Consider the following 139,498-nt stretch of genomic DNA (forward strand, 5'->3'; position numbering starts at 1 on the left):
TAGAAAACAGCACCAACACGGAAAAAAGAAAAAAATCGTCGTAGCTAAGGTTTTAGGAATAGTAAAATGGTATCATGACAAACAAAATTATGGTTTTATAACGAGATGTGGCAACAAGGAAGACGTATTTGTTCATCGTACTGCCATTATGAAGAATAACCCCAAAAAATATATCCCAAGCTTAGGAGACGGAGAAGTGATAGAGTTCAGGATTATTCAAGGAAGGAAAGGCCTGCAAGCAGCAAATGTTACCGGGCCTAGTGGTGTTTCTGTAAAAGGCAGTATATATGCTGCAAATCGTAGTCATGTCAGACAATATCCCAATTATAAGCAGCCCATAGAGTCTCACTTTCCCAATTCTACCTTTCCCTTTTATCCTATATCCTTTTATCCCCAGTGTAGTCCCAATCCATTTTTCCACCCATGGTTTCCCTCACAAAACCCTACCTTTACCAATTGCTCTCCCAAAAATCCCTTTCCAATGCCAAGTGGGGGATGAAAGGGGGGGGGGGGGGGAAGAATTAACTAGTGTTGTTTAGAGTTCCAACAGGTACAAATAGAAGAAACCCTCTCCTCCCTCAGTTTCCCCACAAAGCACGCTCAGAGAGTCCTGTCTCCCTTCTGCCAGCCCTAAGATGCTCCAGAGAAAAAATCTATTTGGACATTTAGAGACTCAGGAGGGTTGCTTGTTTCCTTATGAAACTCTTCTTGTTATCTTATGTTTATCCAGTTGTTTTCAATGTTATGTTTTACATCTCTTTCAGTTAAAACAAAAGGGTGAAGTGTTGGGATTCCTCCTCCCTGCCATGTGGTCCTGCACGAGGGGACCCTGAAGTAGAAGCATGACCTACGGGGTTTCCCCACTCCCTGGTCCATCCTATTCCCCATTGATTGTTTTGTTTTTCCCTGCTGGGGGAAGACCCTGCTGGTCCCGTGATTGCCGGAGTTCTTCGGCAGGACGCCAGCCATGCGGCTGGAGAATAAAAATCTCTGAAAAACATCGACCAAGAATCCGTCCCAAATTTTTTCCACGGGCCTCGCTGTCCTACACATGTTGCAGAAATCCCCACTGCAACAGGGCAGCACCTCCTACATGGAGCAGCTGCAAAGCCCAGAGCAGCCTGTCAGGCCTCAGAGAAACTGGGGACAACTCCTCACAACACACCCACAAACCACAACACACCAGTACCACAGGATGACCTAAATGATGACACCCCACCTATCCTAAGTTTACGTCACGTCTTCAGCCTGCCCTGACATGAACCTTCGACAGCACAGTTTGGTCCCTAATATTCACAATTAAAAGAATTAAAAGCTGCCGCCAAGATCAGATGGACACGGCCTCAAGAGAAGGACGTGGAATCACAGAATTTACAAAGACACCCCGGAACCGTGACAGAGGAGGGAAGAGAATCACACTGACTGTCCATTAGTAATCACTGGGTTTTGCTCAGAGGAACACAATACAAGCATTTATAGAATATAAGTTACGAAACCTTACGGCCTGAATGCGGAATAAGGGAATTGACCTCACAGCCCCAGCAAAAAGGGATCAGGCCCTGATTTGTTGTTTGCTTACTGGATTTCCTAACCAGGTCAAGGAACACACTTTAAATGACAGAGTTCATTGACATGTCAATTTGAGAAATACAAACGGACAAAAACATTGCAACAAGTTCAGCCAGACCAACCTCTTGTTTTCCAGATCCTCTCTCTCTTGATCCCATTCAAGGCACAAGGCCATGAGCTCTCTTTCATCCATCAGGAACTACTCCCAGGAACCAGGAGCTTTCCAAGCTCTTCCAGAGGGACCCCTCCAGGACATCAGCAGCTCCCTCAGCATTCCTGGGTGCAACACAATGACGGATGGACATCAAGAGGCACAGAACAGGGGCCCAGTCTTCACAAGACCACCACAAACCACAGCACATGAGGGCCAAATTATGACCTCACTGATGACATTGCAGCTCTCCTGAGCCCTGCTTGTTTATTAAGTCCTCTCTTACACACATTGAACAATCATATCCACCTAAATACCAACTTATTAAAGTTGCCGCCAAGGTCAGATGGACACAGCATCAAGAGCAGGACATGAAACTGCAGAACTACATGAAGGAAAACACTCACCACCTCATGACTTGCAAGGTTGGGCCACACAAGAGCTGCGGCCTGCAAAATGCCCCAAGGCCATGGGACAAGGCTGTCCCGCCCCTCCACGACCAGCATAAAAGTCGGCCCAGCGCCTCTCTCCCTCACACACTTCTCCTCAAGCCTTCTCCACCTCCTCCTCCTGCTGACAAACAGGTGAGTCTCAAGCCCCTGACCCTCCTGATCCTGCACCCCTGGCCCCTCTCTTCCAGCACGCTCAGCCCCAGCCTCAGCAGCCCTCACGCCTCCACACAGCCCCACAACAGCCTCCACACTCCCTCACCCTCCTGCATCACCGCCCCTCACACCCCCACACCCCTGCCCTGCCTCACTCCCCTCTCTCTTCCAGGGACCCTCCACACCACACCCATGGCCTGCTACAACCGCTGCCAGCCCTGCGGACCCACCCCGCTGGCCAACAGCTGCAACGAGCCCTGTGCCCTGCAATGCCAGGACTCCCGTGTTGTCATCCAGCCTTCCCCTGTGCTGGTCACCCTGCCAGGACCCATCATGACCTCCTTCCCCCAGAACACCGCCGTCGGATCCACCTCCTCGGCTGCTGTCGGTAGTGAACTCAGTGCCCAGGGACAGCCCATCTCTGGTGGATTTGGTGGCTTTGGCTATGGCCTTGGCTATGGCCGTGGATTTGGCTATGGGCTGGAAGGCCTGGGCTGCTATGGCAGAAGGGGTGGCTATCCCTGCTAAGGACCCTTGGCACCACCCCTGACACCAACCACCCACTCCCTGGAACACATCTCAGGCATTGAGGATGCCTCTCTGGGCCGAGGCTCTCAAACGGGCTCAGCGCTTCCAGCTCCTGCTCTCAGGGCACCAAGTGAGGCAGCAGCCATCAGGCCCAGCCCAGGCTGCCTGCAAACATCACCATCTGCCTTCTGCTCCCACTCCTTCTCCCTGCTCTGCATCGCCCCTTTGGCTCTGTCCAGTCCCCTCTGCTGCAAACCCCTTCTCCCAAGCCAGAGACCATTGGGCACCTCCTTTGGGTTGCTCCCACTGTGAGGCAGGAAGGCCTTGATGCTCTGGCACAGCCTCCTGCAAGGAAAGGATCTTAGCAGACGGTTGTCCCGTCGCACCTCAGATCAGCTCCATTTTATTAAGTTCTCCTGCTTTTAATTTCTTTTTGCCTCAATAAAGTTTTCCTGCATCATAGCCTCAGATGACTCCTTTTTCTTTCTTCTCCCAAGACTGTTCCAGCCTCTCATGGCCTGAATCCATGTGTTACTGTCCATCAGTTCCAGCAGGCCTTGGCTTTGGTCTTCACCCTCCGTCCAGTCTGGTCAAGCCACTCATCTCAACAGAGATATGAGCACCCCAATGCGCCAAGACTTATTCAGGGAAATATTTCAGCCCCAACAACTACTGGTGTAATTTTTCCTTCCAGCACATGACACAAACCCTTCCCTCACCCAAACCAAGGTTTGGGTACAGTTGTGCTCATCTGGATGGGGCGCTGATGAAATCTGCTGCTGTCAGAACAGTCTTGACCAACCTCCTTCCCCAACACCACTCACAATCCCTAAGGAGAAATCATCTCAGTGAAGCAGAAAAAGAAGATGGAAGCAGGGAAAAGAAGAGGAGAGAAAGGAAGTGGGAAAAGTGTGTTATTCCTTTCCATAGGTTCAGCACTGACTTCTGTGTCCCCATTTCATAACCTCTAAGGCACTGACCAAACAGGCTCTGGTCCCTTTTCCACAGAGATCATCACTGCCCAAGGCATTTCTTGTGTCCTGCGCTGAGGCCAAGGCAAAGAAAGGGCTGCAGAAACCATCCCATGCCTTACTTCCATCCCTGGAATGTTCATGGCCAGGCTGGGATGTTTGAAAACAATTTCCCATGGTACTGGAAATATTTACTTTGGGAACTTCAATGATTAGTGACCACAGATTAGAAAAATTATGGGTGAGTAGAGGGAGTAATCTCAAGACCCTACAAACAGTGGAGCTAAGTGAGCTGAGGGGACTCAGCCTGGAGAAAAGGAGGCTCAGGGGGACCTCCTGGCTCTCCACAACTCCCTGATAGGAGGGTAGAGCCAGGTGGGGGTTGGGTTCTGCTCCCAGGGAACAAGGGACAGGACAAGAGGAAACAGCCTCAAGTTGTTCCAGGGGAGGTTTAGTTGGATCTTAGGAAAAAATTCCTTCCTGGAAAGGGTTGTCCAGCCCTGGCACAGGCTGCCCAGGGCAGTGGTAGGGTCCCCATCCCTGAGAAGGATCAACATCCATATGGATGTGGCACTTGGGGACGTGGTTAAGAGTGGCTTTGGCACTGCTGCAAGAACAGTTGGACTCAGTCTCAGAGGATTTTTCCAACCTCAACAATTCCATGATTCTATGACCCTTTGGAATTTGTTGTAGAGGGAAGCTGATTCCAAGATTTAAATTCTTTATGGTAAATACAGAACCGATTTTGCCATCTGGAAACTACGGCTCAGTCCCTGTTCTAATTGTGGTCAATTCTAAGGAACCACTTTGGTGATAAGACAATGATAAGACAATCCTAAAGTGCTGCTAAGCTTCCCTAAATCTTCATTGTCCACATAAATAACTCTAAATTAATTCTAATTTGATGCTCCCTTTTATGTTTCATCCATGTAGCAAGTTGATGATCTTCGGGGTCTTTCCCAACCATAATTATTCTATGATATGATTTTAATTAGTCGAGTGGACCTTCCCATCAAACTTTATATTAATAAAATATAATAAAATGTAATTTATATTAAACCAGCTTTTATTGGCGCCTTCAACAGTGAGACTTTAATCAACCTAAACAATTCATTTCATGGCACTTTGGTGTGGAGGTGAAAGTGTTGTTCACCTTCCCCATGTCCTGGGGAATCAGGACCCCTGATTTTCCATTTTTCCTCCTTAATTCTGCACCGAGAAGTCGGGCAACACTTCTTGCCTTTGCCATCCCTCAATACTCATAAATCTGTAGAAAAAAAAGTGCTCTTACCTGGCTGCATCACCAGAGCACAGGAATCCAACAAGGAATATAATCTCCAACAGCACAATTCAAGTGCCCTGACTGCCATAAAAATCCCACAAGTGAGGCCATCCTAAAGCTACGGGAATAACACAGCCTTAGAAGAGCAAGAGAGAGGGGAAAATGTCCTTATTAAATAATCCTGCCACCCTCAAAACCAGCTGCAATCAATAAATCCATCAACAGACCCTGCAAGCAGCTGCTGGGGAAGGAAGAACCCCCCGAAGATAAAAAAACCCCAAAAACCTCCTGCTTTGAGTAAATCCATAATGGCCCACTAGAATAAATGCCAAAGCCAAACTACCCAGCAAAGGCCTTCTGGGGGAGAAAGGTTTCCAAAAAATAGACGAGAAAACACCTGGTTAGAAAGCCCCACCTAAAGGAATTATTAATAATGAGCAACAAGCCTGCAAAAATAGAGGGAAAAGGGAAAAAAATCAATTTTAACAAAAAGAGGGGGGAAATGGCAAAGAAACACGAAACATAAATTGTGAAAAAGGGGGAAAGAAAAGGATACAAAAAGCAGAATGCTGCTAAAAATGTTGATAACAAGAACAAACTCTAAAATTTTCCAAAGCAAATCTCCTGGGTGCCACAGACCCCTCAGTCCTGCACCCATTGCATGTCATTATTCACCATCCACAGGGTCCTTGGACCGCCAGTTTTGGGTGTTGTCACCTCCTGCCCTTCCTGAGGCATCCCAAAGCCACCGCTCCCACCATGTGCAGCGTCCATGTCACTTTTCTTCCCTGTCAGAAGATCCTTGGGACACAAATGCAGGAGCAGCTCCCATGGAATCCTCTTGCTGTGGTTCCCAGCCCAAACATCTGGCAGTCCCATAAAACATATCCCATCACTGGGGGGGTCCCAGTGTCCCTGTGCCCCTCCTGATGGAAAGTTTGGGGCAATCCAGGGCACCTAGATCAGGGAATTATGGAATGGTTTGGTGAGATGGGAGGTTGAAAATCATCTCATTCCACCCCTCTGCCATGGGCAGGGACACCTTCCTTGATCCCAGGTTGCTCCAAGCTTTGTCCGACCTGGCCTTGGATGCTTCCAGGGATGGTGCAGCCACAGCTTCTCTGAGAACTCCAGCCCAGGGCCTCACCACCCTCACAGCCAAGGATTCCTTCCCAATATCCCAAATTCCCTCTGTCAGTTTAAACCATTCCCCCTTGTCCTTTCACTCCAGGCTCTTTTCCAAAGATTACAGTCAAATCAAACTTTTCACAGGAAACGAAGGAAGCAAATCCAGCAGCCACATCCCTTCCCTCCAGGATCCCATTGTCAGCATCCTGTTACTCCTGGGGGGCTGCATCCAACCCCAGGGAGGGAGCTCAGGTCCCTCCACCCTGGAAAAGCCTCGGGAGCGATGGCTCTGCCTAAACCAAATCCCACGGACATGGGATTCATCTTTTTGGAGAAAAGCTGCCAGGACAAAGGGATTGGGATAATCAGGGGATGGAACCAGATGGTCTTTAGGATCCTTCCCAACCCAAACCATTCCATCAGGATTTAGGAGTGCAACCTGGTCACCTCAACAGGGAGGACTCTTCAAAGGCAATCATCCAGGCTTCTTCCCGGGCCTCCTTCGGCCTGCGCACACCAGGATGCTCCGCGCCCTCCTTTCCTCACAGGTTTTATTATTCCCTGGGAAGATTGCCCAAGAACCAGGAGAGGACTCACGTACAGGCTCTCAAGGACTGAAATTATATTTTCCACTCCCAAAATCCGGCGTTACTCAACAGGACTTTGTGACCAGTGCCTGAATTCCTGCGGCTCCCGCTCCCAGGTGGGGCAACAACATTGCCCAACCTCCCAGCTGGACACGCACACCTTTCAGAGAAGCCAAGCAAACGGAAACGAAGATTTTATATGAATTTAGAAACTATTTGGGGTTGTGTGAACATCAGGAGAGCCGGGAAAGCAACTTCACCGACACGGAAAAAAATCATGCCAAGAAAAAGTGCTCTCCAGTCCTGATCGAGTCTTGTTCTCCAGCTTCATTCCTTAAGGTTGGATTTGCAACAGGCCGGGGGGAATGGAGAGGGAGCAACGTGTTAAATGATGGGATTGAAACACCAGCACTCAAAGATTTGGGCTGTGGAGATGCAGTGGAATAAACGGGATTGGATTTTATTCCCAGTGTGTGCAGCAAACAAGAATCATGGAAAATGGTTCTGGTTCGGAGAGACCTTCAAGATCATCCATTTCCACCATTTCCTTGATGGAAAAGAGCATTTATTTTTTCCATTCCTCCTCTTGTTTAATCATTGGGGGGTTTCAGAGTTGTTTCAAGCCTTTATATAACTTAAAAATATTAAAAGATAACAGTCTCTCGTTTCCATGGTGACAGAGACAGCGGGAATTCATGGGCTTGAGTTGTTGGCATCTCGTGTTTAATCAAGGTTTAAAAGAGAGAAATTTGCTTGGAGGTTCCCTGAAAAGCTTCAAGTAGAACAAAGAGAGGCCCTGTCCAGGAATAGAATCATGGAATGGGCTGGGTTGGAAGGGACCTTAACCATGTCCCCAAGTGCCACATCCACACAGATGTTAAATCCCACCAGGAATGGGACCCACCAGAGCTGGATCAACCTCCCAGGGAATCATCCCATTTTTCCCATCCCCTGACAAGGACAAGGGACACTTTCCACTGTCCCAGGTTGCTCCAAGTCCCGTCCTTCCCTGTAGGATGAACAATTTCCAGATGGATTTGAGTGATCATCAGCCGGTCACGGTGGGATTGTCCTTCCCCAGGGATAAAAACAGGAATGTGGGGAAGAGGTGCTCCACCACCGATGTGACAGGGACACCAGCTTGTGCCTGCTGGGAATCCCTGTCCCCTCTGGAGCACAGGACACGGCTCAGTCTCCTGTTCCAGTTTGGCCAAATTTAGAAATACATCATCTGAGAGAAGGCAGGCTACAACCACCCCTCCCCCACCAGGTCCAGGAAAAAATAAATTTTCCTCAAAGGAAAGTGAAGGAGATAAAAACTATTTATTTAACACACAGGAAAAGGATAATAATGCTAAATGATAAAACCTCACGCTCTGCTGAGAGAAACCTGGGGGGAAATTCAGAGTCCTTCCTTCCATAGATCTCTCTCTCCCCCTCCTTGGAGCTGGGACAGGGTGGTGGGCCCACCTCCAGGGCCAAGGCCTCGGTGGAACATCCTCCCAATGTATTCTGATGTTGAAACTGTCCAGCAGAGAGAAAAGGAAAAAACAAAGTCCCAGGAAAACAAAAGTTCAACTCTCCAGAGGAAAAGGAGCTGAGGGAAAAAACCTGCTGAAAGCTGGCTGGAAAGCAGCAAGCCGGGTGCTTCCCTCCACTCTCCCTCTCCTGCCACAGCTGAAAAAAAGTCTCTATCTCTGTGTGACCTTGAACAAGCTGCAAACTGCTTTGAAGAAGTTTTGCTCAGGTTTTCCTCCCTCCTCTCAGGCTCAGTTTAAAGGCATAGAAAGGCACAGAATTAATTCCTGGGCATAGGGCAGCGATATGGGATACACATCATAAAGTCACCCCAAGACACTCCCCACCAGGGTGACTCAGGGACAGGCACCATCCCAGGACTGGGTCCTGGATCAAAGGGAGGCGTTCCCACCTGCTCCAGGCTCTGCTGTCCCAAGGTTTTGGCTTGGGATCATGAGGTGACTCTCACCTCCAAAGGGTTGGGAACAAAGGTCCTGGTCAGCTTTGCATCCCAGGAATGTGAGGAATGACTGGGATAACTGGGGCTCACCCAGTCACTGCTGAGGTCAGGCTGTGCCTCCGTGTCTGGATCCCACCAGAGCTGGAGGTGGGGGATGGAGGCCAGATTCCCGGGAAAGGGGGTGATGCCTCTGGGTGTGGATTTGGGAGGAGTGTTGGGGCACCTCTGAGGGTCAAACCCCTCGGAAACATCCTGATTCCTCCCTGGAAGTGTCCAGGGCCAGGTTGGACAGGGCTTGGAGCAGCCTGGGATAGTGGAAGGTGTCTCTGCCCATGGCAGGGGGGTGGAACTCGATGAAATTCCCTTCCAGCCCAAACCATTCTATGATTTGGTAATGGAAAGGTCTTTCTCAGATGAGGATGCTCTGAGAAAAGGACAAAGCTGCTCTTTTATTCTGTATAAATCAGGTTAAATTGAAAAAAAAAAACCAAACCAGCCCAAAACGAAATGTTTCCAAAACTAAACCTAAAGAGCAACAGGAGCGGGAGAAAGAAGCCAGGAAAACACCAACATTTTACTGACTCACCATTTCCCAGCCTCCATCCCACTCCACGCACGTCCCGAAGAAGCTCAAAGGAGAAAACCTGACGGTTTTGGGTCCTTCTGCTCCTCAAAACCACGAGTTGGACGTGAGGAGTCTCTCGCAGCCGTGGAAAAAAGAACATGTGAGCAGCACCCGGAGCCCCGGGCACGGCGGAGCCGCCGACGCCGGCACCATCCTGCTGAGACAGCCAGCAGGACAGCCGGCCAAATTCCTTGAAAATTTGCAAGTCAGGGATTATGCTGAGGCTGGAAAGGGAATAAAAGGGTTTTGTGGTTGGTTTCGGACCGTGACAGAACTTGTCCCCTCCTGACAGATTGAAGCTGATGAGCTGCTGCTGCTCCCAGTTCCTTTAATTCCCGAAGTTTTGGCCACGGGGTAGAAGCTGCTCCAAGGTCTCGTGGTGTCCTCAACGCAGTTGTCACCCTGGCCAGGTGTCCTTCATCCTCCCGAAAAGATTCTGGGTTTCATCCTCGGGGTGTTTGGGGGATTGGGGTGTGTTGATGGACATCACAGTGAGGGAATATCTAATGGAGGACCGGGAAGAGGTGGTGGGATCGAGGAAAAACAGTTCGGAGTGGAAAGGATGAATTTCAGCAGGGACCACCAAGCTGAGCAGACTGCGCAGCTCTGGGGGGACCCGGGGAGTTGGAGCTTCCCAGTTTGGGGTCTCCATCCTCATTCCAGTGACACCAGGGAGGGAATGGGAACATGGATATGGATGGAGGGCAGGGGGATGTGGGGCCACAGGGGGTGGGGACAGGGGTGGAGGAGGGGGCACATAGGGTACAGTGGGGTATTTTGGGGTGCAGGGGGAACGGGGAGGGAGCGTCACAGACCCCGTGGTGGCTCAGGGGTCACCGTGGGGTGAAGGTCCCGGGGGACCTGTGGGTCCCGGGGTGCTGGGGACACCCCATGAGTGAGTTTGGTGGACGTGCACACACAGAGCGCCCAGGGCAGCTCCCACGCGTGTTCCCACTCGTCTTCCCTCTTTGTGCGCCTCGGGAAATACGGGATTACCGTATTTACAAATGTGTGTGCGCGCTGCTGGTACCGTAATTTTCCTGATGCGCATAACACCGGTACCGTATTTCCCAGTGCGCATGCGCTTAGAAAATGCCGTTATCTCAAATGCGCACGTGCAAAATAAATACCGTGGTTTTAAAGTGCGCATCGCTCCGGTACCGTAATTTGATCGTGCGCATGCGCACTGAAAGTAACGTTATTCTAACTGCGCATCGCACGGTTACCGTAATTCCGGACGCGCAGACGCATCACAAATGCAGTAACTCCAAATGCGCATCACAGTTACCGTACTTCCAGATGCGCATGCGCATCTTGAGCACCGTATTTCAAGAGCGCATCAATTACCGTATATCCAAGAGCTCATGCGCCCTCAAGTATCCTAGTTCCAAATGAGCATCATGCAAGTACCGTATTTACAAATGCGCATGCGCGCCTCAACTACCGTAGCTCCAAAAGCGCATCACACCGCGATACCGTAATTCCAAATGCGCATCCCACAACTACCGTATTTCCAATTGCGCATGCGTACAACAGCTACCGTAGTTCCAAATGCACACCCAAGCCGCGCTACCGTAATTGCAAACGCGCATGCGCATCTCAAGTACCGTAATTCTAAAGGTGTTATCTACCATATTTCCCAACGCGCATGCGCGTCATAATTGCAGTTGACAAACGCGCCTGCGCGCCATGACTACCGTATTTCCAAGTGTGTATCGCATCCGTAACGTATCTCCCAGCGCGCATGCGCTCCGCAACTACCGTATTTCCAACTGCACTAACACCAGATCTACGCTGTTTCCAAATGCTCATGCGCACAAGTACCGTAATCCCAAATGCTCTTGCGCGCCGCAGCTACCGTATTTCCAAAAGCGCATCCCAACACAACTACCGTATTTCCTAATGGGCATCCAACACAACTACCGTATTTCCAAGCTCTCATCACGTAACTACCGTAATTGCTGGTGCGCATCACGCCACGCAACTACCTTACCTCCAAATGCGCACGCACAATCACACAATTACCGTAATTGCTACTGCGCGTCACACACCCCACTACCGTATTTACCGACGCGCACACCACAGCACCGTAATTCCCAGTGCGCACGCGCAATGCACGCCACACCTCCCCCCCCACGCACATGCGCCGCGCTACCGTATTTCCCAGAGCGCACGCGCATCCCACCCAAACCACCCTCCCAGCCCTCCCATCATCCCCCGCGGGGGGCTCTCCCCGCCCCTCATTTGAATAAGGGCGTGGTTTTGCCGCAGGAGGGGGCGTGTCTCCGCCGTGGCCACGCCCCCAGCTCGGCCCCCATTGGCCGCGCCGCCGTTGTCGCTGGTGACGGGGACGCGGCGGGGCCGCCGCGCTCAGAGCGCGCCGGGAGCGGCCGCGGCGGGCACGGAGCGAGGAGGGGCCGGGGGGGGGCTCGGGGTCGGTCACGGGGGGGGCCATGGGAGCCCGAACCGGGGCCGGGGCCGGCGGCGGCGAGCGGTAGAGCCGCCGGGGATCATGGCGGAGAGGTGAGAAGCGGCATCGCGGCGGGGAAGGGGGGGATTTGGGGAGGGGGGGGGGTGGGTGGGCTGGGTGGGGGGAGCTTCACCTCCTGTTCCAAGCCCCCCCAAGCCCCCTTTAGGGACCCTTTCTTGTATCCCCTTCCTCTCCGTATGGCGCTTATGGGGATGCCCCCACCTCTTCGAGGTGCCCTTGGGGGGGTCTTCCCCCCCCCGGTCATCACTTTGCGGGAGTCTCAACGCCTTTTTGGGGAGGGGGGGTTCCTTCCTCCTCTGGCTCCGTATCGGGGTCTCCACCTTGATTTTGGAGGTTGGGGGGGGCATCCCCACCTGCGCTGCATCCAGGTGTTGGTTTGCCTGGAGAATTCCAAACCCCCCTCCCAGATTTTGGTGCATGGAGGGGGGGGCTGGATGCGCCCACCTGGTTCCTTGTGGCTGCAGGAAGGGGATGGAAAAAGGGGATGGAGCTCAACCCCACCCTGGATTTCGGGGAGAATTGGGAAAGGAGGGGAATTGGATCCCATCCTGCTCCCAGTGGAGGGTCTGGATCCCACCGTGTTTCCCGTGGTGGGGAGGGGGGTCTGGATCCCACCCTGCTCCCTTTGGAAGGGGTTATGGAGGGGCTGGATCCCACCTGGTTACCCCTGGAGGGGCTGGATCCCGCCCTGTTCCTCGTGGGGAGGGTTACGGAGGGGCTGGATCCCACCCTGCCCCTCCTGAGAGGGATTTGGAAGGGCTGGATCCCATCCTGCTCCCTATGGAGGGGCTGGATCCCACCCTGTTCCCCACAGGGGGTTTTATGGAGGAGCTGGATCCCATCCTGCTCCCTATGGAGGGGTCGAATCCCGCCCTGCTTCCCATGGAGGGGGTTTGAAGAGGCTGGATCCCACCCTGTTCCTTATGGAGGGGCTGGATCCCACTGTTTTCCCTATGGAGAGGCTGGATCCCACCTTGCTCCTTAGGATCAGGGATACCACCGTGTTCTCCTTGAGGGGTTTTATGGAGGTGCTGGATCCCATCCTGCTCCCTCTGGAGGGGTTAAATCCCACCCTGCTTCCCATGGAGGGGGTATGGAGGTGCTGGATCCCATCCCAATCCCCATGGAAGGGGTTTGGAAGGGCTGGATCCCACCCTCTGCAGGATGGGGGGTGGAGGGGGGGAGGGTTGAATCCCACCCTCCTCCCTTGAAGAGGTTATGGAAGGGCTGGATCCAACCTCATCCCGCTCCCCGCTCGGGATTGGGGGGGGTGGGGGGGGATCGGTGAAGCCCGGGATGGATCCCATGGGATGCAGGAGGTGTTTTCATGGAGGTGTAAGGTGTGGCAGGGCGAGGGGGGGCAGCTCCCGGTGGGCGGGGGGGGGGGGGGGGGGCGTGGGAGTGGGTGTGGATGCAGGGATGCGCCGGGAAGGGGAGCGGGCAGGGATGGAGCCGGGTGGGATGGGGGGGGGGGGGGGGGGGGCTGGCTGCAGCGGGATGCGCAGCGCCGGAATTTGGGGCGGGGATCTGGAGGACCGAATGCACCGGTTTTGGAAAGGTGGAAGGGGAGAGTTGTTTGGGATTTATTTCTTTCCCACGGACGATGGAGCCGCTGGTTCGGGATTTTTTTTCCCCCCCTCTTCCCTGCGCCGTTTCCCCCATTCCTTGCGTTTCCCTCCGGCTGCGAAAACTGCAGGATGGTTGTGGAGTTATTTATTTATTTCCTTATTTATTTGCGTGCTCGTTTATTTCTTCCCTCATTTATTTATTTCATTATTTATTGAGTAATTTGTCGAGTTATTTCTTTATCCTGTTATTTATTCCCACTTTAATCAACCTCTTGAGTGACCTCTACGGAGAAATCCGCAGCTGCTCCGGGGCTCTGGAGCCTCACCTGGCACACGCAGCTGGGTGGGATTAAGGGGGAAAAAAAAAAACCAACACGTTTTCCATAGAAAATGGATGGATTTGGGATGTTTGGAGGGAGCTGTTGGGGATCTGCGAGCAGCAGGTGGCTCAGACAGGGCTGGAATTGGGATGTGATGCTTCCCTCGGTGCCTCCGTGTCCATCCAGGGATGAAGGTTGGTTGGGCTCCTTCCTCCATGGAATGTCTTTTCCCAGATGCATGTTCCTTGATCCCAAAACCAGCGGGATTGCAAACGTGAGGAGCTGGGTTTGGTGCTGCTGGAGTGGAAAACCGATGGTTTTGGGAAAAGGGAGAGCGGCGGGATTTGGTTGTGGATGTGGATTAGCCCAGGACTATGGGGTCTCGGATTATTTGTGCAATTTTGTGTTGGCTCTTGGAGTTCTCCGAGTGTTATTCCATGTGGATTTGGGGGGGAATATGGGTTGTATTCCCTCCCCCTCCCTCGGGATGGGTGGAGGAGGGAGAGCTCAAGGCATCCAGCGGCCTTCCCCTTCCTCCAAAGGGAAGCACGTGGCGTTTCCATGGAATATCCTGAATTATAGAATCCTGGAATGGTTTGGGTTGGAAGAGGCCTTAAATCCCACCTAATCCTTAAATCCACCTCTGCCATGGGAAGGGGCACCTTCCACTATCCCGGGTTTTTCTAAGCCCCTTCCAACCTGGCCTGGAGTTGGAGTGTGGGATCTTGGGATCGCTGACTGGGAGCACTTTTAGGCCTAAAAGCCTAAACTTGGATGAATTTAACTCCAAAAATTGGAATTTCCAGTTGCTGAGGGTGGCACAACTCATCCCACCGGAACCAGGGATGGATTTTCAGGATAATCCCAACATTAATCCCCTTGGGAAAGAGCATTTCAGTGCTTCCCTTTGGGAAGAAAGGCCTGTGGGGAGGGCCTTGTTTTCCAGGGAAGTCTTTGCTTTTCCCACCCGAATCTGTGGTTCCTGGATTTTTCCTGCTGCAAATCCAGAGAATCCAGGGTCTGGGCTGTCTGTGAGCCAGATGTCTTCAGGCTGCTCTTTTCCAGAGGGGCTGGAGATGGGTTCAAACGGATTTTTGGGAATGTCCCGCTGTGCCATGAGATTGGCTGCTGGGGTGATGGGAGCAAAGAGAGGTCAGGGATTTATGGAATCGTTTAGGCTGGAAAAAGACCCTTAAAGTCATGGACTCCAACCCTAAAAGTTTGGAAGGAAAGGGAGACTCCTGAAGGTTTTCCAAATCCTGAGTCAGGTCGTGTTTCATGGTGGATTTTCCTGATATCCATGAAAATGGGCCAGTTCACAGTTTTATCCTGGTTTTTTTGGATTTTATTCATTGCTGCCGCAATGACAAGGAGCCACTTTTTACCCTGGATGCAACCCCAAAGTGGTTTTTATGGATTGTCCAAGCTTTTTAGGATTTCCAGTCATTTATATCACTGGATCATCCGAAATCGTTTTTAAAAAGGTATTTCATGGAATTCCAGGCTTCTGAAAAATACAGGAATCTCGTGTGTGTGTGTCTGGTTGGTTGGACATCACACCTCCTGGGAATGTGTGGAATCCATTCCATGAAAATCTTGTCCTGTGGACCACCTTCTTTAGTGGAAAGTTGGAGAATCCCTGAGGCATCCCATAGGTCCTCCCTATGGATAATCCTGGTCTTCTCGGGTAAAGCTTCAGGGATGGGATTCCCTCGACTTTGTGCTCCTTTAAAGCATTTTTTTCCCTCCATTTCCCAGAAAATCAAAACCTGGATTTGAAGGTGACCTACTTAGGCCTTGATCCCAAAGTTCCAGGCCTTCGGTTCCTGCCACTGCAGGGGGGTTTCTCCTGGAAAATTCCTGGGGGGTTGGAATCTTGATAGTGCTGGTGGACACAAATTCCCTCCAAAATTCCACAGAGGAATTGCTTTAGGTAGTGAACGGGAGCAGCTTCCTCAATCCCCTAAATCCCAGGAATGTCTCGTGGCTTTTCCTTATCCAGGTCACTGATTTCTCCTGGATCAGTCTGACACCTCAGTCCACATTTAGGAAGATCCAGGGCAAGTTTTTCTGGATAATTTTCCACATAAACAGTAATCCAGATATGGGACATTGCATCCCATGGGATAATCTTGGTTTAAAGCTGGTTTGGGAAACTCCTCAAACCATTCCCGGGAGAGCCTTGCGGTGCCGTCGTCCCTTTCCTGAAAAATGATGAATTTTGGAGTCTCACCTCTGGGAATTTGGGAACAGACACCATGAAAACCCAACCAAATAATAACCCAGCAACCTTTAAAAAACCCCAACTCCAAACCACAAAATACAGCTGGGAATTCAGGCAGATTCCAGGGTCAAATTGATGTCAAATCCCATAAAACCATGCATTCCCTGATGCTGGAACAGAGCTGTGAAGGGGCCTGGATTTAGGGGAGGGATCCCAAATCATCGAATCTGGGGGCTTTGGGCTGTGCTGTGGCTGCTGTTGCTGTTTTATGGAGTTTTTATTGGGAATGTTTGCTCCAGGTGATAAGTATCTGTGGGAATTTAGTTTTGAGGATTAAGATTTGGTTGAGACGATTCCAAGAGTTTTCCAGTGACCTCTTCCTTCAAAAAAATCCTTTAAATTATCGTTTCCCTGCTCTTCCTCCATCCTCTCCCTCCTGCATTTTTGCTCCAGTGATTATTTCCTTACATGCTCTAAATAACGCATTGAACCCCGACCTTTCCTCTTCCTCCTCTGGCTCTTCCCAAAAATAAACATTCCGGCTGGAATTTTTTTTTTCCCCCTCACTTTCCAACTTATCCAGGCTGGCTATTTTTAATTCCAGCTGCCAAGAAGTGTTTGAGGGATAAATGTGCTCCAGGTGCTGAGAGGAAGAAGTGGAGCACTCCAGACCTCCCAGTGCCCTTGGGAATTTGTCGTTATCCCTGAAATTGTTCCCAGGGATCCCCAAATCCCCTCCTGAAAGAATCACATTGTGCTGTTCCAATGGGAGGTGCCTCCTGTCTCAAATTCTTCATCCCTCTCTCTTTCCTTGAGCTTCACAGCTCCAGGGATTGGATTTATTTCTCTCCTCCTGCTCTTGCCTTTTAAAAACATTCCCACATCCAGCTCCAGCATCCTGATTTTTAGGAAATAAATCCGCCAATCCCAGTTTTAGGGAGCTGAAAGTGTCGCTCTGACTTTCGGGAAGCTGGATATCCCCATCCCCACATTCCCAAGAGGAAAATAAATCTTATTTCCAATTTTTGTCGAGTCTTTCCCAACAATAAATGGGAAGGAGGTGGGAAGAGGCAGTGGAGTGACCCAATGGTGTCGTTCCAAGACCAGGAATCACTGTTCCCACAGGGAAAGACATGGAAAATTCTGATTATTGAGGAAGGTCTCGTAAAACTTGGAGCAAATGAGGCCTGAAATGGACTCTCAGAGGGAGAAGGTTCTGCTTGTTGGATTTCACGGACAGCAGGATCCTGGGAGGTTTTGTTCCTGGCTGGAATGGGGGTTGGAAGTTTGGGTTCTGGGTTGAAGCAGAGCTTTTGGAATTGTGGGTGACAGCAGAGTTTCCTCATTAGTTGTAAGCGGTGGAGGAACTGGAGAAGAGGGAGAAGGGGATTGGTGATCTCTGGGCTTGGATGTGGCAGAGAGGGAGGATTAGAGAATCATGGAATGGTTTGGGTGGGAAGGGGCCTTTGAGGGTCATCCCATTCCATGGGCAGGGACACCTCCCACTATCCCAGGGTGCTCCAACCTGGCCTTGAACACTTCCAGGGATGGGGCAGTTACAGATTCTCTGGGAATTCCATTCCAGCTCCTCACCACCCTCCCAGGGCAGAATTCCTTCCCAATATCCCATCTAACCCTGCCCTCTGGCAGTGGGAAGCCATTCCCTGTGTCCTGTCCCTCCATCCCTTGTTCCCAGTCCCTCTCCAGCTCTCCTGGAGCCCCTCTAGGCACTGGAGACGTCTCCAAGGTCTCCTTGGATCCTTCCCTTCTCCAGGTTAAACACCCCCAACCCTGTTCCCATTTTCCCAGGATTTCAGCTCCTTTGGCCTTGACTGCCTTTGCCCACGCTGTCCCTTTATTCTTCACCACCAAAAAGCATGGAAAAATCCCTGGATTGAAGCACGGCTCCTCCCTTATGGTGTTTTTCCTACGGAAAACCCGTGTGCCCGATTCATTTGCGCCCGAGCCGGGTTCCGGCGGATTCTGGGCCGCCTCTTCCCGAGATGCTGACATTTCCCTGTCTGCCTCGTTGCATTTTTATTGATCTTCCCTCTCTGCTCCGTGCCCTCTGTGCCGGAATGGAAATGACTTCCAACAGGGCCGCGTGTTCGGGAAGCCGTCAAAAAAATGTTACTTTGGGAAGCACCGCTACGGAATTATGGTTTTTTTATTGATCTTCCTCATGCGCTTCACACCCGGCTGGGAGAGGTCATGGAAAAGCATGGAAAAGTGCAATCCTTTATGGGATGGAAGCGGGGCGGTTTCTTGTCTGGAAGAGGAGGGCGGGCAGTGAAGTGCCTTGGAATAACGTGGGAATTTCGGTTGCTTTGGAATTTCAACTCAATGCCAGTCTGGGATGTTGGGACCGCTCAAATCACAGAATCGTGGAATGGTTTGGGTTGGGAGGGGATGTAAAGATCATCCAATTCCACCCCCTTGCCATGGGAAGGGATAATTTCCACTATCCCAGGCTGCTCCAACCTGGTCTGGGACCCTTCCAGGGATGGGGCAGCCGCAGCTTCTCTGGGATATTCCATTCCAGCCCCTCACCACCCTCCCAGAGAGGAATTTCTTCCCAATATCCCACCTAACCCTGCCCTTATCCTGTCATTCCATGCCTTCTTCCAAAACCTTTTTCCAGCTTTTTTCTGGGACCTCTTTGGACTCTAAATCCTTTCAAAAGCTCCAAATAAAGCTGTCCCTGGATTCTGAGTTCCAGGTGGGCTCGGAAGGGAAAATGCTGCTCCTTGAAGAGCCCATCTTCCTTCTTTTCTATAATCCAGGGTCACTTTTGATCTTTTTAGTGTCCGTTTTTAAATTCCGTACATTCAGGGACACATCGGGAGCTGCCCAAGCGCAGACACAAGGGTTTGGTGGATGCATGGATGTATCCTCAGTTTTTTTTGTAATTAAGCTGCCTCTTAAGGGCTTTCTGGATCCATTGATGGACCTGGAGTTGGATTGCTGGACGCTTCCTAAGCTTCTTTACTCCCTTTAACCCCACGAGTGCATCCATGGATCCATGGCCCCTCAAAGACAGGGAAAGGAGGAATTCCATGGAGCCCTTTCCCAGTTGGGCTGCTTGAAAAAAAAAGAACAACAGAACAGTCTTGGCAAGATTTAATGTGGTTGGGAATATTTGGGAATAATTAGGAGAAAGGGAAAAAATACCCCACCAGACAGAAGAATTCCTTTTGAAAGGAGAGGAATCGAGGGATTTGTGCTCATGGAGCTCTGAGTGCATCAGCGGGCTCTGGGTGAGGTGGGAGGGGATTTTCTTCCACTTCCCAGAAAAAATACTGGGATTTGGGTTGGAGGTTGTTGGGTGAGGCTGCTGGACTCGGTATCGTCCACGGAACAGGAATTGTTCTTAATCACAGAGTCATGGAATGGGTTGGAAGGGATTGGATTAAAGATCATCTCGTTCTAACCCCTGCCATGGGCAGGGACACCTTGCCCTATCCCAGGTTGCTCCAAGCCCCATCCAGCCAGGCCTTGGACACTTCCAGCAGCCACAGAGTTCTCTGGGAATTCCATTCCAGCCCCTCACCACCCTCACTGTAATAAATTCCTTCCTTAAATTCAGTCCAAATGGTTCAGGAATCCTGCTGGGGTGGAAGTCTTGGGTTGCTGACTCCTGTGGGGATGGTGCCAGGATGGGAGCAGCTTCCCTCAGGATTGGTGTGTCCCTAATTAAGTGTGGCTGGATTAAATGGGGCAGTTGGGCAACAAAAACATGGAAAAACCTCTTTATTTTCCATTAATTCCACATTAAATTGATTTTCATTGCACCCTCTGCCTCTCCCAAGGAGCAGAGACCATTCCCTTCCCTATTCCCACCTTGCGTGCCATTTCCAGGAGATGCCGTCGGATCTGTCAGAGCTGCCAGGAAGGGGAAAATTCCAAACAAATCCATCCTTTTAGGAGCCTTTTTCTTTTCCCCCTTCTTCTCCTGCCTCTCCGACATCTCCAGAATGTCACCTTGAGGAGTCCATATCGGAGCGTGGCGGTTCCGTGCTGGGGATTTTCTGTTTGGAAGTAGGTGCTGCTCCCAAAAAAAACCCCCACAGTGATCCAGAAAACACATTTTCTGTCTGGGAATTTTCTGTTTTAACAAGGAATTCCTGAGTTTGTTTAATTGAGGGAAATCCTGTGCTCAGAACTCCAAACCCTGATAAGTGAGTCTGGAATAATTCCTGTTCTGTCACACTCCAGCTCACCTGAACAATTCCCCCTTTTTTCCTCGCCTGTCAGGGGCATGGAAGGGGATTTTTATTGGGATGGCAGTGGGAATAAGATCAAAGAATGGGTTGGGCTGGAAAGGGACCTTAAAAATAATTCCATGGGCAGGGACACCTCCAACTATCCCAGGGTGCTCCAATCCCCATCCAAGCTGGCCTTGGACACTTCCAGGGATGGGGCAGCCACAGCTTTTCTGGGAATTCCATTCCAGCCCCTCACCACCCTCATCGTAATGCTTGGAGCACAGAACAAGGTTGGGAAAGATTTTTGTGGGAAAACCCATGGGAATAGCACATGGAATAACACAGGGAGGAAAACAGGTCTTAATTTATCATCTCCAGAGTCCCCCAAAGTGTCTTTTGGGAAGCTCCAATCAGGAGATTAACACAAACCCTTGGGAAAAGCCAAGCTGGATGTGCAGGAGGAGCAGGTTTGGCAGCAGAACCCTCCATTTCCCGATGCTTTTCCATGTAGGAAAATCCCGATCCAGACTTCTAAGCCACAGGTTGTGTTTGCCTCATTCCATGTGTTCCTCAGGCATTGCCTCAGTGACGGTGCCTTATCAGCTCATTAAGTGCCTTATCAGTTTATTAAGTGTCTTATCAGCCCACGGAGGGGTCTGTGGCCTTTGGAATTCTGAGGTGCCCGTCCTTTTGGCAAGTAGGGATAATAGAAAAATCGGGATACTCCTGCCGTGTGCAAATGTCTTTCCTTAAGGCTTTTAACTATGGAAAAAAGGGGCCTTTTGTGGGGATAATTTTGTGGGAATACGTGGCTTGTGTGGCCAGGAGGATCATGGAAGTGACATTCCCAACTGTGCTGAGAGACCTCAAATCCCAGGATCAATTTTGGGCCCTTCATGACAAGAAGGACGTGGAGGGGCTGGAGCGTGTCCAGGGATGGGAATGGATTTGGGGAAAGGTCTGGAACACCAGGAGCAGCTGGGGAGGGCTCATCCTGGTGAAAATGGAGCTTTAGGGATAAATAAGCTGAGTTTAAGACTTGTCCCTCCGTGTGTCAAATCCCACTGCAAAGCCGGGAATTCTAATTCCATTCTTTGTTCCCTTTCCCTCAAATGGAACGTGGAGAACACCTAAGTTTGGAAAACTGAGCCTGGATATTTTCGTGCCATGAACAGGTTTGGTTTTGTTCCGGAGAACTTGGAAAAGGGAATTGCAGAGGAGACAAATCTGCCCATGGAAGTGATTAAAGGTTATCGGTGACTCATGGATCTCCCTCCACCCACATTCCCTGATCCAAGGATTTCATTCCTCTTTTCCTGATTCATGTCAGATTTTCCTGGGTGGTAGAAATGATTTAACCTTCAGGGATGCTCCGAGGAGATCTTGGAGCCTCTTCCAGGGCCTAAAGGGGCTCCAGGAGAGCTGGAGAGGGTCTTGGGACAAGGGATGGAGGGACAGGACACAGGGAATGGCTTCCCACTGGTTAGATGGGATATTGGGAAGAAATTCTTCCCTTTGAGGGCCTGGAATGGAATTCCCAGAGAATCTGTGGCTGCCTCATCCCTGGAAGTGTTCAAGGCCAGGTTGGGTGAGGCTTAGAGCAACCTGGGATGGTGGAAGGTGGTTGAAACTGGATGGTCTTTAATCCAATCCCTTCCAACCCAACCCATTCCACGATTTTGTGAGCTTAAATGGTTTCAGCTTAGTAAGAACTTAAAGCTCCATGGAATTTTGACTCAAGCAGGATTTAGAGCGGGAAGAGAAAGGCACAAATGTCCAAGGGGGCTACAAAAACCTGGAAAACTCTGTCAAAAAACAGGGATTGGAAAGGGAAAAATCAGAGGTGAATGAGGAATAAATCACTTGGGACCTATGTAGGTAAAAATCATGGAATTGTTTAGGTTGGAAAGGAGCTTTAAGATTGAGCCCCAGCACTTTCAATGTGCTGACCATGGTGCCATATCCACAAGGATTTTGGATCCCTCCAGGAATGTGACTTCATCCCTGTGCCCAGACTGGACAGCTCTTTCTAGGAGGAATTATCCCAAAAATATCCCACTTAAACCTCTCCTGATGCCACTTGAGGCCACTTCCTCTTATCCTGTCCTTTATTCCCTTGGGAGAAAATCCCGACCCTCACCCGGCTCCAACCTCAGAGCTGAAACATGGCGGGGGGGAAACCAATAACTGTGGAATTAATCCAAAGGGACAGAAACTCGGGAGAAGAAAACTGGATGTGAAGGAGGCCGAGGATGCTCTGGGCTACACGTGGAAGTTGCGTGCACGGAGAGGGACGTGGAGGCTCTTTGATTGTGATCAGGAATGAAGTGCAGGCTCAGGAAAAAACAGGGAAGTTTGGAATGGTTGTGAGGAAAACACGGGCAGCGCTTCAGTTCCCAAGCGGCTGCCGAGTTCCTAAATCCCTGTTTATGGAGAATGTAAAAATATTCCAGCCAAACTTAAATCCCAGGGAATAAAGGGAGATTTGGTGTTGCCTCTGTGGGTCTTTTAGGAACTGTTGTTCCTGGAAAGTTGTGGAATTAGGGAAGCCTTCGAGGTATTTTGGTAGGAAGGGCAGGAATAAATGAGTTTATGGATTGGTGCCGTGGAGATTTGCCTGAAATTGTGGGAATTGGACCAGACAAGTTTTGTAAGGAAGAGTCTCGTATGAAGCTTCTGGAGTAGTGGGAAATATTTTCTGTAGTCAGATAAATGTGTAAAAATCCCTTTTTTTATCAGGAAAATTTACAGCAGGAATTGCTGGAGCAGGAGCAGGAGAAACCTTGGAGCAAGGGTCAAATCACCAAAAAAAAACATTCCGTGATTTGAGGATCTTGTACCTCGCGCTTCAGCTCCTTCACAGATCCGAGAATTCCAAGGGAAAGCTCAGTATTAGGAGAGGTTTTGTTGTTTATCCTGAACATCTGAGGGAGAAGGGAACAGGCAGATTGTGATCTCACGGAGATGATCTGAGGATACCCCAGAAGAGAGACAGATTTTTTTGGGATCCTTCTCCATGAATGAACCTTTGTATTTTCGACAAAATTTGCCTGGAAATGTTTTTTATCCCATCTTTTCCCTGCGAGGTACTGAAGGATTGGGAGCGAGAGGGATGGGGGTGGGAGGGCAGGAGAATGGGGGGAAAAAAAGGACAAAAAGTGTGGCTGTAGCAGGAGCTCGACACTTGGAGAAATTCTAAGTAGAACTTGGGCACAAGGAAAACATTTGGGAAGATGCTGATGGGACGTTGGAGCCGGGTGGGGGTTGGGATCTGCTCCCAAGGAACAAGGGACAGGACGAGAGGAAACTCAAGCTGTGCCAGGGGAGGTTTAGGTTGGATTTTGGGAAAATTCCTCCTGGAAAGGGCTGTCCAGCCTTGGCACGGAGAGACTCAGGAATATTTTTGGCTGGGAACCATAACGAGGCCTTAACGCAGAATCCATTTGAGGCAGGATCCGTTTGATGCAGGAGATGAGAAGAACTCCAGTTAAAAATCCAAGCGTGGCAGGACCCAGAAACAGGAATGACAAAGGATGTGGGATCTCTCCTTGTCTTCTTCTCCCAAGCATTCCTGTTGTCCTGGAGCTGGCAGGGCAGCTCCACATGCATCCTTAAGATGAGGAAAAGGATGGGAAGGGTCCTCATGTGTCTCTCTATAAAAAAAACCCATTAAAATCCAGTATTTTGGTACTTGGAAACATCTTCTCATACTTTCCATATCCTAATTTTAAAACCCAATGGATTTCCTCAGAAAGGCTTGCGTAGATCCATGGGATGGATGGGAGATGTGGGATGGAGGGAGAGGAGACATGACATCAGCTGGAATTGCTTTGTTGGGAAAGCCCTGACTGTGTTTTTATGATTCCTGGGCAAGGGAATCCCCAGTTTTCCTTCCTAAACCATCCTGCTTGGTGGTGTCTGTCTTCCTTAAGCTCAGATCAGCTCCTAAATCCAAGGAAGAAGCTCCAGTTGAGCTTCTAACCCTTTAATCCACCAAAACATATTTCCAAGGAATGCCTTTTTTCCCTATTCCTCGACTTAAATGGAAACTCTTCCAACATGCTCCGTGTGTTGCATTTATTCCTTTCCCTGTCTGAGATTCGCTTCGCCTTGACAAATTTCCTTTTATCCCTGAAAAAGGCCTTCAACTGCTCCAAAGGGTGAAAATATTCGGAGCAGATTTGGGTTCTTTCCACATCTGTCTCAGGAACTCCTCTGTCAGCTGGAGGAGGAGGAAGAATAATTGGAAATATTCAACCCTTCACGAGCAAGCTCCAAGAACATTTCTAATGCAGCCGGAATAAGATTTGGGTTTTAGAGCTCTCTTGGTATTGATTTGTTGCTTCAATTTGTTCGTTGTGCAAGGAGGGAGGAAAATGTTTTATAAAAAGATTTCTGAGCACACCCAGTGATGGCTGGACCATCACGGAGTTGCTTCGGTTGTTCATGGTTAATTTGATTTCTTTTTAAAGCCAGCAGGGATTTATTTTGTCGCGTTTCAAAGGAGAAAAAGGGAGAAGTGGGCGGATCTCATCGGGACCCCGATTTAGGAGATGTCTCAGTGGGTGTCTCCTCATTCCTCCACCTCAAATCTGAGCTTTTCTTGTCCTAAATTCCTGTTTCGCCCTCACCTGGGTGCAGGTGGCATTTATCAGTCTGAGGAGAATAAATTATAAATGTGCTCCAAAAAATCCCCAAAACCAAAACAAACCCCAAATCTTGATTTTTTAAGGAATTTTCCTGCTCTCCTCCTCATCTTTCCTCATTTTTAGCTACACTTTTCAACTGTGGCTTCCGAGAGCACGGGTCATTGATTTTGAGATTGGCAGATGAGATTCCCTCCAGCTCCAACGTCGCTCCGAGGAATCCGTGTCCAGAGAGGCGGAATTGAGCCGGGTGGACACCGTTGGGTGAAGAACCCAGCGAAGGCATTGCTTGGGGGTCAGAAATGCCCTCGGAGCGTGGCAGTGTCTGGAAATTCCTATTCCTCCCTGGAAATTTGTCATCCCCCTCAAGAGGTTTTTCCCAGGGTTAGATTTGAGGTTGGACTCCCAGGATCTGTCTCTGTGGGCTTGGAATGCCGCATCATCCAGGAATCTTTGCCTCAGTTTCTGAGCAGGGATATTGGGTGGTTCTTGATGAGTTTCTGCTCAAATTTTTGGGTTCAAAGGGTCTCAGTTGGAACAGTCTTGAGGGTTGGGATTGATTTTCCTTTCCCTCAAAACCCTGGATTGTGTTGGAACAGGCTGGGAGAGCTGGGAATGTCCAGCCTGGAGAAGAGAAGGATCCAGGGAGACTTCAGAGCCCTTTCCAGTGCCTGAAGGGGCTCCAGGAGAGCTGGAGAGGGACTTGGGACAAGGGATGGAGGCACAGGACACAGGGAATTCCCAGTGTCAGAGGGCAGGGATAGATGGAATACTGGGAAGGAATTCTTGGCTGTGAGGGTGGTGGGGCACTGGAATGGAATTCCCAGAGCAGCTGTAGCTGCCCCATCCCTGGAAGTGTCCAAGGTCAGGTTGGATGGAGCTTGGAGCAACCTGGCATAGTGCAAGTTGTCCAGGGGGGAGAGTTGGAACTGGATGATCTTGAAGGTCCTTTCCAACCCAAACCACTCTGGAATTGTGTCCTGCCGGTGCCACTTTGGAAGGAGGATTCTGACAGATAACGAGATCAGCTTCCTCTCCAACACCCTGGAACTGTGGCCGTTGTGTGGCCAAGGTCCAGCTGGCTGCAGACCTTCTCCATGGACACTCAGCTTGCTTGGAGAACATCCTAAGCAGTTCAGAATTTTGGACAAACAACTTTTTGGATGGTTTGTGGTGGGAAATGTTCCTTGGAAACTCACTCAGATGAGTCGCCCGCGTCGCTCGAAACCCGTCCTGTGCCAGACAGGCCGAGCGAGTTCTGGAGACTCCAACAATGTCTCATCCATGCCCAAACAACCACTGTCATCCCCCAAATGCTGGGATGAGATCGTTTATCCCAGGAGGCAGCCAGCAGCCAGTGGTTCCTTCAAGTGTCTGGGAGATGATTTCCCTAATTTTCCTGCCGCTCCAGGGATTTAATCAGCCAGCAAATTGCAGGCTTGGCTGATTCCCGCCTTATCTCCCGATCTTGCTGCTCAGGTTTGAGGGCCCTGCTCGGCTTTGTCATTTTGGGACGAGCTCCCAAACTTCTTTGAGGGCAGAATTCCCGGGATTAAAGGCTTTGAGCACACAGGAGCTGCAGGTTTGAGCAGCTTCTCCAGGAGTGCAAACTTTGTTTAACCACAGGAAGCATTTTGAGTTCTTTGAATCCTTCCAGGTGAGGAGCCTTTCCATGAAAAGCCCCCATGACTCAGCCACATCCAGCTCAAATCCCCAGGAATCGCGTCAAATCCGCCAAATTCTCCTGTCATCCTTAAAAATTCCATGACGTAGCATCCCTTTAACCTGGTTACCTGCTTTTCCCGTGGTCTTTCAAAGGGATCCCTGCGTTTCCTCTGCCCTATTTTCCCTCGGCAGCTCCGTCGCAAGGATGACACGGATAAGAAGGGAAATTTTTGCTCTCCCACGGGGCCAGGAGCCTGATTTGCTCACGGAAGGCATCGCTGGGATAATCAAACCTTTCAGCTCCTTTGTTCCAGGCACCTGTTATTGGAAACGGAGGCTGCTGTGAACTCTCACAAAGGACTGGGAAGGCTGGAATTCAAAGGGAAGCAGGTTCAGGAGGAGGATTTGGTCACCTCACGGAGAGGGTGTGGGAGTTGGGAGTTGGGTCCTTTGTTCTTCCTGCGTAATAAAAACAGATCCTAATTGCTACAAGTTCTTGTTGTTACACCAAAATTGCTGGGACAGGTAAACGTTCCCAGTGTTGTCAATCCAAAAATGACAATATAAAAAATGAATTGTTTTCCCAACAATAATTCCCTGTTTTTCCAGTCCACAGCTCCAGAGCTTCCCAGATGTGGGTGAAGGGTGGGCTGGATAAAACTCTTGCCATTCTCTGGTAGTTTCTCTTTTGTTTTGTTCTCCAGAGTGGTGGAATTTGGTCTCCTGGTCCAAGAAACCTTTGGAAAAGTCTCTCTAGAACATGGTGGGATTTTTGGGGCTGTCCCATGCAGGACTTGATAATCCTTCTGGAATAGCTCAGGTTATTCCACGTTTCTGCATCTTTGAGAATCTTTCCATGGTTCTCGCCCTTTGTTTTGGGGTGTTAGGAGTTGGAAAAGCCTGGGAATATGGGGAAGGAATAGTTTTACTCTTAAAATCAAATTATTTGCCTTAGGGCAGGGAATAATTCCATTTTGGATGGAGTGTGGGTGATGGAAATGGGCTCTTTGCTGTAGAGTAGCTTGGCACTGCCAGAATTCCTAAAAATGTTTTATTTTAAGGATCATCTTCATGAGCACCCAGGACCACCCTGACTTCTGTTCCAAAATATTCTTCCTTGGGAGAACTGAGTTCCCGACACTATAAACCACCCCAAAATGGTTTAAAACTCTGCTTTGAGCCCTAAGGACTGGGAAAATCCTTATTTAAATATTCCTTATGCAAAGTGGAGCTCCTGACTCGACTGGTGCCGCAGGTATTCCCTTGTTTTACAGCCTGATTATCCCACAACAGTTTCTCCCATGTTTTCAGCTCCCTTCTGCAGCTCCAACCACAAATCCCAAAGTTTTGAGTCAGCTCCTCATCCCTGCTGCCTCCGGAGCGCTTCTCTCCCACACGCACCCGGCTCCTCTTCCCTTGGCTTTCCCACTTGCCAGCCCAGCAATCATTCCCTGCTCTGGCGGTGGATAAATAGGGATTAATCATCCTGACAGCTCCATGATGACTTCCAGGGCACCTGCTTGAAATGGGATGAGACAAAATCTTATTTATCGTGTCTGCCTTCGCCAGTCACCCGCTCTTCCTCCTTTCCTTTAGTGTTTGTCTGAGACAGACTTGGATCTGTTGGAGCAAATCCAGAAGATGCTCCAAGGGCTGGAGACAGACTGGGAGAGCTGGAAATGTCCAGCCTGGAGAAGAGGAGGCTCCAGGGAGGCCTTAGAGCCCCTTCCAGCACCTAAAGGGGCTCCAGGAAAGCTGGAGAGGGACTGGGGACAAGGGATGGAGGGACAGGACACAGGGAATGGCTTCCCACTGCTGGAGGGCAGGGATGGATGGGATATTGGGAAGGAATTCTTGGCTGTGAGGGTGGTGAGGGGCTGGAATGGAATTTGCAGGGAAGCTGTGGCTGCCCCTGGATCCCTGGAAGTGTCCCAGGCCAGGCTGGAACAACGTGGGATAGTGGGAGGTGGGACTGGTGATCGTGAAGGTCCCTTCCCACCCAAACCATTCCATGATTCCATTTCTGGAGGTAGTTGGCTCAGCCGTGCTCCAGCAGGACATTAAAAATCCCAATGATTCCGTTTTCTTCAAATTCCTTATCATTCCTGGGCTCCATCTGCCTGAAGATCTCGTTCAGCCTTATTTTGTTGGGATTTTGGAAGGGTTTTTTTTCTTCTCTTCATCTTTCCCCTTCCAAGGCCTTCAACCAGAGCATTCCACTCATCCCCTGGTTCTTCTCCTGCCTGTGGAATACATGGCTGCTAAACCAGGATTTTCCAGGCTATCCCAGACTTTGTAACAGGCTTGGATGGTCTGAGAAATTTATTGAGAAGCCTTGTGGGATTTGCTGGAAAAATTGCTCCCTCCTGCCTTTATTTCTCACGTTTTCCTTCTGCTCCATTTCTCCTCGCTTGCTTTTTTCACACCTTCCGAGTCCTCCTTCACGGCTCCGGCAGAAACTCCTTCATCCCTGCGAGGAGAGACTCGGAATTCTGTCGGAAAGCTGCAGAAGCACAAAAATATCCCTTCTGGCTGCTTTTCACGGAGCTCCTGGAGTCCGGTGGGGCTGCAGGGATGTGTGAACTCCATCCGCAGGTGCTTCACAACGCTGCTCCTCTTTTTTCCATGCCAGGCCCTTGGGATCAACCTTTGAGTTTCCTCCTCCTCCCATCATTTTTTGGTCATTCCCTGTAGGAATTGTCTCATATCAGGTGCCCAGATATCTCTCTTAGAATGACGGAATTGTTGAGGTTGGGAAAGATTTCAATGCTCAAGGAGTCCAACCATTCCTTCAGCATTGCCAGGGCCACCACTGGCCTTGTCCCCAAGTGCCACATCCACAGGGATGTTAAATCCCTCCAGGGGTGGGGACTCCACCTCTGTGCCAGGATTGGACAGCCTGAATATTCCCAAAATCCAGCCTAAACCTCCCCTGGCGCAGCTTGAGGCCATTTCCTCTCATCCTGTCCCTTGTTCCCTGGGAACAGATCCCAACCCCCACCCGGCTCCAACATCCCGTCAGCGTCTTCCCAACTGTTTTCCTCGTGCCCAGGCTCTGCCGTTCCCTTGGAATTTCTCCAACTGTCGAGCTCCTGCTACAGTCACACTTTTTGTCTTTTTTTTTCCCCCATTCTCCTGTCCTCCCACTCCCATCGCTCCCGCTGCCATTCCTTCAGTACCTCGCAGGGAAAAGATGTTTTCACACTCCAGGATCTTGTGGAGTCTTTGATGCTCGGATATGCAAATTTATTTGCATCTCCTTTGTGCTGCTGGTACCTTGCTGCGTCTTTCAGGTGCCTGATTGTTGATCCAGCTCCATTGTTTCCCGGTGGGAATTAACCCTCATGCTACTGGGAGCAGTTAATCCATGGGGAAAAAAAAAACCCAAACCAAACTGCATTAATTCCTGGCAGTTTTAGCACGGAGTTTTTTTGGCCACTGTGAGTTGTGAACAAGAGACTGGAGGGAAAATTCAGGGTGTGGGATTCGGGAAAAACGTGGGGGAAAACAGAAGCTGTGCCAAGGATATCCCGTGATCTTCCTTCTGCCAGAGTAAAACAGGTCCCGGTTGTGTCAAATCAGGAGGAAATGATAAAATCTCCCCTTGGCCTCAGTGGGATTTCTTGGGAAGAACTTGGGAGTTCTGTGGGTGGTTTGAGACGCTGTCCCTGCTGGATGAGGAGCCTTCCAAGTAGGGATTTGAAGGCTCTGTCTCAGCTGCAATTCACAGAATCATGGAATGGTTTGGGTTGGAAGGGACCTTCAGGATCTCATTACAAATCTTTGCTGAGTATCCATTTCCCTGGCTGTTGGAAAAGTGACTCCTATCCATGGATATCCATCCCTTTTTCCTCGAGGGAAAATACTACATCATCCCTCTGTAGAGGAACTTAAAATTTGAGAGGAGTTTTGAGGGAATGAGAAGGTCAGAGCAGCTGGGTCATTCAGCTCCTTGTATCCAAGTTTTATTATGGATAAGGCATGTTTCCTTCCGATGGAGAAGGGAATGCGATCCATGCAGTGCAGCCAATGGGCTTGCTGGGAAGCCAAAATAAACAGTGTGGAGTAGGAAGAGGAATTTTGATGTGGCAGGGAACAAAATCCGATGTAGGTTGGTGTGGAGTTGATTTGAGCCTCAAATGTGAGGAATTTAACCCGGAATTCTTGCACGGAATCTGACAATAGATTCCCCATGTGCTTCCGGAGTGTTGATGGGCAGCGTTGTCCTGCCCTGCCATGAATTGCTCCATGAGTTTTTTTGGGAGAATCTGAGGGAAAGGGTTGGGTGTGGAAGGTGAGGAAGACTCCAGTGTAGAAGGTTGGGAATGATCATTCTGGAAGGTGTGGAAGGTGAGGAACAATCCCGTGTGGAAGGTGGGGAATTGTCCTGTGTGGAAGTCAAAGAATAATCCGGTGAGGAAGGTGAGGAGTGGTCCAGTGTAGAAGGACTACGTGGAAGGTGAGGAAGGGTCTGGTGTGGAAGACAGGAAGGGAGGACAATCCCATGTGGAAGGTGAGGAAGGCTGGTGTGGAAGGTGAGGAAGGCTCCAATGTGGAAGCAGTTTTGTGTGGAAGGTGGGGACTCATCCTATATGGAAGGTGAGGAAGGGTCCAGTGGGGATTGATCCAGTCTGGAAGGTGAGGAAGAGTCTGGTTTGGCAGGTAAAGAAGAGTCTGGTGTGGAAGGTGAGGAAGGGTTCAGTGGGGAGGATGAAGAACAATCCCATGTGGAAGGTGAGGAATGGTCCTGTGTGGAAGGTGAGGAGCAGTCCTGTGTGAAAGGGAAGGAAGGACCTGGTGTGGAAGGTAAGGAAGAGTCTGGTGTGGAAGGGGAGGAAGGGTCTGGTTTGGAAGGAATACAGTGGTCTGGAAGATACGGAGCAGTTCAGGGTGGAAAGGGTGGAAAGGTCTAGAAAATGAGGAACAGTCCTGTGTGGAAGGTGGGGAAGGGTTCAGCGGGGATTGATCCGGTCTGGAAGGTGAGGAAGAGTCTGGTTTGGCAGGTAAAGAAGAGTCTGGTGTGGAAGGTGAGGAAGGGTTCAGTGGGGAGGATGAAGAACAATCCCATGTGGAAGGTGAGGAACAGTCCAGTGTGAAGGTGAGGTGAGGAAGAGCCTGCTGTAGAAGACGACCCAGAGGACTGTTTGGGGCAGGCTGGAAAGGTCTCGTGCCTGTGATCCCACCATCTCCCGGTGTTCCATGGCCCCCACGAGCCACATGCGGTGCCCATTCTGTGCCAACCCTGAGCCAGCTCCCAGATCTCCCCCAGTGCAGTTACAGCAGGATGTAAACTCAGAACCAAAACCTGGTTTTATCCTTCTGGTCCTCGGGTCCATCCTGAATCCCACAGCGGATGCTGAGGAGCTCTCTGGCTCCTGGCAATTAAACCCCGCTAACGATGGAATCGCTCGTTCCGTCCCTCGTGATTGCAGAGGGACGTTCCTGGCGCAGCCTCTTAACGAGTGCCTTCCAACACAGTTCTGCAGCACTGGAAAAAAAAATAATAAAATAAAATATGCATATTTTAAGGAGACAGATTGCTGCCTTCATCTGGCTCCCTGATTAGATGCCAGGGCGGCACCGTGCGACAGGAATTCCATTCTTTTCCTTCTCCGCGTTTCCCTTCCGTCTCCCTTTTCCCTCTTTTTATTGAATTACTGTTGTGCTGGGTGATTTTTGATTCTCTAGAAAGATTCACTGCTGTGGGCAGGTCCCTCTTTGCTGCCTGAACTTGTGAAAACCTTGAAGCCTCCAGGCCCAAAGGTGACCTGCAGAGCTCCGCAGGATTATTGGGAAGCAGGAACACAGCGGTGACAGCGTGGTTGGCTCCAGGAAAAGTGGATTTAAAGCAAAACTTGGGCTTGTTTTGCCCGTGCTGCTCTTCATCAAAATCTGAATTTTCAATGTAGTTTTCAAAGGTTTCCAAGCAACCGTGTGTGGTTGGCTTTGGCATGATCCCAGCATCCTCTCTCTTCCTTTGGGACGGCGCCAGCCAGGAAGCTTCCTGCTGGTTCGGAGCGGTGGGAGATGGCCATCAATGTCCTCTGCTTCAGGAATCCGCTGTTTGCTGCTGCCAGGCCGTGGAGCTGGGTCAGTTATTCCCTGGAATTGCTGATGCTGAGGGTGTGGGACCTTCTGAGATCCCGTAGTTGCTTGGGCAGAGTCCCCCTGACCTTGAAAATTATGGGAAATGGAATCCCACCATTCTCCATTCATGGATAGCTGGTGTCCAGTTCTGGGGTGTCCTGCATAGGAGGGATGTGGAGCTGCTGGAGCAGATCCAGAGGAGGCCACGGAGGTGCTCCAAGGGCTGGAGCCCCTTTGCTCTGGAGCCAGGCTGGGAGAGCTGGGAATGTCCAGCCTGGAGAAAGGAAGGATCCAGGGAGACCTCAGAGACCCTTCCAGGGCCTAAAGGGGTTTCAGGAGAGCTGGAGAGGGACTTGGGATAAGGGATGGAGGGACAGGACCCAGGGAATGGCTTCCCACTGCCAGAGGGCAGGGATGGATGGGATATTGGGAAGGAATTCTTGGCTGTGAGGGTGGTGAGGGGCTGGAATGGAATTCGCAGGGAAGCTGTGGCTGCCCCTGGATCCCTGGAAGTGTCCAAGGCCAGGTTGGATGGGGATTGGAGCAACGTGGGATAGTTGGAGGTGTCCCTGCCCATGGCAGGGGGTTGGGATAAGATGAGCTTTAAGATCCATTTCAACTCAAACCATTCCATGATTCTGTCATGGAATTGGATTTGGCCGGTGTCCATCGTGGCATTTAATGCTGTAAAAATCATTTGCTCTACCACGACCTTTTCTGTGGTGCTCTGATTTTTTTTCCTGTTTGCTGCACACACTGGGAATAAAATCCAATCCCATTTATTCCACTGCGTCTCCACAGCCCAAATCTTTGAGTGCTGGTGTTTCAATCCCATCATTTAACACGTTGCTCCCTCTCCATTCCCCCCGGCCTGTTGCAAATCCAACCTTAAGGAATGAAGCTGGAGAACAAGACTCGATCAGGACTGGAGAGCACTTTTTCTTGGCATGATTTTTTTCCGTGTCGGTGAAGTTGCTTTCCCGGCTCTCCTGATGTTCACACAACCCCAAATAGTTTCTAAATTCATATAAAATCTTCGTTTCCGTTTGCTTGGCTTCTCTGAAAGGTGTGCGTGTCCAGCTGGGAGGCTGGGCAATGTTGTTGCCCCACCTGGGAGCGGGAGCCGCAGGAATTCAGGCACTGGTCACAAAGTCCTGTTGAGTAACGCCGGATTTTGGGAGTGGAAAATATAATTTCAGTTCTTGAGAGCCTGTACGTGAGTCCTCTCCTGGTTCTTGGGCAATCTTCCCAGGGAATAATAAAACCTGTGAGGAAAGGAGGGCGCGGAGCATCCTGGTGTGCGCAGGCCGAAGGAGGCCCGGGAAGAAGCCTGGATGATTGCCTTTGAAGAGTCCTCCCTGTTGAGGTGACCAGGTTGCACTCCTAAATCCTGATGGAATGGTTTGGGTTGGGAAGGATCCTAAAGACCATCTGGTTCCATCCCCCGATTATCCCAATCCCTTTGTCCTGGCAGCTTTTCTCCAAAAAGGTGAATTCATGGCTGTGGGATTTGGTTTAGGCAGAGCCATCGCTCCCGAGGCTTTTCCAGGGTGGAGGGACCTGGGCTCCCTCCCTGGGGTTGGATGCAGCCCCCCAGGAGTAACAGGATGCTGACAATGGGATCCTGGAGGGAAGGGATGTGGCTGCTGGATTTGCTTCCTTCGTTTCCCATGAAAAGTTTGATTTGACTGAAATTTTTGGAAAAGAGCCTGGAGTGAAAGGACAAGGGGGAATGGTTTAAACTGACAGAGGGAATTTGGGATATTGGGAAGGAATCCTTGGCTGTGAGGGTGGTGAGGCCCTGGGCTGGAGTTCTCAGAGAAGCTGTGGCTGCACCATCCCTGGAAGCATCCAAGGCCAGGTCGGACAAAGCTTGGAGCAACCTGGGATGGTGGAATGAGGTTGGAACGAGATGATCTTGAAGGTCTTTTCCAACCCAAACCATTCCATTATTCCATTTTAAATTGTAATAGCAGCATTTCTCTGAGGGCTCCTGTTGAACTTGATGCCTTTTTGAAGGAATTTAATTTCTTTTAATTCTAATTTAATTTTAATTTATAGAAATTTTAATTAGCCGAGGGAGGAGAATCCAAGTGACGTCTCCTGTTGAGGGATAACAATGCCAAACTTCCTCTTAACCAAAATATTGCTGCTCTTCTTGCTGAGCATGGAATTATTTAGGTTGGAAAAGACCTCCAAGGTCATAAATTCCAACTGTTAACAGCAGGGAGTTGTCCTTTCAGCCCGAAAGGTCAGCACAGGTTTTTAGATGATATTTAAGGTGAGCAAACAAACAGGGATTTGGTTGGAAACCCAGGACAAGAATCCTGATCTGGATTGCCTGAGCTTTTCCCGAACCTCCAGGATTCCAGGTGGCCCCAAAAGGAAGGAGCTGTCCTAATGTGCTGTTTTAATGGATTACTCGGAGATAATTAAAATTACTCTGCAGCAGCTTTAATCATCCCTTGCATTCCTTTGCTGCCGGAGACACAGCAGCTGTGTCCTAAAAGTCTGGTGGAGTGAGGGCTCCCGGCTGGCTCCTGATGGATTGGGAATTTCTCTCCGTGACTGGTGGATTCTGCACACTCAGGTCTTTGATGAGTCGTGATGCTTCATTAGCTCTGGAGCAGCTAATGAGCGACCTGTGCGGCAGGCTTTAAGCAAGTCATGGAATCATGGAATGGTTTGGGTTGGGAGGGATCTTAAGGATCACCCAGTCCCACCCCTCTGCCATGGGCAGGGACATCTTTCACTATCCCAGGTTGCTCCAAGTCCCATCCAACCTGGCCTTGGACACTTCCAGGGATGGGGCAGCCACAGCTTCTCTGGGAATTCCATTCCAGGGCCTCACCACCTTCACGGAGTGGAATTTCTTCCCAGTATCCCATCTAAACCCATTCTCTGTCCATTTAAAGCCCCCTTGTCCTGGCATTCCCAACCCTTCAGTCTGGAATCTGCATTTTCCAGGCATGGAAACAACTTCCCCCAACCTCCTTTTGATGAGTCCAGGACCAAATTGAAACTTTAATTTTATTAAATAGAATTAGCAGAGTAAAGCCCTAATTAAGAAGGGTTTAACAATAATCCCTCGGAATGAGCAAAGTCGTGGTATCCTGCCTGTGGACTGGGCCGTGCTCCACTCCCTGGTTTTTTGGGAATGTTTTGTAATATGGCTTTTGAAACACAGTTTTGTGGCTCTTTCTGACTAAGAATCTATTTACAAATCCGTCCCTCCCGAGGGATGACTGGGAAAAGGGGTCATGGAGCATGGTGGAGTCACCATCCGTGGCCTTTTAATTGAACACATCCTAAATATTTCATTTTGACTCTTTCAAGTTGTTTGGGGGTTTTTTTCGGTGCAGGTGAAGCAAATCGTGTTTTACTGAACTAAAATTCCCACCTTTGCCTGGAATAACTCCGGGAAGTGGTCAGGGAATTTTAAAAAGCAGCGTGACAAGATATTATTGTTGTAGAGGGAACAGGCTCCCGGCGGGAAATCCATGAATGTCAACTTTAACATTTTCACTGTTCTTCCCACGCTTTCCTGGAATCCACCAGGCGAGTGGGTTTTCCTGCCCTGTCAACCTTTAGGGATGAATATTCCTTTTATTACTCCTCCTTTCTTTCCCTGTGATGTACAAGCCATGGGATGATGTCACAGGAACCAAAGTATGGCCGGAGAACAAATAAATGTTGTGAGGACAGGGACAGAGGCGGGTGTTTTCCTGGGAAGACACAAAGCACTGGAAAACTGCCAGCACCTCTCTTCTTGGGATTGGGGCTACTCTTTGGGGCTGGGAATTCAGGAGGAGCTCAACCTCTTGTGGGGTTGGGAATTCCAGGAGAGCTCAACATCTTGTGGGGTTGGGAATTCAAGAGGATCTCAATCTCTTGTGGGGTTGGGAATTCTGGAGGAGCTCAATGTCTTGTGGGGTTGGGAATTCCAGAGGAGCTCAACCTCTTGTGGGGTTGGGAATTCAAGAGGATCTCAATGTCTTGTGGGGTTGGGAATTCAAGAGGATCTCAATCTCTTGTGGGGTTGGGAATTCAGGAGGAGCTCAATGTCTTGTGGGGTTGGGAATTCTGGAGGAGCTCAATCTCTTTTGGGGTTGGGAATTCAGGAGGAGCTCAAACTCTTGTGGGGTTGGGAATTCAGGAGGAGCTCAATCTCTTGTGGGGTTGGGAATTCAGGAGGAGCTCAACCTCTTGTGGGGTTGGGAATTCTGGAGGAGCTCAATCTCTTGTGGGATTGGGAATTCCAGAAGAGTTCTGACTCCTCTTTTTTTCTGGGATGAGCCTCCCCAGCTCCTTCAGACACTCCTTGGAAATCCCTTCCCAGCCAAGGGAAAGAAGTCAGGAAGTGCCTCAGCCTTTCCCTCATCCTTTGTCCCCTTTCCCTGTCCATCCCACAAAGGATGGAGATTCCCCTCCGCCCCATTTTCCATGGATCCATGGGAACCTTTTCCATTGTCTTTTAGCTGCAAGAACCAGATTAATTCCAGTTGGGATTTACCCCTTTTCCCATTTTCTCCCTGACCAACCTTCCACCATCCTTGTCCTGAGTTCCTGCCCTTCTTCCAGAGGCCACAAACTCCGTTTTCCATGAATTCCAAGCTGTCCAGGAGGAATATTCCCTAAAATCCAACCTAAACCTTCCCTGGCACAGCTTGAGGCCATTTCCTCTCTTCCTGTCCCTTGTTTCCTGGGACCAGATCCTGACCCCCACCTGGATTCACCCTGGGATCCCTTTGATCCAGTTTTTCTCCAGGATGAGCCTCTCCAGCTCCCTCAGCCTCTCCTGGTTCTCCAGCCCCTTGCCAGTTCCATTCCCATCTCTGGACATGCTCCATCACTCCAGGCTGCTCTTCCAACATGACTGACCTATTCCCCTGTTGGGGTCCCTCCCCTGCCGTGTAGCCCTGGGAGAGGGGCCCTGAGGGCACAGACACGGGACTTCCCTGTCCCTGCTCAGCCTCGTTCCCATTGGTTGGTTTGTGTTCCCTGCGCGGGCAGAAGGACCCTTGGTCCCGTGACTGGAACAGTTCCTCAGCAGAGCTCCAGCCATGCGGCTGGAGAAATAAACATCTCTGAAACAGCTAGCAAGAATCTGTCTGTCCATATATATTTCCTTTCCACGGGACTCCTGGTTTGATATATGCATGTTGCAGGATCCCCACTGCAACATAATGGTGGAGAATTGTGAGCAGAACGATCCCCGATCCCTAAGCGACTGATTTGTGTGAGTAAACCCTGGAAACTTTGGATTCCTCTTCTTGGTTTTGCTTTGCTGTTCCATATCTAAACTATGGAGGAACCGTGGGAAGACTCTTGGCTCTCAGAGCCGCATATGGACATTTATCTTAAACTTAAAATGATTCTTGAACAACGATTTGTAAATTTTAGCTTGATTCAAGCTCAAAAAGAACTGAAACACTTCCTGGCATGGTTGTTTAAGAACTTTTTCTATGTTTCTTGGGATTTAATTATTACCAAGGGCTTTTGGAAAACCGTTCGGACACAGTTAATACTGGAGTCAAAATATATGCCGATGGAAGAATATTTTCGTGAATATTATTTAATTACCGAGACTGTTGAGCAATGTCAGCTGTGTCTTGACGAAGGGAAGCCTGGCGCAGGGACCGTGCGGCCCAGGCCACGTGCACCGAGCGCTCTGCGAGCAGCAGCGAGGCAGTTCCCGCGCACGGGCGGAGCCACGCGAGCCGCAGTGTCGGTGGCGGAGCGAGGAGCAGCGGGACCCGGCGGTGCCCGCACGGCCCCGCGCAGCGCGTGGTGGAGCGAGCCCCGTGAATGCCCGGCCGAGAGGGGCGGCGCACGGGCGGCGGCTGGCGGCGATGGCGGTGGAACGGAGCCGCGCCCAGCCGAGACGCGCGCTGGAGCAGGGCACGGGGGGGAGTCGTCGCTCGGGGGCCCGGCCGAGACGTGGGTGCAGCGCCCGGCATTGGCAGCGAAGCTGCGACCAGAGGAGGCGACGCACGGAGAACTGAGCGGCGTGGCCCAGCCCGGCCCGCGCAGCCCCGAACGCGACCCCGGGAAGAGCGCGCAGGCACCAGCAGCCCCGACAATTCCAACACGGGAGCGACCGAAAGAGAGAGCAAAGACGCAGCGAGACAGAAAACAGCAGCCACTCGGAAAAAGGAAAAGATCATAGTAACTAAGATCTTAGGGATAGTAAAATGGTATAATGTTAAGCAAAATTATGGTTTTATAACAAGGTGTGACAACCAGCAAGACATATTCGTGCATAGAACTGCTATTAAAAAGAATAACCCTGAAAAATGCATCCCAAGCTTGGGAGATGGAGAGGTGGTGGAATTTAAAATTGTACTAGGGAGAAAAGGGTTACAAGCATCGCAGGTCACTGGGCCTGATGGTGTTCCTGTAAAAGGCAGTATATATGCCAAAAATCGTAGTCATGTTAGACAGTATCTCCATTGTAAGCCCCCCCTACAGTTTCCCTTTCCTAATCCCACCTTTCCCTTTTACCCTATGTCCTATTACCCCAGTGTATTCCTAATCCGTTTTTTCATCCATGGTTTCCCTCACAAAACCATGCTTTTGCCAATTGTTTCCCCAAAAATCCCTTTCCAATGCCGAGTGGGGGATGAAAAGGGGGAGGGAAGAAGTTAAACCCTCTCCTGCCTCAGTTTCCCCACAAAGCATGCTCAGAGAGTTCTGTCTCCCTTCTGTCAGCCCTAAGATGTTCCACAGAATCTGATTGGACATTTAAAGACTCAGGAGGGTGGCTTGTTTTGTTTTGAAACTGTTCTTGTTATGTTTATCCAGTTGTTTTCATTCTCCTTTTATTAAAATAAAACGGGTGAGGTGTTGGGGTCCCTCCCCTGCCGTGTAGCCCTGGGAGAGGGGCCCTGAGGGGACAGACACGGGGTTTCCCTGTCCCTGCTCAGCCTCGTTCCCATTGGTTGGTTTGTGTTCCCTGCGCGGGCAGAAGGACCCTTGGTCCCGTGACTGTGACAGTTCCTCAGCAGAGCTCCAGCCATGCGGCTGGAGAAATAAACATCTCTCTGAAACAGCTATCAAGAATCTGTCTGTCCGTATATATTTCCTTTCCACGGGACTCCTGGTTTGATATATGCATGTTGCAGTATCCCCACTGCAACATTCCCCAGTAGCATCCAGGTTTTTTTTAGGCTGGATTCTCCCCCAGAATTCCAGTCCAGCATTTTGGATGGAAGTTCTGATGAGCAGGAAGCGTTAATCTGTGAGATCTCCGTGGACATGTTGTCCTAGACGTGCAGGAACAGGAAAGAGACAAAAAAATTCCTTTTCTAGAAGGACAAACATGAATCACTTTGTGTTTCTTTGTGAGTAATCCTGCAAATCCGTGGCACCCGGCAGGAATTTTGCCACATCCCACCCAATCCGTGCTTCCATGGAGTAGCATCTCCCAGCTGGGTGAACTGGAGTTGAAGATAAAATTTAGAACAAGTGATAAAAGTCCTCGTGGGCTTTCTAAAAATACGGTGCCCTCTTGTCATCAGCATCGCAGTTTCCCAAGGAGCCAACAGGAACATTTTTCCCTGAGGAAAACAGGATTTGTCATCTGCAAGCTGTCACGGCTCCCGTGACCTGCTGCCTCGGGAAGAACCCTTGGGAATTTGCTTCATGGTCACAAACGTGAGGATGAGTGGGTGGCTTTTAAGGGTTGGTGTTTGGAGCTGAGGCATCTTCAAGGTCTTTTCCAACCCAAACTATTCTGAGGATGTAGGGCAGGGAATGGTTTCAAACCTCCAGAGATGGGAAGTTGGGAAGGAATTCCACCCCGTGAGGCCCTGGAATAGAATTCTCAGAGAAGCTGTGGCTGCCCCATCCCTGGAAGTGTTCAAGGCCGGGTTGGATGGGGCTTGGAGCAACCTGGGATAGTGAAAGATGTCCCTGCCCATGGCAGGGGGGTGGAATTCCATGATCTTGAAGGTCCCTTCCAACCAAAACCATTCCATGATTTTATTGTGATTTCATGCTTTAAATGTCTCCCCTTGTATAAGTAAAACTCTCATTGTTTGTGGAAACCTTCTTTTCATCCCTGGAGACTCCTGGTGAGAATATCAGGAATTTTGTGGAATGACCCTGGGTAAAAGCTGGATCTCAGCACTGCAGAAGCATCACCCACATCCCCAGAGACAAATCCTTCTCTCAGCCCTTTTCCATCGGAATTCAACCTTGGAAAATCATTCTTTAAAGCCAAAATCTGCCCTAGGGAAGAGATTTTCCAGGCTTTCTTTGTCCTGAGGTCATTCCTTTAACTTGCAAAGTTGGAAGGAGGAAGGAAAAACTGGGAGACCTCTCAAATGGATCAGGTCTCATCCCTGGCTTTGCTAAACCCTTCTGTAGTGCAGACTGGGTTTAGTCCCTTGGTTTTAAGGACTAAACCCCACTTTTGGATATTTACTGGGTATTATTTCTGTGGCACTTGATGTAGCAGTGGGAAAGGATGGGATGGAACAGATTCCCTACCTTGATGATCCATGTATCCCAGATTCTGGGTGAAATTTACCAGCAGGGACACAGCTCGTGGGTCCCTCCCAGCTCAGGATATTCCATGGTTCCCTGCCATATCCATCAGCCCTGTTGCCAGTTCCTTAATCTGGGACTGGTCTGGGTGCAGCATTCAGCCCAGAAAATTCATGGAAATTCATGGAATCATCTCAGTTTGAAAAGCCCTCTAAGGCCATGGAGCTCAACCATTAACCCAGCACTGCTAAGCCCACACTAAACCACATCCCTGCATCTCAAATGCCATGGAGCATCTCCTCTTGGATCTCTTCTTGGATCAGGGGTTGATATTTGGGTGGCATCACCTTCCAACCTTCATTTATGACCTAAAAAGATGGAAAAGCTGGTGAAGGATCAAAGGATGTGGAGGTTTTGCTGGGAGAGCAGGTTCTGGGTCTTGTTGCATTCTTTTGGTGAGACTTTTGGGTAAATATTCCATTGGTTGGATTTCTGAGCCCCCTAAATGCTGGTATTTGTCCCAAATCCTTGTTTTGTCCCAAATACGAGCTTTGGACGTGGATTCAGTTCCAAGGCCACACAATATTCCTTTGAATCGCTTTGTTTTAACCAGTGTCACAATGATGGCACCTCAGGGTGTTCAGGCTCAGCTGGGAAGCTCCAAGAAGGAAAACACAAGGAATTTGGAGGCACCAGCCTGGTTCTGGTGGAGTTGGGTGAACTCAGAGAGCTTCGTGCTGCTTTAATTCCCCCTCCCTGGGCATCTCTGCGTTTAAACAAAGGTCTGAATTAGTTTCTCTCAAAATAAAGAGGTGGTGCCAAGCAACAGCCGTAACTTTATCCCTGATGTTCCCAAGATCCCGCTCTCCCTTTATCCAACCGGTACTTCCCAGCTGATGGACAAACGAGCCCATCCCAGCCTCTTTAAATCATCAGCGTGGTGGTGATTAACAGCAGTCAGCAACAGGAGGGAGGAGACAAAAGGCCCTCCTGAATATTTGACTCCTTGTCCTCTCAACATTTCAGTTGTTCCAGGCGAAAGGTTAAGTGGAGACAGGGAAAAAAAACAGGAATTTGGGCTGAGGGTCTGTGGAAGAGGTAAAATTTGCAGCTCTGCTCTCACTTGAGGACTCAAATTTTATCTCGAGTCTCAGTTGGAGAACTGAAAGTTTAAAGACGAAGAAACAGAAAATTGTGAACCTCTCCGAGATTGCCTCATCCCCTTGGAATGGCTCATCCCGGGATGTGGCAGATGGAACAAGGCGGGCATTGAGGGAGTGGGTGCTCGGCCAGATGTTTTCAGGGAGTTTCACAATAGTCCTTTCATTTCCTGGGCCCGAGTTCTGATTGGAATCCAGGGCGAGGAGGGAGGATTGTGGTGGTTGATGGAGCTGCCGGGTGGGAGGCTCGTCATGGGAGTGAAAATCCCAGGACAGGATAAAAAGGTGTCTCTGAACTGTTGGAAATGCTGTGGAAGAGAGAATTAATATCCTCAATCTGTTGGATTCCCTAAAAAAAGGGAGATCTAGTCCTGATTGCCTTTCTCTTTGGGGGACTTGGGGGGAAAATGTTCTGTGGGTTGGATTTCTGAGGCCCTTCAGAGGTGACATTTGTCCCTTGTGTTCGTTTTGTCTCAAATCTGGTCTTGGATTTTCCTAATTCCATGAATTCCCTAAATTTGCTCCAAGTTTTGTTGTTCTACGGCTGTTACAGGTGTCCCATGCGACCCAACAATTCAAGTGCAACACCACGATTCCTGAGGGTTGGATCTGGTTGATCTCTTCCAAACCAAACCATTCCATGATTCCTTCCAACATTCCTCCCAAATGCCTTCCTTGAAGGTCCCTCTGGAAGCTGTTCCAGGTGCTTTGAAGCTCAAGGTGTGAATCCTTCTCTGTGGAGAAAGTGGTGGAAGGCTCAGGAGTAATTCGGAGAAGTCATGGAATCTCCATCCTTGGAGATGTCCAGAATCCAACTGGAAACAATCCTGATCCATCTGCTCTGGCTGGGCTTTCCATGAGCAGGAAGGTTGGATTAGGTGATCTCCAGAGGTGCCTGCGAGCCTCAAGTGTTCTGTCATTCCATGACAAAGCTCTTTTAGGATGCAGGACTCAATTTTTGGGGCGTGGGAGCTTTTCCAACTCATCCTAACCCATCAGGAGCTCTCCAGCTGTGTTTTTTGGGAAGTTCCCAGTGCCTTGTGTGTGGATCCACTGAGAGGAATCCTCTGGAACTGATTTTTGTACAGAGGACTGAGGTTGAATTGTGGTTTTGAGCTGAAATGGAGATAAATCAGATTCCAGATAAATGTGTTTGTATTGGATGTTAGCACCATAAGCAACCCGGAGAAGGATTAGTTGCACTTTTCTTAGGGAATTCTTAGGGATTTGTCTGTATAGAGGATGGTAACGACTGTGGGAAGGCTGGATCTGCTCCAATTATGGAAAAGTTGGGTGATTAAGGAGTAGGATGTTTGTGTATTCAGAAGGGAGATGGTTCAGTGAATGCAGAGGGACTCAAAACTTCCCCGTCCAGGCATCGGGAACATCACGTGAATGAGCAGGAGATGAGTTTGGAACAGGGAGTTTGGACCCTGGCACAGGCATCCCAGAAAATTCTTGGCTGCCCCATCCCTGGAAGTGTTCAAAGCCAGGTTGGATAGGGCTTGGAGCAACCTGGGATAGCAGGAAGTGCCCCTGCCCATGGAGTGGGATGATTTAAAGGTCCTTTCCAACCCAAACCATTCCATAATCCTATGAAACAGCTCTGCTGCTGCCACAGCCGGAAAAGTACGGAGCTGTTCCGGCCCGGGAGGGTGTCTCTCATCTTCACCAATAAACAAATGAATTCTGTGATTTGGATGTTTCACATCTCTTCAGTGCTGCCTGAGTTGGTGCTCAAATTGCTGCCTTGCAATTCCTTGATTTTATTTCTTGTTTCCGTTTCTGTGGAGAACGATTGGAGAGGCCCACGCGGATCCTTGAGTTAATGGTTTCCAGAATAAATCATGCCAGAGGTGACCCTGAGGATCTGCGTGAGCCGGAGAGAGGCTTGGATTGGAAAAATGTTTTGTTTCCATGAGATGTTGGGAAGAAATTTTTCCCTGTGAGGGTGTGGAGGGGCTGGAATGGAATTCCCAGAGAAGCTGTGGCTGCCCCATCCCTGGAAGTGTCCCAGGCCAGGCTGGGCAGAGCATGGAGCAACCTGGAATAGTGGAAGGTGTGGAAAAATGGCAGGAGGTGGGACTGGATAATCCCATGGATCCAAACCATTCTGGGATTCTGGTTTTCCTCCAGCATTCCTTACAGGAATGTCCCTTATAGGAGAAGCCGCTCCTGATTATCTGCAGGAGCGGAAATGTGGGTGCACAATTCCCCTTCTAAAATTGGATTTAAATTGGAAATGGAGTTTTATTGCACTCTCCAAGAACTACTTTGTAACTTCCTATGGTGAGATGAAGAGCTCCTCTAGCTAAAATCCAATAATATCCAATAAAATGGAAAGCTGTCAAGGTTAAGGGAAATAATTGTAATTAAAGACCACCCTTAAAAATGAAGTTGGCTTTAAAATAAGAAAATTTATGCTGCTTTCAGATATTGAACAGCCAGAGCAGAGTTCAAGGCTCTGCTCATTGATTTCTTCCATATTTTTCATTGTAACTTCAGGAAGAGAATTTTGACCATTGCTTAATCATTTTACCCCTACCTAATTATTCCATATTTAAATTTAAAACTGCCAAAAAAAAAAAAAAATCCAAACCACCTAATTGACCAAAAAAAAAAAAAAAATCTAAATTTGAGTCTCGCAGTGCCTTGACAGTCTCACATCAACTTTTTTCCCCCTCATTTTGAGACCTTTTAATTTTCTTTTTGGAGAGATTTGAATCCATGCTCAGTACCAGATTGTCCTGAATTTCCACACATCCCAGAGGAAGGTGAGGAAGAGGAAGCATTTATTCCATGCAGAGGATGAAGGACACGGCCCTGCCAAGGGCTGATTTTCCCTCTAGAGCCGCAGCTCTGAAATTTCCAGTGCTTTAGGAATGTCTGGGGTAATTTGAAGTTCACAATAAACTCACATTTGATTATTTGAGTTTTCCTCTTAAATCTCAACCCCATTTCCTGTTCATTCCACGGAGCTCCCTCGCCAGTCACGGCGCCGGGGTAGAGCAGAAGAATTGTTTATGAATTCATAACTTAACAGGGAAATAAACAGCAATTTATCCATCAGAGCCTCACTCCGGAGAATTATGGATATGGATAATAAAGCGTGGGGGGGAAACTTGGGATGGTGATGTGAGGGGCCTAAAGAATAACGGATATGATTTAGAGCCAAATATGTGATTTTTTTGGTGGAATTTCAGGCTCACAAAATACACCTCAAGCAGGATTGGAAGTTTCAAAACCTCAGTGCAGAGCAGGAATCTGAAGGACTTTTGTATTTTTGTCACCTGCCTGATACAGGAGCCTCCTGAAATTATCTCGGAATTTCAATATATCCTTGGTTTTGAAGATAAAATTCTTATTTTAGACCTGAGGGTGCTTCTAAAGCACGTGACGGCGCCTCTGATGAGTTTGTTGATCCAAAAGTTGCGGCGTCGCGGAAGGAAAAGTGTGGAGGATTTTAGGGAATAACAAACCATCAAAGCAGTTGCCACAGGAGGGTGGGATGAATCATTAGGAGTTGGAATTGATTTATGACAGCAGAGAGATCGTGTCAAAAATGCCTGAAATTCAGATGGAGATCAGATGGTTTTTGAGAGCCGACCCCGGTGTTTTCGTGTATCATCAAAAGTGACTTTTTTGGACTTTTTTTCTGGGAGAAAAGAATCCAAAGTTGTTAGGAAACCGTGGCTGGGGTTGTGTCACATCACCCTTGGAATTAATGTGGAATTGTGGCAATGGTTTGGGTTGGAAGGGACCTTCAAGGTAATCCCATTCCAACCCCCTGCCATGGGCAGGGACACCTTCCACTATCCCAGGTTGCTCCAAGCCCCGTCCAACCTGGCCTTGGACACTTCCAGGGATGGGGCAGCCACAGCTTCTCTGGGAATTCCATTCCAGCCCCTCACCACCCTCCCAGCCAAGAATTCCTTCCCAATATCCCAAACTCCCTCTGGCAGTGCCCTGTCCCTTCATCCCTCATCCCCAGTCCCTCTCCAGCTCTCCTGGAGCCCCTTTAGGTGCTGGAAAGGGCTCTGAGGCCTCCCTGGAGCCTTCCCTTCTCCAGGCTGGACATTCCCAGCTCTTCCAGCCTGGCTCCAGTGAGTGACTCAGCCTTATCTTGTTCAGTATCTTAATTTGAGGTGATTTGCTTCTAAAAGGGCAAAAAAATTATCCCTGAAAAACCCATCTGAGTATTTTTCTGACGCGTGCTCAGCTCCAAGCAGGAATATGACTCTGATGCCGACGATAAAATAATCAGCTCAAAGGCAGGTGATGTTGTGAGTTCCTAATGAAATGCATCCCAGAGCTGCGGGTGGTAAAGCTGGAATATCATTGTCTGCCTCGGGAATTATCCGGATTATTATTCATAACATTCAAAGAGCTGCAGAGGAAGGAAGTCGGTGTTAACTGGATGCGGAATTCCGGGCACGGAGCTCAGCACTCACACCTCAGATGTCGTAGAGGAGTTGGTGGGGATGCTCTGAAGAACATGGAATTTGAATTAAAAGGGTCCGGAAAAGTGGGATAAACTAAATAAAATTATTAATTAGTTGTAGTTATTGTGTTGTGTGGGATTCTTCCCTCTAAATCTACCTGAAGGAAGAAATTATGGGAAGAAGGGATTTGTGTGAGGATCAACGCTGTTCTCCAGAGCCGAAGTTGAGACGCTTGGAGAGATTCCCACGGGTGGTCCAACCAGATGGAGTTACGGGGTGGCTTTTCCTGTTTTGAGAAGCTCTGGAATAGTGTGTAGGACAGCAGGAAAATCACATTTCCTGGGAATGGAGGTCTTTCCCTTTTTAATGGTCAACCTCCAAACCTATGCCAAATCAATGGAGTTAAAGATGCTCACACTCCATCTTCCTGGTTTTCTGTCTCCTCCAGGACTTTCAGCTCCTGCTAATTTCTCCTTCTAGTGGAAGATGTCCCTGCCCATGGATAGGGGTTGGAATGAGATGGTCCTTAAGGCCCCTTCCAACCCAAACCATTCCAGTATTCTAATTCATATTCTTTTAATTGGAAAGGCCTTATCAGTCAGAATTCCATACTAAAGGGCGATGGAAGGCTGGATTCCATGGCTGTACAGGTGTGGAAATGAAAAAACACCTGGAGTTCACCCAAGCTCGTGGTAAAGCCTTGGATGGACGCCCAGAGCGAGACCTGGATTTGGCTGCAAAACTCATCCCGTTTCCAAATAATCGGATGTTGGCCTCATCATCACAGTTGTTCCAATACAAAATCCATAACTCCATGATAAAAACATCCAGTGAGACAACAGTTTCTAGACAGAGCTCCATGAAGCTGCTGAAACTGCTTTTTCCCAGATCCTCATTTGCTGAAACGAGTGCATTAATGAAGACTTTTTCCCCCGCAGACTTCCCGGTGTCAGTTCTCCTATGGATCCCTGGCAGGGATGTCTTGTATAAATAGACTTTGACTGGTTGTTACTGGAGCTTCCAGTTCCCACGCTGATGCTTATCAAAGCAGATTAGTTCCCAGCCAAAGCCGGGTTTTTCTTTCTTTCGAGGGATTTATCACATCCAAACAAGGCCGCGGCCTAGCGGAAGTGGCCGCGTTTGTGTCCTCAGACCTCCTGAGCCTCCTCAAAACGGGATGGGGCTGTTTTATCCCTCCCTGCCTCTTTGGGAAGCAGGACCTGCATCCTGTCTGGCACGCTGAAGCTTATCAAAGCAGATTAGTTCGCACGCAAAGCCGGGTTTTTCTTTCTTTTGAGGGATTTATCGCATCCAAACAAGGCCGCGGCCTAGCGAAAGTGGCTGCGTTTGTGTCCTCGGACCTCCTGAGCTTCCTCAGAATGGGATGGGGCTGTTTTATCCCTCCCTGCCTCTTTGGGAAGCAGGACCTGCATCCTGTCTGGCACACTGAAGCTTATCAAAGCAAATTAGTTCGCAGGCAAAGCTGGGTTTTTCTTTCTTTTGAGGGATTTATTGCATCCAAACAAGGCCGCGGCCTAGCGGAAGTGGCTGCGTTTGTGTCCTCGGACCTCCTGGGCCTCCTCAGAATGGGATGGGGCTGTTTTATCCCTCCTTGCCTCTTTGGGAAGCAGGACCTGCATCCTGTCTGGCACACTGATGCTTATCAAAGCAGATTAGTTCCCAGCCAAAGCCGGGTTTTTCTTTCTTTCAAGGGATTTATCACATGCAAACAAGGCCGCGGCCTAGCAGAAGTGGCCGTGTTTGTGTCCCTGGACCTCCTGAGCCTCCTCAAAATGGGATGGGGCTGCATCATGTCTGGCAACTTTGGATAATCACCGCCTGCACAGGGGGTGTGGCTTCACCCCAATGCTTCCATTCATTCTCTCGGCCTTTGGATTGCGTTGAGCAGGCGGAGGCTTGATGGCATCAGGTCGTTTATTTTTCCTTGAGTGCTTGGCTCTGTCCCGGCACAATGGGATCCAACCGGCTCCTCCATGGATCGCCTCTTTGAGAGGCACCCGCTGGGCTCTGTGGGAAGCTAAACTCGGAGTCGAGTTCATTTAAGGATTAAATGTTTGCAAAATTCCTGTAATTGCCCAGCCAGACCAAAACTGGGGAATTAAACGAGGATAGCACAGCCCTCCTGTGGATATTTGAAGCCCTGATAGCATCAGGACCCAGGGGATGCCACAACTTGTGGTTGGAAGGGCCATTAAGGAGATTTTCCTGCTTTTCCAGTTGTCAGCCTCTCTCTTTGAAGCCAAGAGCCCCCAGTTTGGCCAAGAAGAGTCCTGTCTTTGGGAAATCTCTTGCTTCCTCATCTGGCCGAGGGTCTGAGTTGCTTCCTGGATTTTTTAATTGGGAGGGGAATTGTCTCAGCTCTAAATTTGATGTTTGTAGTTATTCTATAGGAGATGCTGTTAAATAATACTGGGAAGCAAAACAGTGTGGGAAGTGGGCCAGGAGCGTGGCTGGCACTGTTTTTTCCCTCTTTACATTATCCAAGGAAGCTTGGGCTTAGGATGTAGAAATCCGGGGGAAAAAAGCCAAGGATGTATCCACAACACTGTGTGGAGAAAGTGCCTGTATATCTAATTATAATTACAGGGAAAGTCACTGATGTCATGGAATGGTTTGGGTTGGAAAGGGACCTTCAAGACCATCTCATCCCACTCCCCTGCCATGGGCAGGGACACCTTCCACTATCCCACATTGCTCCAAGCCTCTGTCCAACCTGGCCTTGGACACTTCCAAGGATGGGGCAGCCACAGCTTCTCTGGATTCCTCTAAAAGCTGATTTCTTCCAACTTTTTATCCTTCTGCTTCTTCCCACTTACCCCTCATTATTGTGCTTAATTCCTGATGCTAAACTGCAAATAAAATTATGGCAACAGATAAACTCTGCCATGAGGAACACAACCCCTGTGGAATCAGGGAATGATGCATTTTTTGCATAATAAAAACTCGAGATCCACTCGCTGACGCCGTTGTGGGTGTTCATAAAAGCTCGCTTTCCTCAGGGGTGATGTCGTCTGCGGATGCAGTTTTCCCCCAGAACTTCCGCAGGGAATGATGCTCTGCAGCCACCAGGGCCTGAAGTAGGTCATGGAAATGAATAAAATCCTCTCCCCTTGGGTGGCCAAGCACTTTCTGACCTCTCCCGATTCCAGTTCTGCTCTGTAAATATTATGGAATATTATTTTTTAGTGGTTGAGTTCCAACAGGACATGAACTGGTTCCAGAACAAAATCCCTTTCAGGGGTGTGGATTTAGGCATCCACCACCCTCCCAGGGAAGAATTCCTTCCCAATATCCCACCTATCCCTGTCCTCTTGCAGTAGGAAGCCATTCCCTTTGTCCTACCACTTTTCCAAAGTCGCTCTCCAGCTCTCTTAGATCCCATTTAGTTACCGGAAGGATTTATTGGGAAAACTCACAGGCTCAGTTGCTAGAAAATATTTCCAGGCTTTTGAGGAAAAAACCTCATCTCCAAAAAATACATTGGATCTATGAACAGAATTTTTATTGCCTTCATTAAAAGGATTACAGAAATGTTTTGGAAGCAATTCTAACCCCTTCCTTGATCCACCAAGTCTCAGTTGGACTGGGAAAACTCGTTCCACCAGTTGAGATTTGCCAATCTCCACGTTCTCTGCCTCTCTCACGTCAAAAAATTCATCTGCTTTTTCCTGGTTTTGTTGTTTTTCCTATTAATCCATGGTTTCTGGTGGGCTCCTCTGGGAAGAAACTGCACATTCCTCACTGGGAGTGGCTGTCCCTGCGGAGTTTGGCATCCCTCTGCCCCAAATCCATGCTCGGTGCCTGGGATTTGATAGCAGGGCTTGCACAGCAAATTATCTTCCCTGGCAATCAAGTATGAAACGCTCGGAGCGATCTAAATTAATGGATGGGATGGGATGGGATGAAATTAATGGGATGGGATGGGATGAAGGTCAGGAGGATTCAGGTGCAGACTCAGCTCTTGCTTAACTGTTTTAGGCCACGCTTAAGTGGGTTGACACCGTGACCCTGAACTTTTGAGGCATTGGGTGTTGATGGAAATTAAACTCTAGACTTTGATTTGTCGCCGTTCCTGGTCTTGCGTTGCTTCTGCAATCCCAAGCTTTGAGATTCCCAGAGTTTGATCCAGTCCTGGGTAGGTGAAGGTCCAGCTGGTCTCTGCTGTCCTCCAGTAAAATGTTTGGATCCCACACCATGAGCAGGAGAGGGGAAATTTCTGCCCCGTCTGTCCCGCTCAGGTGAGGCTCCACCTGGAATTCTGCATCCAGCTCTGGAGTCCAACAGCAGAAGGACGTGGAGCTGCTGGAGCAGATCCAGAGGAAGCCATGGAGCTGCTCCAAGGGCTGGAGCCCCTCTGCTCTGGAGCCAAGCTGGGAGAGCTGGGAATGTCCAGCCTGGAGAAGGGAAGGCTCCAGGGAGACCTCAGAGCTCCTTCCAGGGCCTAAAGGGGCTCCAGGAGAGCTGGAGAGGGACTTGGGACAAGGGATGGAGGGACAGGACACAGGGAATGGCTTCCCACTGCCAGAGGGCAGGGATGGATGGGATATTGGGAAGGAATTCTTCCCTGGGAGAGTGGGAATTCCACTAGAATGGAATTCCCAGAGCAGCTTTGGCTCCCCCATCCCTGGAAGTGTCCAAGGCCGCAACAAAAACCCTGAGCCAGAACCCCCGAAACCCCACAAAGATCCTGTTCTTTTTGTGGGATTTTTGCAGGATTTTTGTGGAGTTTAATCGAGACATTTTCCAAGCAACTTTCTCCCATCTTCAATCCAGCTGACAAATCCCAAGTTCCCTGACATCCCTGTAATTAGCTGCAGACAGCTGACTTGGAGTCTGACAAAAACCTGCTAAATTTGCTGCGTTCTGTGCCGTTATTTCGAGTTATTCATCTTGAAGGACTGTCCTTCACCCCGGAAGCTCAAGACACCAAAAAGATTCCACACTCTGGGAGAAGCAGGATCAGCACTTGGCAATTTCCTGGCTCTTTTATTCCGGCTCTCCATCCACAGGATCCAAATCTCTCCCCGTTTGTTGCTCTCGAGCACTGCAGGATGAGTTTCCTGGAGGAATTTGGCTTCTCAGGAGGGATTTGAGTGCAAGAAGCCAAGTTCTCCCAGGAAAAGAGCAGATTCCTGTTTATCCCAGTGCTGCCCTGGCCACCCCCTCCCTTCCCACTGGGAATTACGAGGTGCTGCATCATTTTCGTGACCTATATGCAAGCTGTGGCTCAGCGTTAGAGTTTTATGGGATTAATGACTGTCCCTCATCTCATTTTTATGGATAACTGGGATGAGGTGATTTCATTACCTCCTCCACTTCCATGTGGATGAAGAGAGGGACGTGGTAGGATCGTGGAATCATGGAATGATTTGGGTTGGAAGAGACCTTCAAGATCATGGAATTCCAACCCCCTGCCATGGGAAGGGACACCTTCCACTATCCCAAGGTGCTCCAACCTGGCCTTGGACACTTCCAGGGATGGGGCAGCCACAGCTTCTCTGGGAATTCCATTCCAGCCCCTCACCACCCTCCCAGGGCAGAATTCCTTCCCAATATCCCACCTAACCCTTTCCTCTGGCAGTGGGAAGCCATTCCCTGTGTCCTGTCCCTCCATCCCTTATCCCAAGTCCCTCTCCAGCTCTCTTGGATCCCCTTTAGGCCCTGGAAAGAGCTCTGAGGTTTCCCTGGACCTTTCCCTTCTCCAGGATGAGAAGGAATCCCATTCCATTCCACCTTATCCTATCCTAGTCTTTTTCCTCCTGCTTATTCTCAGTGTTACAGGAAGGACCAAAAAGGAACAGATTCCAGGTATTTTCCTTCCCCTTTCCTTTTAGACCTCTCCTTTTTTTTTTGTTGTTTCCCATCTGTTTTTTTATGTTTCCAGATAAATATCCATCCTGATTTTCCTGCTGCTCGCCCTTTCCTCAGGATTCCTCTCCTCATCCCCAAACCTCAGTTTGGGAACTGTCAAAACCCAGCGTAAAGTTCCTGGTTTTGGCAAATCGATGGAGGCAATTTGAATTACAGGGAAAAATGCGGATAAGTGGCTTCCAAACCCTCTGGTGGTCTCTTAATGACTTTGTGGAATTCCCGCCTCTCCAGTGCTTCCTGTTTGGATTCTCTTAAATCATTAAAAAGAAATAAAAAGTAAAAAAAAAATAAAGATAAGAGTGCAGGCTCTCCACGCTCCTGCCAAGTAGGTCAGGCTTTTCCCAGTTGGATGGTTTGGGAAGCGGAGACATTATTCGGAGTGACTTCTTCCAAGCTTTTTTTGGTGAGTTGAAGGCAACTGGAAGCACAAAAGTGGTTGCAAGTGTTGCTCCAAGACTGGAATTTGAGGGATAATTAAAATCATTTGGCTTAATCAGGGCCGGATTAAAATAAATATTGGTGAAATCTGGAAAAATAGGTGACACATTCCTGGGTTTTCCATGAGGGGAAGGCTGTAGGATCAGGGACATGGCCAGAAAGAAGGAAAGAGTGGGGAACTGGGGCAGCAAAAAATGGGATGAAGATTCCTCTGGTCATTTTAAGTGGTAGAAAACGCCACCGGAAGCTTTTCCTGGAGGGAAAGCTGGAATGTTTGAGCTGCCACTGTTGGATTGGGTTGGGTTTTTTTTGACGGATCCCAGTGGGAAATACAGCAAGGAAGGAATGTCTGGACATGGGGTCAACAGGATATGGATTATCAGTGTGGTGTCACCACCTCTGTCAAAAGAGGTTGGGAATGTCCAGCCTGGAGAAAGGAAGGCTCCAGGGAGGCCTCAGAGCCCCTTCCAGCTCCTCAAGGGGCTCCAGGAGAGCTGGAGAGGGACTTGGGACAAGGGATGGAGGGACAGGACACAGGGAATGGCTTCCCACTGCCAGAGGGCAGGGATGGATGGGATATTGGGAAGGAATTCTTGGCTGTGAGGGTGGTGAGGGGCTGGAATGGAATTCCCAGAGAAGCTGTGGCTGCTCCATCCCTGGAAGTGTCGGGGCTTGGAGCAACGTGAGATAGGAGAAGATGTCCCTGCCCTTGGGAACAAGAGGATCTTGAACTGGATGGGCTTTAAGGTCCCTTCCCACCCAAACCATTCCATGGTTCTATGACCAAACTTTAGGCTCAGGAGACCCGATTAATAAACTGCTCTTTCCAGAAGTACCTTCTGGAATTGTGCATGGATAATTATGGAATGGTTTGGGTGGGAAGGGACCTTAAAGCCCATCCATTTCCCAACCCTGCCATGGGCAGGGACACCTTCCACTATCCCAGGTTGCTCCAAGCCCCGTCCAACCTGGCCTTGGACACTTCCAGGGATGGGGCAGCCACAGCTTCTCTGGGAATTCCATTCCAGCCCCTCACCACCCTCCCAGGGCAGAATTCCTTCCCAATATCCCACCTAACCCTTTCCTCTGGCAGTGGGAAGCCATTCCCTGTGTCCTGTCCCTCCATCCCTTATCCCAAGTCCCTCTCCAGCTCTCTTGGATCCCCTTTAGGCCCTGGAAAGAGCTCTGAGGTTTCCCTGGACCTTTCCCTTCTCCAGGATGAGAAGGAATCCCATTCCATTCCACCTTATCCTATCCTAGTCTTTTTCCTCCTGCTTATTCTCAGTGTTACAGGAAGGACCAAAAAGGAACAGATTCCAGGTATTTTCCTTCCCCTTTCCTTTTAGACCTCTCCTTTTTTTTTTGTTGTTTCCCATCTGTTTTTTTATGTTTCCAGATAAATATCCATCCTGATTTTCCTGCTGCTCGCCCTTTCCTCAGGATTCCTCTCCTCATCCCCAAACCTCAGTTTGGGAACTGTCAAAACCCAGCGTAAAGTTCCTGGTTTTGGCAAATCGATGGAGGCAATTTGAATTACAGGGAAAAATGCGGATAAGTGGCTTCCAAACCCTCTGGTGGTCTCTTAATGACTTTGTGGAATTCCCGCCTCTCCAGTGCTTCCTGTTTGGATTCTCTTAAATCATTAAAAAGAAATAAAAAGTAAAAAAAAAATAAAGATAAGAGTGCAGGCTCTCCACGCTCCTGCCAAGTAGGTCAGGCTTTTCCCAGTTGGATGGTTTGGGAAGCGGAGACATTATTCGGAGTGACTTCTTCCAAGCTTTTTTTGGTGAGTTGAAGGCAACTGGAAGCACAAAAGTGGTTGCAAGTGTTGCTCCAAGACTGGAATTTGAGGGATAATTAAAATCATTTGGCTTAATCAGGGCCGGATTAAAATAAATATTGGTGAAATCTGGAAAAATAGGTGACACATTCCTGGGTTTTCCATGAGGGGAAGGCTGTAGGATCAGGGACATGGCCAGAAAGAAGGAAAGAGTGGGGAACTGGGGCAGCAAAAAATGGGATGAAGATTCCTCTGGTCATTTTAAGTGGTAGAAAACGCCACCGGAAGCTTTTCCTGGAGGGAAAGCTGGAATGTTTGAGCTGCCACTGTTGGATTGGGTTGGGTTTTTTTTGACGGATCCCAGTGGGAAATACAGCAAGGAAGGAATGTCTGGACATGGGGTCAACAGGATATGGATTATCAGTGTGGTGTCACCACCTCTGTCAAAAGAGGTTGGGAATGTCCAGCCTGGAGAAAGGAAGGCTCCAGGGAGGCCTCAGAGCCCCTTCCAGCTCCTCAAGGGGCTCCAGGAGAGCTGGAGAGGGACTTGGGACAAGGGATGGAGGGACAGGACACAGGGAATGGCTTCCCACTGCCAGAGGGCAGGGATGGATGGGATATTGGGAAAGAGTTCTTGGCTGTGAGGGTGGTGAGGGGCTGGAATGGAATTCCCAGAGAAGCTGTGGCTGCTCCATCCCTGGAAGTGTCGGGGCTTGGAGCAACGTGAGATAGGAGAAGATGTCCCTGCCCTTGGGAACAAGAGGATCTTGAACTGGATGGGCTTTAAGGTCCCTTCCCACCCAAACCATTCCATGGTTCTATGACCAAACTTTAGGCTCAGGAGACCCGATTAATAAACTGCTCTTTCCAGAAGTACCTTCTGGAATTGTGCATGGATAATTATGGAATGGTTTGGGTGGGAAGGGACCTTAAAGCCCATCCATTTCCCAACCCTGCCATGGGCAGGGACACCTTCCACTATCCCAGGTTGCTCCAAGCCCCGTCCAACCTGGCCTTGGACACTTCCAAGGATGGGGCAGCCACAGCTTCTCCGGGAATTCTATTCCAGCCCCTCACCACCCTCATCGTAAACCACCTTTTCCTTCTATCTCCTCAGAATCTTCCCTTTTTTTAGTCTAAATCCATAAATCTTGAGCCGGTATCGACTCCCTGGAATTCCTCTGCCTTGAAGGAATAAAAGAGCCTCTTTCAGGAAATAATTCATTTATGCCATGGCTCCTTCCAGCTGAGAGAATCCTTAAACTCCCAATCCCTCCCCTGCCGTAATTTTATTTTCACATTCAACCACTCCGGATAAATCGTCGCTCCGAAAATTTTTTAGGTGGAAAGAGACATCGGAAAGAAGAATATGGAGCATTAAAAATGGATTACATGGTGTCACTTCTGGATTCCTTGCCTGAGCTATTAAATATGTAGGATCCAAATCCCAGATCTGATCTTGATTTCTCCGCAGCTCCCTTGCTTTCCAGGTCTTCTCCAAACTGCTTTTTCCTGGGAAAAATGGGATTTTACCTTGTGTGGAGTTCACCTTGTGGCTTGACAGGGGAACCTCTGCTCGTGTCAGGTCTTTTTTTCCCAACTTTTGTCCTTTTTGGAGCTTTTTCTCCACCACCTTCCCGAGCCATCTGCTGCAGCTGCGAGTTCAGAACTAAAGCGCAGCGAGGTCAGACTTCCCTTTTTTTTTCCCTTTTTGTTTTTTCCCCTTTTGTTTTTTCCCTGAAAAAAAGGCGAATCTGAGGCCAGTCTTGTCTTAAACATCGGGATTGGGACTCTGTGTATGGGAATTACTCATGAGGTCCCCTCCTGGTTATAATGACCCCGTTCAGGTTCTCGGAGCAGCCTTGAAGTGGGAAGATCGGAAACTTTCCGGGGGGGAAAAAAAAGGAATAAAAAGAGAAAACCCCAAGTAACACCACCACCAAAAAAGCAACCCCTTGTTTCCCATCTCCCAACTAATTAAGCTCTTCGGAAAGAGCCGGCTGGCTCCGGCAAAAAACTCCTCTGTGGTTCCTTTCTGTTGCAAAATCCCGGGGGAGGCTGGATCGGGGAGGGCAGCGCCATCACCCACACGGCTCCGGAGGGGAGGGCTCTCTGCCAGGCCCTCTGGAGACTCCGTCTCCTCGGGAAAGGCGTGCGGAGGCTCGCTCTCGGATTTGGGAATCACCCCCAAATTAGACCCTTCGGGTGGATGCAACGTCAACAGAGAGGAAGGAGAAGGTGGCCCTGGAGTGTCCCGAGGAGCCCCGCAGGGATGGTGTGAGATGGCAGATGAAGGAATGATGGGATCTCTCCGTGGAAGGAGGTGGGCGTCGGGCTCGGTGGCACCGGGAAGGGGTTTGGAGTGGTTGTGTTTGGTGGATGGGGTTTTCTCCCTCTTCCCTGGGCTCGGTGACGCTTCGGGAGGAGAAGACTTGGATGATAAAAGGTGGAATCGTGGAACTGTTGAGTGGTTTGGGCTGGAAGGGGGTTTAAAGCTCATGAAATTCTACCCCCCTGCCACTTCCAATCTTCCACAATCCCAGGTTGCTCCAAACCCTGTCCAACCCGGCCTTGGACGCTTCCAGGGATGGGGCAGCCACAGCTTTTCTGGGAATTCCATTCCAGGGCCTCCCCACTCTCCCAGGGAAGAATTTCCTCTCTAATATCCCACTCCAACCTGTCTTCCCTGGCTTCATGCTGCCCCACAAGCTCCTCGGTGCCACCCTGCAGGTGTGTGAGGCTGTAATTCCCAGGCTTCCCTCTTTGAAGCTGGAAACAGCCTCGGGGAGAGCGGGAATGTCGGAAGGAGGGGACATCCAGAGTCCCTTTTCCTGGGCAGATGCAGCCCTGTCAGCAGTTTTGACAGCGGGGGCTGGCGGGCTCCCGGATGGAGCTTCGCTGCCATCCTGAAATTCCTGCAGAGCACAGTTTTCCTGCTGGTTTTGGTGTTGATTATCCGTTTTCCATGGGTTTTTTTCCTGGTGTTTTGATTAGGATCACGGTTCGGGGGAATTCGTGCTTAAAGTGAGGCGGAAGAATGTCAAATATTCCTTCATGTTTAATGCTTCCCGTTAAACGCTCGCGCCCGTGTGGTCAACTCCCAAATACACCCGGGATTGACGGCACGGGCAGATTTCGGGAATGGTTAAGGATTATTGGGAACAAGCACTCCCTGGAAGGGGGACAGCCTTGCCCTTTATCCAAGCCCTTTTCCATGCAATCGCAGCGAATGAGGATGGAAAAGGGCTCGGAGAAACATTGAAGGCTCTGTTCCCATCCCGGCGGATGCGGTCAAGGGCCACAGTCCGTATGGAATTATCCCGGAGGCGACGGGATCCTCTGGAAAAGGCTACAAAACTCCAGCACCCAGGGCTGCCCCAGGTCCTTTTATTGCTAAATCTGCTCTATCCTAATTTATTCTAATGAGGGGAGCTCTCATCCCGTCCCTGAGCTCTTCCATGGGGGGCCAAGCATGTGTCACCGTCTGGAATCCTTTTCTTGGGATAGGGAATGTTTTCCTGGTGAGCTGGGACCAGGGGAATGAGCTGGAGGGGTTTTTTTGTGCTCTTAATTTGAGAGTCGACGGCTTTTTTGTGCTCTAATCAAGAGGGTTTTGATGCCGTAATTAAAAACATGGAGTTAATGGGTGTTCTGCGGGATGTAAATTCGCCGGGAAAATCCGGAGTCGAGAACTTCGGAGACCAAAGCACTTTTTGTCTATTGTAATTAGGGGTGTGGTGCTTCAGGAATATTAATTAGCCCCACGGGGGAGGTTGAGGAGCCAGAAAAATGCTGCCTCCGCCCCTAATTCCCGGTGGGACTTCAGGAGCTGCCGGATGAGCCAAGCCTGGGAGACAGCGAGGAGCAGGGAGAGTTGGGAAGGGAAGGGTATCCCCCATCCTCCTCCTTTAAAAACAAATAAACAAAGGGAAAAAACCAAACAAATCCAATTTCGGGAGCTGGGTCCAACTTTCTGTGGGAGCTGGGTTTGCCAAAGGAATTTAAATCCATAGGTCCCCCAGGAATTGTGGTTGTTGCTTTCACTGGAATGGCAAATTTGGGATGATTCATAGCAGGGAGAGCTGGAGAGGGACTTTGGACAATGGATGGAAGGACAGGACACAGGGAATGGCTTCCCACTGGGAAAGAGGAGATTTGGGTGGGATAACTGGGAAGGAATTCTTGGCTGGGGAGGGTGGTGAGGGGCTGGAATGGAATTCCCAGGGAAGCTGTGGCTGCCCTGGAAATGTCCAAGTCCAGGTTGGACAGGGCTGGGAGTGACCTGGGATAGTGGGAGGTGTCCCTGCCCATGGCAGGGAGTGGGAATGGGATGATCTTGGAGATCCCTTCCCACCCAAACCATTCCATGATTTTGTGAAATGCCGAAACGAGGGCGGCTCCATCCGTCTGCGGCAGGTGGGCAAATTGGGAATCACTGGGGTGGGAACAGATCTTTGGGATCATCGGGAAAAGATCTTTAAGATCATCAAGTCCAACCCTAAAATCCTTTTATCTTCTCGACCGTGGCCTTACATGGGATTGGAAGACTCCAGCTCTATCCATGGCACGTCTCCAAGGCACCTCATTATCCTTGGGGTATCTAAATGACAATCCCGGGGAATCCTGCAAGGGTTTTATTGGGTGCGGGGGATGGATTTGTGGGAATGCAGAAAATGCCGGAGAGCTCGGCCTCCTTCTGATGGAATTTCACCTGGTGTCCCTTGGAAAATGGGGGCAGAGGGTCAAGTTTCGGTGAATTTTTTTTAAAAAATCGGATAATTTACAGCAAATAAATCAAAGATTGGGCTGGGTTGGGACCTCAAGAGATCCAAGGTTTTATGGGAATGGGGTAATTGTGGGAAAAGCCCTTCAGACCATCATTTTTTTGGCGAGCCTTGGAAATGAAAGAAACCGGAAAATCTGAATAAAAGCTGATTTTTAGGCCAATAAAAGGGCAAACGGAAAGATCCAGGTGATTGTCCCAGCAGCCTGGGGTTTTTTGGGAAAAAAAAAGTGTTGGATGATAGGAAAATATTAATAAATGAGAGGAAAACAGGGTGGGAGAGGTGAGAATGTCCAGCCTGGCGAAGAGAAGGTTCCAGAGAGAGTTCAGAGCCCCTTCCAGGGCCTAAAGGGGCTCCAGGAGAGCTGGAGAGGGACTGGGAAGAAGGGATGGAGGGACAGGACACAGGGAATGGCTTCCCACTGCCGGAGGGCAGGGATGGATGGGATATTGGGAAGGAATTCTTGGCTGTGAGGGACTGGGAATAGAATTCCCATCTTTTCCCAAGTTTTCCATTAGCAGCTTCTAAAAGGGAAGAAATCCTTTCCTAAGAAAAGCGGCGGATATTTCTCTTTTTGCCTTAGAGCCAATCCAGGGAATTCCCAAATGCTACACTCTCCAAAAGGTCGGAATAAGAGATGAGTTTGTCACTCGTGGCACCTGCGATCCCCTTTTTGGGATTTTTTTCCTAGGAAATATTCCTTTCCCTGGCAGCTGCTCCCTGTTTTCCTCAGGGATCAGGTTATCCCAGTTTTTCCTCCTGTACCGTCTACGGGGCCAGTGGGGAGCCAAGGGAGGGGACCAGGGGACAGGAGATGTCCCTGGAGTCACCACCATGTCCTCCCTCTGCTTCCTGCTTCCCGTCCTAGATCCAAATTTTGCTCCGACATCTCCCTGATGGCAGTCGGAGCCTCAGCTCCTCTTGGAATGAGTTTATTTATGGAATTGCAGAGGTTGGAAAAGACCTCCAGGGTCATCGAGTCCAACCTGTGACCCAACCCCACCATGGCACCAATTTCCACCTCCAGTCTTTCCGTAAACACCTCCAGGGATGGTGATTCCCATTCCAAGGTCTAATCCAGCTTTCTGTGAGGAAATTCCAGCTAATCTCCAACCTAATCCAGGTTTAGGCCGGGCAGAGGAGGTTGGATGCATCCCAAGGGATGTGGCAAAGCCGGGGGATTATTGGAGGTGTTTGGGAATGGCTTGGCTTTGCATTCCAATGGGAAAAGTGCCCTGGGAACCTCCAGGGCTGTGGGTGGAAAACATGGAATCCCATGGAATCAAGAGTTGGTGAGGTTGGAAGGGACCACCGGAGGTCATCTCGTCCACCCCTCAGGGTCCTCTGGAGCAGGGCTGTGTCCAGACACAATTAAATTTTCCAGGAATACATGGGAATGGGAAGAGCTGTTGGACAGCCTCAAGACACGTTGGGATCCCTTAATAGCTCTATTCTGAGGTCATTAGTGTGGCACTAAGGAACAGAATCCCATTAATGAGAAGGAAAAAGAGCCAGGAGTTGGTTCCTGGAAGTTGCACCGAGGATTCCGTGTGTTCTCCCTGTAGCTGCTTCCTCCCCACCTCTGGTTCCAGCTTTGGGATCACGGGAATAAATGATCCCGTTGACCCAACCTTCCTTTACATCTGGGCTCCAAGTCCTGCTCAGCCTGGCCTTGGACACTTCCAGGGATCCAGGGGCAGCCACGGATCCTCTGGGAATTCCATCCCAGCCCCTCATCACCCTCACAGCCAAGAATTCCTTCCCAATATCCCACCTAAATTTCCACTTTTCCACTGCGAGGCCATTCCTTGTGTCCTGTCCCTCCATCCCTCATCCCCTCCTCTCCTGGAGGCCCTTTAGGCACTGGAAGAGGTTCTGAGGTCTCCATGGATCCTTCCCATCTCCAGGCTGAACATTCCCAGCTCTCCCAGCTTGGCAGCTCCAGCCCTTGGAGCATCTCCGTGGTCTCCTCTGGATCTGCTCCAGCAGCTCCACGTCCTTCTGCTGTCAGCCCCCAGAGCTGGATGTGGAATTCCAGGTGGGAATGAGCATGGCAGAGGGGCAGAATTCCCCCCTTTCCTGCTGGAAAACATTTTCCATCCCCGTTGCCGGCACAGGAGAAACGGGATTGGATAAAATGGAATCCAGAGCACCCCCCCCCTCCCCTTTCCTGTGCTTTCCAAGTATTTCCCTGCCTGACTCAACAAATAAATATCCAGGATTTATGATAATTAATTCCGAACACACCCTGGAATTGCACAGGTGCCTGGAGTGTCTCTCCCTGAGCACTTGGGATTAATTTGGGAAGATTTATTCCGTGCCTGGGCTTGACGTGGAAGCGTTGGGCTTTCCACGCTCAGGTCTTCGGCACATTCCCAGTTTTTTCCTGGAATGCTGAACCGCAGAAAGCAGAGGGAATGAGAGGAAAAAGGGAAGGGATTTGCATGTGGTTGCCTAATGAAGCTGTAGAAAATTAGGGATTAAACAGCACTGGGAGAGCTGGAAGTTTACCAGGGATGAGAGTTCCCATGATCCAAGGGATTCGGAAATTGTTCCCTGGGAGGTTCCCCCTCGAGTGCCTCAAGGGCCTCCAGGAGAGCTGGAGAGGGACTTGGGATAAGGGATGGAGGGACAGGACCCAGGGAATGGCTTCCCACTGGGAAAGGGGAGATTTGGGTGGGATATTGGGAAGGAATTCTTGGCTGGGAGGGTGGCAAGGGGCTGGAATGGAATTCCCAGAGAAGCTGTGGCTGCTCCATCCCTGAGGTGTCCAAGTCCAGTTTGGATGGGGCTTGGAGCACCCTGGGATAGTGGGAGGTGTCCCTGCCCATGGAAAAGGGTGTTGTTGGATCATCTTCCAAGGTCTCTCCCAACCCAAACCATTCCATGACTCCATGAACTTCACCTCCTGGCTGCAGATTTGGGGTTTCAGACTGGAACAAATAGTCCAAAGAAATGACGGTTCTGGCTGAAAAAAATTCAGGAAAGCATCCATGGAATGTGGGGAAAGCAGGGAAGGGATGTGCGCTTCCTAGGAATCCTTTGCCAGAGCCTGGAAAAATCCTGCAGGGAAAGGTGCCACAGGGATATAGGGAATTGTTCTCAGCTGAGGGGGAAATCTGGGACTCAGAATGTTAAAGTTTAGGATTTTTGCTGGAAAGATCCTTAGGAAATGAAGATTCCAGCCCCGTTCCCTTCTCCACCGTGTGATTCCTCATGTCTTCATTTCACATTCCTTCTTTTTTCCTATTTCCTTACTTCTCCAGGGTTTTTTTTCCTTGCTTACCGTCCTTAATTCCATGTCTTGTAGCCAAAAAAATCGCCTCGGGATGATGCAGGATCCATTTAGGAACTTTGAAAGTCCTTTTTGGTCCAGCTTCCAGGTGGGAATTCCAGGCTCGCCGGCATGGCACAGCCCTTGCTGTTAGGATTTGGGATTATCCCAATAAAATACGGGAATTTAATGAAGCTGCAAAGATTTCAGCTTAATTTTCCGGCTTGTTTTCCTGTCATTCCCCACCTGACCAACAGCAAAGGAAAGGTGGATTGATGATTTTTACCTCGGATGGGCATCACTTGGGATGCAACCTGAGGAAAACCGGGAAGGGGGGTGTGGAGAAGCTTGGGAATGACTCGGGAAAAGCCAGAATGGATGCTCTGGCAGCTGCCCAAGCCGTCTGTCGGGTGGAGGGAGGGGGAGCTGGCCGACCTCCCCTCCGTGTGCTCCAAGATCCAGATAAAAACCCAGCACTGGAGCGTTTTCCAGACGGATCTGTTCCCGCTGGAAACGGAGCACAGCCGCTCCATCTGTCCCTGTGCTGGATAAACGAAAAAAGCGGGAATTCATCCGCAGCTTGTTCAGCTCCTTATCCCAAGCAAAAAAAATCTTCGGGATCGCTCCTCCCATTTTGTCTCCAGGGAATGTTGGGAAGAGTTTCCGGGAGACTGGAGGAGCGCCTCGCATTCCTGCACATTCCCACCCCGGGAAACTGTGGGATGCCCAGAGAATGGGTGAAATCCCAGGAATCCGAGCGGAATTGGCGCAATCGGAGCCGTCCATCTGGCTGGTTTTAGGAAAATGAGTTACTAAGTGGATTTAGGTAATTAAAAGTTGTTATCAATTAAGAGCTGAAGTGATAACGAGTCCTGCCACGGGGCCCTTCTTATCAGGGGCCTCCCAGGAATAGATCCAGGCCCACCAAGGATGGTGATGACATCGGTTTGGGGCCTTTTTAGTGGATCAAAGCTCAGGTTTTAGGATCAAAACCTCAGGTTTGGGATCAAAACCTCAACTTTGGGATCAAAACCTCAAATTTCAGGAGCAAAACCTCAGGTTTTAGGATCCAAACCTCAGGTTTTAGGATCAAAACATCAGGTTTGGGATCAAAACCTCAGGATTAGGATCCAAACTGCAGGTTTAGGATCCAAAACCTCAGGTTTTAGGATCAAAACCTCAAGTTTGGGATCAAAACCTCAAATTTCAGGAGCAAAACCTCAGGTTTTAGGATCCAAACCTCAGGTTTGGGATCCAAACCTCAGATGTGGGATCAAAACCTCAGGATTAGGATCCAAACTCCAGGTTTAGGATCCAAAACCTCAGGTTTGGGATCAAAACCTCAGGTTTTTGGGTTGAAACCTCAGGTTTAGGATCAAAACCTCAGATTTAGGATCAAAACCTCAGGTTTAGGATCAAAAACTCAGGTTTAGGATCCAAACCTCAGGATTAGGATCCAAACCTCAGATTTGGGATCAAAACCTCAGGATTAGGATCCAAACCTCAAGCTTGGGATCAAAACCTCAGGTTTAGGATCCAAACCTGAAATTTCAGGAGCAAAACCTCAGGTTTAGGATGAAAACCTCAGATTTTGGATCAAAACCTCAGATTTAGGATCAAAACCTCAGTTTTAGGATCCAAACCTCAGGATTAGGATTCAAACCTCAAGTTTGGGATCAAAACCTCAGGTTTAAGGATCCAAACCACAGGCTGAGGATCCGAACCCCGATTTTTGTATTCCAGAAGCATTTTCCTTCCACCTATAACACGGAATCGAGACTTGAGCACGCTTTGGGATTTTTTTCCAGTCATTGCCAACGCAATTCCCCACGAGCTGCCGATCCCCTCATGGGAAAAAAACATGGATATTCCAAAAAAAAAAAAAACCCCAAAGGCTTTTCTTGTGCTCCCAGCAGGAGCAAGGAATTACCCCAGGAGCTGCCACAGGGAAGGAGGAGCCACTGCCACTCCAGACCCGGAGCAGCCGCTGCGTTAATTTTCGGGGCGGCGCCGACGGAACCATCGGCTTTTGCTCCGGGAATGCTTTTCTCCGAGGGTGCCCAGCAGCACGCAGAGCCTGGAATAGCTCGGGATGAATGGAAAATCCAAGAGGTTGGAGGCCTCCGTGATTTTTTTCCCCCCTCTTTTGTATTTAATCCCGAATTAACGAACGTCGCTCTTTTATTGCCGGAATTTGGGGGAAGAGGAGGAGGAGGAACAAAAGCCCTGAGCCATGGATATCATTTTGGAATCAGCACGGAGCTTTTAACAAACCTGGTTGTGCCCAGCCCACTTCCAAACCCTGGAAAAAATGGGATTTAATGGCAGGTTTCCACGCTTTTTCTCGATTGGAATCCTCCGAAGGATTCGGATCCTTAGAGCGTTCAATGTTTTATGGGCCCCGTTGATTCCAGCGGCACTTTGGAATGGGATGGACACAAAATCTCCAGAAATGGGATCAACAGCTGGGATTGAGGGAGTGGCTCCTAGGAAAGCCCGAGGTTTCCTTGGGTTTTGGGGTGTGATGGATGCAGGAGGTTTAAGGGAAGTGGAACACCTGAGCCTCTCCTCTTGCTGCTCTCCAGAGGATCCCTTTGACTCTGGAATGTTTTGGTGTTCCCGCCGCACGGCTGGAGAATTCCTCTTTGACAAAAACAAGGTATTGCAGCATCCCAAATCCTCGCTGGAACGAGGATGGAGGGAAATACGGACAAGTCCTCCTGCTGCTGTAGGAACTGTTCCTTTCCTTCCTGGATCCGGGCTGGGCCATGAAGGGATGGGAGAGCAGCTCCAAGGAGAAGGACTTGGGGGTGTTGATGCATGAAAAACTGGACATGGCCCATCCATGTGCGCTCACATCCCAAAAATCCCCCATGTCCTGGGCTCATCCCATGGCCTGGGAAGCAAGGAATGGGGAATTTTTCCCCTCTGGGCTGCTCAGGTGAGATCCCACCTGGAATTCTGTTTCCAGCTCTGAGGTCCAACAGCAGAAGGATCTGGAGCTGCTGGAGCGAGTCCAGAGGAGGCCACGGAGATGCTGCAAGGGCTGGAGAGAGGCTGGGAGAGCTGGGAATGTCCAGCCTGGAGAAGGGAAGGATCCAGGGAGAGCTCAGAGCCCCTTCCAGGGTCTAAAGGGGCTCCAGGAGAGCTGGAGAGGGACTTGGGACAAGGGATGGAGGGACAGGACACAGGGAATGGCTTCCCACTGCCAGAGGGCAGGGATGGATGGGATATTGGGAAGGAATTCTTCCCTGTGAGGGTAGTGAGGGGCTGGAATGGAATTCCCAGAGAATCTGTGGCTGCCCCTGGATCCCTGGAAGTGTCCCAGGCCAGGTTGGATGAGGCTTGGAGCAACCTGGGATAGAGGAGGGTGTCCCTGCCCATGGAAGGGGGTGGAATTTCATGATCCCTAAGGTCATCCAACCCAAACCATTCCATGGCTCCCTGTGATGTCTGGGATGGGTTTATCCCATCTCCCACGGTCCTTGGCAGTTGTTCCCATGCCAAGTATCCCCAATTTTCCCGTTGGCCGACCCGACACCACCAGAAACATCGGAGAAAGGAGGAGGAGTGTAGGGGGTGAAACCAAATTTTTCCAGGCTGGAGACAGCACAGGAACAGCTCTAATCCTCCAAACGGGATTCCTGCCCACAAAACCCTCGGAAAAATGGGAATGAGGACCGACACACGGGAGCAGGAGTGTGTTGGGTCCAACTTCCACAGGCTGGACAATCTGGGAGCCTTCCCACTGGATTTTTCCTGCTTTTCTCCCTGCTGGAGCAGGCTGGGATAACACAACCACGTATGGATACCTTTGGATAGCGGAGATCTCTGGGGGCTCCTAACAAACAGAGCATGGAAAGGCTGGATCACCGGGATCTCCCCCAGGTTCCATGAGGAGCATCCAGGACCAGGGAATGGCTCTGCCCCTGCTTCAAGCAGCCCAGATGGTGCCTGAGCATTCCCGGAATGTCTTCCCAACCGTCGGATAACTGGAGTGGGGGAGAGCCTCTTCCAGATGGATCCGCTGCGGATTCCGAGAGGGCACCGCGTTAATGCCGGCGCTTAATGAGCTCCTCCAGCCCGGAGAGGAGGCTGGGAATGGATCCAAGTGTCCTCTCCGCCTAAAGGGGTGGTGGGGAAGGGAAAAGCAGGATTTTCCATGGAAAGGATGCACAGCTGCAGCATGGAGGGGTCTCCCCTTGGTCGTTTTCCAGGTTTTTGGCCACCAGGAATGGTGGGGAGATGTCCATCCTTGGACATTGGGGTGTTTGGATGCTGAGTGGGAGAATTCCAGGTTTCCTGTGCTTGGGGGAGGAAGGGAATGTGGGCCCCGGTGACCTCCAGATGCTTCCTAAAAGATGATAAAAACAGGGAAACGAGGTTATAAAAGCAGGGAAAAACGGTATTGGAGAACTGCGATTTCCCGTCTCCCATCTGGAATGAGGACTGAAAAATCGGAAAAGGGAGGGAGGGGGTGTTCTGGCCCTCCTGGAGGGGTTTTTGTGGGAAGGATGCTCTTTTCCCTCATTGCTACATTCTCATCCTAAATTCCTTCCTCCTTTTCCTGCTCTGGTGGGGACGCTGAGGTTTCCTTTTCTCCTGTGTTTAGGGAACTCTGGGAAGCTCCTGTTGCACAAATATCCAAGATTTTTAGTGAAAAATGAGCCTTCCTCATCCTCACTGCCCATCCAGTCCAAGTTTTGAGGAGTATCCTACGGGTGGGAGCCTCTGGAATCCACTCCTCCTGCCAGAGGAGCCTCTGGAAGCAGCAAATGCTCCCGCACCTGCCAAGTCACTCTCCCGTGGTGGGTTTGGGATGAGGTTTTGCTCTTTGGGAATTCCTTCTGGAATGTTCCTTCCAAGGAGTGGCGGAACATGGAAGTGTTTGGGTTCCTTGCGTGATTTTGGTGCCAAAGGAGCATTTTTAGGTGGAATGTTCTTTATTGGCGTCCCTGCTTTAGTTCCCAAAGTGAAATATCCACGTTTTAATCCATGGATTGCGGGGGGGGGGGGGGGGGGGGGAGGGGGGGGGGGGGGACATTTATTTATTTATTTCTGGCATTCCTTTTTTTTTTTTTGAATTTTCAGGGATATTTAGACCTGTTTGGAATTTTCCTCGGAGTTCATGAGCTGGTCTAGTCCTGGATTGGGTGTGTTTGAATTCCCTTTCAAAGTTTGGAATGAAGTCATTATTCCCTGTGGGAATCCTTGGAGTTCCAGGGAGGGTTTTTAGAGGGGTTTTTCTGCAGCATCCAGGGGGGAACTGGGATCCACTGGGATCCACTGGAACCAGTGAGGATGGATCCGTTGGTGGCTCCCAAAGCTCTGGATACAAACTCCAGGTGCTCCAAGTGTGGTTTAACAGCGGCACAAAATCATGGAATGGTTTGGGTGGGAAGGAACCTTAAAGATCACGGAATCCCATGGGTGGGGAAAACTTCCACCATCCCAGGTTGCTCCAAGCCTCATCCAACCTGGACTTGGACACTTCCAGGGATGGGGCAGCCACAGATTCTCTGGGAATTCCATTCCAGCCCCTCACTACCCTCACAGCCAAGAATTCCTTCCCAATATCCCAAATTCCCGATCAGTTTAAACCATTCCCTGTGTCCTGTCCCTCCATCCCTTACCCCAAGTCCCTCTCCTGGAGCCCCTTTAGGCACTGGAAGGGGCTCTGAGGTTTCCCTGGATCCTTCCCTTCTCCAGGCTGGACATTCCCAGCTCTCCCAGCTTCTCTCCAGCCCTTGCAGCATCTCCGTGGCCTCCTCTGGACTTGCTCCAGCAACTCCAGATCCTTCTGCTGTTGGACCTCAGAGCTGGATGCAGAATTCCAGGTGGGATCTCACCTGAGCAGCCCAGAGGGGGAGAATTCCCCCTTCTCCTGCTTCCTACAGCTCCAGCGGGAAGGTGTGGATGAATATTTCTCCAGGATGGGGGAGAAGGTTTGGGAGAAGGGCAAAGATGGGGAACATCCACCTTTTCCAGCTCCCTTTCCCTCCGCCTGTGGAGTGACAGATTCCACACCAACTGTGCTGAGCCCTCGGATCCCGCACCCGGGCACAAGTCACGCTGTCGGAGTGATTTATATCCACGGAACATATGGCCCGCTTTCCGTGCAGATAACAAGCGTTCCCTCCGTTTTCCCTCTGCTTTTCATCCCTGCTCACATTCGGAGGAACAATCCAGGCTTTTTCTTTGGTGCTTCACCCCTGGATTTGGGAGCGGAACAGGGAGTAGGGAAGCAGCGCAAACTCCAACAACCACACAGATCCCGTAATTTTCCTCCTACAAAGGATTGAGGGATTTTGTGGCTCCTCTCAGCAGTAGGGGGGGGAAGGTTCTTTTCCCAAATGGGATTTGCTGTCTGGAGCACCCGTCTTGGAGCTTGGAAGCACTCGATGTTTTCCAGCCTTATCTCCCAGTCCTAAAAATATCCCGGCGGCGCTGTCGGGAAGAGGGGGGGAGAGCTGCTTCCGTATTTTTCTCCCTATCGGAGCAGGACCGGGAGGTTATCGGATATTTAGGAGGTGACCTTGGGAAGGTCATCTCATCTTACACCTTCTAATTGCTCCCATCATCCCAGGGACGGTTTTTTTCAGGGATCAAATTCCACAGGGTGACGGCAACAGTTAAATGGAGTTGACGTCCTGGGAACAAGGATTCCTTGTTTTCATCCCAGGGGCTTGGCGTGACTCATCCCAAATCCTCATCCCTCCTCCTCCTCCTCCTCCTCCTCCTCCTCCTCCTCCTGGATTCCTCCCTCATCCCGATCCCAGCCGTGGTGGGGAATCAAATAACGACAGGTGGCCTCGGAATCACCTGCTCGCCAGCAGCTGCCGCTTCCCGAGGACAAGGGAAAACCATTCCAAAGCCCCAGCTCGGGATTTCCAAGGAATTCGACCCCCGGAGGAGCCGTGCCAATGTTTGCTGCGGCTCTGGCAAAGGAGGGAGGAGGAGGAATACTTTTCTCTCCGGGTCAGATTTGCTGCTCGTAGTTCTCTGCTGTTTTTCCGACCTCATTCCGTGGATGTTTCGGAGTTCAAAAAGCACGGGATGTGCTCTGAGCCTCGTTTTCCTCCGCTTGGGGTTGGGCTTAGCAAGGAAAACAAGTTTTTTCCAACTTTTTCCTCAGTGCTGCTTTTCCCTTAGGTTTGTTGTGGATTATTCCTTGTTTTCTGCCATTATCAAATATTCCCTTTTTCCTCCCAGTGATGTTTATCCTGGGAAATCTCAGGAAAGGCAGACTTGGAACTGGGATTTAAAGTTATTCCATTCTGGAATTTAAATTTAAGGATGTGTGTTCAGACCTTATTTTCCCTATGTTAAATCCATAAAATATCCACTTCCCATGCTCCGATACCACTTGAATTCCCAAAAAAAGGTGGATTTTTACTGCTTTGTTGGAATTTTTGTCCTTTTCCTGCTGTTTTCCAACCTCTGTGACATTGGGGATCCCACTTTTCCAATCCTCATCCACGCTTGAGCTTTTCCTCCATCCAGGCTCCACCTTTTTAAGTTTAAAGCTTTAAATTGAATCTTTTTCCCCTCAGGATTAGGATGAATTGAAATTTATGGAAATGAGGGTTTCCCAAAGGAGTTAAAAAACGGGCGTTTAAGGAAAGGGTGTTTTGGACATGTGGTGAGGAGGGTCGGGATTCAGCAGCTGCGACCGGAATTTTTCCCTGCTCCGCTCCGTCTCTGCCTCCCCGCAGCTGCCACTGACCCAAAAAGCCAAACTTGGCTTTTTTCCCCCCTTAAAAACCCCATCCGTAGGGAAAAATCAGGGATATCAGTCAGAGAATCATGGAATGGTTTGGGTGGGAAGGGAAAATCCCATCCACTCCCCCCAGACACCTTCCCCTACCCCAGGTTGCTCCAAACTGGCCTTGGACACTTCCAGGGATGGAGCAGCCACAGCTTCTCTGGGAATTCCAGTCCAGGGCCTCGCCCCCCTCGCAGCCAAGAATTCCTTCCCACTATCCCATTTTTCCCTGCCCTCTGGAATGGGAAGCCATTCCAGAGGCTGTATCCTGGTGATCCAAGGGAAACGGGGTAGAAATTGGGAATTAAATAAAAAACCGGTTTAGCTGAGCTGGGGTGATTCCTGCACATATCCCTCTCACAAGGCAGCAGCAAAACCACCAGGAATTTTGGGATAAGGAACATCCTTTCCAGTATTTTAATGGACTTTTCCGGGTGGGAGTTTTTGTGGTGTTTGATTTCCAGCTTCTGGCGTTTTCCTTTACACAGAATACAAAGTGAAGACACCTGAGATGGGCAGAATTCCTTTTTCTGTAGGAATTTTTGGGGCGGGGGGGTGTGGGTGGAACTTTCTTCTTTCAATTCTCATCACTCCAGGTTTTTCTCGGATTGCTCCAGGTTGTTGCTTGTTCCTGGGTTTTTGGCTTAGGGTTCAAAGCATTCCTCTGGATATTCCCTACTTCCAAAGAGCTTATTTGCATTAATAACCCATTAATCATCTTTTCCTCTGAAGATTCTGATTGGAAAAGCAAAATAAGATTAATTTGTTGCAGATTTTTAGGAAGTCTTTGAGTCAGTGTTGGCAAGTCCCACTCAGATAATCTTCACTCGGATTTCTGGAAACTTCAGGGCTGAAAATTTGGGATTTGGGAGCAAATTAGAGCTGATTTGAGGAGTGGGATTTCATGGAATGCCGCCATCCAAAATGATCCATCCTCAAGGTGGGAATCATCTGCTCCAGCTTCACCCAACCCCCACCTTGGTCCCACCTCGGAGGTTGGAAAACCAGCTCTTCCCATCCCAAAACTACCCCACAAATCCTGGGAATTTTTCTCCAGGAGGACAAGTCAATGGAAGGTGTCCTGGTTGTAAAGGCAGAATTTGGATCCATTGGTTTGGATCTGGTTTGGATGGAAATCCGTGAAGGCTTAGGACTTTATAAAAAAATCATGGATAATGGATCACAAAGTTCTCCTGGGACCGTGGATTTTCTGGGGGATCTCCAGTTCAGGAAGTTTCTTATCGATTAAAACACTCTGAGGTTTTTTTGGGAATGCTGTCCCAAAACCCTGGAGATGTTGGCACCCCCCAGCCCCTTCCCTGGGATCTCCACCTCCTCTTTCCCTCCCTATCCCATTCCATGGTGTCCTCCAGCTCCTCTCCCAGCATTCTGGGATGATAAACGACTCTTCCAGCTCCAGCCTGGTGCTGCAGCCTCTCCCACCCCTCGGCAAAAAGAATTTCCATCCTTCTGTCCTCACTCGCCCTCTTCCCTTTAACTCCAAACTTTTCCAGGGCTGATATCCCCAAGCCCTTGACCTCTCCGAGGTTTAATAAGGCAAGAGGCTAAAAAGTGATTAATTGGTGTCAGGAGAGATATCGGATCACAAAAGCCTCCGGATAAAATTCCGGAGCTCCTTTGAGAGGCTGGAGGTTGAATCCAAGCGAATTCGCTGCTTTCATGTGGATCCTCAATTCATCCCGGGCTGTTTGTGTTATCAGCTCTCTGGCAGCTTCCTAGATTCCTTTTTTTTCCTCGGAGTTTCAAGGAGATAACGCGCAGCTGACGCCAGCGCTGTGAAGTTTGGATTGGGAGCGTCGAAAAGTGGCCAAACGTGCTCCGATAAGACAGAAAAAAATCCATCCTTTCCTCTTTCTGAAGCTGCTCTTTGAAGCCTCCGGGGGTTTTTTGGGAGTCTTATCCCTGTGTCCTCCAGGCCAGAAGGGATGGGACGATGCCAAAGGCATGGATGCCAAGTGGGATATTGGGAGATGGAGGGGTAGGAATGTTTTTTGTGGCTTCGTTCCATTCTCCACAGCAAAAATTCCTCCAAAAAAGGGGAAAACCACTCAGGGCAGAGCAGGGTGATCCTTGCCTGCTCCTGGGGATTTCCTAACCTTGGAATATCCCATTTAAAAGCTCTTGTCCTCCTTGAACTCGTCTAATTCTCCTTTGAACCTATTTATGGGATTTGGCTGCGTTGCCAAATTCCACGGCTTAATTAGGAGCTATGGAAAGTCATTTCCTGGAGTTGTCTTTTAAACTCTGGAGCAACCAATTAAAGGGGGAAAAAAAAGTGTGGAGTCATTCCCGGCTCCTCTGCTCTGCAGTGCTTTTTAGGAATAATGGGAAAATTGGGTTTTCACACCTCTGAAATTGTCGTTGGTTGTTTTTAAGGCTCCTTTGGGAATTCTTTCCTGTGAGGGTGGGATTCCCAGAGAAGTTGTCGATGCCCCATCCCTGGAAGTGTCCAAGGGCAGGTTGGACAGGGATTGGAGCAAGCTGGGACAGTGGAAGGTGTGCCTGCCCACGGAATGCGGTTGGAATGAGATGGTCTTGAAGGTCCCTTCAAACCCAAACCATTCCATGATTTGTGGGGATCAATCTCATCCCAAATCTCAGAGATTTTGATTCCCAGTGGAAATGAGGGCATGGCAGCAGGGACGGGATTTTGGATTTCATGGAATATCACGATTTGGGAGCCTTCGGATGGTGCTTGATCCAACGCTGGGGAACATCAGATTCCCTCTTGGATTCCATCTCCTGATTCCCCGGCAGAATCAGCTGATGGCGGCACATGGAAATGCTCATTTTCCATGGATTTCCTCACAGGGAAGATATAATTCCATGAATTCCATTTGTAGCCACCCTCTGTTGCTTGAGCACCTTTGCAAAGGAACCAAAGCTCAAGCGAGGCCTCTGCAATTCCCAGATCCGTCGGAATATCAATATTTAAAAGCCAGATATTTATCCAGATATTTATTCCTTCGGGAAGCAGCTGGCAAGAGCTGCAATTCCAAGCTGGCAGAGAAATCCGGGAGGTTCATCCCTATGCAAAAAATTCCTCCTCCTCGGTTTGGCTCCCAAAAGTGCTGAGGAAGAGCTTGGCCAGCCGGGAGCACACTGGGAGCTTTCCCAGAGCACATTCCAAGCCCTGGCACATCCCAAGACATGTTATCCCGGTTTAACCGGAGCCGGGAATTACTCCGGGGGTATCATTTGGGGTGCAAATCATTCCTGGGTTGCAAATCCCAGGGCTGTATCTCCAGCAAATCAAAGGAGGAAGTTGAGAGCTGACGCGGTCGGATCCATCGGGCCGTGTTATCCCCACATTCCACCTCTTCCAGAGCAGCTGGATGAGCAGGAATATCCCAGATTTGGATCTCTGGTGGTCTGTAGATAAAAAAATGATCTTCAGGGTCCTACCAGTCATTTTTAGCTGTTAAATTCCCTCCGGACAATTAAATATCCGATGGTTTTCCAGTCATCGCCGTCAATGGCAAAGGGAATGGTTGGGATGGTGCAGGGTGGAACAAAAGGTCTTGAGATGCCTTCAACTCCCTCCCCCTTCCCCCATGGAGCAGGAAAAAAGACCCTCAAAGTCCTTGGAATGGTGGTGGAAAGAGAAAGGACCTGCTTATGTCAAGGTTGGGAATTTGAAACGAAAAATGGGGAGATTCAGTTGGATATTGGGAAGGAATTTGGTTACAGTGACGGTAGGTGAGGTCCTGGAATGGAATTCCCAGAAAAGCTGTGGCTGCCTCATCTCTGGAAGTGTCCAAGGCCAGGTTGGAGCAACCTGGGATAGGGAAAGGTGTCACTACCCACATCCAGATGGGCTTTAAGGTCCCTTCCAACCCAAACCATTCCATGGATCCCTGAAACTCAACGGTTCAATGGTGTTAAACTGGGAATCATCATTCCCAGGCTTCTCCCATCATTCCCATCTTTTCCCAGACAAGTGGCTTGGGTTCCCCGGTTCTCCCTCATTTCTTCCAGTCCCTGAACTCAGCCACTGAAGGATGTGAAGAAAAAGAATTCCAGGCTTCCATTTCTTCCTAGAATGCCTCTTCCGTTCACTTTGTTCCCAGAAAAAAAAGCTGGAAGTGACAACCTTGGGGGCACGAGTTTCATCTTCTCCTCCATGTCTTTCCAAGGCTTTGGTCACTCTGAATTTGGATCCCAAAATATATTCCGGAGCAGGAATTTTTCAGACTGACAGAGGGCAGCGTTAGGTGGGATATCGGGAAGGAATTCTGCCCTGTGAGGGTGGTGAGACCCTGGAATGGAATTCCCAGAGAACCTGGGGCTGCCCCAAGAGGATGGAGCAGCTCTAATTAAGGTGATTTTCCCTTAATTAATGATGCCCCTTCCCTTTTCAAGCACCTTGACATCTCCATCCTTGGAATTTCTCCCATCTCTGCATTCCCAGCACAGACCCAGAGCTGGATCAGCTCCCAGATTTCCACCCAGTCCTTTATGGATTTATTTCATGGCTCAGGGATCGATCCAACGCCTGTTCCCGGGGTCGCCAGCTGGAAAACTGCTGAGCAAGGCAGGGACAAAGCTCTTCATCATCATCAACATCCAGAGGACAGGGGTTCTTTTGTTGAATCAGCCTTTGGAAAAGCTTTTCCTGACCAAAAAAACCTCCTTGTGTTGATGTTTTGGAGGAACCGGCCGCGATTTGTGGGATAAGGGGTTTTTTTTTGATTTTTCATGGTAATAAGGTCATTAGAGTCTTGTGGGATCATGGAAACATCAAATGGGCTGGGTTGGGAAGGACTTTCAAAGGTCATCGAGTCCAGCCTTCCACCAGGTCGCTCCAATCCCTGTCCAACCTGGATCATGTTGGGATTTAAGCTGGGTTTTAAGGAGCTGGAATTTGTGTCATTGAGGTTAATTCGGCCTCTGAGCCACTTGGCCAAGTTGGGAGTTGACCCCTCCCCCGGTGTCACCTCGGTGTCACTCGTGGCACCTGGATTAATTCCATGAGCCGACCTGGATTAGGATGAGTTTAAATTTCCGAGCGTTCCACACCTCAGATGATTCGGAATTTATTGATCGCTGCAGTCCGAGGGGAAAAATGGCTGAGTGAGCGTTTTTTGGGATCAGAGAGAAGTGGGATCAGATTTCCACATCGATTCCTGGGATTTTGGTTGGAAAGGAACAGCTCCAAGCAAAGACTTGAGGGGAAGAAGTTGGAGGAGCTGTTTTAAATTCCTGAATCCTCCAAAAAGAGAGAAATTAAGTCCAAGCAGGATCAGCTTTGCCCAGAGCTGAGGCTTCAGGTTATCGGAGAAACAGGGATGAGAGGGAATGGTTTGGAATTAAAAATGGAGAGGTTTAGTTTGGAATTGGAGAAGGAATTCTTCCCTGGGAGGGTGGCGAGGGGCTGGAATGGAATTCCTGGAGAAGCTGTGGCTGCCCCTGGATCCCTGGAAGTGTCCAAGGCCAGGCTGGACAGGGCTTGGAGCACCCTGGGATAGTGGAAGGTGCCCCTGCTCATGGAACTGGATGATCTTTAAGGCCACTTCCAAACCATTCCAGGATTCCATAATCCTCCCAGCCATCCCATAATATTCCTGCTGACATCTCTTCTTCACCCCGGCCGCCCTTGAACCTTCCCCTGACATTGCCCAGGGAGTCACATCCCTTCTCCATCAAAGCAGCACCGCGTTAACACCCGGATCCGACGGCTCCTGCCTCCCGGAGCTGGATTTTTCCCTCTTTTTCTTTAGGAAAGGAATGAGCAGAAACAATGGATTCGCTTTGATAGGAAATTTATTTTTCCCTGAGGTGGCTTTAGGGTTCACTCTCCGCCTTGCCAGCACTTTTCCATCACTGGAATTGTTGTGGATTCATGTCAGGATGGAGCAGAGGGCTTGGATTTCTCCCACTCTCCTGGAATAGCTGTTTCCAGCTGGGAATGCAGCACTGCAGGAGTCCCGTGCTGGATTCTTTTCCAGATCCTTACAAATGCACAGCTCCCGGTGTTTATGTTGTTATGAATCCAGACCTCTGATTTTGCCTGACATTTCCCTTCTGTCCTGAGGGGTTGGTAAAAAATGGGATATGACCTGGCGGGGTGTGGTCACATCCCAGAAATTCCCAGTGTTCTGTGGTGTGGGCAGCAGGAAAGGGGGAATTCTGCCCCTCTGCCCCGCACAGGTGAGACCCCACCTGGAATTCTGCCTCCAGCTCTGGGGTCTCCAACAGCAGAAGGACGTGGAGCTGCTGGAGCAGATCCAGAGGAAGCCATGGAGCTGCTCCAAGGGCTGGAGCCCCTCTGCTCTGGAGCCAGGCTGGGAGAGCTGGGAATGTCCAGCCTGGAGAAGGGCAGGATCCAGGGAGACTTCAGAGCCCCTTCCAGGGTCTAAAGGGGCTCCAGGAGAGCTGGAGAGGGACTTGGGACAAGGGATGGAGGGACAGGATACAGGGAATGGCTTCCCACTGCCAGAGGGCAGGGATGGATGGGATATTGGGAAAGAATTCTTGGCTGGGAGGGTGGTGAGGGGCTGGAATGGAATTCCCAGAGAATCTGTGGCTGCCCCATCCCTGAAAGTGTCCCAGGCCAATTTGGAGCACCCTGGGATAGTGGGAGCTGTCCCTGCCCATGGAGTGGGATGACCCTCAAAGGTTCCTTCCCACCCAAACCATTCCATGTTTTTCCACGATCATCACCAGTGGCGTGGTGGACAGAGGACACCTGGAGTCAAGCTACCACAGATTTGCCTTGGAATTTTGGGGAAAGAACACTCAACTTCCCAAAATTCCACAGCAAGGGATGGGACCACAGCGATTCCATGGCTCGGCTTTTCTGGAGCAAACAGTGAAACCACCAGAGCTCTTTTCCCGTTCTCCATGGACTGGCTGAGGATCCACCCCTCACCCAGCCCTCATTCCATGATTTTTTTTCCCATTTAACACCTCCCCAGCTGCTCCCTGAGCAGGTGACTCCTCCTCAGTGGGAAAAGCTGGAGTATTTTTCCTTAACTTTATCCCACTCCGAGCTTTTCCAGCAGCTCCAGCTGCTCCTTTGGGTGCCTGCCCTGATTTTTTTCCCGCTGCATCCATCAGGAACGACCAAGAACAATTCCACCTTTCAGGTTAATAATGTGCTTCCCTAAAAATGGAATTACCGGTGCAGAAAAATGCCCCAGCTCCCGAAGACTTTGATATTCCCTGGTTTATTGCTGACACTCAGGGATTCGGTTTCGCCTTCGTCAGCCCGGGTTTTCCAAGGTCTGGCATTAAGGAATTGTGGTTTTTTCCAGAGGCTAAAATAATATTTTAAGTTAAATATCCCCGAAAAATCAGTAATAAATAAAATAAAGGGTGTACCAAGTAAAGTAGTAATAATAATAATAATAATAATGAAGTGGATAATAAATAATGGGGATAGTGAATAAAACAAAGGGTATAATCATTAATGTTAATTAATAATAAATAAAATAACAGGCAGGGGTTGGAACAGATGAGCTTTAAAAGCTCCTTTCACCCCAACTCATTTAATAATTCCATTATTAGTTTAAATTTTTATGAAGTTTGGAGGGGTTTTAATTAATTTTAAGCATGGAAATAAGATTGGAAATAAGATGGGAATCAAGATGGGAATCATCGTTTTGGGGGGATTGGGCTCTAATGGGGGGATTTGGGTTCTTGGACATGTTTGGTTCTTGGATCTCTTGGACATTTTGGTTTGGGAATCCAAAGGGATCACCTGGGAGTGGGAGATTTGGGGAGCAGAGCACCCCAAGTGCTGTGGAGCTGCTTCCAAGGTCTCCAAAACCTTGCCGAGAACTGGGAATTTGAATTGCCTCATAAAAAACAGGAAACGCTTTAGGTTGGAAGGGACCTTCAAGATCATCCCATTGCCTTTCCTGAACACGCCCCAGTCCCTCAATATCCTGGGAATTCCAAACCTTCCCTGGGCTGGGATAAACCAGGTGCCGTCGGCCACCTTGGCCGGTTCTTTGGCCAATCCCGTTGATGATCCAATTCTCCAAAGCTGGAAGTGGCTTCCAGTTGCAGTTCCCTGCTGGATTGGGTCCGAGTTTTGCAGAATGAGTCAAGCCGTGATTTAGGATAGACTCTTCTCCAACTGCTTTTAATCTCTGTTCTGCAGGGAAAAGCTTAATTACGGATTTTCCTCTCTTTTCCCAGAGGAGTTGGACACATTTTCATCCTTTAGGGGGTTTCGAGCCAATCTGGGAACCCACAACCTGAAAATCCCACTCTTTTCTCGATTGTGAGGTTTAAATCCAGTTGGAAAATGAGCTGGATCACCGGAGGGCTCAGGGCCAGGCTGACACCTGGGACCCCTCTCCAGGGACTATTTTTCTTGCAAATTGGGCATTTCTGAAGAGCCTCCAGGGATTCATTCCCAGGAAAAGGTGTCAGGATGCAATCCATGTGATTCATCATTGTCTGATTCCCTGGATGTGTCAGGTTTAAGTGGCACCTTCCTTCATAAGCCTCGCTTAGCTTTTTATTCCTTCTTATCTATTTCTAGACATTCCTTAAAAGCCTTGTAAATGCAGACAAGGATAAATCCCAAATAACTTTATTTAATTCCTTCGATTTTTTTACATAAACCCACGCAAAAAAACCTGAGGAATTTGAATCAGGAAGTGGATCCCGGAATGTCTCAGGTGTCCTCTGGATGATCCAGAGGCGACAGGTGCAGTGTTTGAGGTAGTCTGAAAAATCAGTGGAATTCTCTGTTCCTTGGGATTACGGCTTTTTTTAATCCTGTTTGGAATTTCTAAGCTCCCGTTGCTGCTGGATGATCCCAAAAACCTCTTTTGTTGTGGTTCTGAGTAACATGGGTCAGGGCAATTCCAGGAAAACATGAATGGGGGGAAAGGATGGAGAGCAGCGCTGGGGAGATGGAATTGGGAGTGTTGGTGGGTGAGAAGCTTCACATGACCTGTCCATGTGCTCTGGTCCTGGAAATTCCACATATCCCAGGCTCATCCCACAGTGTGGGAAGCAAGAAAGGTGGGAATTCTGCCCCTCTGCCCCGCACAGGTGAGACCCCACCTGGAATTCTGCTTCCAGCTCTGAGGTCCAACAGCAGAAGGATGTGGAGCTGCTGGAGCAAGTCCAGAGGAAGCCATGGAGCTGCTCCAAGGGCTGGAGCCGCTCTGCTCTGGAGAGAGGCTGGGAGAGCTGGGAATGTCCAGCCTGGAGAAGGGAAGGATCCAGGGAGACTTCAGAGCCCCTTCCAGGGCCTAAAGGGGCTCCAGGAGAGCTGGAGAGGGACTTGGGACAAGGGATGGAGGGACAGGACACAGGGAATGGCTTCCCACTGCCAGAGGGCAGGGATGGATGGGATATTGGGAAGGAATTCTTGGCTGTGAGAGTGGTGAGGGGCTGGAATGGAATTCCCAGAGAATCTGTGGCTGCCCCATCCCTGGAAGTGTCCAAGGCCAGGTTGGATGAGGCTTGGAGCACCCTGGGATAGGGGAAGTTGTCCCTGCCCATGGGACTATTCCACTCAATTCCATTCCATGATTCCCTCCCATTCCATTCCATTCCATTCCATTCCTTCCCATGGAGCCCAGGACATGGTTGGGCCTGTTCCATCCTCACCATCTCCATCCCCGCCACCATCAGGTTTCGGTGTTGGTGCCACCCGTGGTTGCCACCCAGCCCAGGTGTTTTGGGGCCAGTGGTTTTGGGATGATGCCGGAGGTGGGTCCCACAGAGCTGCCGCCTTTTCCCGGTGTTGAAATCAGGTCAGAGGGAAGGAGCTTCAGGATCTGTGCCAGGGAGCAGCGCTGCTCCAGCTGGACTGGGGGAGGTTGAATCCATCATTTTGGAGTTTTTGTGGGAAATGCTGCCGGTTTTGGTGGTATGGGCAGCAGCGCTGGGCTGCGGGGTGGTCGTGCAAAAGAAGTTCATCTCCAGGTTGGTGTTTCCAGTCCATCCAGTCCTTCCCATTCCCTCACAGAATGTGCTTTGATCCCCGGGTCTGGACCCTCAGGGGGTTCAGCTGTGGAGGGCTCGGGGTGGAAGCCGCGATTCCAGGTGGACACTGAGGGGCTCCAAGTCGGGTGTGTGCTTTGCAGACTTACTGGATTTTCCCTGGGAGCCGAAAATCAGGGATTGGTTGGAAGCCCTTTGGGAATTCTCTGGTTTGTGTAAATAATTCTGTGGGACTCGATGGGGGTGGAAGGAAGAGTGGTGAAGTCATTCTTCATCCCACGCTCACTGCGAGTGCCGAGTTGCGGAACCGTTGGATAGCTGGGATTGGAAGGGACCTTGGTTGATGCTTCCCCTCACTCCTTGTTCTTTTCCAGGCTGGAATGGGTGGGAATCATCGAGTCTCAGACCTGGGAGACTCAATGGGGGTGAAAGGAAGAGTTGTTGCTCTTCATCCCATGCTCACTGTGAGCGCCGAGTCGTGCAGCCATTGGATGGTTGGGGTTGGAAGGGATCTTGGTAGAAGTTTCCCTTCACTCCTTGTGCTTTTCTAGGCTGGAATGGGTGGGAATCATCGAGTCTTGGACCTGGGAGACTCAATGGGAGGGAAGAGTTGTGAAGTCACTCTTCTCCATCCTGCATTTGTGTCAAATCGTGGAATCATGGGATGACTTGGGGTTGGGAGGGACCTTGGTTGAAGTTTCCTGTCTGTCCTTTTCCAGGCTGGAATGGGTGGGAATCATCAAGCCTCGGAGCTGGGAGACTCAGTGGGGGTGGAAGGAAGAGTTGTTGTTCTTCATCCCGTGCTCACTGCGAGCGCCGAGTCGTGCAGCCATTGGATGGTTGGGGTTGGAAGGGATCTTGGTAGAAGTTTCCCACTCACTCCTCGTGCTTTTCCAGGCTGGAATGGGTGGGAATCATCGAGCCTTGGAGCTGAGAGACTCAAGTGGGGTTGGAAGGAAGAGTCGTTGCTCTTCTCCGCCCTGCTCTCACATCAAATCACGGAATCATCAGATGGTTTGGGTGACCTTCAGAGATCACTCGGTTGACGTTTCCCTTCTCTCTTTGTCCTTTTCCAGGCTGGAATGGGTGGAAATCATCGAGCCTCGGACCCGGGAGCGCATGTACGCCAACCTCATCACGGGGGAGTGCGTGTGGGACCCCCCCGCTGGGGTGCGGATCAAACGCACCAATGAGAACCAGTGGTGGGAGCTCTTCGACCCCAACACCTCCCGCTTCTACTACTACAATGCCACCACGCAGAGGACGGTGTGGCACCGTCCCCAGAACTGCGACATCATCCCCCTGGCCAAGCTGCAGACCCTGAAGCAGAACACGGAGTCGCCGCGGGCTTCCACGGAAAACAGCCCCGGGAGGAGCAGCAATGTCAGCAGGGAAGGAAGCACCAGCTCGTCCCTGGAGCAGGAGCTGGAGGGCAACGAGAAGGTGCAGGAGCAGCGGTCGAGCCGTCAGTCCAGCCAGTATTCCGTGGTGAAGGAGGAAACGGAAAGGTAAAGGTGGGATGGGTGGGATGAAATTGGGAATTCCTAATCCTGGTGGTCTCCGGGAGAAAAGAGCAGAGATCCTCATCCTGCAGGTCTTGGGCAAAGACATTTTATGGATCGTTCCTCCAGCTCGACTCTTCATGGGTGTCCACCCAGTTGAATCCTCCACAAAACAAGGAGAAAGAGGGAAAAACATCGGGAGAAGGTGTTTTTCCACCTTAGGGACAATTTAGATGTTCCCTGCAGAAAGGATCCTTCAAGGAATCATCTCTTGGCCTCTGAAATTCATTTTTAGGATTGGAAATCTGGGTTTAGAGCCCGGTGTGGTTTTAAATGATTTCCCTGGATAAGATCTCCCTAAGGAGTCGGGATGATTCATGCCACAGCCACAGGCCTGGGGAGCTCCTGGCCTGTGGGATAATTTCCCTCAGGAAGGAGAAGGGAGTCAGTGCTCAATTCCCAAGGTCCACGGACAATGTTTGGAGACGTTTGTGTTGCTGCTCTGTCGTTGTTTCATCTTTTATGAGTTGAAAGCTGCAAATCACAGAGTCATGGAATGGTTTGAGTTGGAAGGAGCCTTAAAATCCATGTTTTTCGGATGGGAACACCTCCCACTATCCCAGGTTGCTCCAACCTGACTTGGAACAATTCCAGGGACGAGGCAGCCACAGCTTTTCTGGGCAACCTGAGGCAGGTCATTAATTAATGGATTTGTCTTCTCTTAATTGATGCCTTTGACCACGTTAAGGACCCAGCCAGGTTGAGGAGACCAAGCAGGGGTGGAATTCCTGTTCCCAACTCCTGCTCCCGACGCCTGGCACCCAGAAACTGCGGCTGGATGGGAACAGGAATAGCCAGCTCAGCAAGTGCTTTCATGTGGGACATCAGAGGCGGCCTCGGCTCTGCACGTTGAGGGAGGTGCCACCTTCCCGAGGTCCTGGAAGAGGCTCTGATGGAATCTCTGAGCCTGGGAATGGGGTGTCCTTGTGGGGCAGGGGGATCTGGGGGAGGGAGATGGGTTTGGGGTTGTTCACTGCAGGCAGACGTGGAAACACAGAGTCATGGAATCACGGAGTTATGGAATGGTTTGGGTTGGAAGGGGCCTTAAAGGTGATGGAATTCCACCTCCCTGACAAAGGGACACTTTCCCCTATCCCAGGCTGCTCCAAGCCCCGTCCAACCTGGCCTTGGACACTTCCAGGGATGGAGCAGCCACAGCTGCTCTGGGAATTCCATTCCAGTGCCCCACCACCCTCACAAGGGAGGAATTCCTTCCCAAAATCCCATCCATCCCTGCCCTCTGGCAGTGGGAAGCCATTCCCTGGGTCCTGTCCCTCCATCCCTTATCCCAAGTCCCTCTCCAGCTCTCCTGAAACCCCTTTAGGCCCTGGAAGGGGCTCTGAGGTCTCCCTGGATCCTTCCCTTCTCCAGGCTGGACATTCCCAGCTCTCCCAGCCTGGCTCCAGAGCAGAGGGGCTCCAGCCCTCAGAGCAGCTCCATGGCCTCCTCTGGACTCACTCCAGCAGCTCCACATCCTTCTGCTGTTGGACCCCAGGGCTGGAGTCAGAATTCCAGGTGGGGTCTCACCTGTGCGGGGCAGAGGGGCAGAATTCCCACCTTTTTTGCTGCCCACTCTGTGGGATGAGCCCGGCACATGTTGATGGAGCAGGATCCCATTCCCAAAGCAGCGTGAGGGGTTAACAGGGATCAAGGGATGGATTTTAACCTCCCTGGGATTTGCTGCAGGAACAGGAGCGGCATCAGCAGCTCCCTGGGGGAAGGATCATTCCCAAGGTGGGATCAGCAGCTCCCTGGGGGAATTCCCACATCAGATCCGATTCCCCCATCGGATCCAGCATGGACACTGCAGGTGATTTAATCCTTCATGTCCTCCACCCACACATTCCCCGTTCCCAGTGCTTGGGCCTGGCAGGTGTATTATGGGATGCAAAGCCGCTGGATCAGGTGGGAGGAGGGCTGGACTCTCCAATAGAAAGCTTTAATCCCTGGAAATCTGCTGGAGGAAAAGAGGAATTCAGCCCTGGGCTGGGTTTGGCTGATGGACGATTGCGTATCCTTGAATCTCCAGGAATTCCAGGTCTTGGTCTTTCCAGGGATTTGGATTGAGCGGATCCCAGGTCTTGGAGCTTTAAAAATTAAATTAAAATTGTAAAAATTTGGATGCCACTAGAGGGAGCAGAAATTCCTGCTGACTGGAATTTCCACCTTCATCCCTGGAGGTGACAGGGCTCAGCTAAACCATGGCTGCATCCCACTCTTGATCCTCATATCCTGGCTGGAAAAAAATCCCATTCCCTCATTTTCCCCATCCTGGGAGTGTCCAAGGCCACGTTGGATGGGACTTGGAGCAACCTGGGATAGTGGAAGATGTGTCTGCCCATGGAAAGGGCTGGAACGGGATGATCGTGAAGGTCACTTCCAACCCAAACCATTCCATGATTCCATGAGTGTTTTCCCAGATCTTGGTTGCATTTCTCACAGAAGATCCGCAGCTGGAAAGGAGCTCCAGAGGTTTCCAGGTGGAACCTCCCAGTCCAAGTTTCATCTCATGAAGTCTTATTTAAAGATTTCTGGATAAGCTCAGCTCATCTGATCAGAAAAGGGAATGTGGGATAAGTGGGAAAGTTTTTATTGGAATTCACACCTGGAGCTTCCCTTAAAATTTAGGATTTAGGAACCAGAGCGTCTTCAGGTTTGGTTGGAGATGCTGGAGGCTGCTCCCAATCCATTCCTCACCTCCATGGGCATGTTCCATCCCACCCGTGCGGGTCAGGGATGCGTCAGCCTTTGGAATCTACGGGGAATTTGCTGTTGCCAAGCACCTGGATCCCGCCGGAATCACCTCACACTTCCATGGTGAGGTGGGATTTGTTCTAATTAGCAGCCGGATCCAGCTCAGGAATCAACCCTGGGATCTCAACAGCAGCTTTGTCCTGGTGGTCTTCCCAGAGGGATTTTCCAGCCTTCCCCTGGAGTTTTCCATGCTTGTCTTAAAATGGTGGCTTTTCTCCGGAGCGTGACTTGACAGCCGTGAAATCTCGGAGCGGGAACGTCAGTCGGATTTTCTGTCAGGTCACTGGGATTTTCCACGCTGTCAGGAAGTGTCTGAGGTTATTGGTCCGTGCAGGGCTTGAAATCCTTGGAGAAGGTGTCAGGCACGGAGAGAGAAGCCTTTTCCATGGAAAACTCGGCTCTGCTGCTGCTTTTCTAAGGAGGACTTCCAAGTGGAAGCTTGAAGGACAAGGAAGTGGATCTTTGACCATCAGGAGAATTTTCTTTGGACCAAAACACAAGAATCTCAGAGTATGATGGGTCTTTACCCAAATCCCATCTGCTGGGAAATTGTGCCCAAGTTATTCCTCAGAATTCCCACTTTTTTTTGCACATCCCGATTCCAAAGGCACGAGGATATCAGAGAAGATAAAATTCAGCATTTAAATCTTCCTGGATGAAGTGTGGCTGAGCTGGAATATCCAAGGAGGATTCCCTTAAAATCCAGTCCCTGGAATACGCCCGCTGGAGCTCTCTGGGATCAAATCCCGCCTGCAAGCAGCAGCCGTTTCCTGACTCCAAAAGATCCCAAAAAAGCAGCATTGTGGAATAAGAGATGACTCAAACCTCTGAAATATCCCGGTTTTGAGCGTCCCACAATTTTTCCTTGGAATTCTCTCCATTTATTTCCTTTCCCAGAAGGCATTGGGAAGAACCTGCCGTGCCCGGGTTTGGAAAACAGGTGGATCAATGACATAAATCTCCGCAGCATCTGCTGCCCGAGGATTTTCCAGGTCCCTGCAGGGATTCCCAGCCTTCCTTCCAAGACGAGCCTCCGGTGGTAAGAGAAACCCAGGACTTGCTCCGGAAAACCGCATGGAAGGGCCGTGGTGTGGAGTAGATCCTCAAGGCCTTCCTGCCCAATGTCGTGCATCCAGGAGGAGCTTAAGCCTTGGAATTCCAGGTGTTTCTTCACCCAAATGTTGGATTTTCCCAGGTGGGTGACGTCTCCCAGTGTGAGGAAAGAGCTGGGAATGTCCAGCCTGGAGAAGAGAAGGATCCAGGGAGACTTCAGAGCCCCTTCCAGGGCCTAAAGGGGCTCCAGGAGAGCTGGAGAGGGACTTGGGACAAGGGATGGAGGGACAGGACCCAGGGAATGGCTTCCCACTGCCAGAGGGCAGGGATGGATGGGATATTGGGAAGGAATTCTTGGCTGTGAGGGTGGTGAGGGGCTGGACTGGAATTCCCAGAGAAGCTGTGGCTGCTCCATCCCTGGAAGTGTCCCAAGTCAGGTTGGAGCACCCTGGGATAGTGGGAGCTGTCCCTGCCCATGGCAGAGGTTGGAAGCAGATGGGATTTTCCCTTCCAACCCAAACCATGGGTTTGATCATTTGATGAAGTTCTTCCATGAAATTTCCATGATTTGATGAAGTTTTTGCTCCACTATGGGAGGAAAAAAAACAAAAAGGAAGTTTTTAAAGCCTGGAACTCTTGATCCTGTTGAAACTTCTATGTGGATCTGGATCAACCCTAAAAACTGCGTCATCCATCCCATCCCTTAAAGACAAAGAGGAATTTCTCCATCTTGCCAATTCCCGGTGTTGTGGGAACCTCATCCCATTCCCAGCCCATGGCATTCCACTTCAAATCCTTCTCTTCCCGATGTTTTATCCACAGAGTGGATGGGTAGAGCAGGAGGTCCCGGCACCGACGTCTCCCTGGCTCCGGTGGCCGGGAAAACCACCATGGGCTCTTCCTGGCCTTGGAGCAGGCTCTGAGGAATCCCAATCCCTGCTGCCAGCCCAGGGGAGGGAATGTTGGAGGAAATTGTTGGAATTCTTGAAACTCAGACTTTTTTCTCCCTTTTATTTGCTGCCTGTGGCAGAACAGCCTCATCCCTGTTTTTTTCCAGTTCAATACCCCTGGGACAACTTCCACAAAATCCCAGGTTGCTCCAAGCTCCATCCAACCTGGCCTTGGATACTTCCAAGGATGGAGCAACCACAGCTTCTTTGGGAATTCCATTCCAGTCTTTGCTTTGCTCTTTCCCTTCCCATTTTCACCTCTGTGGGACACACCTTGCACAATCCAAGGATTCCTGTCCTCAGGACATGGAATTATCTCCTCTTTCCACCCTTCTGGAATCCATGACAAGGAGCTGAATCCATCCCAGCTGAGTTGTCCTGAAGATTTTTTAAATTTAAGGATCACCAGGAAATTTCCCGGCTTCAGACTCTTCCCCTGGTTCCATGAGAGCCTCAATTTCCCAAACCATGAGGCAGGATGTTGGGAAGGCTCCCAAATTCAGTCTTCCAATGGGGTTTTTTTAGTGTTTTATCCCAGGTTTTGACTTATTCCCACCCATTTCACGGCAAAAATCCAGCTCGTGCTCCGAGTGACTTTGGATATCCCTGTCCATGGCAGAGGAGTCGGAATTCCGTGGTCTTTGAGGTCCCTTCCAATGATTTGGGTTGCTCCAAACCCCATCCAACCTGGCCTTGGACACTTCCAGGGATGGGGCATTGCCGGAGCATGATGGATGTCTTTGATAGGATCTCCCAGCATTCCCAGATTTATCCAAAGACTTGATTTCCCCCATGGAAGATTTTCCTACTCAACAATTCCTTCAGCTTCAACCTCCTTCCCCTTTTCCCAATACTGGGAGTGCTCCAACAGGTGCCAGGTCTCATCCCACCCATCCGGGTGAGTTTTGCATGGAATTGTTAAGGTTGGAAAAGACTTCCAAGATCCTTGAATCCATTTTCCAGGCTCAACAGCTGCCAGGGGCTCCTTCCTTAAATTCAGTTCTTCACTGTGATCCTTGAGTTTATTGAGGTCATGAAGCTCTTGGCGGATGAACCGTCCGAGGACACACACGGGTATTTGGGGATAACCAGCGGAAAACACATTCCCAGCATAAACCAAACAAGATTTAACTCCCCTTCCTCATTCCATTCTCAAATATTTCCCAGAAAAAATGCTCATATCCGGCATTTCTTGCTCCAAGCCCGGCTGGAAATCAGGGGCAAAGCTCTGGCTCCTGGCACTTTTTAATATCCTTTCCTTGAATTCCCCACTTCCCGTTGCGAAACGCGGATTAGACGGATATTTGCCTAATTCCTCCGAGCGTTTGCGTCGGTGGCCGGCCCCGAAATTCCGGTTACATAACTCCAAAGAAAACCATCTTTGAAGTTTTATTGGAAGCAGGGGCTGTAATTAAGAGTATGAAGCCTTGCAGGGCTGTGATTAGAGCCGAGGATTAGGAGCCAGGATTTCATTTCTATTCCTGGCTTTGCCATGGAGCTGAGCTATTTCAGGCCACTCACTTTCCCTGATTTTTGAAAAGCTGTGGAATGGTGCCACTTCCTGTTGCAGGTGGGAAAAAACCCAACTCCTGGATTTATTGATTTTTTTAAAAATTCATTCGGTTTTGTCGTACTGCCAGAGGTTCCCGACATAAAGCTGCCAGGAATAAATTTGTGTCCGTGCTGGAGGGTTTGCAATCTGTGGTTTAGGGAAAATTATTAAGGGAAAGTCAATTTTATTAATATAAAATCATCTTGATTAATGGAAAATCACCTTTTTTTTTGGAAAATCACCCTTATTAATAGAAAATCGCCTTTTTCATTGGAAAATCACCTTTATTAATGGAAAATCACCTTTTTTATTGGAAAATCACCTTTTTTCTTGGAAAACCACCCTTATTAAAAGAAAATCACCTTTTTCATTGGAAAATCACCTTTATTAATGGAAAATCATCTTTATTAATGGAAAATCACGTTTATTAATGGAAAATCACTTTGGTATTGGAAAATCACCTTTATTCATGGAAAATCACCTTTTTTATTGGAAAATCACACTTATTAATGGAAAACCATCTTTATTAATGGAAAATCACCTTTATTTGTGGAAAATCCCCTTTATTCATGGAAAATCACCTTCAAAGTGTCCCAGAAAAGCTTTGGATGTATCCCTCATCCTTGTGTCCAAGTTGGCACATCGGAATCTAGACAGGGACACGACTTGATGGATAAAAACTGGATCATCCAGCCCGGAGGGTGGTGGTTAAAGGTTCATTCCCAACCCGACAGTTGGCTCCTCCCAGGCCCATCCCGGCTCCTCTCCCGATCCATATCCTTATCAATAATCTGCAGAGCAGACAGGAGTCACCCCCGTCTCCAGATAAGCTTGAGGGCAGGGCTGGAGCTCAGAGGGATCCTATGGATTGAGAACAGGTTGGGAAGAACTTCCTGAAGCTCAGCAAGGCCAGGTGTAGCCACGAGATGGACAAACTGGTGGCCACCTGAGGATCCAGAAATCCTGGGAAGTGTTATCCCAAGTGCAGGTGAGCAAGGGAAGTTGGGAACATCTCGGTAGGTCCAGGGAAGATTTAATCCTCGTTTGACCACTACTGGGCAACCTCAGGGAGTTCAGGGTTATTAGAAACCTGAAAAACCTGCGAGAATCCAGTGGGGAATCACCAGGATGGTCAGGCTGGAGCACAGGAGGAGAAGATGATGGAGCTGGGATTTTGGGAGACCTCAGGACACTTTTCCAAAACCAAAGCCAGGTTTCCCGACCAGGCAAGTTTTTAGTTAGAACTGGTTTTGCTTCCTGTGACCAGCTCCGTGTGGTTTTATCCATCGGGATTTCTGGGATGCAACCCAGTGCTTGTAGCCCCGTGTTTGCGGAAGCGCTTGATGCCCACTTGGGAAATTCATTTGGGTTGAGCTTTCCAGATTATCCCAGTTGTTCCAGGTTGGCCAAGACCTGTTTGGGTGGGAATGTCCAGCTTGAGGACACAAACTGGGTCAAGGTGGACACTGCAGGAAGGACCTTAAACATGGAATGGTTTGGGTTGGAAGGGACCTCAAAACCATCCAGTTCCACCCCCTTTCCATGGGCAGGGCCACGTTCCACTATCCCAGGTTGCTCCAAGCCCCATCCAACCCAGCCTTGACTATTCCATGGATGGAGCATCCACAGATTCTCCTGTGCCGGTGTTTCACCACCTTCATTGTAAAATTCCTCCTTTAATCCAATGGATCTGTTAGTCAAGCAAAATCCATAAGGATTTGGCTTAAAAACCTTGGAAAAACAGCTGGAGGGGGGCAGACAAAGGGCTGGGGCCACGCTCCGTCGCATCCCTGCCTGTGGGAAGCTGGAATAGCAGGAATCCAGCAGTGCTGCTGTTTAAACATTAACGAGGAATTAACTGGGAATCCTGCTCCCGGCTCTCCGGCCAGTTCCACGCCCACAGCTTCCAGAGGCTGCTCATTAACGCTGAAACCTCAGCCGGTGGCTTTTAATGATTCCCAAAAACTCATCTCATCCCGGGAAAGCGAGCGCAGCCAGCTCAGCCACCCCTGGTAATGTGCGACCACCGCTCCGTCCTCCCGTGGATCCCTGTGGAGATTCCCTGCCCAGCTCCCACCACACTGCCTCCAGTCCAAATCTTTGGGATGGATTCACTCATCCATCAACTCTGTCTGCACAGAAACCTCGTCAGAGATGGTCCGGAGGAGGCCTGGACTTGCTCTGGACAGGGATAATTAACGCTGATGTGAAACAGAACAGCGGGACAAAGCATGGATGGAAACCAAGCCATGGCTCTGATGGATTTGGAAGATCTTGGAACTCCCAAAAGCTCCAAGAAAAACCACCTGTCCTTGGGCTCGGCCGAAATAAGGGATGGAGGAGCATGCGGAACTTGATCCTGGCACCTGGAACAGAAACCTGGGATCTGGAGGAGTGGGAATTCCCTTCTGGAGGGGTGTGGACCTCGCTGATGGCAGTGGGGGGAGCTGTTGGTCCATCCCACAAGGCCACAGGGAATTCCTGTGTCTCTTGGGTTTCATGGTCCTGTTTTGGCCATGTCCTGCTTCCAGGGGAGTTTTTAGAAGGAAAAACCGATATTCCCACCAGACTTTCCCCTGGGATGCTGCTGGATGGGATGGGGGGGGGTGGTGCTGCTGGGAAGCAGATCCACAGGGAAGGACTTTAAACAGCTCCTGAACTCTCCTGGAATCCTGGAATGGTTGGGAAAGGACCTTAAAGCCCATCCAGTTCCATGGGCAGGGACACCTCCCACTATCCCAGGTTTCTCCAATCCCTGTCCAACCTGACCTTGGACACTTCCAGGGATGGATCTAGGATCCATTTGAATTCTACCATGGATCTGGGTACAGCACTGGGATCAGAGGTGATGCCTTTCTCTTGGGAATATTGGAGGACAAGAAGGAAATCCATTCACATGCACTGGAGAGGAAAAAGGGATTAAGCAATTCCACACAGTCATAATTCCAGGGCTAAATCCCATTAAAATTAGCTTTGACAGAAGCTTAATTTTATTGCCTCTTGCTCGACTAAAATTTTTGAGCTTTATCCTATTAGGAAGATTTGTTTCTTTTCCCTCTTTTTTTCTCCCGAAACCAACATGGGATCCGAATTTTATTAATGTGGGAGTCTTAATGTGGATACGGGGCAGGGATTTTAAGGCCCTTTTTTTTGTAAACTGCTCGGAGTTGAGTTTTTTCTCCAGATGTTTTCTGATTATTTGCTCCATGTTTTCCAAACGGGACCAATTCTGAGCACATTCCCACCAGGAATGGCTGTTAAGGCAAAAATAAACCTTTTTCTGTGTTCATTGGCAGCGGGGATGGATAATATTGGAAAGACAATGATCAATACCTGGTTTTGTGCTGTTTTTTGGGAAGTGTTGGAGGGTCTTGGCATGGATTCACGGCCATTGGAAAAGCATGGAGCCAAAAACATGGATCAAGAGTGGGTTTGATCCTACAGGAAAAGCTTTGAGTCCTTCTTGAATCCCACAAAATCCTTCTTGGACTCCAAGTCCACGTTGAATTCCCAAGTCTTCATTGAACCCCAGCAAGTCCAAAAATCAGCTTGGAAATTCCATCCTGCGCTCCCAGATGGTTTTTTCCCATGTTTTTCCAAGTATGGTGTCTCTTGGGAGTGGGTTGGTGGTGTGACCTTCTCCATCTTCTGGGAACAAGAGCTCTGCGGGCTCAGATTTAGATGAAAATGTGGCAAAAAGGGTTTTTTGGGGGATTTGCCTCTTCCCACTTTGGCTCTGACCATCCAAGGTTGTTGAGGAGCGGGAGCGGCATCAAGGCACTCAGAAAGGACCATGGGTGGGATGGAGCCGGGAGATGTTTGGGATCTGCTCAGATGTTTTAAGGGAAAATATGATCTTTGAAGGGTTGGACAATGGGGCCTTGATCATCATCTGGCCACCAACTCAATCAATGACTCCAAGCTCAAGCAGGTCCCAGGAGCAGATCCAGGACAGGTGGAGCCCATCCCGATGGGATTCATCTCCATTCATCCTAAAGGAGACACTGACGTTGCCCTTGATAACCCCCATTCACCATTCCTGTTTTCCAGTTCATCGCCTTCCGGAGTGTTTGAGAAGGAATACGACATTTATCGGGATTACAGCACGGAAGGACAACTCCTCCACTACAGGTAGCCGGAATTTCCCTCCGAGATTGGGGTTGGGATGGGTGGCGGCATGGGATAGTGGGGCCGTGAATGACACTGATGTTTTATTCCCACTCTTCCAGTCCTTCTCCTCATCCCTTCCCTTCCTGTGTTGCCTTCAGGTCCTTGTGGAACTCCAGAAGTCCTCAATGAACCCCGAAAGTCCTTAAGGAACCCCAAAAATCCTTGATCCCTACCAAGTCCTTCTTGGACCCCAAATCCTCACTGAACCCCCAAAATCCTCATTGAACCCCATCAACTCCCTTGTTGAGCCCCAAAAATCCTTACTGAACCCCAAAATCCTCATTGAATCCCAAAAGTCCTTCTCCAAAAACCCCCCAAGTCCTTGTTAGACCCCACCAAGTCCTTCTAGAATCCCTCAAGTCCTCATTGAACCCCAAAAGTCCCTGTTGGACCCCAAAAGTCCTCGTTGCACCCCACCAAGTCCTTGTTAAACCCCAAAAATCCAAGCCGAGGGTAAGACCAGATTTTGGGGATTTATGGAGTCACTCCCTGCCTGGTTGCTCCAGGTTTTGGTAAACCCCCAATTCCTGGTTTTTTTCTGGAGTTGGGGGTGAGTTGAGGCACCTCCAGCTCTTCCATTGCTTTCCATGCTGGAAATGCTGACCGGGAAGGGCACGATGCTCCTCATCCCTTTTCCTGGCACGTTTTCCACACATTCCTGTGTTTTTTCTGGAATTGGGGGTGAGTTGAAGCGCTTCCAGCTCTTCCATTGCTTTCCATGCTGGAAATGCTGACTGGGAAGGGCGTGATGCTCCTCATCCCTTTTCCTGGCACGTTTTCCTGCTGTTCCAAGCTGGCGAGTGCCGTGATCTCCATCCCAATCCAAGACACTTGTGGGTGGAAAATCCCCCAGCGGCGCTGGCCACGTTCCATCCCGCCTTTCCCTGTAATTCACTGCTGCCGAGTGACCTCCCGGGAGCACCGGAATTAACTGCTACTTAAGGAAGAGAGGGAAAAAATCCGAGCTTTCCAAGAGGGAGAACCAACAGGGCAATGGGATCGGGTTTTTATCCTCACCAGCCAAACGCTCTCCTTGAGCGCGGAGAGAATCCATGGACAACCTGATCCCACCCATGAGCTGGGTGGATGCAATTCCCAGGAAGTGAGGAAGAGTGGGAAGGAGCGTGATTTGGGAAGCGTGGAGCTGTTTGGTTGGGAAACAGGGATTTCAGGGGCCTCCTGTTTGGCATCGGATTAGCAGTGGGAGCCGAGCCAGAATCTGGTGGGATTTGCCGGTGATGGGGACAGGAACACTGCGGATTTGGGCGGGTGGCTGTGGCCACCCAGGCAATTAAAAGCTTCAGTGTCACCGCACACGTGAGCTCAGCTGTGCCGCAGGAGATGCCTCCGTCTTCCCAATCCCATAAAAACCCACGGAGCAGCCCTCGCCGCCCTTCCCCCAGCCGCCGCCAGCCAAGGAGCTAATTAGCAGCTTTGCTTAATTAGCTGTGAGTGGACTTCCTTCTGGAAGAAGAGTCTCACGGAGCCGGCAGAGCTCCACAGGGTGGGATTTTGGTTTAACCCCGTGAGTGCCAGGAGCTGGAATCGGAGCTCATGATGAATTCCTGTTAATGGGATTCATGATAAGGGGGAAAATGAATCATGGAATCACGGAATGGTTTGGGTGGGAAGGGACCTTAAAGATCATCCAGTCCCACCCTCTGCCATGGGCAGGGACACCTTCCACTACCCCAGGTTGCTCCAAGCCCTGTCCAACCTGGCACTGGACACTTCCAGGGATAGGAAGGGTGGTGCTCCAGGACCTTTGGACAGGGACTGGGGGGTCTCTGGTTGTCCCACGGGCTTATGCCAACATGGAGATGGCAAATTTGGAGCAGGATGGAATCCAAAGACTCCACATGAAGTAGGATGAGCCATCAAACACTTCCACTGGAGCTGCCAAAGCTCCCTCAGATCCATCCACTTCCAAACGCCATTCATTAAATGATCCTGAAGGTCCCAGGATCAGCTGGAAAATCAGGTCTGCAACCCAACAGCCTTCTCAGGCCATTCCAACCCTCTTCTCCCCAAGTCTGGCATTAATTCCAGAGGTTTTCCTCTGGAAAATGGCAGAGGGATCCAGGATTGAGTCCCACAACACCTCCACAGTTCTCTGGTGGATGGGAAAGCTTGGTGAGACCCAGGTCGTGGTTCCTGCCTTCTTCCATCCTCTCTGGCCGGGAAAGGAGAAACTGGAGAACTCCCAGATGTTGGGACAAAGTGTGGGATTTTTGTGAAGAGAAGACAGATCTTGATTGAGAAATCCCGTGGGATTCAGCTGGGAGAACACCCTCATCCATGGAATCATCATCACCTCCAAGTGCAGCTCTGGGGTTCAGCCACTGGGATTACCCCAGGAGCTGCAGCAACATCCTCGGGAGCAGGGAAAGATTTTTCTGCTTCCTTGACAGCCCTGGCTCGGAGCTCCCGGCCAACAATTCCTCTGGGAGATTTTTCCAACGTAATGAAATTAGTGGGTGTCATTAAGAGGATGACGTCATGCTCCATCTGCCTGGAAGGCTTTTGTCGGGAAGCCCTGGAATCCCAAATCCAGTCATTCAGTCAATTACGATGCCTGCCCTTAACCCTTTCCCTCTTCATTCCCTCTGGATTTGTGGTCCCTGGAGCTGCTTCGCATCCTCATTCTCTTGAGGGACTTGAACTCTTCGCTAATCCAAAATCAATCTTCCCATCGGGAAATCTGCTTTTTTATGGGAGAAATCCCAAATTTCTGTCTTCATCCCATGGTCGTGTTGGCCAGTCAATGGATGGAAGGTCCAAGGCTGCTCGAGCTGGACTTAAGACCAAAAATCTTCAACATCAAGGACCATCTTCTCCTTTTCTCCTCCCAGACAGCAGCAATGGCACCAAAGTGCTCCAAAGCTGTGGTGAAATCCCTCATTCCAGGCTTTGGAGCTGGAGAAGGTGCCTTGTTGTGTTCCAGCTCTTTGGCAGAGAGCTGGGATGTCCAATCCATCAGCAGGGAGAATCCCAGTTCTTCCATGGGTGTTTTAGGAGAGCAGGAGCGCAGCTGCTTCACCTGCATGGGATCCTTGACATGGTTTTCCTCAATTTCTCCTTGACCTCCACATCCAGGAATGTTTAAAGAGGTCTTTGAGCTTCTCGTGGTCAACAGGAATTACATCCTAGCAAGAAATTAGGGAAATAGGGAGAGAATTGGGGTTGGCTCCCAAAAATCCTGGCACCACCTTTCGGAGCTCCACAGAACCTTGCGTGGAGGCACCTGAGGTGGTTTCGGAGGTGGGTTTGTGTCTGCCAGGGTTTAGGAGGTGGTCGTGGTGGTGGGACCACCACTGTTTTGGGACACAGCTGTAATTTTCCAAAAATTTGTCATTTTCCAGCTGTCTTCACCTCTTGGCTCTCATGAGGGTCACTGGATTCATCCTCCATGGTTGGAGGGAGGTTCAGTGTCCAAATGGTTCAGTGTCCAAATCCTGCCCTGGCCACGTTCAGCCCTTCTCCATCTGGATTTGTTGTCCTAGTGCCACATGGATGCAGGGAATGGGTGTAATTTGGCCAAGAGGTGTGTGAATCCAGGCCCAAAATTCAGGAAGAGACTTCCGGGAGCTTTGGAGAAGCCTGGGAAGGAGGTGAGGAACCACCACGCCAGATTTTGAGCGCGGTTCCGACCGAGAGTTAATAAATGTGACCATTCCTGATTTTTAGAGGTCAGTCTGTTCCCTGGTTCCCTTGGAAGTGAGGAGGAGGAGCAGAACTGACACCAGTGATTGCCTGGGATGAAAATCCCATCTTTTGGAAGAAAAGTGATGAGGGTCGATGGCTGTTCTTGGGGGTATCGCAGTGGTGGGGCCTCCTGGGCTGGGCCCTCTGCCCAAGCCCCATCCAACCTGGCCTTGGACACTTCCAGGATGGAGCAGCCACAGATCCTCTGGGAATTCCATTCCAGCCCCTCACCACCCTCCCAGGGAGGAATTCCTTCCCAATATCCCACCTAACCCTGCCCTCCGGCAGCGGGAAGCCATTCCCTGTGTCCTGTCAGGGATGAACGATTCAGGCTGGAGATTCCAAGAGGATGAAAGGCTTTGGCGTAGGGAATGCACTCCGGGGAATGTGAAATCCACTCGGAACAGGCAAGAGCTGAAAAATCACCATTTTTGGAACTCTTTGTCTCACTCCCGGAGCCAGCGGGAGCAGATTCCCTATTGATCGGCTATTTTGGGAAATGTCATTTCTGGTCTCTTTGTACTTCCCAGCTGATTCCTCATAACGATAAAGGCTCTTCTGTGCTCTTTCCCAGCATTCCCTCCTCCTTCTCCAATCTGGAAAGATCTCCTCTTGTTTTCGGTGACATTTGGATTTCAGGAAAGAGGCTGTTTCTGGGGGATTGTTTTAATTGGGATGAGCAGCCCCGATTGGCTCCCGGGAATGTGGTGTCCCTGCGGGCCTCCGTGTCCTCCATGCCCGGCTCGGCTGCCAGGATGGGTTGTGTTGGTCTTGTGCTTCCTCCTGGTGGGTTCCTGATGGGATTGATCCCAGAGGGGCTCACTGGAGAACCCCCGGCCATCATGGATGTCCCAAACCAAGAGGACACAGTGCGTGCTGTGGCCTGGGGAAGGTCCACCTCAAGTTGACCTTTAGCAAGGTCAACTTGACCTTCAGCCAAGTGACTCATCAGGAACCGTCGTCCGAGTTCATTTTGGTGTTACCTCATTATTTACATCCCACAAAATCATTTGGTTATGGATTCATGGCCTCCAATGTGCCAACCCAACCATCCCACCACGCGATGTTCAAACAGCTGCCAGAAAACGGCAAAAATCCATCTTCCCGGCCCTGCTTCTCCTAAAAAAAGTGGGAAGGGGATGGCAAGGGATGGGATGGGTCGTTACCTCCTTCTTGTCTTGATCAACTTCCACGGATGTTAATTAGAGCCGATGCCACCGGAGCAGCAGAACGTGGGAGATGTCTCACGGAGAGATTCGGTGTTGAGGGTTTGGAGCTACGAGTGATCCCATAGCACCATCCGGAGACAATCCCTGAGAGTTTCATCTTCTCCTGTTGGAAAAATAATAGGATTTCTTTTTTTTATGGTATTTTGATGGGCAGAATCCTATGGGAATATTTTAGTTGGAGAATGGAATTGTGTGCGGAGAGCTTCAGGAGATCTTGGACATCCATCAAACCAAGCTTTGATGTCAACAGGGATTGGCTAAAAGCTGGCATTCAGCATTCCCATCACTCCAAAATTCCCCCAGAAAGACCAAACCGGATTTCCCTCCACCCCAGATATCCCACGGATCGTGGTGTATCCATCAAATCATCCTCGTGGTCCCATCACGGGTGTTCAGCAGGAGACAAAGGGAGTTGGGATCTCATCCCGTTGGTGGGAATGCTGCACCTTCTCCATGGTTCTTCCATGGACAAAGAGCTGGATCATCCTGGGAAAAGTTTGGAGGGTTTTGGAACTCCCATCTGGAGCTGCCAGGCCCTCGTTGTCCCACCAGGAGCAGAATGGGATGTCCATGGATAAGGATGAATCCATCTCCTCCTGATCCCAACAACCTCTTCCAACTCCACTTCCTGATGGTTTTCCCATCAGAGAGACCCATCAGCCCATCCCAACCAAGAAGGAGAGAAGGAGACCCTCAGGTGCTTGGAAAACTTGATCCCAGCGCTCACCCTCTTCCCGAATTTACATTTCACTGCCCACATTCCAGATTTCACCTCACTCATTCTGGTTTTCCTAGGAATCAGCTTCAACCAATCAAAAAGCTTCCTAAAGAAAAGAATTCCAAGGAGGAAGTGACACTTCCAGGCTCCTAAAAATGGGAAGAGGGATTGGAAGTGTGGAAGAAGGGTTGGAGAGGTCATGGTGGGGTTGTGAGAACCCCACATCCCACAGAAGCTGAGAAACGAGTGCTTGAGCAGGAATTTAAAATTCCGGGTGCAGTCCAAACCCTGGGATATTGATATACACGGAATTCCATAGAATTCCATGTGAATTTTTGGGAACAGCACTACTTGCAGATGAAGAGCAGCAAAACCTTAAGGATGGAGGATTTTAGGATTTTATCCTGTTTTCCTATCACTTAATTTAGTTATAAATTAGCATAAAATATGAGTTTTCCATGATTATAGGGGCTGGATTTCTGTCCTAAGGACATGATCCCAGCCAGAAAATTCCAGATGGATCATGGGAGGCTTCAGGTAGAAGCCTGGACATCTTCAGGCTCTGCTGCTCACCTTTCCCTGCATTTTTCACGGAGATATTTGTGCTGCCGGAGCGGCGCCGGGCACCGTGCCAGGCACAGGGAGGTTTTTCCGCCGCCGGCTCATCCCTGACCCTGGACTTCCCAGCGGGATGCGCTCGGAGCAGGCTGTGCCGGCGGTGCCCAGCTGGGAGGGAAGGGGGGCCGTGCTGCTTCCCTCATTCCCATCCCAGTTTAGCCCTGGAAAAGGGGATCTTAAGCTCAGGTGGAAGGTGGTGGGAGAAGATGCTCCCAAATCCCGCAGCCGGGGGAGGAAGGTGAGGAAGAGCGAGGGCACGGTGGGAATTTCGGATGGCACAGGGAGCCAGGTTGGTGCGGGGTGCCCGGGGATCCTTTGCTTTTCCCGTGCCGGCAAATCCCGACACGTTCCATCGGAAAACAATATTTGAATTAATCATTCGAATCAAGGAGGGGGAAATCCACTTAATCCCTGCTCTAAATTTTAATCTTCACCTGCAAAGTCTAAACAACACCGGCGCAGAGGAAGAGATCTTGGAAAAATGCATGGTTTTGGGAATATTCTTGTTTTAAACCTCCTTCGGAGAAGCGTCGCCACGTCATTCCATTAAAAACCAGGAAAACGCTGTTAGAATAATTCCACTTAAGCCCACCCATGATTTATTCCCTTAGTCCCACCTTGATGGAGTGGAGCTGCCCCTTGACTCCGTTAAAAGCGTCAGGAACGTAAAAATCCATCATTTTGGTTGTTTTAATGGGTTTTTAAGGTATTTTGAGCTGTGGATGGTTGGAATTCTGGCTGGCATGAATAATGACATGTAAATGAGGGGGGGGGGTGCTTTTACCTGCAGGTGTGGGGTGGGGGTGGCTGTATCTCTCCAGAAAAAACAACTGGAAGCAAAGGAATTCCTGGATGAGGGAGCCGGGTTGTTCACGGAGCGCGCGGAACCCGGAGATTTCTCCACTCTCCTCCATCGTTGACTTCTCGAAGGTTGGAAGAAGATCAAGGAGGAGGCTTTAGAGCAGGGAAGGAGATTTAAGAGAACACGGAAAAATCCTCCCCTAAAGCAGATGGAAATTATGTGGAAGTTACGCAAATTCCCAAAGAAATTTGATTTCTGTGATAGGAGATTCAGAGGGATTTGGGAAGCGGTTTGTCATGGAAATGTACAGAGTCGGTAGAATCTTCCCCACACGGAGAAAACAGCAGGGAGAACCCAGTGCCAAGCCAGAAATAACAGGAATACTTGGAATTTCTGCCGGATGCCCCATGCCAGGAAGGCGGCCGGGACTCGTTCTCCACTCTGGCATCCCTTGAATTTCTTGGAGCGGCCGCAGCGCTCATGGGCAGCGATTTAAGCACAAAAAGGGCTTTTTTGGGATTCCTTTTGCAGGCAGAAAATTCCATTTATTCCATGGCAGAGGTTTTTTTTTGTGGGGTTTAGCCATAATCCAGGGCAGCACGATGGAGCTTTCAGGAATATTGCTTCCCGTTATTTAATATTTGGATTGAAAGCTCGGCCCTGACGAGGTGATTTGACAGCAACGCCACTGCTCCGTTGAGGATTTTTATTCGGATCCACTGCTGCCAGATGCTGCGGGCTGGAATATTAATGCCAGCTGCAAAGCTGGGAATTAAGCGGTGGTTTCACCTGGTTTGAGTTAAAACACCTGGATTTAGGAGGGATTCGTGTTCGGGTGGGGGTGAGGAAAGAGTAAAAACGTGGATTTCTGCAGGGCACTTCCAGATCATCTCATTCCAACCCTTTTCCATGAGCAGGGACATCTTCCACTATCCCAGGTTGCTCCAATCCGGATTTGGACACTTCCAAGGATGGAGCAGCCACAGATTGTCTGGGAATTCCATTCCTCCACCTCACCACCCTCACAAGGGAGGAATTCCTTCCCAAAATCCCATCCATCCCTGCCCTCTGGCAGTGGGAAGCCATTCCCTGGGTCCTGTCCCTCCATCCCTTGTCCAAAATCCCTCTCCAGCTCTCCTGGAGCCCCTTTAGGCACTGGAAGAGGCTCTGAGGTCTCCCTGGATCCTTCCCTTCTCCAGGCTGGACATTCCCAGCTCTCCCAGCCTCTCTCCAAACCTCGGAGCATCTCCACGTCCTCTTCTGGACTCACTCCAGCAGCTCCACATCCTTCTGCTCTTGGATCCCAGAGCTGGATGTGCAAAGCTTTTCCCCCTTGGACACAGATAAAGCTTGAATTCCTTGTCCGCGGGCAATAAAAAAAGTGGGAAAAGGAGAATCAGGAAGCAGAGGGTTAACGAGGATGTGGCTCGGGAGCAGAGCTTGGATCCATGCAGAGGATGTGATCCATCTCTCCATGGCTTCCAAGACCATCTCCCAAGGGTCGGGAACGTTGTTTGCAGATGGTGAAGAAACCCAAAGGCAGAATTCCCGGCACGAGCGGCTCTGGGTGGGATGTGCTGCCTGGATCTGCTGTGAATCCTCTGTGGCTCTTCTGTTGTCTTTCCTCACAATTTTTGGGATGTGTGTATAAAAGTCAGGTTATTAATGAGGATTAAAGACATCCAGGTCTTCCAGAAGAAACAGGGAATGATCCAAGGTCCTTGTGCATCATTTGGGCAGGAAAAGCAGATTTTTCAGGAGCTGAGCAAGGTTGGAAGGGGCTTGGAGCAACCTGGGATAGTGGAAAATGTCCCAGCCCGTGGCAGAGGGGTGGAACTGGATGAGGTTTAAAGCCCCTTCCAACCCAAACCATTCCATGAATCCATGATTTTGTGGTTGTGGAGGGAATTTTGAGGGTCTGGAAGGGCTCCATGAGGGGTTGAGATTCATCAAACTGGGGTGGAGGAATCCAAACTCATCCAGGTCTTCGACAGCAGGAAGTTCGCAGGAGGCTCAAGTCCCCAGGAGCTCCACAGGAGCTTCTAAAGGTGAAAAAGGAAGGAATAAATTATTCCCAAACCCCTTAGAGCAAGGACAAAGTCATGGATAAACAAGGAGCACAGTCCTGAGGCTTTTTGTGGGAATTTTTCCCTCCAAACTCAGTGATTGAACTCGTTCCACCTTTTCCTGGAGGACAGAAGGGACAAATGGCTGGGAATAAATGAGAGTTGAAGAGGGATGAACCGGGAGAGCAGACGGTGCCTCCGGCATCTTCTGTTCCAGCGTGGGATTGGTGACAGGATGTGCCTCTCCCTGTGCCTTGCGAACAGCCAATTCCAGCTCAGATCCCTCCTGTGAGCCGGGCAGCTCCGAAAAATCCATCTTTGCTCTTCCTCCTGAGTGTCCCCTGCCCCGATGGCCTTTCCCAAGGACTTGGAACAGGGAGAGAGCAGATGAAAATCCACTGTGCCAGGGAAGAATTCCTCATGGGAGAATTTCTTCCCAGTATCCAATCCCATGGGCAGGGACAACTTCCACCATCCCAGGTTGCTCCAAGCCCTGTCCAGCCTGGCCTCGGACACTTCCAGGGATGGGGCAGCCACAGCTTCTCTGGGAATTCCAGTCCAGCCCCTCACCACCCTCACAGCTGAGAATTCCTTCCCATTATCCCATCCATCCCTGCCCCCTGGCAGTGGGAAGCCATTCCCTGTGTCCTGTCACTCCTAGTCCAATATCCAATCCCATCCAATTCCTCACATCTCCATCTCTCCACTCTTGGGGTGCTTGGGAATCTCCATCCTCCAGGCTCCACAGTGGTTTGGGAGGTTTGGGACCAGCCAAACCATTCCGGGGATGGAATTCTGACCTCCCCCCTGTGATGTTTCTCCCTGCAGGACCTCATCCCTCCGATGGAACGCCGGCACCAAGGAGCGGATGCTGATCAAGGTGACGGATCGGGAGCCCAGCTTCCTCCTCCACCAAGGCAACGGCTACGCCCCCGAAAACCAACCGGGCTCCCGCTCCCGCCGACCCTCGGGCGGCCAACAGTCGCCCAACCTCCAAACCTTCTCCTCCGACGCCGACAACTCCGTGTTTTTCCCGGAGAGGAAGCAGTCGCCCTTCCTGAAGAGGGCTGAGCACGTGGGCAGCTGCTCACCGCTGCTGGGCCGGGGCGATTCCTTCTGCTCGCCGCTCCAAGCGCAGCACCGCAAACATTCCAGCGAATCCCAGCCCTCGTCGCCCCGCTACGCCTACGAGCCCCCGCTCTACGAGGAGCCCCCCATGGAATACCAGGCTCCCATCTATGACGAGCCCCCCGTGGACATGCAGTACGAAGCCAGCGGGAGCTACAAAGCCGGATCTCCGCAGAAATCGCCCATCCGAAAGCCTCACCCTTTCCTTCAGTCACCCAAGCAAGGCTCCAACTCGCCGTACCAGCAGTTGGTGCTCACCAAGCAGAAGTGTCCCGACCGCTTCATGAGCCTGGAATACAGCCCCGCCGGCAAGGAATACGTCAGGCAATTGGTCTACGTGGAGCAGTCGGGTTCCAGCCCTAAAATGAAGACGGGCTTGAGGCACAAATATTCCCCCAATCCCATCGGTGGCTCCTACTCGCTGCAGCACAGCCCCTGCCTGGTGCGGGATCAACGCCTGGAGATCAAATCGGGCGACTACAGCAGCATGGAGGGACCCGACTTCTGTCCCGGCCCGACGGGGGCCCAGGTGGCCCAGGGCGAGGACTCCATGTCGTGGTCCAGCCAGCAGGACACCTTGTCCTCCACCGGTTACTCACCCTCCACCAGGAAGAGGAAAAGCCGGAAGCCTTCGGTGACCCACGACCCCAACGCCTCCTCCACGGACGGCTCTGGGGACCGGGAGGTGTTGGGCGAGCTGGGTGAGGAACGAGCCACGCCAGGACCCAACAGGTCCCCAATGAACCGGACGGAGAGCAAGGCGGTGGAGGCGGAGGCGGCGCGGGGCTTCCCGGAGCCTTTCCTGGCGCAGGCGCGCCTGGCTTGGGAAGCACAGCAGGCCCACTACCACATGAAGCAACGGAGCAGTTGGGATTCCCAAAAGGACGGTTCGGGCTACGAGAGCGACGGTGCCCTCCCGCTGCCCATGCCAGGCCCGGTGGTGCGAGCCTTCAGCGAGGACGAGGCGTTGGCGCAGCAGGAGAACAAGCACTGGAAGAGGAACACCTTCGAGAAGCTGGGCTTCCCCCAGATCCTGCTGGAGAAGAGCGTCTCCGTCCAGACCAACCTGGCCTCCCCCGAGCCCTACCTGCATCCATCTCAGGTAATGCCCTTGGGAATATTCTTGGGTTTGGGGGTTTCCCCTGTGGCCCGTGAGGTCAATTCTGGTTAAAGCTTCTCCTCCTCCAGTGTAGATCCAGCGGGATGGTCCCCGGGCCGATCCCACACCAGGATTGGGCATGGGCACCTCGGTGCCATGGCAGCCTCAGCTCTGTGCTGTGGCTTCTTCTGCCTTGGTGGGGGGCAGATCCTGGATCCACCCAGTTCCCAGGGGATTCCTGAGTGCCCATCCCTGGTTGATCCCTCAAAGAAGTTGGTCCTTGGCAAGGTGGTCCCTCAAAACCTTGAGATGAAAGAGCCACCAGTTTTCCAGGATTTTCTTCCCAGGGTTGTGAGCTGCCTGTTGCCTCCCTGGAACTGAGCTGCCCCATTCCTGGAGATCCCTCCTGCCCCAAACTCCCATTCCAGAGGAGCCCCTGGGGCTCTGACCTGGAATTGCTGGAGCTGGTGCATCCCATGTGCCTAGATTCCAGCCCATCAGATGTTTCCCTGGTTTTTTGGATGTCCTCCATCAGCTTCTGGACGTCCTCCATCAGTCCGTTCCCCTCCAGGGAAAGGCTGGAAAAGGCTGAGAAAAGCAGGGAAAGGCTATCGGGGCTTTTAAAAAAACGGGTGATGATGCCACGTGTGGGGATAAATCCCACCTGGAAAACTGCCTGGAAGATGGAACTTGGCATCAGCAAGACCCCTGGACATGGACCTGGGAAACAGCAAATCATCTGGAAAATGCCTTTTTTGCCCATGGGAACATGGAAGGAAACCCGTGGAGCGTCACATCCAAAGGCAGCGGAAGAAAATTCCCAAGGTGCAGTTGTCCCCAAAGACTTGGTGCTGCACGAGGAGGTCCAAACCCAAAACTGGAGAGCTCCAGGTCCCCTTTGGATGCTCACATTGGCCAGGAGGGAAAGCAGCCATCGTTAGTGATCCTACACCTTCTGCATGGAGCTTGGGATGTGGTGGGAATCTTCTCCACTTCCCAGAGTTTTCTGTCTGGGTGGCCCCATCTGTTGTCCTCGAGCTCAGGGACACCACGGTGGTGGGACACTGGCACCAGTTTCCCAGAGAAGCTGCGGCTGCCCCATCCCTGAAGTGTCCAAGGTCAGGTTGGACGGGGTTTGGAGCAACCTGGGACAGTGGAAGGTGTCTCTGGCCGTTGGAATGGGATGATCTTGAAGGTCCCTTCCAACCCAAACCCTTCCATGGTCATGGCTGTGGTTGCCACCAATGGAGTGTCCCCACATTGAGGTGTATCCAAGCCCCATCCACGTGGCTCCAAGACCTTCTCCCTTGAGGATTCCCTAATTCCTGAGGTGACAATGGTCACCCCATGGGACAGGCAGGAGGTCACGGCCATTTTCCATTGACGCCCAATGGTTTATCCCCTTCTTGTAGGCCAGGGCATCCCCCAAGTTCATTTAGGTGCTAATTAGGGTTAATTAGGGCTGAAGTTAATTTCCTGTTGGCTCTGGCAGCAGGGGATCCATCACATTTCGCTTCCAGTGTCACTCCCTGGCCTGACCATCTGTCCTTGGCTGGAGAAGGTTGATGTCCCCATCCAACGTGGTCCTTTCCTTCTCTCTGGGTGTTCTTGGTGTACAACATGGCTCTGGTCCAGCCCATGGACCAGTTTTTGGAAGAGCCACATGCCCAACAGCTGTCAAGCGACACCTTCAAGCATCTCCTGCACCTCCTTCCACCCAGGAAACCCCATGGGCCTCCAGCTGACCAGCAGGTTGGAGGACACAGAAGGACCTCTGGGGTGATGTGACATCTGCAGGGACAGCAGGGCTGGGTCCCTCGAGGGGGGAAGCTCCTGTGTCCCCATCCTGTGTCCCTGCCATTGTCACCGCGGTCAAGATGGGAGCGGAGCGATGTCGATGGAAAGAGATCTCGACATTGGCACAGGACGAGTTGTTGAAGAGACAAGAAACTTATTTGAAGAAGTAGAAGCTCAAGTCACCTGCCAGCAGCTCTGGGGGTTCTTTGGGTGGCTTCCTTGTCCCCTCCTGGATTTTCCACCTCCTGGATCTTTCCACCTTCTGCTTTTCTTCTGTTCCTCATCGAAAGCCCAACCCTGAGTCCGTGGCAGCACTGGAGTCGCCCACGGACCCTCCTGGGGGCCACCACTGTGGTTCCTCCACACATGTTGGGGACAGCGGTGTCACCTCTGGATGGTGTGGAACATCCTTCCCTGCCATGGGTCACATCCCCAGGGCCACTGAACCCAGGTGATTCTGGCCTGGATGTTGCAGAAGAAATGATGAAGCCACTTTGGCTGGCTGCAGGACCATGGAATTGTCCATCCCAATTATCCTTGTTTGCTTCCTCCATGTTGGTCACCAGCTGTTGGGGTGTCCCTCCACCTCCTGGGGTGACATCCACAAGCTGTGCTGGTTCCAGTAGGAGGAGGACACTGGTCCACAGGGGTCCTCTGGCTCCTTCCCAGCTGGATGCTCTGCAGAGGTCAAGGTTAAATCCTGAGCATCTCCTGTCCCTTGGGATGTACAGAAGGACCACCCACATTGCTCATGGCTTGGAGAAGCCACCAGCCTCCTCCTGTGGCCGCTGGAGAACCACCCTTGAAGGTGATTTTGGGCAGAGGGGGCTTCCTGGGGGGCCGTTACAGGTGGGTGTGTCCCCAAAGGATGGGTGGAGCCCAAAGCCACTCGCTCTTTGTTTCCCCCATGTTGCCACCAGCTTCTTCTGTCCATGACCCCATTGATCAAGTGTGAAGAGAGTCCAGCATGTCACTTACCCCCACTGGTCCCCTCCCTCCTGATGCCGATTGGTTCCACAGCCCACCTTGGCTGCTGGCACCGGGCCGGCTCCACTTGGCCATGATGCGATGGAGGAGAAGTTCCTTCGAGAGGATGTGGTTTATGGGAAGACCTCTGAATGCTGCAATGGTTGGTTGGTTGGTTGGTTGGATGGTTGATTGATTGATTGACTGATTGATTGATTTGTTGGTTGATTGGCTGGTTGGTTGGTTGATTGGATCATTGTTTTGTTGCCTGGTCAGTCGGTTCATTGCGTGGTTGATTGGTTTGTTGGTCATTGATTGGCTGGTTCAGTGGTTCATTGGTTGGTTGATTGGTTTGTTGATTCATTGGTTCATTGGTTTGTTGGCTGGTCGGTTGATTCATTGGTTGATTGATTGATGGATTGATTGGTTTGTTGGATCGATTCATTGGTTGGTTGGTTGGTTGGTCTGTTGGTTTCTCCACTGGTCAGTCGGTTGATTGGTTTGTTGGCTGATTTATTGGTTGAATGATTGGTTGGTTGATTGATTGATGGGTTGGTTGGTTGATTGATTGATGGGTTGGTTCGTTGCTTGGTTGATTGATCAGTTTGCTGGTTCCTTGGTTGACTGATCGATCGGTTTGTTGGTTGATTTATTGGTTGGTTAATTGATTCATTCATTCATTGCTTGGTTGATTGATCAGTTGGTTGGTTGGTTGGTTGATGGATTGGTTGTTTCATTGATAGGTGGGTTCATTGATTTTTTCATTAGTTGCCTTATTGCTTGGTTTGTTGTTCTGTTGATTTCTTGGTTGGTTCACTGGTTGATTGATTGATTTGTTGGTTGGTTGCCTGGTTGGTTGCTTGGTTAATTGATCAGTTTCTTGGTTGGTTGATTGATTGTTTTACTGGCTGGTTCTTTCATTGGTTGGTTTGTTGGTTAATTGATTGATTGCTTGATTGATTTACTGGCTGGTTGTTTCATTGGTTGATTTTTTGGTTGACTGGTTTGTTGATTGATCAGTTGGTTGGTTGGTTCATTGGTTGGTTGGTCCATCTGTTGATCTGTTGGTTTCTTGGTTGGTTGATTGATCGATCGATTGATCAGTCGATCGTTCCATCAGTGCTCCCATCCCACCAGCACCGCTGACCTGTCCACCTGTTGTCCCCCAGTCCGAGGACCTCGGTGCCTGCGCCCAGTTCGAGAGCAGCCGGCAGACCCGGAACATGATGCCGAGCGCCAGCTGCGTCTTCCCCACCTTCAACCTGCGCAAGCCCTCCTCGGAGACGGACATTGAGAACTGGGCCTCCAAGCACTTCAACAAGCACACCCAAGGGCTCTTCCGACGGAAGGTCTCCATCGCCAACATGCTGGCCTGGAGCAGCGAATCCATCAAGAAACCCATGATCATGACCAACGACCGCAACGTCAAGAAGGAGGCGTGCGAGATCTTCAAACTCATCCAGATGTACATGGGCGACCGGCGGGCCAAGACGGACCAGCTCAACGTGGCCTTGGAGATCGCCACCAAAGGTTGGAGCATGCAGGGGCTGCGAGATGAGCTCTACATCCAGCTGTGCCGGCAGACCACCGAGAACTTCCGTTACGAGAGCCTGGCCCGCGGCTGGGAGCTCATGGCCATTTGTTTGGCCTTTTTCCCACCCACCCCCAAATTCCATTCCTACCTAGAAGGATACATTTACCGGCACATGGATCCGGTGAATGACACGAAAGGTAAGTGAGGAAGTGCGGCCCGGTGGCTTCTGTGCCCATCCTCAATCCCTGGAAGTATTCCAGGCCAGGTTGGATGGGGTTTGGAGCGAGCTGGGATAGTAGAAGTTGTCCCTGGATGGTCTTTATGGTCCCTTCCAACCCAAACCATTCCATAATGTCACAACCCATTGATTTGGTCCCTTTCCCCTTGGCTGAGTCTCCTCATGGAAAGGTGGATGAGGAACTCAATCCAAGATCCCTCCTGGAGGTGCACCCGGTGCCGTGGGGGCTTTCCCAGCCTCCTCCTTGCTGGAAATCCAACGGGAGATCCAACAGGAAATGAGCTTTGACACCTTTGCTGCAGGATCAGCGTCATCCCCACTCCTGGAACTTCTCCCATCCCCTGAAGTTCCTTCCAACCCAACCTTCAGAGGTTCCTTCCAACCCAAATGGTTCCTTCCAACCCATCCATGATTCCATGGTTTCACCATCATTTCCACCTCCAGATGGTTCTTCCAGCTTCTCAAGTAGCTTTGGATCCAAAATTCCATGGTTTCACCATCACTTCCACCTCCAGATGGTTCTTCTTGCGTAGCTTTGGATCCCAAAAAAATCCCCCGTGTTGAGACGGGACCCAGAAGATTCCCATCTCCTGAGGTTTTTGGTCATGGCAGGAAAAGAAGACATAAATTGGGGTTATTTGGGAATTTTAGGAGATCCTCTCCAGTCCTTGGATTGGTTATCCCAAATCCTTCACCACTGATGCTGATCTGGATGTCCCCATGGCTTGATGTCACCTCTCAGTAGGTCATGGATGAGGTGGAATTGGGGATCCAGGAGGATTTGGGGGTTTGCCACTGGGAGATGGACCCCAAAGTGCTCCAGGGGTTCCCAGGTTCCCTTCAACTCCTGGGGGACAACGGTGGCACAGCTTGGGAACACGAGGAGATGATCCCAACCCAGGTGTCCATGGAAGGTGAAGACGACCTCGTGTGCTGGAGCATTCCCGACGGGATGCAGCTCCAGGAATGTCAGGGTGGGTTGGGTTGGTCCCACCAGACGTGTCAAACTCATTTCCCGCTGGATTCGGCACCTCAGGAAAGGCTCCGCCCACAACAGCTCCCATCCAATCAGTGCCGGTCCCTGACATCGCTCCCAAATTCCATCCTCATTTTGAGTTCCGTGTCATTTTCCGGAATTTCGTTGTCTTTGTGTCGAGTCGTTGATTGGTTTCATTGTTGTTGTGACGTTGATTTGTTTTGATTTGCATTTTCAATTCCATCTCATTTGTTTAAATTTGCATTTTCATTGTCATTTTAATTGGGGTTTTATTTCCATTTTATTTTCATTTTATTTTCATTTTCATTTCCGTTTCAATTTGCATTTCAATTTGCATTTCACTTCAGTTCTTCTTTTAATGTAATTTCAATTTCTCAATTTCATTTCAATTCCAATTTTAATTTAATTTCAATTTTTAAATTTGAATTTCATTTCAATTTTTCAATTTCATTTCAATGTTTACTTTAATTTCAATTTTAATTTCGATTTTAATGCAATTTTTAAATTTGAATTTCATTTCAATTTTTAAATTTCATTTCAATGTTTATTTTGCTTTCAATGTTTATTTTAATTTCAATTTTCATTTCAATTTTAATTTCAAATTCATTTTTTAAATTTTAATTTAATTTCAATTTTTAATTTCCGTTTTATTTCAATTTCAATTTTCATTTCGATTTTTCATTTAATTTCAATTTTTTATTTTCATTTCAATTTTCACTTCAACTCTTCTTTTAATTTCAATGTTCAATTTTAATTTTAATTTCATTTCAATTTATTTTCATTTCAACTTTTAATTTCAATGTTTATTTTCATTTCACAGTTTTTCATTGAATTTCATTTCAAATTTTTACTTTCATTTCAATTTTCATTTCATTTCAATTTTTTACTTTCAATTTCAATTTTTGTTTTAATTCCAATTTAATTTCAATTTCCATTTAGTTTCAAAATTTAATTTCAATTTTCATTCCAAATTTTAATTTCGAATTTCAATTTAATTTCCATTCCCGTTTCATTTCACATTTTAATTTGAATTCAAATTTAATTTGAAATTCAAATTTAAATGTTGAATTTCAATATTAATTTCACTTCAATTTTTTACTTTCATTTCAATTTAATTTCCATTTCCAGTTCAAATTTTAATTTCCATTTCAAATTTTAATTTCCATTTCAAATTTTAAATTTGAATTTCAATTTTAACTTCACTTCAATTTTTTACTTTAATTTCAATTTAATTTCAATTTCCATTTCAATTTGAAATTTTAATTTCAATTTCCATTTTAATGTCAAATTTTCATTTCGAATTTCAATTTGCATTTCCATTTTTTTTTCCATTTCAATTTTATTTCGATTTCATTTGAATTTCCATTGTTGATTCCAATTCCAATGTTCGTTTCCGTTTGCTGCTGCCATGACCTCCCCCCGTGAGTTCCTTTTCCAGCCTCACTTCCCGCTGTCCCCGCGTTCCGGGTGTTTTTTCCCAGTGTCGCGGCACCTCCGCCACCTCCTGGAAAGGACCAATAAGAAGAAACCCAAATTGCGAAAGAAACCCAAGCCCCAAATCGAGGAGCACCAGGGTAGGGACTCCCCAAAATTCCGGGAGCGCCCGGAATTCCCGAGGGATCCTTGGGATGGGCAGAGGGAGAACAGGGAGAGAGGGACTGGTTGATTAATTGGGCTAATTAAATAGGGGTGAGATAGACTTGGTGTAATTTATATAATATTAATATTAATACTGATTATAATAATAATAATTATGATAATGAAAATTATAAGAGTAATAATAATAGGGTTAATTAAATAGGGGCAAGATAGACTTGTACTTTATGTAATTGTAGTAATAATAATAACTATAACATTAATAATAATAAGGTTAATAAAAGAACGGTGAGATAGATTTGGCAAAATTTATATAATAATAATAATAATTATTATTATTATTATTATTATTTTACTGTTCCGTTATTTTTAGCATCAATATAATTAGTATCATTTTTATTGCTATGTTGTTTATAATTATAAATATAATTGAGTTTATAAATATATTATTATGTACAGCGATATTATTATATATAATTAATATCGATCATTTCTCATTTCTAGAAATAGAATGTTTGGGGATATATTCCATAATATATGGAATATATGGGGATTTATTGTATATGCGTAATTCAAAGTATCTTGTATTTCATTATTTATTAGTATTAGTATATTATTAATATAGTATTGCTGTAACTAATAATTACATGAATAATAATGCATTATTACTAAAACAAATATATTAATAATAAAATAATTACTATTATATTAACTGGATACTTTTAATATATAATTAATACCTTGAAAATATAATATAATAACATATAAGACAATTTATAGCATATTATACATTATTATATAATATCCAAGACATTATTTTTATTATTATATATTATGTATCATATTACATATTATAGATGGATAATAGGGATATTATTTTAAATATTTTAAATTTTTGGAGATATTTTAAATTAATTTAAATTTTTTGTTTATTTAATTTTTAATATATCACAGATATAAATATAATAAGGATTTTATATCATATTTGCAATTAGAATTAGGATATGTAACATATATCGTAAAAAATACAATTATATGATACGTAGTTGCCTCACAATAATTTATTGATAGAAAATAGAGATATAAAATAGAGATATTTAATTTCAATATAAAATATAAATATTCATAGAATTGGATGTAATGTTGCATACAAATATTTTATTTATTTCCCATGTAATATAATCTGAGATGCATATTTTTATTATCTGTGTTTCTAATCTTGGGTTTTCTAATAATCTAAATTTATATATTCGTATGTAACATTAGAATATATTTATAAAATTTATTGTATATAAAGTCGGTATTTATAAATTAACTATACTTACATATTTAATGTAACATGAGAATATATTTATAGATTTATATAATTTACTATATATAAAGCCAATATTTTATAATGATAAAATCTAACACTATTAATATACATTATTATGAATTCGATTTCTATTATTAATATTGTAATTTTCTATTCGATATTATTACAATATTACGTATTGTATATTCATATATATCATACATACTACATTAAATATTTTACATTATTTTATATTATATAATACATAAAATGTAATACGTAATATAATATGTATTATGTCATATGTAATATTCAATATATAATATATAATACATAACACATAATATAAGGTACAATATACACTATATAATATGCAATATACACTATACAATATATAATATAGAAGAGATAATATGTAATATATAATGCATAATATGTAATATATAACATATAATGTATCATATACAACATATTCGTATATTATATAGATTATATAATATATATGATGTAATCCATAATATAAAATATATAATATATAATATATATAATTATATCTCATCTTTAAATATCTCTAAATTCAATATATCAATTATATAAGATATAGAATATTAGAGATAATTATCGATCTGCTTCTATTATAATTAATACTGTAATTTCATATTCGATATTATTACAGTATTATTCTATATATTCTATATTATTACAATATTTCATATTCAATATTATACATATTACATTATATTACATTATTTTATATTACATAACATAGCATGTATCATATATACTATATAATATATATGTCATTTACAATACATAATATACAATATGTTATATATAATATGATTTATAATATATAATACATAATGTGTAATATATATAATTCTATCTCATTTATAAATATCGCCAAATCCAATATATCTTCAATTATATAATATGTAGAGATAGAATATTATTGATAACTATGGATCAATCCCTATTTTTTATAATTATCTATAACATTACAATTAATATTTTCTAGCAGTTCTCCATCATATATTCTCTAAATAATATCAACAATTTAAATAAATCTGATTTGTAATGTTATCGGTAAATCGATATTTATCAATTAATATATTATACCTATTAATATATTTATCTATTTGTTCTATTTATAGATCAATATTTATTAGCAAGATTCTATTATCCGTTCTTTAAATTAATTAATTCTAAAGATACCTTGTCTAGAAATTAATATTTCTGACATTTATATCTTTTCTAGAAATATTCCGTTATATTTTAATTAACACAAACTACTTCTGAATATAAATTATATATTTCTATAAAATACATTCTAAATGGATATTATATATATAATTATAAATTAGGTATCATTTAATAGATATTTATCATATTTACTAGAAATTTATTACTAATATCAAGTATTAAACAATATAGTCTGATATAATTATATATTATTTCTAAAATTACTCTAATTACTTGTTAATAATATTAATAATATTAAAATAAATAATTTAGTATTATAAATACCAAATAATTATACCATATATTCTGATATAATTATATATAATATAATGCCTAAGATTAACTATTTATTAATAATTATATTATTTATATTGAAATAAGAGGTAATATAATGTTATTCATAATAATTATAATAATGATAATGATATTAATAATTAAAAATTATTAATAACTCTAAATATATATAATTTTATCTTAGAAGAACATTAATGGCATAATGCTATATTTAATTAATATATTATTAGTTATTAATTCATTGATTTAATACTGATTAATCAAAGACATTTAATTTATTTAATAATATAATTTATTAATTTTTATTAATATGATTTCTTTAATTGATGTCATTAATATAATTGACTTAATTAATAGAATTAATTTATATCCTATAATTAATTGAATTGAGAAAATCCCCTTGGAATCCACCATTGGGGTTTCCCAATGCCGGACGACCCCGAGGTGCCTCCGGAATCTCCAGTGGGATTGAGGGAAATGTGGGATCCCTGCAATTCCCAGCATTCCTCTGGGTTTGGGTGGATTTTGTGGGAATTCCCCCTCCGGAGCCGGATTCCGGATGGATTCAAGTGGAGGAACCTCAAGGGGACACCCAAGAAGGGCTTTAGGAGATCCAAGAGTTCAGGGGGAGGATGATCCTTCATCCGCGCCGGAAAAGTTGGGATCAGATCCCATCAAATCCACCCTCGGCACCCCTGGAGGTGACACCGAGCAGATGTGGGGTCGTTGATCCATCTTCTCCTGGCCTGCATCCCAAAATCCAACCTGGTCTCCTGGAAGGGGTTTGGATTAGATGGTCCTCCAAGGTCCCACCCAAACCATTCCATGATTCCATGATTTCCTGAGTGGATTCCATGATTCCATGAGTGGATTCCATGGTTTGAGGTCACCCAGTATTGGATGTCCCTCAAGGCTCTTCCATCGAGGTGCCTTCAGACCCACCCCACCCATCCATCCACCCCTCCAGAGCCAAAAATCCATCAGGAATCCTTTGGAAGACACCAGCACCAGGGATGGAGGGGGGGATCCCAAGGCACCGAGTTTGGGTTTGACCAAAAAATGTCCCTTGGAGGGTCACCCATCCAGCAGGTCTTCTTCAGAAGGTGCCACCAGGTCCCCAGGGTTGTTGGGATGGTCCAGAAGGTGTCACCAGGTGCCTCAGGCTCTGGGAATGATCCAGAAGGTTCCACCAGGTCCCCAGAGCTTCTTCTGGGACGGTCCAGAAGGTTCCATCAAGTCCCCAGGGTTGTTGGGATGGTCCAGAAGGTGCCACCAGGTCCCCAGGGCTGTGGGGCTGCTGGAGCATCTCCCTTGGGATGATCCCACTGGCTCCTCAGAGATGTTCCAAGGGGTTCAGGGCATCATCTCCTTGTTGGAGGACATCAGGAAGAGGAGATGGGATGAGGATGGAAGTGGTGGGATCAGGAGAAGATGGATGGGATGAGGGGGGGCGGGGGGGGGGGAACGACAAGGGTGACAATGGAAGTGGTGGCCCCCAAAAGCCAGGACATCCCAGGATGAGGCCACCATGGAGGGAGCTCCAGGGCTCCACATTTGGTGGTTTCTCCAAGGTTCTCGTGAGGGATCCAAGGGGGACCTCGTTCTCCTCAAATTCCCCGGGAACGGTGACAGGGACGGAGATGGAGCAGCCACGGCATCCGTGGGGGGGGACAGGGAGGGGACCCTGGAGGTAACATCCCACCATCCTGAGGTGACATCCCACCACCCACACTGTCTTCTCTTGCAGGGGTGGCCATCAGCACTTACGCCAAGTACTGCTACAACAAACTCCAGAAGGCGGCTCTGACCGGAGCCAAGAAGGTACCGGACAACGGGATGGGCTTGGGAAGGGTTGGACAAGGAGGTCCAACCTCCCATCGGGATCATCTGGGGGCTGCTGGGATTGGGGAAGGGGCTGGAGGAGGGAGGGAGGTGGAAAATGGTGGGAAGAACATGGTTGGTTGTGGCGGGGTCACGGTGAGGAGCTGGTGGTGGCTCCAGAGTGGTTGGGAAGCTTCTGGAGAACTTCTGGGGATCTTCTGGAGAGCTGGAAAACTTGAGGAGAGCATCTGGGCATCTTCTAAGGACTTTCTGGAGACTTCCTGGAGAACTTCTGGGAACCTTCTGGAAAAGTTTCTGAAGACCTTGTAGGGAGCTTCTGGGAACTTTTTAAGGATCTTCTGGAGAACTTCTAAGAACCTTCTGGAAAACTTCTAAGGACCTTCTGGAGACTTTCTGGGCACCTTCTATAACCTGTCTGGGGATCTTCTGGAGACCACCTGGAAAATTTCTGGAGAACTTCTGGGAACCTTCTGGAGATCTTACAGAAATTTTCTGGAGAACTTCTGAGAACCTTTTGGAGACATTCTGGGAACCTTCTGGAACATTTCTGGAGAACTTCTGAAGAGCTTGTAGGGACCTTCTGGGAACCTTTTAAGGATCTTCTGGAGAACTTCTAAGAACCTTCTGGAGACCTTTTGAGAACTTTCTGGGAAATTTCTGGAAAACTTTTAAGGACCTTCTTGAGAATTTCTGGGGTTCTTCTGGAGACCTTCTGGAAAATTTCTGGAGAACTTCTCAGAACCTTCTGAAGACCTTTAGGAGACCTTCTGGAAACCTTTTGAGGACTTTTTAAGGACCTTCTGCAGATCTTCTGAAGACATTCTGAAGACTGACTGAGGATCTTCTGGAAATCTTCTGGAAACTCTCTGGACACCTGGAAACATTCTGGAAACTCTCTGGAGACCACCTGGGAACTTATTAAGGAACTTCTGGAGACCTTCTGGAAACTTTCTGGAAGCACAGCGCCAGTGTTCAGCTTCCCAGAAGCATCCCAGAGCCGTGGCTCCTCCTCCCAGCAAAACCCATTGGTGTAGATCCTCCAGCGTGGCCATGGTCCCACCAAGCTCCATAGGGTTGGATCCACTTCTGAATCAAGATGGTGGATGGATGCTGGATGGATGGGTGGTGGAAGCACCTTGGCCAAGTTGACCAGAATCCATCCATGGCTCCATCACCATCCCCATGGAGCTCAACTGGGGGGTGGTGGGATTGAGTAGGATCCCGTCCTGGCCACGGGGCCACCACAGAGGCCACCGGTGACCTCTGGTGTCTCCTGCAGGGCCTGAAGAAGCCGAACATCGAGGAGATCCGCCACGCCAAGAACGCCGTCTTCAACCCGTCCATGTTTGGCAGCTCCCTGCAGGACATCATCACCATGCAGAAGGAGCGGTACCCGGACCGGCAGCTGCCCTGGGTGCAGACCCGGCTCTCCGAGGAGGTCCTGGCGCTCAACGGGGACCAGACCGAGGGCATCTTCAGGTAAAGCCACCCACGGTCACGGGGACATCCCATGGTAGTGGCAACCTGGAGCTTCTCATAGGAATCACCTCAAAACGGGGCAGCTTCCCCCTTCTGGGTGTCCTTCTCCTCTGGTGGGTCATCCCAACTTCTCCTTGCTCTGAGGCCATGAGGTCTCCTCCATGGTGGCCACCAGAGTCATGGCAGGGTCTTGGCGGCACCATCCATTGGGTTCCCTCAACTTCTCCTTGCTCCGAGGCCATGGAGGTTTCTCCATGGTGGCCACCAGAGTCATGGCGAGGTCTTGGTTGCACCAACTAGCTCCCAAAATGGCTCCATGCCCAACTGATGTTCCCTCCTGGCTCTCCTGGAGCACCCAAAGGTGTTGAGATGGGAGGTCCCCATCTGTCACTCGGCCACCGACGTCTCTTCACCCCACAGAGTCCCCGGTGACATCGACGAGGTCAATGCCCTCAAGCTGCAGGTGGACCAATGGAAGATCCCCACCGGCTTGGAGGACCCTCACGTTCCCGGTAAGACCTCGGGCCGATGTTTGGGGGGGCAGAAGCTCCATCCAGAAGGTCTCACATCTCCTCGTCTTCCTCATGTTCTCCTTCCAGCATCCCTGCTGAAGCTCTGGTACCGGGAGCTGGAGGAGCCACTGATCCCGCACGACTTCTACGAGCAGTGCATCACCCACTACGAGAACCCCGAGGCCGCCATCGCCGTCGTCCACTCCCTGCCCAGGATCAACAAAATGGTGCTGTGCTACCTCATCCGCTTCCTCCAGGTAGGACCAGGAGCCTCCGGTGTCCCCTTGGGTGACCTCTTGGCTTGGTTCATTCTCTTGAGGTGGTTTTGGATTCTCCAAGGTCACCACAAGGTGATTCCCATCTCATCCAAGAACCAGGAGGTCCACACGGTCCCTCCACTCATCTCTCACCAGTCCCACCACTTCCACCTTCTTCCCACCCCATGAGTTTGTGTTCCTGGTGACCCTCCTGGTGCCCTCTCCTGAGCTGGCTTTGGGTTCTCCAAGGTCACCACGTGGTGACCCCCATCTCCACCAAGAACCAGGAGTTCCACCAACCCCATCACCTCCATCTTCCTCCTCCCACCCCATGATTTTGTGCCCCTGGTGACCCTCCTGGTTCCTTCTCCTGAGGTGGTTTTGGGTTCTCCAAGGTCACCACAAGGTGATTCCCATCTCCACCAAGAACCAGGAGGTCCACACGGCCCCTCCACTCATCTCCCACCAACCCCATCACCTCCATCCACCCCAGGTGTTCCTGACCCCATGGTTGACCCTCCTGGTGCCCTCTCCTGAGGTGGTTTTGGGTTCTCCAAGGTCACCACATGGTGATCTCCATCTCCATCAAGAACCAGGAATTCCACGTGGTCCTTCCACCCATCTCCCACCAATCCCACCACTTCCACCTTCTACCCATCCAAGGTGTTTGTGTCTCCTTGTGTGATCTCTTGGCTCGGTTCATTCTCTTGAGGTGGTTTTGGATTCTCCAAGGTCACCACAAGGTGATTCCAAGAACCAGGAGGTCCACACGGTCCCTCCACTCATCTCCCAGCAACCCCATCACCTCCATCTTCCTCCTCCCACCCCATGATTTTGTGCCCCTGGTGACCCTCCTGGTTCCTTCTCCTGAGGTGGTTTTGGGTTCTCCAAGGTCACCACAAGGTGACCCCCATATCCCCCAAGAACCAGGAGGTCCACACAGTCCTTTCACCCATGTCCCACCAACCCCATCACCTCCATCCACCCCAGGTGTTCCTCACCCCATGGTTGACCCTTCTGGTTCCTTCTCCTGAGGTCGTTTTGGATTCTCCAACTTCACCACGTGGTGACCCCCATCTCCCTCAAGATCCAGAACCTCCCTCCACCCATCTCCCACCAACCCCATCACCTCCACCTTCTTCCTCCTCACCCTTCCAGGTCTTCGTGCAGCCGGCCAACGTGGCCGTCACCAAGATGGACGTCAATAACCTGGCCATGGTGATGGCCCCCAACTGCCTGCGCTGCCAATCGGATGACCCGCGGATCATCTTCGAGAACACCCGCAAGGAGATGTCCTTCATCCGGGTGCTCATCCAGCACCTGGACACCAGCTTCATGGAAGGCGTCCTATAGCGGCCGCCACCGCGTTGTCCCCACCCCGTCACCAGCCCCACCGTCCCCTCCGAGGAGCTCCGGCCGGACCTTCCCGCCCGGCCGCGGGGATGCAGAGAAGTCCCCCGTGGTCCATCCCGACCTTCTGGCCGTGGCATTGCCCAGCTCTTCGCTGGTGGAGTCACGAGGAGCATCTCAGCTCCGTGGGGACGTTCCCGAGGAATCTGAGAGGTCTCCTGGTGTCTCCATGGGGTTGAGAGAATGTGACGCGAGCAGAGCCATCTTCAGGGTGGTGGGAGAAGCTCACCTGGAGAACGTGGGACACCGGGGACCACCACGGTGACAATTGTCCCCCACAGGGAAGAGACTCAGGGGGTCCCCATGGGAGTGGCCGTGTCCTGGGGGGGCCGTTGTGGCCGATTGTCCATCCTGGGGTGCTGGAGGAGCTGGGTGGGCAGGATGTCCCCTCATGTCACCGTGTCCATCCTGTCCCACGCGCGTTGGCACCACCAGGACCTGGCCCAGCACCCCCCGGGCCCTGCTGGACCCATGCCAGGGCCTCCCATCTGCTTCTGGTTCTTCTGGACCCATCTTGGAGCCCATCATCAACTCCTGGGCCCATCTTGGGTTCCACTATCTCCTCCTGGTTCTCCTGAACCCATCTTAGAACCCATCATCAACTCCTGGACCCATCTTGGAACCCACCCTCAACTCCTGGACCTGTCTTGAGGTCCAGCATCTCCTCCTGATCCTACAGGACCCATCTTGGAAACCATCATCAACTCCTGGACCTGTCTTGAGGTCCAGCATCTCCTCCTCATCCCACAGGACCCATCTTGGATTCCAGCATCTCCTCCTGAACCCATCTGGGTGTCCACTATCTCCTCCTGGTCCTCCTGAACCCATCTTGGGGTCCATTATCACCTCCTGAACCCACCTCAGGATCCATCATCTCCTCCTGGTCCTCCCAGATCCATCTTGGTGCCCCCCAGTGTTCTTCAGGAGCCACCTCGGTGTCCCCCAGTTTCCTCCTGGACCTATCTTGAGGTCCCCAATCTCCATCTGGTCCTGCCCAACCCACCTAGGTACCATCATCTCCACCAGGTCCCACCTTGATGCTCCCAATCTCCTTCTGGTCCCACCTTGGTGCCCCTCAGTCTCTACCTGGACCCACCTTGGTGGCCCCCAACCTCCTCCAGATCCTCCAGGACCCACCTGGGCACCATCATCTGCTCCAGGTCCCACCTTGGTGTTTCCAGTCTCCTCCAGGTCCCACCTTGGTGCCCCAGATTTCCAGCAGGTCCCACCCTGGTGCACCCCCACCTCCACCAGGTCCTCCAGGACCTACCTTGGTGCCCTCAGTTTCCTCCAGGTCCACCAAGAGCCACCTAGGTGCCCCTAAGTCTCCATCAGGTCCCACCTTGGTGCCCCTCAATCTCCTCCAGGACCCACCTTGGTGACCCCACCTCATCCAGGACCCATCTTGGTGCCCCCCATCTCCTCCAGGTCCTCCAGGTTCTACCTTGGTGGCCCCTCAGTTTTCTCCAGGACCCACCTGGGCACCATCATCTGCTCCAGGTCCCACCTGAGCACCCCCCAACTTCTTCCAGGTCCTCCAGGTCCCACCTTGGTGCCCCCAGGTCTCCTCCAGGTCCCACCTTGGTGCCCCCACCTCATCCAGGACCCATCTTGGTGCCCCCCCCCCCATCTCCTCCAGGTCCTCCAGGCCCCACCTTGGTGCCCCTCAATCTTCTTCAGGACCAACCTTGGTGCCCCCCAACCTCCTCCAGATCCTTCAGGACCCACCTGGGCACCATCATCTGCTCCAGGTCCCAGCTTGGTGCCCCCAAATCTCCTCCAGGTCCAACCTTGGTGCCCTCAAATCTCCTCCAGGTCCTTCTGTGGTGCCCCCACCCCAGAGACAAAGGGTCCCCCCAGGGCCCCCCCAAGCGCCTTTGGCTCCACCCAGGGGGGCACCCACTGGTTTGGGGGGCACCCACTGGTTTTGGGGTGGGGGCACCCATAAGAGTTTATAGGGACCTATAAAGACAATTACTAATTAGGAGGACCCCCCCCAAATTTAATTAACGGCCCCAAATTTTGGGTGGAGGTCCCATGGGTGGGGGGCGGGGGGTCCCCAAAGTGGAGGGGTCCCCAAAATGGGGATGGTCCCCAAAATGAAGGGGGTCCCCAAATTGGGGAGGTCCCAAAGTAGGGAGGGTCCCCAAAATGGGGGGGTCCCATGGGTGGGGTTCCCAAGGTGGAGTATGGTCCCCAAAATGGTGGGGTCCTATGGGGGGGTCCCCAAAGTGGGGAGATCCCCAAAATGGGAGGGGTGTCCTATGGAGGGGATCCCCAAAATGAGGGGGGGTCCCACGGAGAGGGAGCCCCCAACGCCGGGGGGGTCCCCAAGATCATGGGAAGGACCCCAAAGTGGGGAGGTCCCATGGAGGGGGCCCCCAAAATGGGCGGGGGGGGGGGGGGGGTCCCATGGGGTGGGGACAGTCCCCAAAATCGAGGGGGTCCCATGGAGGGAGTCCCCAAAGCCCGGGGAGGGTCCCCAAAATCATGGGAGGGTCCCCAAACTGGTGGGGGGGTCCCCAAACTGGGACTGGGGGGGCCGACCCAGCGCTACCTCCCAGCGCTGCTCACTGCCAGGGGTAGGTGGGGGGGAGGGACCCCCCTTTTTCCTCCACATCCACTTAATTAATATTTCGTTCATTCATTCATTAATTTGTGGGCTCAACTCATTCATTTTTAATTGGTTTTTACGTCATTTTCCCCTCCCCCTCTTTTTTTTTTTTTTTTTTTTCCGGCGGTTTTTGGGGTTTGGTTTTTTTTTTGTTTAAAGCCTCGAGGTTTTTATTTATTATTATTAAAAAAAAAACCAAAAAAAAAATCAAAAAAATACGACGGGAAAAAATCCGAATTCAAGGGACGGACCCGCCCCTCCTTCCCCGGGATTTTCCCAGGATTCCCTCCTCCCCACCCCCCACACCGGGAATTCCCTCGGGAATTCTCCTTTCTCCTCCCCCACCCCCGCTACGAGCGGGGGGTTGGATTTTGGGGTCTCCCGAGGGGCCGCCGAACTCTGTATTTGGGGGGGGCGGGGGGGGGCTTCGCGCCCCTCCCCCCTCCCCGCGTGTGAATAAAGCTCCGTATGGAAAGTGCTGCTCGGTCCTGGTCCCTTTGGAGCGGGAAAAGGGCCGGGAATTTGGGATGGGAGCCGGGAATTTGGGATACGGGGCTGGGAGGAATATGGGGGTCCCCCCAAAATCCAGGGGTTATAGAGACACCCCCCCAGACTCTACAGCAGGGTTTATGGGGGGGGTGTCTATAGGGGCTCTGGGTGTCCCTAGAGGACCCCAACGGTGTCCCAGGGGTGTCTATAGGGGCTCTGGGTGTCCCTAGAGGACCCCAACAGTGTCCCAGGGGTGTCTATAGGGACTCTGGGTGTCCCTAAAGGACCCCAACGGTGTCCCAGGGGTGTCTATAGGGCTCTGAGTGTCCCTAAAGGACCCCAACGGTGTCCCAGGGGTGTCTGTAGGGGCTCTGAGTGTCCCTAAAGGACCCCAACGGTGTCCCAGGGGTGTCTATAGGGCTCTGAGTGTCCCTAAAGGACCCCAACGGTGTCCCAGGGGTGTCTATAGGGCTCTGGGTGTCCCTAGAGGACCCCAACGGTGTCCCAGGGGTGTCTATAGGGGCTCTGAGTGTCCCTAAAGGACCCCAACGGTGTCCCAGGGGTGTCTATAGGGCTCTGGGTGTCCCTAGAGGACTCCAACGGTGTCCCAGGGGTGTCTATAGGGGCTCTGGGTGTCCCTAGAGGACCCCAACGGTGTCCCAGGGGTGTCTATAGGGGCTCTGGGTGTCCCTAGAGGACCCCAACGGTGTCCCAGGGGTGTCTATAGGGGCTTTGGGTGTCCCCAAGTGTCCCAGGGGACTCTGGGAGTCCCCCAGATGTCCCCAAGCTGTCCCTGGAGCTGTGTCCCTCCGGTCCCCCCGTTGGCGGTTCCGGTTCCAGCCGGAGCTCTTTCAGCGCTGCACTGCCCTACAGAGGTGCCGCCGCATTCCCGTCCCCCATGCCGCCACTTCCGGGTCGCACTTCCCGCGCCGTGGGCGCTGTCGCCTGTCGCGACAGGGGGTGGCCCCGTGGGGTCGCTGTCGCGATTCGACCAAGGCCCAGAAGTCGCGAGTGTTTTAATTACCTGGGTCACCAAGGGAAGCGGGCGGTGCATACAGGAAGACCTGTAAGAGGGTATCTAGTGAGGAAAACCCCAAAATAGCCCCTCCCATCCCAGAGACGCCCCCCGAGCCTCCCCTAAGCCCCGCCCAGTCCCCCTAAACCCCCACAGAGAACCCCTCCCAGACCCCCTAGACCAGTCCAGGGACTCCCCCGAGCATTCCCAAAACAGCCCCATCCCATTCCGGGGACCCCCCAAAACCATCCCAGAGACCTCCCCGCGTTCCCCAAAACATCTCCAGACCACTTCAAATTATCCCAGGGACCTTCCCAGGCCCCCAAACCAACCCCTCCCATTCCAGGGATCCTCCTCAGGGAGCCCCCCCAAATTCCCCCCGGAGCCCCCCTATGAGGACCTGGCTGGGCTTCCTCCGCCGTTCCCGCAGGAATTCGGCTTCCCAGCGCTTCAGCAGCGCCCTCAGCCCCCGCTGCTGTTCCATGGCCCCGGGATCGGGATCCGGGATCGGGATCCGGGATCGGGGATCGGGATCCGGGATCGGGATCCGGGGATGGCTTGGGGGGTAGGGGAACCCCAGAGCCGCCTCAGAGCGAACCTCCCGCTCCCGCCGCGCGCCAGCCAATGAGAAGGTAAGGAATGTTGATTGACAGCGAAAAGAGCCAATAAATGCGAGGTAATCTCAAAGCGCCCGCCCACACCGCAACAACCAATGAGACCTGCGGTGGAACTTTGACAGACAGCAGTAAGAGCCAATAAAAAGGCGAGATCCCGCCCCCAGGGTGAATCTCTCTCGCTGATTGGTGGGCGCAGCGCGCAGATCCGGAGGTGGAGCTTCCATACGGGCAGGGGCGGGTGGGGGCTGCGGGCAGGCGGTGAGTGGGGGACGCCATGTTGGGGGGGGTGGCGGGGTTGGTTTGGGGGTTCGGGGGGTCCCTGAGGGGGCTTCAGGAGATTGGGGGGACCCTGTAGGGGTTTAGGGGGCCTGGGGGCTCTCCTTGGGTGGGTTTAAGGGGGTTGGGGAGGGGTCCCGGCCTGGATTGGGAAGGCTGGGAAGGACCCTGTGGGTGGGACGGGCTGGATTGGGGGTCTTGGGGGGGTCTCTGAGGTGGTTTGGGGGGTCCGGGGCTGCTCCCTGGGAGGGGGGGCTGATTTAGGGGGGCTCCTGGGGATCCCTGGGCTGGTTTAGGAGGATCCCTGGGGTGTGGAGGGGTGGGTTTAGGGGGCCCGGGAGGGGTCCCTGGACTGGTTTAGAGGGGATGTGGGGAGTCCCGGGATTGGTTTGGGGAGTCCCTGGGCTGATTTGGGGGGATCTGGGGGTTCCTTTGGCTGGTTTGGGGGTCTCTGGACTGGTTCTGGAGATCCCTGGACTGGTTTAGGGAGGTCTGGGGGGTTTCTAGGTTGGTTTGGGGTGTTCCAGAAGGGATTGAAGGGGTTTTGGGGGATCCCTGGAGTGGTTTTGAGGGAGCCTGGGCTGGTTTGGGGGGGCCTGGAGAGTCCCTGGGCTGGTTTTGGGGTCCCTGGGCTGGTTTAGGGGGCCTGGAGAGTCCCTGGGCGGGTTCGGGGGTCCCTGAACTGGTTTGGGGGATCCCTGAGGGGTGCCTGGGCAGGTTTGGGGGTCCCTGAACTGGCTTGGGGAGGTCTGGGGGGGTCCCTGGACTGGTTTAGGAAGCTCTGGACTGGTTTAGGGGGTCCCTGGGCTGGTTTGGAGAGGTCTGGGGGGCCCCATGGTTGGTTTTGGGGTTCCTGAACTGGTTTGGGAAGGTCGGGGGGGATTCGTGTACTGGTTTAGGGGTCACTGGACTGGTTTGGGGGATCTCTGGACTGGTTTCGGGAGGTCTGGGGGGTTTCTGAGTTGGTTTGGGGTGTCCCAGAGGGGATTGAAGGGTTTTTGAGGGATCCCTGGAGTGGTTTTGAGGGAGCCTGGGCTGGTTTTGGGGTCCCTGGGCTGGTTTAGGGGTCCAGGGAGTCCCTGGGCTGGTTTTGGGGTCCCTGGGCTGGTTTAGGGGGTCTGGAGAGTCCCTGGACTGGTTTTGGGGTCCCTGGACTGGTTTGGGGGATCCCTGAGGGGTCCCTGGGCAGGTTCAGGGGTCCCTGGACTGGTTTGGGGGATCCCTGAGGGGTGCCTGGGCAGGTTTGGGGGTCCCTGAACTGGTTTGGGGAGGTCTGGGGGGGATTCATGTACTGGTTTAGGGGTCAGTGGACTGGTTTGGGGGATCCTTGGACTGATTTAGGGAGGTCTGGGGGGTTTCTAGGTTGGTTTGGGGTGTCCCAGAGGGGATTGAAGGGTTTTTGGGGGATCCCTGGAGTGGTTTTGAGGGAGCCTGGGCTGGTTTGGGGGGGCCTGGAGAGTCCCTGGGCTGGTTTTGGGGTCCCTGGGCTGGTTTAGGGGGCCTGGAGAGTCCCCGGGCTGGTTTTGGGGTCCCTGGACTGGTTTGGGGATCCCTGAGGGGTCCCTGGACTGGTTTTGGGGTCCCTGCGCTGGTCTAGGGGGTCCAAGGAGTCCCTGGGCTGGTTTTGGGGTCCCTGGACTGGTTTGGGGGGCCTGGGGGGTCCCTGGGCTGGTTTTGGGGATCCCTCAGGGGTCCCTGGGCAGGTTTGGGGGTTCCTGGACTGGTTTGGGGAGGTCTGGGAAGGGTCCCTGGCGTGGTTTGGGGGTCTCTGGACTGGTTTGGGGCATCCCCGGACTGGTGTGGGGTGATCTGAGGCGATCTCTGGACTGGTTTGGGGAGAGTCCCTGGACTGGTTTGGGGGTCCATGGGCTCATTGAGGGGATTTTGGGGATCCCTGGACTGGTTTTGGGGATCCCTGGCTGGGCTGAGGCTCTTTTGGGGTTGCTCCAGGTCCCCATTTTTGCAACAACTCCACTCAAGCTCCCCTCCCCAAAACGCCCCCCTTTGCCTTCTTCCCCCTCCCATTTCTCCCACAGGTTCCCTTTCCAGCGGGGATATCCCTGGATTCCGGGCTTTTCCCGGGATTCCGCCATGGCTCCTTCACGCAGCCGCTCCACCCAAATCCCGCCGTGTATTCCCAAACGCCAGCTGCCCCCGGGATACTCGGATTCCCTCCTTTTCCTGTGCGCCCGCCGCATGGTGGCTCAGCACCCCCTTCCCGTCCTCCTTCCCGCCCTTCCCGCCCACCTCTATCCCATCCTTTTCCAAGCTGCGTTCCTGGATGGGAGACCCCTGGTCCTGCGGGATTTGGTGACCGCTTGGCCCTTCCCGGTGCTCAACTTCCAGCGGCTCGTGGGGCGCCGGGAGCTGCTCCGGGATCATCCCTGCAAGCTCTGCGTCCAGGCCGTCATCCTGGCCGTGGTGGCGCAGCTCCGGCGGGATCTGGAGGAGCCGGGACGCGATTCCAGGTGGGTTTGGGAATTCCGGGATGGGCACAAGCTCGGTTCCTCCTCCATCCACGTGAGTTTTCCTGCTGGTTCATTCCCGGTTTTCCCTCCCAGCGGGTGCCGGCTCCGCGTGCTGGACGTAACGGGAGTTCCGGATGATCCCGCCGGCCGCGCTCCCGACGGGATGAGCGTCTGGTCCGGCACCGTGGCCTTGGCCAAGGCCTGCGTGGAGGTGTCCAAGCACCAGCGGGAATTCCAGAGGCGCGGATCCAAGCGGCACAAAGGCCGTTCCGGCGCCGCCACGGCCGCGGCCGCTCCGCAGCCCCCGGGCGTGGACGTCCACGCCGACCTGTTCGTCAACGGAACATCCTACGGGATCCTCCGGGACGCGCTCCAGACCGGAGCCGCCGGCCCGCTGCGCCTCAAGTGCCGGGAATTCCAAGCCGAGAAGCTCTCCCTGGCCGGAATCGTGAGCCTGCTGGAATCCTTGGATCCTTCCTGCGTGCGGAGGGTGGATCTGCGCTTCCGGAATCTGGGATTGACCGGGCTCTCGGTGATCCTGCCGCACCTCTCCCGCTTCCCAGAGCTGCGGAGCCTCAAGCTCCAGTACAGCAACGTCGACGTGCGGCGCCCGACGCCGGAATCGGCCATCGGAATCCGGTGCCTGGCCGGGCAGCTGGGAATGCTGCCCAGCCTCCGGGAGCTCAACCTGGGATCCTCCCGGCTCTCCGGGAATCTGCGCCAGATCCTCTGGTGAGTTCCCAACGGAGCGGGATCCTCGCCGGGCCCTTCCCGCGCTCCGGGGGCATTCCCAAGGGTTGGGGTTGGTGATCTCGGGGGTCTTTTCCAGCCTGAGTGATCCTGTGATTGCAGGACTTCATTTTCCCAATATTCCTGTGATTCCAGGATTTCATTATCCCAATAGTTTATGACTCAGCGACTCCATTATTCTGTAATTTCATAATCCCAGAATTCCAGGATTCTCAAAGGCTGAACTTGATGATCTTGGAGATCTTTTCCAATCTTAGTAACCCCATGATTCCAGGATTTCATTATCCCAATATTGCCATGATCCCATGATCCCGTTATCCCAATAGCTCATGACTCAGTGATTCCATTGTCCTGTAATTTCCTGATCCCATAATTCAGTGATGCCATCATTCCATGACCCCATAATCCCATGATTCCATAATTCCAGAACTCCACAACCCCACGATTTTGATTCCACAATTCCATGGCTTCATGATCCCATAATTCCATGATTCCCAAAGGTCAAACTTGATGCTCTTGGAGCTCTTTCCCAACCTCAATCATTCCAGAATTCCACAATTCCATGGAGGGAATCACAGCTCCCGGCCCGCTCCACGATCCCATCATCCCATGACTCCGTAACTCTGTGATCCCACGATTCCATGATCCCAGAACTCCATGACCTCATCATTCCAAAATCCCCTGATTTTCAGAGGTCAAACTTGATGCTCTTGGAGATCTTTCCCAACCTCAGCCATTCCATAATTCCATCATTCCATGGCCCCATAATCCCATGATCCCGTAATTCCAGAACTCCACGATCCCACGATTTTGATGCCACAATTCTGTGCCTCCATGATCCCAGAATTCCACGATTCTCAAACCTTGAACTTGATGCTCTTGGAGCTGTTCCCACTCTCAGCCATTCCAGAATTCCACCATTCCCCAATTCCATGGATGCAATCACAGCTCTCCTTCCCCGCACTTCCCCCACCAATCCGGGACCCATCCCGACATTTCCTGATCCCACGGAGCCTCTGCTCCGTCGGCGGCTCCGGAACGTCCCCGCGGGCCTCACCTCTCCCTTTTCCCTCCCGCCAGCGACCTCCAGGCTCCGTTGGAAAGCTTGGAATTGGCCTTCTGCTCCCTCCTTCCCGCCGACCTCGCCTTCCTCTCCCAAAGCTTCCACGCTCCGGCCCTCAAAAGGTTGGATCTGAGCGGCCACGACTTCTCCCAAAGCCTCCTGGAGCCGCTCCGGCTGCTCCTGGAGGAAACCTCGGCCTCGCTGCTGCACCTGGATCTCATGGAATGCCGCATGGCCGACTCCCACCTGGACGCGCTGCTGCCGACGCTCCGGCGCTGCTCCCGCCTGCGCTTCCTGGGACTCTACGGCAATTCCCTGTCCACGGCCGCGCTCAAGGATCTGCTCCAGAAAACCCTGGAGCTGCCGGATCTGCGCCTGGTCGTGTATCCCTTCCCTGTGGATTGCTACAAGCCGGAGCCTCCGCGCAGAATCCCGGGATCCCGGCGGATTTACGAGGAGCCCATGGATGGCGAACGTTTGGCGGCGGCGAGCGCCGAGATTTCCCAGCTGCTGGCGAATTCCGGGAGAACCGACCTCGTCTGGACTTACAATCCCTACGGACACGGAGCCATGGACTACTTCTCCTTGTGACTCGGGAAAGGCTTGGAGGCGGGAAAAGCTCGGAGCCTCCAGCCCGGAAAAGCGCCGCCTCCTTCTTCCCAAACTCTGGGGCGTTTCCCGCCTCATCCCGGTGCTTTTCCACCTCATTCCAGTATTTTTTTTCCCTTCATTTCGGTGCTTTCCCACCTCGTTTCAGGATTTTTCCTGTTCATCCCGTTGTTATTCCGCCCGATCCCGAGATTTTTTTCCCTGATTTTCTTGCTTTTCTGCCGCATTTTGAGGTTTTTCCATCCCATCCCGATATTTTTCCCCTTATCCCGATACTTTTCCTCCTCATTCCAAGTTTTTCCCACTTCATTCTGGTGTTTTTCCCCCATTTTGTTCTTTTTCCAGCCCATCCTGGCGTTTTTCCATTGGGATTGGGTTTGCATGGCCAAATTTTGGGAGGCTCCGGGGCTGGATTCCGTGGGAAGCTGCCGGAAGCTTCTCCCATGTCCGGCTGATCCCATCGGGAACGGTGATGACGCCTCTGGAATTCGAATTAAGTTGGAAGAAACACATCATGGCACAGATGGAATTCTGGAGCAGGAATATGGGAAAGGAACGACTCTGGAGATTATTCCAAGGAACTGGAGTGGAAATTCCCAAAATTCCCTGGTGCATCCAATGGGAAGCCCATCCTGGGGCTGGATCCTCGCAAGGACCTGCGGATCCATGGAAAAGGGAGCAGATTCCTGGTAGGATTCCGTGACCGCAGAGGAAAAAAACCTTGGAGTGGGATGTTCCCAAAGGATTGACCCCTTGGAAAAGGAAATTGTCTTCCATGGGAATGACACGTTGGAGAAATCCATGGAAAACTCGCTGTGGGATGGATTCACGTTGGAGAAATCCTGGAAAACTCTTTCCCGTGGTGGAAGAATCCATGGAAAACTCGCTGTGGGATGGATTCACGTTGGAGAAATCCTGGAAAACTCTTTCCCATGGTGGAGAAATCCATGGAAAACTCTTACCTTGGGATGGATTCATGGAGAAATCTCTCCCATGGGAACGACCCAGTGGAGAAATCCATGGAAAACTTGCTGTGGGATAGATTCACGTTGGAGAAATGGAAAATCCCACGGGATGGCCCCGGGCTCCCAGCGCTGCTGGAGGGATTGAGGGAAAGCTGGGAAAGAGGGAAGTGGGGAGGGGGGAAAAGGTGGATTTGGGGTCTTGTTCTCCTGCTCTGATTCCGTTGGAAATAAACTCATCCTATCCCAGATCCCGAGTCTGTCGTGCCCTGATGGGATTGGCCGAGGGATCTCTCCCAATCCATGAATCCTCCCTGATTTCCCTCTTTTCGGGGTTTTTCCATCCAATCCCGCTGCTTTTCCGCCTCATTTTGGGGTTTTCCGCCTCATTTTGGGGTTTTCCACCTCACTTTGGGGCTTTTTCTGCCTCATCCCGGTTTTTTTTTCACTTGATCCCGGTGGTTTCCCACCTCGTTTCACTGGGTTTTGCCTCATCCCAGTGTTTTTCTCCTCATCCCGGGGCTTTTCCACCTCATTTTGGTATTTTTTGCCTTATCCCATGATTTTTTCCCCTCATGCCGGTGCTTTTCCACCTCATTTTGGTGGTTTGGGCCTTCTCCTGGTGATTTTCCCCTCATCCTGCTGCTTTTCTGCCTCATTTTGGTTTTTTTTTCCCTCATCCCAGTGGTTTTCCAACTGATTTTGGGGGTTTTTTTGCCTTATCCTGATATTTTTCTCCTCATCCCGGTGCTTTTCCACCTCATTTTGCTGGTTTTTGCCTCAATCTGGCATTTTCCCCCTCATCCTGGTGCTTTTCCATCTCATTTTGATGCTTTTCCGCCTCATTTTGCAATTTTTTGCCTTCTCTTAGTACTTTTCTACCTCATTTTGGTATTTTTGGGCCTTATTCCATTGGTTTTTCACCTCTTTTTGGTATTTTTCCCCTCATCCCAGTGGTTTTCCACCTCATTTTGCAGTTTTGGGCCTTATCCCGGTGGTTTTCCCCTCATCCCAGTGGTTTTCCTCCTCATTTTGACACTTTTCCACCTCATTTTGCAATTTTTTTGCCTTATCCTAGTACTTTTCCACCTCATTTTGGTATTTTTGCCCTCATCCCGGTGTTTTCCCACCTCAATCTGGCATTTTCCCCCTCATCCTGGTGCTTTTCCAGCTCATTTTGGTGCTTTTCCGCTTCATTTTGCAATTTTTTGCCTTCTCTTAGTACTTTTCTACCTCATTTTGGTATTTTTGGGCCTTATTCCATTGGTTTTTCACCTCTTTTTGGTGTTTTTCCCCTCATCCCAGTGGTTTTCCACCTCATTTTGGTGGTTTGGGCCTTCTCCTGCTATTTTCCCCCTCATCCTGCTGCTTTTCCACCTCATTTTTGTATTTTTTTACCTCATCCCGGTGTTTTCCCACCTCAATTTGGCATTTTCCCCCTCATCCTGGTGCTTTTCCAACTGATTTTGGTATTTTGGGCCTCATTTGGTGTCTTCCCGCCTCATTTCAGTGGCTTTTCCCTCATCCCGGTGGTTTTCCACCCCATCCCAGTGGGTTTTCCCTCATCCCGCTGCTTTTCCACCCCAATTTTGATATTTTTCCACCCCTTCCCGCTGTTTCTCCGCCTCATTTTGTTGTTTTTCCACCTCATTTAGCAATTTTTCCCCCTCATCCCGGTGGTTTTCCACCCCACCCCTCATCCCGGTGTTTTCCCTCTTCATTCCAGGTGATTTTCCACCTTATTTTGCTGTTTCTCCACTTCATCCCGGCGTTTTTCTCCTCATCCCGATATTTTTCCGCCTCATTTCGGTGCTTTTCCACCTCATTCCGACGGGTTTTGCCTCATCCCGGTGGCTGAGGGCCCTGAGGGTCTATAGGGGAACATGGCGGAGGGAGGGCATCTATGGGGGGGCGGGGGGTCTGTGAGGGCACCCAGAGCCTGGGGGGTTTATAGGGGGTGTTTATAGGGTCGCTGAGGGTCTGGAGGGGTCTGGGGCCCTATAGGGATGCCTGAGGGGGGTTCTATAGGGGGCTGGAGATCCATAGGGGCCCCTCGGTACCTATAACAGCCGGGCACCCCCGGCCCCTCCGCTTCTGCTTCCACCCGGAGCCTTTTCAGCGCTGCACCACCCGTGGGTGCCCTCGCATTCCGATCCCCCCCCCCCAGGCCGCCACTTCCGGGTCGCGCCGCCCGCTCCGCGCCCTCTGTCGCCTGTCGCGACAGGAGCGGTGGCTCGGCGCTGTCCGGGGCTCGCCGGTCGCTGTCGCGATGCGGGTGGGGGCGGTGCTGCGGCTCTGCGCCCGCCCGGCGCTCTGGTACCAGCAGGGGCAGCGGCCGGGGCCGGGAAGCCGCGAGTATTTTTATTACTTGGATCACCAGGGGCAGGTGAGGGGGGGGTCTATAGGGGATCTATAGGGGGGGCGTGGGGTCTGTGGGGGATCTATAGGGGACTGGAGGGTCCTTGGGGAGGTGGGGAGGGGAAGGAGCAGCAGATCCCGGTGAGATTCCCTGCCTGCATCCTGAGCAAATCCCAGGGAGAATGCGGGTGGATCCAGGATGAATCCCAGGAGGATCGTGGAGAGATCCCAGATGGATCCCAGCAGGATCATGGAGAGATCCCAGATGAATCCCAGAAAGATTCCGGGCAGACTCCAAACGTATCCTGGATGGATCCTGGACAGATCCCAGACAAATCCCAGTCAGATTGCAGAGGGATCCCAAAAAAGCTTTCAATGGGCTCAGGACAGATCCCACAAAGAGATCCCCCACGGATCCATGGAATCGCTCCAGGATAGATCCCAAACTGCCCGAAAAAAACCTGGATGGACTCAGGCCAGATCCCAAACGGATCCCAGACAAATCCCGGGATCTGTCTGGGAAAACTCGAGCATTTTGAGGCTTTTTCCCGCTTTTCCACAGCTTTTCCTGGATGACACCAAAGTCAAGAACTTCATCACCTGCTTCAAAGGTACCCCTGGGCCCTCCTTAATTAGGATCCCCTCGTTAATTGGGATCCAGTCATTAATTGGGCTCCGATCCCTAATCGAGATTTGAACCTTAATTGGGATTTAATCCTTAATTAGGGGGGGCTGAGCCTTGGCAAGGGGCGGGAAAGGCAGGAAGGGGGGGAGCCCCTAATTTGCATCTTAATCCCTCATGAATTAATCGTTCCCTAATTAAGACATTCCCTAATTAATTAATTAATTAGGAAACCCACTTTTACTCCAGAAATTCATCTGGGAAAGCATTTGCCCTCCCCGATTCCTCCGGAGCTCATTCCCTTCCCTCATCCCCTTTCCCAAACGGAATCCCCTTAACGAACCCCTCCCCCTTTTAATTTCCCGGAATTCATCCACGAATTCCTCGGTGCCGGAAGCCGATCCATGAATCCCATCAATGCCTTCATCCCAACAGATGTGGGATTCCTCTCCTTCTTCTTCAAGCACCTGGAGCGCAACCGGAGCGGGCGCTACGAGGCGGAATTCCCGTTCCTTTCCCGCTGCGGCCGGGAGCGGAATTTCCTGCGCTGCGAAGATCTTCCCGTGGTTTTCACCCAAATCCTGCCCGGATCCGACGGGAATCACCTCCTGTCCTACTGCGGAGGCGGCGCCCGCCTGGCGGTGCCTTTCCAGCCGGGAATGCTGACGGTATTCCCGGAAAACGGGCGGCTCTACCACCCGGCTCCGGACCAAGCCGGCGGCGTGGGATTGGTGCGCTCGGCTCTGGCTTCCGAGTGGAGTTTGGGATTCCAGTTTGGAGAAGGCTCGGAGCGACCCCCGACCCATTTCCTGTGGGAAGGGAGGAGGTATCGGCTCTCCGGGGAATTGCTGGGAATTCTGCGGGCGGAAAAGTCGGGATGCGGGCAGGAATTGGAGGCTGCGCCCGCCGCTTCCTAAGGGGATTCCTTATCCCGCGGGGAATGGGAGAAGGAGGAGCTGGAATTTCCCACAGCACCGAGATTCCCAAGCCATTCCCATTATTCCCACGGAATCAGAGACCCCCCCTCCCTCCCTCCCAACGTTCCCATGTTTTTCCATGGAATTTCCCTTCCCCAAAATAAAGAGTGGAAGCCGCTGTGCCGATTCCTCACTGCGGTGCTGGGATTTGGGATAAAGGATTTGGGATTTGGAAGGAATTCTGTCGATGCTGGTTTGTTAATTAATGATTCATTAATATCCGGTGGGAATTAGGGCAATTCCGGGGCTTTCCAGTGGCGCCGGATCCCTCCGGATACAACCAGGGATGGAGCAGCAATAAAAGTTGTGGGAAAAGAGTGGGATGGGGGAAAAAAACGCTGGGATTGGGTAGGAAGACACTGGGATGAGGAGGAAAATACTGGGATGAGGGGAAAATATCGGGATGGGGTAAAAAACTACAGAAAAAAGAGGGGAAACATCGGGATGAGGTGGAAAATGAGGCGGAAAAAGACCAAACTGAGGTGGAAAAACATTGGGATGAGGAGGAAAATACTGGGATGAGGCAGGAAAACACCGAAATGAGGCGGAAAAACATCGGGATGGGGCAGGAAGGTACCAGGACGAGGGGAAAAATATCGGGATGGGATGGGAAAAGCTCAAAATGGGGTGGAAAAGCAAGAAAATGAGAGAAAAACCTCGGGATGGGGCAGAAAAGAGTGGGATGAGCTGGAAAAATCCCGAAATGAAGTGAAAAAGCATGGAAATGAAAGGAAAAAAATACTGGGATGAGGGGGAAAACACCGGGATGAGGGGAAAAACACCAGGATGGAGCGGAGAAACAAAAGGATGGGGTGGAAAAATACTGGAATAAAGCGGAAAACATCGGGATGAGGTGGAAAAAGATCAAAACGAGGTGGAAAAAGACCAAAATGAGGTGGAAAAGCACCGGGATGAGGCGGGGAACGCCCCAGAGTTTGGGAAGAAGGAGGCGGCGCTTTTCCGGGCTGGAGGCTCCGAGCTTTTCCCGCCTCCAAGCCTTTCCCGAGTCACAAGGAGAAGTAGTCCATGGCTCCGTGTCCGTAGGGATTGTAAGTCCAGACGAGGTCGGTTCTCCCGGAATTCGCCAACATCCGGGAAATCTCGGCGCTCGCCGCCGCCAAACGTTCGCCATCCATGGGCTCCTCGTAATTCCACCCGGATTCCGAGGGCGCCTCCGGCTTGTAGCAATCCACAGGGAAGGGATACACGACCAGGCGCAGATCCGGCAGCTCCAGGGTTTTCTGGAGCAGATCCTTGAGCGCGGCCGTGGACAGGGAATTGCCGTAGAGTCCCAGGAAGCGCAGGCGGGAGCAGCGCCGGAGCGTCGGCAGCAGCGCGTCCAGGTGGGAGTCGGCCATGCGGCATTCCATGAGATCCAGGTGCAGCAGCGAGGCCGAGGTTTCCTCCAGGAGCAGCCGGAGCGGCTCCAGGAGGCTTTGGGAGAAGTCGTGGCCGCTCAGATCCAACCTTTTGAGGGCCGGAGCGTGGAAGCTTTGGGAGAGGAAGGCGAGGTCGGCGGGAAGGAGGGAGCAGAAGGCCAATTCCAAGCTTTCCAACGGAGCCTGGAGGTCGCTGGCGGGAGGGAAAAGGGAGAGGTGAGGCCCGCGGGGACGTTCCGGAGCCGCCGACGGAGCAGAGGCTCCGTGGGATCAGGAAATGTCGGGATGGGTCCCGGATTGGTGGGGGAAGTGCGGGGAAGGAGAGCTGTGATTGCATCCATGGAATTGGGGAATGGTGGAATTCTGGAATGGCTGAGAGTGGGAACAGCTCCAAGAGCATCAAGTTCAAGGTTTGAGAATCGTGGAATTCTGGGATCATGGAGGCACAGAATTGTGGCATCAAAATCGTGGGATCGTGGAGTTCTGGAATTACGGGATCATGGGATTATGGGGCCATGGAATGATGGAATTATGGAATGGCTGAGGTTGGGAAAGATCTCCAAGAGCATCAAGTTTGACCTCTGAAAATCAGGGGATTTTGGAATGATGAGGTCATGGAGTTCTGGGATCATGGAATCGTGGGATCACAGAGTTACGGAGTCATGGGATGATGGGATCGTGGAGCGGGCCGGGAGCTGTGATTCCCTCCATGGAATTGTGGAATTCTGGAATGATTGAGGTTGGGAAAGAGCTCCAAGAGGATCAAGTTTGACCTTTGGGAATCATGGAATTATGGGATCATGAAGCCATGGAATTGTGGAATCAAAATCATGGGGTTGTGGAGTTCTGGAAATATGGAATCATGTGGTCATGGAGTGATGGAATCACTGAGGTTGGGAAAGGCCTCCAAGACCATCAAGGGCAACCTCTGGGAATCCTGGAATCACAGAATTATGGGATCATGGAATTACGGGACAATGGAATCACTGAGTCATGAGCTATTGGGATAATGGGATCATGGCAATATTGGGATAATGAAATCCTGGAATCATGGGGTTACTAAGATTGGAAAAGACGTCCAAGATCATCAAGTTCAGCCTTTGAGAATCCTGGAATTCTGGGATTATGAAATTACAGAATAATGGAGTCGCTGAGTCATAAACTATTGGGATAATGAAATCCTGGAATCACAGGAATATTGGGAAAATGAAGTCCTGCAATCACAGGATCACTCAGGCTGGAAAAGACCCCTGAGATCACCAACCCCAACCCTTGGGAATGCCCCCGGAGCGCGGGAAGGGCCCGGCGAGGATCCCGCTCCGTTGGGAACTCACCAGAGGATCTGGCGCAGATTCCCGGAGAGCCGGGAGGATCCCAGGTTGAGCTCCCGGAGGCTGGGCAGCATTCCCAGCTGCCCGGCCAGGCACCGGATTCCGATGGCCGATTCCGGCGTCGGGCGCCGCACGTCGACGTTGCTGTACTGGAGCTTGAGGCTCCGCAGCTCCGGGAAGCAGGAGAGGTGCGGCAGGATCACCGAGAGCCCGGTCAATCCCAGATTGTTGAAGCGCAGATCCACCCTCCGCACGCAGGAAGGATCCAAGGATTCCAACAAAGTCACGATTCCGGATGCCGAGAGTTCCTCGGCTTGGAATTCCCGGCACTTGAGGCGCAGCGGGCCGGCGGCTCCGGTCTGGAGCGCGTCCCGGAGGATCCCGTAGGATGTTCCGTTGACGAACAGGTCGGCGTGGACGTCCACGCCCGGGGGCTGCGGAGCGGCCGCGGCCGTGGCGGCGCCGGAACGGCCTTTGTGCCGCTTGGATCCGCGCCTCTGGAATTCCCGCTGGTGCTTGGACACCTCCACGCAGGCCTTGGCCAAGGCCACGGTGCCGGACCAGACGCTCATCCCGTCGGGAGCGCGGCCGGAGGCGGCATCCGGGAGTCCGGTCATGTCCAGCAGGCGGAGCCGGAACCGTCTAGGGGGGAAAACCGGGAATGAACCAGCAGGAAAACTCACGTGGATGGAGGAGGAACCGAGCTTGTGCCCATCCCGGAATTCCCAAACCCACCTGGAATCGCGTCCCGGCTCCTCCAGATCCCGCCGGAGCTGCGCCACCACGGCCAGGATGACGGCCTGGACGCAGAGCTTGCAGGGATGATCCCGGAGCAGCTCCCGGCGCCCCACGAGCCGCTGGAAGTTGAGCACCGGGAAGGGCCAAGCGGTCACCAAATCCCGCAGGACCAGGGGTCTCCCATCCAGGAACGCAGCTTGGAAAAGGACGGGATAGAGATCGGCAGGAAGGGCGGGAAGAGGGCGGTGGGCGACGATGCGGCGGGCGCAGAGGAAAAGCAGGGAATCCATGGATTCCGAGGGGGCTGTGGGAATGAGGAAGGGGCACAGGTGAAATTGGGGGACACACAGGAGGAGCGGGGGCTGTGGGAGAATTCCAGGGAAGCCCCGAATCCAGGGATATCCCGCCGGAAAGGGAAGTCGAGGGAGGAGGGGGGAGGCAAAGGGGGCGTTGTGAGGGGACCCCGAGTGCAGCTCCCCTCAAAGGATGTCCCAGAGCACCCCCAAAACAGCGCCTACCCCCACCCAGCGACCCCCCAAATTCCCTCAGGGATCCCAGACCCCCCCAGCGACTCCCAAATTCCGCCAGGGATTCCCAAATCATCCCAAAATCTCCTCAGGAACCCCCAAAATCGGCCCCACCATCTCCCCCCAACATGACACCCCCCCACTCACCGCCCGCCCGCAGCCGCTGCTTGTACCCGGCCCGTACGGAAACTTCACTTCCGTGTCTGCGCATTAAGACAACCAATCAGCGAGGGAGACACACCCTAGGGGCGGATCCTCCAGTTTTAATTGGTTCTTACCGCTGTCTGTCATTATATCTCGAACTTGTCATTGGTTCAAGCGCGGGGTAATCGGGGTGCTTTGCACTTTTTGCCTTCCCATTGGCTCGTTTTGCCGTCAATCACCAATCCCTGCATTCCCATTGGCTGGAGCGCGGCGAGAGCGGGAAGTTCGCTCTGAGGCAGGTCCGGGGTTCACCCCGAGCCTCCCTCGGGTCCCGATCCCGATCCCGATCTTGATCCCAATCCCAATCCCAATCCTGATCCCGATCCCAATCCTGAGGCCATGGAGCGGCAGCAGGAGCTGAAGGTGCTGCTGAAGCGCTGGGAAGCGGAATTCCTGCGGGAACGGCGGCGGAAGCCCAGCCAGGTCCTCCTGAGGGGCCACGGGGGGAATTTGTGGGGCGGGGTCCCTGAGGGGAATCCCTGGAATTTGTGGGGCCGTGGTTTGGGGATCCCTGGGGTGGTTTTGGGGTATTGGGGGTTCATTGGGGTGGTTTAGGGGATCGCTGGAATTGTGCGGTTTGGTTTAGCGGGGTCCTGGGGTTTTGGGGGTGTCCCTGGAATGTTTGGGGCCATTTTGGGGGTGCCTGAGGGGATTTTTGGGGTTTTAAGCGGGGTCAGGTCAAGGGGAACCTCCTGGGGTTCCCTGGAGGGGTTTTAGGGAGGCTCAGGGGGGTTTTTCCGTGAGTTTTTCCATAAAAAAACTTCTCCCTAGGGTTTTCCACAAGGCGTTTCCATGAGGTTGCTCCAACCCTCATTTTCCTTCTGGAAAAACCTCAAATCCCAAAAAACCCCTAAAATCCCGAAAAAAAACCCCAAATCCCTCCCCTCTGCCATCCCACCACAGCAGAAAATCGGGATAATTCCCGGAATTCACCATTTCTTGGGATGTGTTTCCCTCACAGGCCGACATCGAGGAAGCTCCAGAGGAAACCCGGAGTGAGTTTTTGGGAATTCGGGGATTTTGGAGTTTCCTGGGCTTTGAAACATC

General features: G+C 50.6%; 6 protein-coding genes across 13 annotated transcripts in view; 5 read left to right on the top strand and 1 right to left on the bottom strand.

The window, feature by feature from the left end:
• Positions 1-2,517: 2,517 nt before the first annotated feature.
• On the top strand, positions 2,518-3,263 carry LOC125317369 (feather beta keratin-like). The gene has a single exon (XM_048287144.1). The coding sequence runs from the start codon at positions 2,518-2,520 to the stop codon at positions 2,851-2,853; it is 336 nt and encodes a 111-aa protein (XP_048143101.1). The 3' UTR covers positions 2,854-3,263.
• Positions 3,264-11,880: 8,617 nt separating this feature from the next.
• ARHGAP39 (Rho GTPase activating protein 39) lies at positions 11,881-120,358 on the top strand. Of its 5 annotated transcripts, none has more exons than XM_048286203.1 (11): positions 11,881-11,947; positions 81,665-82,096; positions 92,510-92,590; positions 102,596-103,997; positions 107,927-108,488; positions 111,008-111,100; positions 115,700-115,773; positions 117,074-117,273; positions 117,694-117,785; positions 117,873-118,042; positions 119,201-120,358. In XM_048286203.1, the coding sequence occupies exons 1-11, from the start codon at positions 11,937-11,939 to the stop codon at positions 119,393-119,395; spliced, it is 3,312 nt and encodes a 1,103-aa protein (XP_048142160.1). In that variant the 5' UTR covers positions 11,881-11,936; the 3' UTR covers positions 119,396-120,358. The 5 variants fall into 5 exon arrangements, with proteins under 5 accessions (XP_048142160.1, XP_048142158.1, XP_048142159.1 ...); XM_048286201.1 differs by lacking the exon at positions 11,881-11,947 and adding an exon at positions 56,962-57,155; XM_048286202.1 differs by lacking the exon at positions 11,881-11,947 and adding an exon at positions 64,968-65,002.
• Positions 120,359-124,399: 4,041 nt separating this feature from the next.
• LOC125317228 (leucine-rich repeat-containing protein 14-like) lies at positions 124,400-130,564 on the top strand. 2 transcript variants are annotated; one of them, XM_048286944.1, is made up of 4 exons: positions 124,400-124,445; positions 126,500-126,931; positions 127,025-127,663; positions 128,762-130,564. In XM_048286944.1, exons 2-4 carry the CDS (start codon positions 126,555-126,557, stop codon positions 129,333-129,335), a joined length of 1,590 nt encoding a protein of 529 aa, XP_048142901.1. In that variant the 5' UTR covers positions 124,400-124,445; positions 126,500-126,554; the 3' UTR covers positions 129,336-130,564. The 2 variants fall into 2 exon arrangements, with proteins under 2 accessions (XP_048142901.1, XP_048142902.1); XM_048286945.1 differs by lacking the exon at positions 124,400-124,445 and adding an exon at positions 125,216-125,233 and having other exon boundaries at positions 126,346-126,931.
• A 1,902-nt stretch (positions 130,565-132,466) lies between these two features.
• C26H8orf82 (chromosome 26 C8orf82 homolog) lies at positions 132,467-134,390 on the top strand. Of its 2 annotated transcripts, XM_048286387.1 has the most exons (3): positions 132,467-132,701; positions 133,236-133,284; positions 133,731-134,390. In XM_048286387.1, the coding sequence occupies exons 1-3, from the start codon at positions 132,585-132,587 to the stop codon at positions 134,210-134,212; spliced, it is 648 nt and encodes a 215-aa protein (XP_048142344.1). In that variant the 5' UTR covers positions 132,467-132,584; the 3' UTR covers positions 134,213-134,390. The 2 variants fall into 2 exon arrangements, with proteins under 2 accessions (XP_048142344.1, XP_048142343.1); XM_048286386.1 differs by lacking the exon at positions 132,467-132,701 and having other exon boundaries at positions 132,787-133,284.
• Positions 134,391-134,466: 76 nt separating this feature from the next.
• Positions 134,467-138,606, bottom strand: LRRC14 (leucine rich repeat containing 14). 2 transcript variants are annotated; one of them, XM_048286383.1, is made up of 4 exons: positions 138,526-138,606; positions 137,718-138,024; positions 136,986-137,624; positions 134,467-135,844 (listed from the first exon to the last, which is right to left on the bottom strand). In XM_048286383.1, exons 1-4 carry the CDS (start codon positions 138,536-138,538, stop codon positions 135,280-135,282), a joined length of 1,524 nt encoding a protein of 507 aa, XP_048142340.1. In that variant the 5' UTR covers positions 138,539-138,606; the 3' UTR covers positions 134,467-135,279. The 2 variants fall into 2 exon arrangements, with proteins under 2 accessions (XP_048142340.1, XP_048142338.1); XM_048286381.1 differs by lacking the exon at positions 138,526-138,606 and adding an exon at positions 138,395-138,473.
• A 184-nt stretch (positions 138,607-138,790) lies between these two features.
• RECQL4 (RecQ like helicase 4) overlaps positions 138,791-139,498 on the top strand; it is a 27,117-nt gene continuing 26,409 nt past the window's right edge. Inside the window, exons 1-2 of the mRNA XM_048329218.1 lie at positions 138,791-138,874; positions 139,413-139,446. Of these exons, the coding sequence (XP_048185175.1) occupies positions 138,791-138,874; positions 139,413-139,446 (118 nt within the window). The remainder of the gene's footprint in view (positions 138,875-139,412; positions 139,447-139,498) is intronic.

This window comes from Corvus hawaiiensis, chromosome 26, assembly GCF_020740725.1.
Source record: "Corvus hawaiiensis isolate bCorHaw1 chromosome 26, bCorHaw1.pri.cur, whole genome shotgun sequence".
In the NCBI taxonomy this organism is placed as follows: Eukaryota; Metazoa; Chordata; class Aves; order Passeriformes; family Corvidae; genus Corvus; species Corvus hawaiiensis.

Excerpts from the sequence above, each read along its gene's own strand:
- LRRC14 (XM_048286381.1), bottom strand. The coding sequence starts at position 138,458 with ATGCGCAGACACGGAAGTGAAGTTTCCGTACGGGCCGGGTACAAGCAG. Across the intron at positions 138,025-138,394 it reads GCAGCGGCTGCGGGCGGGCG|CCCCCTCGGAATCCATGGAT; the intron begins GTGAGTGGGGGG and ends TCATTCCCACAG. Across the intron at positions 135,845-136,985 it reads AATCTGCGCCAGATCCTCTG|CGACCTCCAGGCTCCGTTGG; the intron begins GTGAGTTCCCAA and ends CCCTCCCGCCAG.
- ARHGAP39 (XM_048286200.1), top strand. The coding sequence starts at position 80,497 with ATGCTGCCGGTTTTGGTGGTATGGGCAGCAGCGCTGGGCTGCGGGGTG. Across the intron at positions 82,097-92,509 it reads GTGAAGGAGGAAACGGAAAG|TTCATCGCCTTCCGGAGTGT; the intron begins GTAAAGGTGGGA and ends CCTGTTTTCCAG. Across the intron at positions 115,774-117,073 it reads CTCTGACCGGAGCCAAGAAG|GGCCTGAAGAAGCCGAACAT; the intron begins GTACCGGACAAC and ends TGTCTCCTGCAG.
- LOC125317228 (XM_048286944.1), top strand. The coding sequence starts at position 126,555 with ATGGCTCCTTCACGCAGCCGCTCCACCCAAATCCCGCCGTGTATTCCC. Across the intron at positions 126,932-127,024 it reads GAGCCGGGACGCGATTCCAG|CGGGTGCCGGCTCCGCGTGC; the intron begins GTGGGTTTGGGA and ends TTTCCCTCCCAG. Across the intron at positions 127,664-128,761 it reads AATCTGCGCCAGATCCTCTG|CGACCTCCAGGCTCCGTTGG; the intron begins GTGAGTTCCCAA and ends CCCTCCCGCCAG.
- C26H8orf82 (XM_048286386.1), top strand. The coding sequence starts at position 132,873 with ATGAATCCCAGGAGGATCGTGGAGAGATCCCAGATGGATCCCAGCAGG. Across the intron at positions 133,285-133,730 it reads CTTCATCACCTGCTTCAAAG|ATGTGGGATTCCTCTCCTTC; the intron begins GTACCCCTGGGC and ends TCATCCCAACAG.
- LOC125317369 (XM_048287144.1), top strand. The coding sequence starts at position 2,518 with ATGGCCTGCTACAACCGCTGCCAGCCCTGCGGACCCACCCCGCTGGCC.